Source organism: Lissotriton vulgaris, chromosome 6 (assembly GCF_964263255.1).
Source record: "Lissotriton vulgaris chromosome 6, aLisVul1.2, whole genome shotgun sequence".
In the NCBI taxonomy this organism is placed as follows: domain Eukaryota; kingdom Metazoa; phylum Chordata; class Amphibia; order Caudata; family Salamandridae; genus Lissotriton; species Lissotriton vulgaris.
The window spans coordinates 850,515,922-850,660,100 of NC_141694.1; positions in this window are offsets into that span (position 1 = coordinate 850,515,922).

Sequence of the window (144,179 nt, forward strand, 5' to 3'; positions counted from 1 at the left end):
TATTAAGTGCATTATAATCCTCGCGGTTATATAGCAACTTTGGTTTGGCTTTATCAAAACATGTCGTGTAAGGTGTCATACGATTTGGAATACTTTCCCCTCGACAGTCCTGTCGACGGGGATAGCATTCCACCCCTCTAGATGGAGAAGACATGTTACTTTACTAAAACGCGGTTGATTTTTAAAAAAACCTCAGATCGACAAAATGGATGCTTCTGCCACAGACACAAGTCTGACCTCCTGCTGCTGACCGAAACTCCGCAGAGGAGGCCTGGACAAAGGCTTTCCTGACGCAGGGAGATGTTACACCACCCCAGACAGGAGATAGTGGATTGTAGCAGGGAGGTTTGAAAGAAACCAGACACTGCCTGGGGAGCACAAGGCTGCCCCTTGCATAATCCGGCCAAACCGGTTCTGGGGCACACCAGCCCCTGTCCCAGCGCGGCCTGGATCAAAGGAAGGGGGTGTATCCACCCCCTTCCTGGGTCCCACCCATAGGAGGGGACCTAGCAGGTAATCCAGCCCCCTAGATTGGTATAAGAATGGGAGCAGTGCCAACGCACTCAGATTATCCTGATGAAACATTTGAAATGAAACTCTGGACCCTTCGTCATCCTACTCAACGTAGAAGACTGAAGAATCTCCCTTGTGGTCAAGGAGTGACCACCTTGTGCAAACAGGTACCAACCAGCACCTCGACGTCTGCTTTGTTGCAGTTCCCGCCGGAACTCGAGCGACAGAGATCAACGAGATCAAGCTTGCCTGCCTTCCTACAGCCCGATCCACAGTCCCTGCAGAGCTGAGACCCGTGGAGGCGACCGGAAGCGTGGGGCACGCCATCTTGAAAAGACCACGAGACGCTGACCGTGCAGCCCCCGAGTGACCCTCGAAGCTGAACACCTGGGTTTGAGAAACCCCAACCCTGAGCCACTCTTGCACCGAAGCTCACCCCTCTACACTCGACGAGTGCTGCGTGGGGCCCTTCTGCTTTCTTTGGGTTGACGCGTTGGCCCGGTCACTTGCCAGCTGGCTTGTGGTCCCTGTGCCAACGAAAACCTAAAACCGACTTGCGATTCTAGTTGCTCCAGATTTGCACCAGCTCCTCTGAAAAGGAGCCCCCGCTCCGACCCTCCTGGTCCGAGTGAGAAGCAATTTCCCAATCCCGCGTGGATTGCTCTTGCCAAGTGTTGTTGACTCCGATCTTGAAGCCGACAGCGCCGACGGTGAGAACCTGCGTGGGACAGCTTGTGACCCGCTCCTGGACATCGCAGATGCCCCAGAGCCCACGTGGCAGCAGAGAGAAGCTCCTCCACAACCACCTGATTGCGCCCAACATTGCCTGGTTCCGTCCTGGTTCCACCCTGGTCACTGCTGAGTGACCCAGACTATGTCCCCTCTGCTTTCAGGCACTTTTCTACTCTGATCCACCCTTGGATCACACCGGACACTTCTCCTTCACATCGCCTGCAGCATCTTCAGCTTCAAGCACCAAGAACCTGCGTGACGAAACCCGACGCCACTTCGACCCTATGCGCCCGCTTCCTGTGGGTGAGGTAACATTGCAACGCTGGTGTTCCCACACTGGTACACACCTCTAGGGCCTGTGTCTAAAGTTTTGTCCCTCTAGGTTCAGTGGAAGTGTCCTTAAACTCTACTTGTGTAACTTTTACGCACCATTGACTTAATATTGGTGCATGCGTGTGCTTTAAGCGCTGCACCCGAATCCCGCGGGCTTTTCCCGACTTCAGCATTGCTTGTCCCGACTGCTCCCAGCGATTCCCTAGGCCCTAGGCCTAACCACAGTTTGATTGGTATCTCTTATACCACTTTCTTAATATATGGTTTGAGTGGCCACCCGCCCTTATCCATAATTGTACAACTTTGTATGTTATACTGTGCTTTTGATTTAACGCTTGTGCCCCTTTGCTCATAAAGAGTACTGGGGATTATTTTAGAAATAAACACATATATTTTTATAATATATACTTGTGTGGTGTCCTTTCATTTGATATGACAGGATTGTGATTGGTAAAACAGCTCGCTTAACACAACCTCTTGAATTTAGCCTTTAAGGCTGCTTAGTCTATGCTACCATTAAGATAGCTTGTCTATAAGGTTGACTTACAACCAGACACCATAAGGGATTGTTTGGACTGATACAAGGTGGTTCCAGAATTGGAAACATCATATATCAGGCCAACTTCTCACATCTATGTATGTTCAAATTTGCGAACAATTTTTTAGGCTATAAAGTAGCACTGTGTGATAAAGTGCAAAAACAGACCACCTCCATATTATATATTAAAGTGCAAATTATTACCACAATTTCCTCAGTAAAGTGTTGCAGGACTATAAAGTGCAAAAGTATATTACCAAAGGTTAGCAGATTATAATCTTTAAATAATTCAACATTAATTCATATCTCAGCGCAATTCCAGGTATATTAAAACAATAGCATTTCCTTGCAATAGCTATATCTTTCTCTAATATTCTGTGCAGCAACATAATTGGCATCTCACAATAGGCACACCAGTTTTCAAATGTGACTGCCGACTCCACTGAACTCCTGACACAATTCATATCAAAGCATCCAATTGTCTCAAGACGCAATATGCGCATGTAGTGCAGCATCTAAATTGTGACCCTAAGGTCTCTCTGTAACCAATCCGATGATCATTTTGGATTTACATTTCCATAATTCAAGTACTCGATTACCATTACGTGAGTGCATCATGACATGTTTTATTCCACAATATCTGATTATCGCTTGGGCAGTTTCCATCACATTTTATTATAGCCCTTAAGTGCTGTAGAATGTGACTTTTCCCTTTAATGGCTTCCAACTTCAACTGGCATCCACATCAAATTCCTCTCCTAACGCTTGCAGTTCAGTTACCTCAGCGACTTTAGTTTCTCACTCTTGTATGATTTCATCCACGGTGTCCCGGATGATACTAGCCTGACACTACTGGACATCCTACCCTGGATTTGAGGCTACATTGTTGTATTATTGTTCTATCATTTTTATCCCTATTGTGTCCTGATGTGCTATTGATTACTCTTTTTTTTGTTAATGCAACTACTGTTTTACCCCTTTCTATCCACTCATCCTAAGTCCTGTAGTCCACCTGTCGATTCTGCAAAGCACTCTGATACCCTCAATGGTCTGGTTCACGCTCTATAAAACTCAAAAACAAATAAATAAATAACATCTGGGAAGATAAACCACATACTCAGTGTTGCATGTAATTCTTTCAGTTTTTATTTGAGTTCCTTTCTCAAAGGTTTCATGCTCTTTTTGGTTGACTCAAAATAGACAGGCTTTACATTTTCCACACTTCCAAAATTCATTGGTATTATGTGTAAGCTAACCTTTTTTCTCCTCCGAGAGGTACATACTATTGGGAAGTATATTGCCTAGTGATCTTGCTTAGTGGTATGTAATTTGTGGATGTTGACTTTGCTCTTTTAATGCTCATCATGCAAGAACATTTGCCAATGTTCTAACATAGATCTTATATTCTGATATTCAGCGTTGTATTCCATTAAATTTCTAATCTCATGTTTATCATATCATGCATCTCCTATTATGTGTATATCATAAACTTGTCTCTGCTCCATTCTGCATAGTAATTCATGTCTCTTCTGAATGCCTATGCGTTGATGTGCTTCATAGAGGAGTATTTTAAGGATAACCCCTTTTCCGGAATCTCTCAACCATCATAACTGCTAATCTTTCAAATGCCTCATTAGAGGAGCAGATTCTATGGGTTCTCAACAGTTAACTCTAGGGAATGCTCCATCTCCGAGTTTTGGGATTCCCACTATTGCCATGTAGTATAGAGTTGCAAGCAGTTTATTTTGCAAGAGATGGTGGAGTTTAATTGATAATTTATAACCTGAAGGAATTCTATCCCAGTTCTACTGTAAGTGGTTGTTAATTGAATGTTCAATTCATAAGCATTCAATTTATCAATATATTCCATCAAGGAAGACTCATCTCCATCTCAAATAATAAATAATTCAACAATGAAACGCACCCATAGTACGATATTTTCCATAGCAGTGGTGTATTCATCTGACTATGCAATCTCTTTTTCCCACTACCCCACTAATAAATTATAATACGTTGAGGTAGACAATGTTATCACAGTAGACCCCTGTTTCTGCAAAAATATTTTGGTGTCAAAATGGAATAAATTATGGGTTAGGCAATACTTAAGCAGGGTCATCATCATTTAGGTATGCTGAAGAAAATTAATGGACTGGCTCTCAATAAGTATGAACATGCATTCATCTCATGTTCATGTTTTATGAATGTGCAGAGAGATGTCGCATCCATTGTGACCATAATATATGTCAACTTTTATGGAATATTGTTGATCTTGCGAAGAAAACCATTAGTATCCTTTATATAGGACGGCACATTTGTAATAAAATCGCATAAAAAGAGATTGAGGTACCTTGAGGTATTCTCGAATAAGGCCCCGATTGTACTAAAAATGGGTCTACCCGGGGGATTCATTCTGTCCTTCTGGATCGTAGGTAGAAAATAGATAATGGGTCTGTGTGGATGGTTCACTTTAAGATAATATATTCTTCATGTTTCAGAAGCCCAGGGTCATACCACTTTTTTAACATTCAATTATATTCTCTTTGATATTCAACAGTGGGATTGGTTTTGAGGTTCTCAAAGTGATCTCTCTTATTCAATTGTTTGGTTTGAATGCTTCCATAACACATTTGTCTTTGCTCATAATAATGATATTACTGCCCTGATCAGAGGGCTTTATAAAAATAGATTTGTTATTCCTAATGATGTTTAGATCTCTTCCTCAAATTGTTGATGGAATAAACAACCAATTCATAAAAGACATCAATCATATTCCAATTGGGTAATTGGGGACAGAACCTACTGTGTGGTTTGAAGCCACTGGCAATGCAAGAGTCATTGGAAAATCCCAATCTTTACAGATGTGCAATTTCTCCTTCGCTATTATCAATTGTAGTTGAAGCTACTTCTTTGTTCTCGCTAATTATGTCATCTAATGTTAATAGTTCTGGGATCTCTCCAATGATAAATGGTGAATTTCTCTTAAATGCTGGCTTATGACATTGTGTAGTCTGGGTCTTCACTGCATGACATTTTTGTAATTTCAACTTTCTTGTAAATTTGTAAGATACATTTAGCAGTTTGACAAAATCAGGACCAGTTGTGGGGCAGAATCTTTATCCATAATTCATGATCTTCTCTTGAGTAGGGGTTAGGGTGACATTGGATATATTGATGACCTGAAGTTTTTCATGTGTTTCCTCTTTATCCCTAAGGTTTCCCCTTATACATTGGTGGTTCTTCTTAGGACAGTCCTAACTTTTTTTTGTGAGGAGACTCCACCGTCAAAGATCCTGCTAGTAAAATACCTTTGTGAATAGCAAACAATCATAAATTTACAAAAAAAGTATACGTTTACCTTTGTGAATCAGGACCCATCTTATTGCATTATCATGAGCTTGTTATTTACTTAGATTGAGATCTATGTCCTTCCTTTTGCATACAGGAATGTTATTAGACATGATTAAGTTTTCTCTTGATAAAAACTTCTTCATTTTTTATGGCAGATTCTATAGGAAATCCCATGGCAGCTTGCTGGTAATTACTAAATATCCAAAGCAAGCTATGAACAATCGCTAATCTCAGAGAAACAGTAGCCATCTTAGATTATCAGATATAGTTCTCCTAATGATTCATGGTGTCTTCTGCTGAGCAATCTTGCTACATAATTGTGGCACCCAGAAACTTGGTGCAGGATTCCAAATTTCCATATAGAGATTGTTGCTTCTCAAAGGATTGCTTTGAATGGACAATTGGATTACCGAGAAGTATGACAAAGGGATATTGTTGAAGAAAATTAACTTTGAACTGTACTCTCAAAAAATGTATTTAAACTATTAGGTTGGGATTATGTTCTACTAGTACCCTATGAAAAAGATATGAATGCCTATTGAAGTGGATTACTATAAATTAATTTACAAGTGTTGTATATAAGGTATTAGAGTTTCAGTAAGCTTATACAATTGCCAAGATTAGGGAAGAGCTGAATATTAATGGCATTGGCTATTTTGCAGTTATACAAAAGTCATTTTGAAATTGTAACATCTTCCACCATAAAGTGTGTAGTGACAACACTTGAACTACAATACATATTTCAATTTGAAGTGCTTTTTTTCTGTTTAGTTTTCAGGTTGTAGCTATCCTATATTGAAGTAAAAAGAGCAGGTTACACAGAGATAGTGCTCAGCTATATTCATTCACAAATGCAGTTCAACCCAATTCTCAAAATGACAAGATACTCAAGATATTTTTGTCTTGCAGAGTTTTGCTACATTCTAGCAGACAGTTTTGATCTGCCAAGTGCTGGAATTCATTACTCGTATACCATTCTCTTTTTCCTTTTTGACCTGTCAGTCTTAGGGTGGTCTTCCCCCAATCTTTTTGCTTTTTGCCTCCGCGTTTTGCTGAATCTTTTTAGATACATTGATCATGCTTCCCTGACCATGCCCATAAGTGTTAAAATAAACTGGCTGAGGATAAACAACTGTTACCAAATATAGCAGTAGCTAGGAAAACAGTATCAGCCTAATATGGACAGGGATAAATGAAGATATCATGCTGCAAAAGGTCGTCAAAGACAACAGAGAAAGCTTTTCCATCTGTAGACACATTAACCACTCCCCTGACATGGTTACGGTCGCATTTGAAAAAACTACTACAGCAATAGCCTCTAATCTATGAAAAAACAGCTCTACGAATAAGAGGCAGATAAAAAGTTGTTTAATCACGACTGTACCCGGGCTAAACAAGCATTAAATAAGGCCCTACATATAAGAGACAGGCTGAAAATCAACTGATACAGATTATTGCATAAACAGGCCTTAAAACCAAGGAAGAAAGAGGTACAAGAGGAGGCTTGGTTGAAACTGAATCAGGCCTCGGGCATAAGGGATTCCACCCTATTCTGGAAGGTGGTAAACTCGCCGATGAGGAAAGATGAACAAGACCCCATAATTGAATCAGTTATTGATTTAGCGCCAAGAAACCGTAGGTGTACGTGTGCTTTCTAGGTCCCATTTTTCATTTATTTTCATTTCATTTCATTGCCCCTAATGACTGGCTCACACATTTTGGTGGAATTTTTAACATATCTACTAATAATATGGGAGAGTCATCTCCCATAGCTCCAATACCCTTACAACAGATCAAGTTGGAGGAGGTAACTTTGGCAATTAATAAAATGAAATAGGGTAAGGCCTGGGACCCGATGGGGTTCCGGCTGATGCATAAAAAAAATATACACAGTTATGGGCACATAGCTTAACTCAGGTCTGCAGTGCAGCTGCCAAAGGCTGCGTTCCCTATACGTGGACCAATAGTATAATTATCCCTATTTTTAAAAAGGGGAACAGGGGAGTTGTGAGAGGCTACCACCCCATATCCCTTCTGCTTTCATCAGTAAAGATCATGGGGCCAATAGTCCTTGGAAGATTGGAGAACTGGGCAAATGAAAATAACAACTTGACAGAATCCCAATATGGCTTTAGGGGGGAGATGGGGACGGTAGAGCAGTGTATAAATTTGAACTTATTTATTGATAAATACACACTGGCCAAGGAAAAACATATCCATTTATGCTTTGCAAACCTAAGTTCGACCTTTGACTGTGTAAACCACACCAGGCTGTGGGAAGCAATGATTGATATGGGCGCCCCAGATGATAGTGTTATATTTTTATCACAACTTTATGCAAGATTGACATCGAGAGTAAGGTATGGGAGGGAAGCAGAGTGCACCCCAACTTTCAAGGTATCCAGGGGAATAAGACAGGACTGTGTCATCGCACCCCTCCTCTTTGTATTACCTCTTTTCATTATACATTAATGGGATTGATAAACCCCTTCAAAAACGAAATATTGTGCCCTGAAAATAGGCTATTGTCCAACCCCACTACTCCTGTCTGCAGACAATGCAGTTTTAATATCTAGAACTGCAAATGGACTACAAAAACTGGTCGAAGCTTTCGTCTCATACATGGAGCAAAAAGAAATACAACTAAATCTTACCAAGACATTTGTGATGGTCTGCGGACGAGGTAGGGCTAATAGAAAGACTCACAGTGTGAGGGAACATAAGTTAACAGAAGTCCATTTTATTCTCCTGTAAGAGTAATTGGGGGCCTCATATAGACCAGTCAAGACATACATTTATTAGAAACATTTTAGATTTTGCAACAAGATAGGCAGTAAACATTTTTGCGAAATGCTTAAAATATATGGCATTAAATGCTTATCAGTAGCAAAGTATGGCACTGTAGTATGGGGTAACGCAAGTATAAATACACTACAATCCTGTGAAAGGTCTACATCTGTACACCTCTTACACAAAGAATTGGATGCACCTTATTTTACTGATGTAATACAAGTAAGAGCTTTATGCTCTTGACATAAAATCTGGTACAAGGAGGGAACAAAGTTCACCAGGGACATCATTAAGGATTGCCTAGCACTGAAATATTTTATTAAAATCCCATAGCTAACATGTAAGGATAAGAAAATGAAAAACATTGATAAAGACATATTAGTGAAAAACCCAGCAGGTATTTTACAATATGGCAAAAAGTAAATTAAAAAGATTTACATGGAGAAACAAAGCCAAGAAAGTGCTAGTAGAGATGAGAAAAAACTAAGCCCATTATTATGGCTAGTATAAAGCTGTCTGGTCTACCTGACTATTTAGTCAAAGTCAAAGTCACAAATACCCAGGACAGATTTTACCTGACAAGGTTACGTTTGGGCACTCTTTATGAACTGTTGGCTTTTCCAAAGCATGAAAGATAGCAGAAAATAGTTTACAGATGGAAGCCATCCAATCCACGATGCATTTTATGCTGTTCTGAATGTTTTATTGTGACATAAGGAGAATACTTTTATGGACAATTGTTATGGCAAAAAACATTTCTTTTACAGGGATGCCATGACATTTATTTGTACTCTTGACAATGAATTATCTTGCTGAGTTGCCGCTGGATATATAAGCAGGGCTATACTAAGAAGGAAATTGCTTGCATCCTTAGACAACCTAGTCTACAAAGTTGATTGAAAGAAGATTTTAGGCTGAAAATATTTTTTAAAATGTAGGAAAACAATAAATGAAGTTGTAATTAACATTGAATAAGTCTTAATTCCACTTAAGATGAGTCTTAATTTGTATGTATTTTGTATACCAATTGACAGTATGTTCTCTTTTAGCTATATGTATGATGCTTCTTTTTTATCTTATGTACTTTTATGGATCGATAAAAAGATTCAAATAAAGTTATTATGATGATTATCTGCCAAGTGCAGGTATTCATTTGTCGTATACCATTCTTTTTTTCCTTTTTGACCTGCCAGCGTTAGTGTGGTCTTCTCCCAACCTTTTGCTTTTTGCCTCCATGTTTTGCTGAATCTTTTTGCTCGCCTTAGGACTCTGAGCACTTTACCACTGCTAATCAGTGCAAATGTGCATGTGCTTCTTCCCTAAACATGTGTGTAATTGGTGTATACCTCACTGACATATTTAATCTACTTGCAAGTCCCTTGTCAGGTGGTATACCAAATGCCAAGGGCCTAAAAAGTAAATGCTACTAGTGACTCTGCAGCACTGATCATGCCAACCACAGAAGCAGGCTTTCAAACCTGTTCCAGGATTGTCACTGCAGTACCTGTGTGTGCAGTTTACTGACACTTCGACTTGGCATTTAAAACTACTTGCCAAGCCTTAAACTCCCCTTTTACTACCTATGTCACCCCTTAATTAGGCCCTAGATAGCCCAAATGGAAAGGTGCTATGTGAGTAAAATCTAGGACATGTACATGTATGTTTTGCATGTCCAGGTAGTGAGATACAGCCCACTTTGTTTTTCACTACAGTGAAGCCAACCCGTCTAATAGGTTTGCAGTGGAAATTCCTTAATGCATGTTTAAGCTGTAATTCCTGATCATAGCGGAGTAGTTTTTTCATGTTTCTTATGTTTGGAATGGTATTGATAAATCTTACTTACTGATGAATTTGAACTTAACATTACTATTTTAGAAACGCCACTTTAAGAAAGTAGATGTTTCTCTGCACTTACTGTTCTATGTGCCTGACAGCCTGTCTCAAATACACGTCTGGGGTGGGTGACAGCTACACTTTGTGCATTCCTTCTGGACAGCCTTAACAGAGGAAAGTTAGGTGTGTCTGAGTACACATCTACATAATCTGCATTCTAATGGGCTTGAGTGGGCAGGATGGAAGCGGGGACTAACACTTCGCTTTAAGACTGAATATCCTGTAAAAACACAAAGGGCTGATTTACCTCCATAGATAGCCTGGCAGACAAGACTGGGCTGAAAAAGGAACCTGTGCCCTTCTGAGAGCTACTTTGTAGTCACCCCCACATCAAACTCACTTTTGGGTATAAGTACTAGGTCTCTCACCCCCTAAAATCAGACACTACTGCACTGGTAACTGAAGCTCTGCCCAGAGAAATGCTGTGCTGCTTTAAGGGTTCAACAGGACTGCTGATCTTGAAGGCCTGCTTTTCCGTTTGCTGCCCTGCTTCCTGCTGCCCTCGGACTCTACTTAAGGAGAGCTGGACTCTTCCTTCTTTTAAGTTATCTCCAAGGGCTTGATGGCGTGCCTCCTGTTGCTTGAGACTCTGGGAAATCTAAATCTGTACCCCTGCTCTTGTGCCTGGTTCACTGGAAGTGGCCCAGATACTTGCAACACAGATTGTGATGCATCTCCTGTCTGTGTGTAACAGGACTGGCGCATCAACCTGGTTGAGGCAGTAAAATTGGCACATCACGTTAGAACCAGAGCTTTGCCTTCGGAGATTGACGCATCGGACAGTGTATCAACGTCGTAGCAACTTGGTGAAATCAAAGCATACTCTCGACTGCATGGCAGAATCTGGCGCATCACTTAACGCCTGTCGACTTTGGCACCCGCCTCCGGAACTGACACATCCTCTTCACTGCTTGGAGAAGATCTATGCCTCTCACTGCTTGCAACCAGCAAAGGTACTTTGTTTACCGTGGCCTGCGTGAGTCCTGCAGGCCTGCATGCACTTCAATGACGTCAGCCCGACACTTTGACATTGCCCCTGTCGAGTGTGACCTAAAGTAATCTTATAGCGCTACTTGCCTCAAAGCGCTTTTACTTCATTTATTCTTTTAAGATTCGACATCTCAACTTCTATGCATTGAATTTTTTTCTTTTTGGTCTTGTTTTGTTCAGAATATATCAACCTATTTCCCTAAACCTGTATGGAGTCCTTTTGTGATGTATTCATTGTGCTACTGTGTATGTGTGTGTGTTGCACAAATACTTTACACATGGACTCTTTAGATAAGCCTGCCTGCTCTGTGCCAAGCTTCCAAAGGGTGAGCACAGGCTATCTTTTAGTGCGTATCTAGCTTACCCTGAGTCGGATTGTTGCATCTACTTGGACAGGGAGCATACCTTTGCTAAACACAAACCTAATTTCTAACACTATCATACTACTAGCCTTAAAATGTCTTTATATATGACCACTGGGGGTGGTGAGAGACAGAAAGCAGCATGACTTCCATTGTACCCTGTGTGCAAGGTTAGAGCAACTTGACAGTTTGAACATCGCCCATAAGGCAGTCTCTGTTTAAAAACTAAAAAGAGCAAATTCTTACCACTTGTTGCAGTGATGGGTTTACAATTAGAACACATAAGCAGCAGAACCAAGTTGACCATTAGTTATGATTGGTGTCAATTACTCCAAGACAGTGCCTACATTCTCCACCACAATTGTCAAGAAGCAAACTTAGGCCCACTCTAAATAATTTGCGGGAAGCCTACGTACAAGCATTTAGATTTATTTAGTATACAGAAATCACAGGATGATCTTGATGGAGGGTTACCAAACATAGGCCAAAACATTTCCTCTGTTAGCCAAAAATCAATTTCTTGTATAGACAATATCAGACTCGTTTAGACCTGTAACCTTTCATATGGTTTTCCCCCTAACTTTTTGCCTTTAACCCTCCTGTTTTGCCGACTTTGTTTCTGCTGACTTTAGGATTCTGTGCACTTTATCACTGCTAACCAGTGCTAAAGTGCTTGTGCCCTCTCCCTAAAACAAGGTAGGACTGGCGTATACCCTATTGGCATATTTAATTAACCTGTAAGTACCTAGTATTGTGGCACTACCTGTGCCCAGGTCCTGTAAATGTAATGCTATTAGTGGCCCTGCAGCACTGATTGTGCCACCCACTTAAAATGCAGTTTCAGAATATCTCAGATCTGCCTTTGTAGCCTGTGTGCGCAATTTTGAAGTGCCAATTCAGCCTTGCAAAATAAACCTTTTGCCAGACCCAATCCTTCTTTTTTGATTCATATAAATCACTCCAAGGGTAGTCCCTGAACAGCCCAGAGGGCAGGGTGCAGTGTATTTAAAAAGCAGGACATGTACTTTTAATTTTTACATGTTCTGGTAATGAAAAACTATCAATTTCTATAAGTCCTGACTCTCGTATAGGATAATGTTGGAGTTACCTTATTACATTTAATAAGTGCTAATTCCTACATGGGAGCAGCTCACCAGATAAAGTTTGATGTCTTTCGTTCTGCAATGAAAAATCCTCTCGTGAAGTCGGATTTCAAATCGCAATTTTGAAAATGGAACTCTAAGAAAGTTCAGTTAAAGAAACAATTGGTCCCAATGTATCTTATATTTATACCAGCATAACGGTGAAAAGGAATGAGAAGGATTCAATCCAAATGGTCATTCAGCAAGTTATACTGTTCAAAGAGTAATAAAACAGAGAGAAGGACCAAAGACAACAAATTTAATTGAAAAAATCTTTGTTTTATATAATCTATATAAATATGTCATATTCAATAAATCATTATTGATAGTAGAAGGTTGTCAAGAGAAATATGAAAAGAAAGTGCTCTTGTGTAATTGTGAACGAAAAGAGATAAAAGAGAAATCATGGAAAAATGTGAAACAAAAATACCCTAATTTGCATATAAAGTACTGATTGGGATGAGTCATTATTTAACCTAACCAATGTGGGCCTGTATATAGTCTAAATATTCTATCTCAGTGCTCAAATGAACAATTTTTGAAGAATGATGTCACACATTCAGAAATACATAATTCTAGGTGTATTTCAAGGGCCAATTAGTTGTATTCCAGGTCATAAAAGGGGGAATGTGTTGACTTTTTGAACTGTCTTGTGCATAGAGGGTAACTTCTACCTCCGCATGCAGGTCTTCATCAGGACAAAAAAGACAACTTCAAAACCTATCCCTCTTTTATGCTCCTGTGGACCAGCCACCAAAAATTAAAAAAGATCTCAAGACACTGACCGTAGTGTTAGCCAGGACAATCCATACTGATTATGTTGTCCAAGAAGTGAGGAATCAATCCAATTTGCAAAACCTGTAGGGTGGTATAAAACACTAAATGTATCCTGATTGAAAAAGCAACCACTCAATCTAGCAAAGCTGTGTTCATTTATAAAATCATAAACAAAACTTACCCCTACAGAAGGAGTAAAGCGGGCCCCCAAATGGGCTTCAGTAATAAATTCCAAGTTTCAAAGAAGAAAACGACCTCCAGTCACCAGGTAATGCCAGAAACACCTAGATAAGTATGAAAACCAAGTCACAACATTTCGTGTGTGAAAACTGTTATTCAGAACATCAATGATTATAAAGCAGACATTTTGACACGACACAGCTGGGGTGGGTGAAAACTATATGAAACTAAGATCTGACCAGATCAAGGAGATCTCAGACATCATCAAAAGAGTCGCAGACATGGGCCTAGAGGAAAGTTTCTTGACTACACATGAATATAACTACCTTAACAACGCCCAAAACACAATGCCAACTATAAATATTTATTACCTAAGATTCATAAAGGTATGGTGAGACCTCCAGGTAGACCCATAATTTCTGGTTGTGGCTCCTTGCTTGAACTTTTATGTAGGTACATAGGTATATTTCTTAAACCCCTTGCGGAAAGTACAGCATCATACTTGAGAGATACCATGCAAGCCATTAAATTGATTGATGTTTTGACATCCGATGCAAATGAAGAATTATTAGTGACTATGGATATAGTGTCACTATGCATAAGTATCCCGCAGTTGGATGCTCTGGAAGTAAGCTGTACTATTTTAGACGACAGGCTGAGACCAACTCAGGTTCCAACTCAATTCATCCTAAACCTACTGGAAATTGCTATAACTAACATTTTGTTCTTTTTCTAGGGGGACTACTATGTTCAAACTAAGGGCGTAGCTATGGGTACAGGATTCACACCAGACCTAGCTATTTTATGAATAGATAATTATGAGCAACACCATGTTCTAAGTGAACGAAATCCATACAGCGGCAATATGAGGATTTGGAAACGTTACATCGACAATATAGTCATGATCTGGTCGGGTAACAATCAGGACTTACTTACATTCCATGATTGGTTCTACATAAGGTCTAGTGACATCCAATTTTCCATTGACTACAGTAACAGTGTAATTCAACTTCCTTGACATATCCATAAGAGCAGAGGGGGAAGGCTATTTACCTCACTGTTTAGGAAGGAAGGTGAAATAAACACTCTTGTACGCTACACCAGCCATCACCCCAGGAACCTCAGTGACAACTTACCCTTTAGTCAATTTCTCTGACTCCGGAGGAATTGTATCAAAAAAGAAGACTTTTTATTGAGTCAGACAATCTCATACTTAGACTATCAGAGAGATGATACCCCAAGAATCTGTTAAAAAAAAATGTAACTGGGCATGGTTCTGCCATAGGGAGTCCTACTTGAACCCCAAACAGAAATCCAACCTGGATCAGGAACGCATAATGACAATGAGAAGATCGACAACCGCCATTGGCATTTGGTGGCAGATGACGTAGGTATCCCTAACCCACCCATGCATGCCTTCAAGAAAGGCAGGAGCGTAAGGGATCACATGATTAAATCAATGCTCCCTATGCCCACTACAATGAACCTCAGTACTTTATGGCAGATGCCACCTGTTAAAGGCCAACTCAAATATGGGGAATGTAAAGCATGTCGCATGACAAAAGAGATCAAGAGTTTGACCCACAATAATCATACACATACTCTAAGGGACCATACCAACTGCAATACGATGGGCTTCATCTATGCCACAACATGTCCTTGTGATTTCATTTACATCGGCCAGACTACACAAACGATAAAAACACGCATATTGCAACATTGCAGTAGAATAGGATGCAAAGTTCAGGGGGCACCCCTTATGGAACACTTCTCCGCGTTTGCCCATTAAGCAGATGCCCTCCAAGGGTGGGTGGTGGAGAAAGTTAGTCTGAACATCAGAGGTGGCAACTTTGGTAACATCCTAAATATACGGGAGTGCAAATGGATTCATGCCTTGGATACAGTCTCCAGGGGATTGAATGAATATGAGGAGATTGCACGACAAGTAGCTACCTTGAATAATGGCTTATTCTAACCTTTTCTCCTAGAATACCTCACCTGCCTTTTTTTCCAGGATTCTCTCCTGGCCTTTGGACCAGTTACCCATGATGTAGTGACAAAGCGTTGTATATTTGTAACACCTTTTTAATATGTGGTGGTCTAAATATTGTACATTTTTGTTTTTTGATTCCCTATACAATACGGTACATAATTAATATTTTTTGCTTTAGGATTCACAATACAGTCTATGTCCACATTTCTGTCCTTTACTCATGAAGGCTTATTTCACCAACAGGTTACTCATGCATATGCACGGAATAATATAAATCTATTACCCTGTCCAGAACCCTCAATGTTTCTAGTTAATGTAACCAATGTCTCTATATCTGTTATCATTTTTTGTGTATACAATTGTCCAATTGTATGAGTTTTCTGGTTTGGTCTTATTTATGTCTTGATTAACACCATAGTGAGTGGAATTATATGTGACTGTGATGTTATGCTTAATTATCTGTTAATTTATCTGGATATCTTTCTATCTAATTCAACCTATCTGGCTTTACATGCTTTACCTACTGTGTACACATACATTTTTTTTGTTTGTAACATCTGATGGAGACACTTTAGTTGAGTTACTTTTGCCGTAGCTTTTAATTTCTTAAGCTATTTGAAGTGGTCGGTCATAAGCACGTATACTACAAATATACCACCTTTTGGGGTCTTAATAGTTAATCATTTTTGAGTATGATTGCATAATGCCGGTTCAGTTGGATACCAGGGGGCCTTTTTTCTATGCCCATTACCGCTATGTGGACCACCAGGAACAGCTCACGGCAGTTTCGTCAGAGATTCCTGCTGGTATGTGCACGCCTGACGTCCTTTCTAATTACCTCAACCACGAAGGTTTGACACGCTTGTTTCCGCATCCTCTCCCGTGCTGATGCATTACCTTCCAATTACAGGCTCAGCATTGGCGAGATAAGATATGCCATTCCCTCTCCTCACATCATCACTTTCTCTATGTGCGAGAACCTGATTACTAAAACATATTTGTACGCACTTTATTTCAGTCTCAAATGGAGATGGGTATTTTATCCCCGTAGTGAGGATTGTGTTCTTCTCAATGCTAGCTGTGATTAAGGCCCTTTTTTGCATGGATTAACAATAAGTTAATGATCCCAGTTTTCACACTCAACGTGTTGTGACTTGGTTTTCATACTTATCAAGGAGTTTCTGGCAATACCTTGTGACTTAACATCTTTATGACCCCTTTGGCGGCACTAGCGGTGTCTTTCGGGGCCCAGATCGTTTCCTATGCCGATGACACCCAGCTCCTCTTTACTTGCGGGAAAGGAGCAGATTTTGATGGAGAGAGTATCCGGGGTTGCCTTGGGGCTGTTTTTAATTGGTTTCAGCTCAACAGCCTCAAGTGTAACTCGGATAAATCGGAGGTACTTTTCTTCGGCTGCAGATCGGACCCAGACTGGCAGGAATGGTGGCCTGCAAATATGTTTCCTCCTGCAGGCGCCTCCCAGTTAGCCAAGAACCTGGGGATTAAGATCGACAATGGCCTGACGCTGCGATCCCAGATTCTTGGTCACCTGCTTCGGGCTTCTCCGGATGCTCCGCAAGTTTCTTCCTATATTACCGGAGGAACATAGGAAGATAACGGTTCAGGCTATAATCGGTTCGAGAATGGACTACTCGAATATCCTCTACCTCGGCCTGCCGGAGTATCTGCTGCAACGACTGCAGGTGGTCCAGAACTCGGCAGCACGGGCCATTTTTTGATTACCCGGCTGTGCTAGAACCTCGGGCCTCCTGCAGTCTCTTCATTGGCTCCCTATCCGGAAGCGGATAGTCTTCAAGGCCCTGACCTTGGCCCATAAAGCTTTACATGCTTCAGGAGCAAAGTACCTTCAAAAAAGGCTAGCTTTTTACCATCCTGCAAGCTCCCTGAGATCGAGGTCTTTGTTTCTTGCCGTGGTCCCTCGTATAAAAAGGGCACGTATAGGAGGTCGATCTTTCAGACTGTTAGCTCCGCAACTTTGGAATACTCTGCCAGTGTCACTGCGTAGTACCTCCAATCTACTGGCGTTCAGGAAGGGCCTTAAAACCTGGATTTTCACTTTGTAGATATCAGCTTTCACCGCTAGTTAGGGATCTCCCCACTTTTCTGTTTTTTTCTTCTGTTATGTTGTGATACAGGTGTGCAACAAAGCGCCGGGACACTCTTTGAGTAGCCGTGCGCTATACAAGACAAAAATAACATAACATACCATAACTTAATACAGTCTGGAGGTCGCTTTCTTCTTTGAAACTTGGAATTTATTATTGAAGCCCATTTGGTGGCCCGCTTTACTCTTTCTGTAGGGGTCAGTTTTTATTATGATTTTATAAATGACCACAGCTTTGCTAGATTGAGTGGGTGACTTTTTCAATCAGGATACAATTAATGTTTTATACCACCCTACAGGGTTTGCCAATTGGATTGATTCCTCATTTCGTGGACAACATAATCAGTATGGATTGTCGTGGCTAACACTACAGTCAGTGTCTTGAGATATTTTTTTAACTTTTGGTGGCTAGTACTTAGGAGTATAACTAAGAGATAGGTTTTTAGTTGATTTTTTACTCTGTTTAGGTTGTCTTTTTGTCCTGATGAAGATCTGCATGAGGAGGTAGAAGTTACCCTCTATACATGGGTTGAAAGGTCAACACATTCCCCCTTTTATGGACTGAAATACAACACATTGGCCCTTGCAATATGCCTAGAATGATGTATTTCTGAATGTGTGACATCATTATTCAAAAATAGGTCATTTGAGCAATGAGATAGAACATTTAGACTGTACACAGGCCCAACATTGGTTACGTTAATTATTTACTCTTCCCAACCACTTTTTTGTATGCAAATTAGAGTATTTTGTTTTGTTTCACATTTTTCCTTGATTTTTCTTTATCACTTCTTGTTCACAATTACACATGAGCACTTTCTTTTTATGTTTCTCTTGACAACCTTCTACTGTCAATAATGATTTATTGAATATGACATATTTATATAGATTATATAAAACAAAGATTTTTTAGATCCAAGATTTTGTCTTTGGTCATTCTCTCTGTGTTATTACTCCTTGTACAGTATAACTTGCTGTATGACCGTTTGGATTGAATCCTTCTCATTCCATTTCATCGTTATGTTGGAATAAAGAATAAGATATATCGGGACCAATTGTTGCTTTAACTGAATTTATTCCCAGGTCCTCTGACACCTTCTGGGAAAACCCCATTCATTTGAAATGGTACTCTAAGAAAATTGTCATTTTCTTGCCGTAGCCATTTGGTGCCTGCAAGCTGTCCCTGGGTCATATGACTTGGTGGAGCCGATAGCTGGGATTTGTGTATTTCTCCTAGACAGCCTTACACAATAAAGAGCTTAGGTGAGCCTGGATGGGCCATCACTGGCAGGATGGGATGGCCGAGCTGGGCACAGCTGTACTAACACACAAATAGGTTGTGTTCTGCCCCCGAATAAAGTGCTGCAATACCCCTGTAGTTAGTCTGCAGCCAGGACGGTGAAAGCAAGATGCCAGTGGACTTCAAAGGGAAACCTCCAGAAGCTTCTCCTACTTAAAAAAAAAGCCCAGATATAAACATTGGACCTCAGACACCAGTTCTTCAGTACTCTTTCGGATATGTGAATACTCTGCCAGGAAGAAGGACTGCTGAAAGGACTGCCACTCTGCTGGACTGCTGTTCTGAAGGACTTCTGTCCTACTGTGCCAATCTGCGTCCTGCTACTCTTGCCTTGGTAAGAAGGACTGGACCTGCATCTGTTGGACCCAGGACACCAGAGTAACTCCAAGGGCTAGTCAGCTGGCCTTCTGACTATAGCCTCAGGGACAGAAGGGTCCAACAAGCACCTCGACTCTGTCATCTGTGAATCCTATGCTGCCACGTCGTGCCACCCCTGTGTGGGCATGACTTGGCAGCATTGAACTCACAGTGACCCTTGAAGTGGGCTAGAAGGTGTTTTACCAGCCCATCTGTGGATCCAGCAGAACCGACGCATCTCATCTGCTGTGCGGCGCTAACCTGAGCAGAACTTATGCATAGCCTCTGTCGGGAGGGTTCTCTCAGCACAAGGACTCTGCATTGACTTTGCAAACCGCCTCGGTACTACCGTGATGCGAAGCTTCACTGACACAGTGCTCGCATCACAAACCTCTCATCAATGGCAGCCTTGACGCCGACTCAGGTTCTTGCATCACAGCCTTGCAGCTCCTGCGAACCGATACATTACCTCAACTGCGAGGCTTCATATTGCAAACCCTAGTTGATGGGATTCTGAACAATTGAACATACCCTTGCATCGCAGCCCTTCAAACAACACATCCTCGATTAGGGACCTCGCAACAATCCACAACCAGGATTGAAGGTACTCTGGTTCAGCTGCCCTAACTGGGACCCTGTAGTAGGCTTGTACCCCATCATGGTTGGCCTGAGCTTGTGACTCTGTTGTGGTCTGGTATGACAAAATATCCACTGTTAGTGCTTTGTTCCCACTTATTTGTACCAACCAAACATGGTCAATGCAATAATAAAGTGATACTGGCCAACAGCTACACTGCACCATTCTTTGGAGGGAGCGATCACAATAGACTATTCAGGTAGGTTTTCATTTTTCGTTTGAAAAGTGCAAGAAAAGATCCTGCCTTGCATGCATGCAGTGGTTTCTGCCTGAACTGACAAGACAAACAAAGGCTGATGAGCAACAGCCTGCAACAGTGCCACTGCCTCGAGTGATGTTGAAGCTTCAAGTATGGAAAGGCTGGTGAAGATTGCCGCATCAGGCATTTTGCTCTTTCGAAGGAGCACATCTGTACACAAAGTACTTCTGTTCAGTGCCAGGGACTACTGTGGCAATATGTGCTGATTGAGACTAAAAATACTATTATTGCTTCAAGCCAACATTCTTTTTTACATGTATGAGGGTTAGGCAGGTGCTTCAGCAATAACATTTTACAAAAACTATGAAAAAACTAGTAGTCACAAAGTTAAAAGTGTGGCAGCCAATGCCGGGCCTATTCGCTTTGCCAGTGCTGTTTTTAACGATTTTCAGCACTCAAGTGAAAGCCTGACCTTAAATTGGTCATCCTATTACAATATCCCCAGATTTTGCCCCCTTACCCCACTCATACGACTTGAAACAGCAGCATTAGGGTCAGGTGTCCTCTTCAGAAAACACAACTGTCCCTAATTCTCCTCCTAAATTTACACTCTTTGCCATTCGCTTTCCACACCCCATGATATCTCTCACCTTGCCATCTCTTCAATTTCCAGAAGAGGCATGGCATATCTCCCAGCTCTTCTCCATTGTGCTTCCTTCTGCTCTCTCCGGTCATCCCCTCACCGCTAGCCACTGCAGCTGGTAGCGAACCAGAGGTTCTCCCTGGAAGAAGCAAGCAGTAGCCCTCCCCTTGATGTTCCACTTTGCATTGTCCTCCAAATCTGCAGTTTTCCCTGGCATTGGGAAGCAGGAAGTGCTACAGCTCCCTCTTCACTCCTTCTTGAAGATAGCATTTAGGTTTTTTTAATTACTGGAGATTGTCACTGACCACCATTACAACCCTCACCATTACCCCGACCACCATTACCACCACTATCATTGTCACACCATCACTACTACCATTACTAGCATCACCATTACTACCATTACTATCACCACCACCAACACTATTGGCACCATCTGCCTACATTATTATCATTACCACTGCCATCATCACTATTACTATCACCATTACTATCATCACCATCACTACTGTGACATTATCACCACCATTTTTACTACCATTACCACTACCACCATCACTATTATCACATTTAATATCAGCATTTACCTTCATCACTATTATCATTATCATAATCCTTTCCAATACTACCATTGCCACCATTACCATTAGAATTTGCCACTACCACAGTTATTATTACCTACATTCCCACATACACTACTATTATTACCAACACCATTACGAACACCATTTCTGCAACCAATATCCTACAACCACCAGCAAAGCCAATAAGCCTTGTTATAATGAGCTAACACATACAAATGTTGTTTGCAGGTACTAGACCATTAAAGCCAGACCAATTGGCTATGTTGGCATCAATATAACGTATTCTTTGCCTCTGTAAATCAGTATCTCCCTGTGCCTGCAATTGGGATGTTCTTTTGTGTAAAACCGTAAATGACAAGATCTTCTTGGAAAACTTTGAAGTCATGTTAGACGCAGACATCTTGCAGAATCCTCTGCTTTCTCTTTGATACCACTACTGTGGAGCACTGTTGTTTCACATCAGGTGTGTGAAGCTGGTTCACTCCTGGTTTAATCCTTTCATTTTGGCACTATAGATAATTCTATTATGAATTTAGGATTACAAGTCCCTGAATGAAAAGAAAAATCAGGCGAGGATAAGAGCTACAGTATTGTTGCCCCCATCACTTCCTCCCCAGAACATACCTCTACCACCCACAAGCAGAATATCCCTATCTTATATTGGTTATTCATATTAATATTTCATCTATTTACTGCACAAGGATGTAAAGCAGACCCAACATAGGATGGAGTGTGAACTAGAGATTTTCAAGTTTCATTCAGTCTTCTGCAAAGAGATACAATATCGCGCAAAGATGTCTTGTCAGTGCTAACAATTTCATACTCTGCCTCTAACTAGGACTGCCCATAAGTTTCATGTTCCTAGTCCCACCTGGAATCATTGTTTATTGAAATATTTCAACTTTAGCAAAGTAGAGAAACATTGCTTCATTTAATCTCAATGCATTTCTACCTCTATTTATGTTTGACTTGCAATAATGTTTGCTTGATCACCCCCTGATGTAAGAACCCTTCCCCATAATGTCCTGTATTAATGGACACTTTGAACTACTAGATCTCTCCTTTGGTCATAAATTATCCAAAGGTGTGACGTGGAATGTCAGCTAGGTTAAATGCAGTGGTACATTTCCAGGGGCTGTTCTCCCTAAAATCCTTCTAGAAAATGAGATTTCTTGATTGGTGCCTTCAAGAATTCAAGAACATTTCACACATTTTCATTTAAAGAAGCTCTGTTATAAAAATAAAAGACTAGCTGTTGAGACTAGGGACAAAACTGGAGATCACAGTGAATGGAAATGCTTTCATGACTATGTCAAAAAGGACTCATTACAAATAAACCTTTAGGTTGGTTCATGTTAAAACTGTTAGACATTAGATCGAAGTGCTCATGATCTGGTAAAAGTCTTATGTCATTCACAAGCAAGCAAACATATAAGTAATGTTTTTTTTTTTTTTTTTTTTTTCTCTTTTTTTTTTTTTTGTTCCTCATCTCAACCATGGCTGGCCCGTCTGTATCGTGGACAGGGGAAAAAAGAGATGTGGAGAGTAGACATGCTGCCTCAGTGCAGGACTGGTTGGGGTGCGATCGTATTACGGAACCGACAAGACCCTACAGCTATGCCGTTATCTCACTCAATCTCTGGCCCCTATTCACCCATCGACAGGTGAATGCCATTAACCAGATTCCACTATTGCTGTTACCACTGATTCGCCTTAAACCAAGGACGACAGTGATATAGCGAAGAGAGTGTGTCATGGCTTCGTAATCATTGGAACTGGGGGAAAAAAAAAAAAAAAAAAAAAAAAAACCCCAGCTCGAGTTATTGGGACCAATCAAGTTTCGACCAAAAAGCTCTTTTATCTAATTTTCCAGCCCTGGAAAGATCCATTTTAGATATTTGTAGCATGGAGGAACACCAGTCGTATAAGGTCGGGGGAGAAGCCTCTTTCCAGCGCCTGCAAATCTCACGTCGCGCCGCCAACATTGAGTAGAACAAAAGATTGTTGTTAGCATTACGTTTCGTGTCCACTACACCAAAAATTACTAAGCGGAGATCTATGTTCACGATGGAGCCTGTTGAAGATGTTAATCTGGTGCCTATTGATTGCCAGTAAGATATTAGCCGTGGGCATTCGTAAAACATATGCGCATCCGAGGCTGCCTCTTGGCCACATCGGGGACAAGCCACTGGTATACCTGGAGAAAATTTAGACAGCCTCTGAGGCGAATAATAAGCCCTGTGGAGAGTAAAAAGATGATTTCTACGAAGCCAGGCAGGTTTAACGATATCCCAGAGAACATTGCAGGAGGTTAGCCAAAGTTCATGCACGTTTATTGTAGGCAATAGGGAGCCCCAGAGCTGGTCTGGAAGATGGAATTCTCCGTCGATCTCTTCTAAGATTAAATTATAAAAAAAGGAGACCTCCTTAGGTGCTGGTGGCCTATCGAGTAGAGAAGATTCCAGGTGGCTGCTTCCTCCTAGAGGTGGTTGTTGTCGAAAAGGTGGCCCTATTTTTTGTGCTTGTGCCCAGCTTGAAATTTGTAGGAATTTTAATCTAGAGAGATTGGGGCCTACCAGACTGACTAGGTGCTCCCAGGAGAACATATCCCCTTCAAAAAATAAATCTCCCCATGATGATATACCAGCGTCTTTCAGTGGGCTAATCAATGTGTCTTTGGTCCAGCCAGGGGGAGCAGGAAGATCCCATATAGGAGATCTATTAGAATGGTAGCCTATTTTGGTAGCAACTCGAAGGTTATACCAAGTTCTTGCAAGGTCCTGCAATAGCTTCAGTTTGATCTTCTTAAAGAATTTAGGATCTCCAAACTTAAATAAAAAGCCTGACTGGTTTAGACCCTCACACTGCAATAATGCTGTGAACATGAGCCCGATGCCTTGATGTGCTGGAGTTTTGAGTAACATACGGGCGTGTGTCAACTGAAAGGCCCAAGCATAAATCTGGAGGTCAGGACCAGCCAAACCACCCTTCTCCCTACGTCGCCTCAGTTTGGTCCAAGCAATTCTGGCAGTCTTATTCCTCCAAACAAATGAAGTAATGTCACTCTGCATCTTTGCTATCAGTGTTTTCTCAAAATAAAGTGGCAAACTATTTAAAATAAAAGTCAACCTTGGTAGTATAGACATCTTAACTAAGTTTGACCGACCCAGGAGCGATATAGGAAGATGTGCCCAGGAGCTCATTAGTTTCCTACATTCTTTAGCCACTAAAGTAAAATTTGTAGAGGCGATCAACTTTATATCCTTTATGATCTTTATGCCGAGATATCTCATATTATCACAGGGTTGCACAGGAAGCCCCACTGCTATGCCATTCCACACCATGACCTCAGTCTTCGTGGCATTAATTTCGTAGCCAGAGATATTGCCAAATTGTTGTGCTAATTTTATGGCTCTCGGAAATGCGGAATTAATGTCAGAGGTAATGATCATAATATCATCGGCATACAGGGATACTTTTTTTGTCCAATCTCTATATCTAAAAGGTGTGATTTTAGTATCTTCCCGTATTTTTTGAGCAAATGGCTCAATATATAGATCGAACAGGAGGGGTGAAAGCGGGCACCCCTGCCGGGTGCCCCTTGTGATGGTAAATGGTTCCGACAGACCCCCATTAACCAGTACCGAGGCCGAAGGGCTATGGTACAGCAATTCCACCGCTCTACGAAAGGCCTGTCCCACGCCGAATTTTTCCAAGGCCCCCGACAGGTATACCCAATTGACCCTGTCAAAGGCCTTGGCTGCGTCCAACGTGAGAATAGCCAGAGGCAACGATGAACTAGTTGCCATGTCGATCGCTCCTATTAGGTCATAAGTCAGCTCAAAGAGCTGGCGGCCTTTAACAAAGCCCTTTTGATTTGAATGTAGGACTGAAGGGGCGACCTGGCCCAACCTTTTAGCTAACAGTGAGGCGAAGATCTTATAGTCTGCGTTGAGTATTGAGATAGGGCGATACGAGCCGCAGGCGGTGGATGCCTTTCCTGGTTTCAATATTAGCGTAATTGATGCTTTATTCCAGGTTATGGGTGGTATAACGCCAACTATCAGGACTTGATTAAATAACCTGGTAAGAAAAGGGGCAATGTCAGGTACAAGATGTTTATAAATCTCTGCCGTCAGGCCCCGCCGCCTTCCCGTTACTGCTTTTGAGTATGGCTTCTGATACCTCTTCTACCGTTATAGGCTGGTCCAAAGAGGCCGCTTGTTCAATAGTTAATGATGGGAGTGAGATTTCGTTAAGCCAGTTTCTTACATTATCAAAGGAAATGTTGTTGTCTTCACGGTAGATGGCTTGAAAAAAGTCTTTAAAAGCTGACCTAATCTCTGGGTCAGATGATACTGTTCCCAGGCCAGTAGATATCGAATCAATATTGTTACGGGTCTGGTCAGTTCTTGACTTCCAGGCTAAGAGTTTGCCCGCCCCTTCGCCAAATTCAAAATTAGCTAACTTGCTAGCTTCCCACCTTTGCAGGATGCGTTGGTTTAGAAGAGAAGCTAACCGCCCTTTAAGCTTTGACAACTCCTCCTGTTTAGCCAAAATGACATGTTCAGGAGCAATGTCAAGACTGTCTAACTCAGTTTGGACAATCGATATATCTGCCTCTATCTGCGCGACCCCTTGGGTATACTGTTTTTTACGAAACGAAGTTTTGTTCTTGATAACACCTCTCAAAAAACATTTGAAGGCGTCCCATACTATACTAGAGCAAGCGGAACCAATGTTGACTTTAAGGAACTCTTGTGTTTCCACTCTAATATATTCCAAGTCCTCGGGAGATGTGAGGAGAGACCTATCGATTGACCATGATCTAATGATGGGTTGGGATTGAAACTGAAGGTCAAGGAGCGCCGCCGAGTGATCCGACAGATGGGATGGTACATAAATGATACTCCTTACTGATTTTTCAAGAGCTCTGGTTATTAGGAAAAAGTCTATCCTTGACCTGTGGCGATACTTATAATTTCGGAAGGAGAAGCCGATTTTCTGCCCCGATCTCGCTCTCCATATATCAATAAATCCATACTGATGCATAGATTTTAGCAAGAACTCTCTGGATTTTGAGAGAGCGAGTTGTCGGGCAGAAGTGGACTTATCCAATAAAGGATCAAGCACAATATTAAAATCTCCCGCTATTATCATTGGTTCTGGAAAGTGCAAGAGCTCGGAAAATAGAGAGGCCAGGGCGGAAGGGTCATCCCGATTAGGCCCGTAATATCCAACCAAGGTGATGCGTACACTACCTAACATAACAGCCACAATTACCCATCTACCCAAGGGATCAACCTTCTGTTTCAAGAGTCTCGATGTAATAGTTTTTTTAAGTAAGATGGCTACCCCTCTAGTGTTAGTTATTTGAGAGGTGGCAACAATAAAGTCTATCCACCTGTTTTTTTTCACCAAGTCTGATACTTCAGTTTCTACCAAGTGTGTCTCCTGGAGTATGATGACCTGCGCATCAAAATCACGGATGTATTGTAAAATTGTATTAGATCTAGGTTTGGTGCGCAGGCCATTAACATTCCAGGAGAGGAGTTTAATGGTACTCATATTTAATATATCTAATGATGCTAGGCCCTGCTGACTTACACACCTTAATATTACTTGAAGATACACAATTCGTCCATTTTTCACTTATACAGTTATCAGCCGCCTGTTTAGAGATGAGAAACTTTTTGTTTTTTGTAACCCTAACCCTTACCCACAAACCACCCCCCCCCCCCACCCATGAGGAACCCCAAGTGGATCAACCGGAGTGAACCGGTGTATGATACCCCTGACCCAGTCTAAGCTAAAGCAAAGCGTTGGTGAAAATAATGTTTAAGGGCTAAATAGACCCGATAGCAATTAGACCTATTATAGTCATAAACTGTGTTAGATTGAGTTACATTGGCTGTAGCTCTAAGAGGGTTTTTAGAGGTATATGTATAATTTTGAGCACCCTGTGTTTTATTTCTCGTGATTTTATGAAGTTTATATATTTTTTCATTGTTATTTTTTTTGTTTTCTTATTTCCCCTTATCTCCCACTTTCTGTTCATTTATCTTTTTTCATTCTTTTTTATATATATATATTTTTTTAACTTTATCTTATCATTATTTCTTTCGTTCACCTCCCATTATTTTCCACATTCTTATTCTTATTTATTTATTTATTTGTTTTTGTTATTCTAGGATAACTTATTTTCTACTCTGCTTCACTTCTGCTACTGAGGTTTATGTCCACACTCAAACAGCAATAAAATGAAGGGTTATGCAGAAAACACTCGAGGTTATTGGTTACAGATTAATCTATGATCAATTTTTTTTTTTAGAAGTGCCAATGGTCATTAATAGCTCATCTGCGGCCTGAACTGTGCGGACATTAAACATTTTATTGTTATGCATGATCTTCAGCGCAGCAGGGAAGCTAAGCTGCACTGAGGCCCCTAGATCTCTAAATGCCTCCATTCTCCTACCCAGCTCCCACTGCCTCTCGAGGGTCGCCCTTGACAGGTCTGATCGTACCTGGAAAGAGAAGCCCTCTCCAGACAGGGATTTTTGTTTAAGGGCAAGGTTAAGGATGTGATCCTTCAAAAGAAAAGTGTGGAAGTTCACGAGAATCTTACGGGGCTTTGTCCGCTGCAAATTGCGCCTGAAGGGATCCCTATGAACCCTTTGAATGTCTAGGCTGAGCTCATCCTCTGAGTGTGTTAAGTTTAAAGATTTTATGAGAAGTTGAATAATGTAGGTTTTAATGTTGGTTCCTTCACTTCCCTCTGGTACATTCAAAATGCGAATGTTGGAACGCCTCGCGTTGTTTTCCAGGGTCTCCATTCTGTCAGCTAATAGAATGTCCTCTTTTTTAAGTTTCACTATTTCTTCTTTGACATTATCTAATTCTATGGACATTACCGCAGTAGTCTCTTCGAGTGCCCCAGTTCTAGAAAAAAGTCCGTCAATTTTATTATCCAATGATTCACAGTAAGTTCTAATCTCTTTTTGGATTTTGGATGACTCCTGGAAGCCTCGCTTTATGTCGGCCGACAGGTTAGAGATCATGGTTAGGACTGAGAGATCAAAAGGAGAGGCAGTAGGGTCTGCTGTAGATTTTGTTGCCAAAGTATGAGGAGTATGGGAAGAGTCAAGAGGTAGTTGCAGTTGGATGTTATGATCCTCATTTAAAGGGCCCTCCAATATTGGGAATTGTTGATTGTCCCACTCTAGAGCTACTGCCTCTAGATTTGCGTCTGCTTCCAGGCTGGTATGTTTGCCAGGGAGGTGAGAGTGTGCATCTTCGGTGTTACTTGTAAGTGCTGCCATAGTCAAGTCTGCCTTTTTGGGACTCATAGAACCGCTAGGGCTATTGCTGACACTACTACACTGCTGTATTGATACCTCTGGAGTCGGAGCTGTGTCTGCTGTTGCAGTATGTTCAGTGGGTAGACTCTCATTATGCAGCGCTCCTTCCATGTTTTGTGAGCGAAGGGCCATACAACTAGGTGTAGCAGAGCTGGGAGTTGTTTCTAAAGGCGCGCCTATGAGAGGAGAGCCGCTCTGCTGGAGGTTCAAAACCTGAGGTATGGCCTTAAAATAAGAGCGCAGAGAAGGTGTAATCCTGGAACCAGAATCCAGTACTGATTTAAGCGCCTTGGCTTTTTTAGCTCGTTTAGGTTTAACCTCTGAAGAGAGGTAAGAAGAGGATTTAAATAGCGTTCTGTTGGTATTGATAACAGTACCACTATTACTGGAAGGTATTCTGCTAGTTAAATTGTCTAAATTAGGTCGTGCTGCAGTATCATCTCGATCATCCCCCCCAATCTCCTGTGTGGGTTCCAGAGCTGGAGTGGCAAACAGGTTTGATTTACCCCGATTGGATTTCCCTCTTCGGTAATGGTATTGGGTCCTAGTTTTAGGAGCCTTTTTTTCTCTATGCCCCTTATTAGTTGTTACTGAAGTCGATTTTATAGAAGAGTCATGCTGGGCTAAGGTAAGGCTTCTAAGGGAATAGGGGTTGTTAGCCAACCTAGGGCTCAACTCTTGAGTCTTTTCACCAATAATAGACTTATCCTCCAGCCCGGCGGAACCCCTTTCAGATCCCTCCACACTCAGCTCGTCTTGCAACCTTAAGGGTTGATCAGCCAGTGCTCCCCCCTCTCCCTGGCACCCCTTCACCTTTTTCGCCGTCAGCCCGAGTTTTTCAGGCTCCACTGCTGCCTCTGAACAAACTGCAACAGCCGGCTCCACACCGTTCAGGGTCGTGACCTCCGCTGCAGCCTCGCGTGCCTCCCCGACAGCAGACACAGAAATGAAGACTCTGGAAAGGGAGCGGACCTGTCTCCCACGACGAAGCTCCAGGGCGGCCCAATGCCACTTCCACTGTACCGCCGACAACAGTGGTAGCCAAATCCGCGGCTGATGCAGGAGCAGGATCGGCGCCAGGAGGGAAACGCTCGGCAGAGTGAATGCCGTGTCGGAGCAGAGCACGCCCCCAAGCACTCGCATGGAGAGGGAAAGGAGACCGGGTCAAACGGCCCGGTAACTGCGGAGAACCGTCGGTAAGGGGATGTTTAGGGCAAACGAGGATGTCAAGATCTGCAGAAAATACTGATAAAATTGATTCTCATGTAAAGCCCTTGTTCGCACATGAGAAAAAAAAACCCGAACGCTCTGCTGAAGCTTAGAGCGGGGTATCGCGGCAGCTAGCCTGCTGCCGCCATGTTCCTCTTCACTACCCCATATAAGTAATGTTGAGTTATTGAGAATTGTGTAAATATTGGTCCCTTTGTTCATCCCCTAAAAAATCCTGACTACCAATGCTTTTTATAAATTGGTGAATATAAGCGTACATGGAAATAGCAACAACAAGGGGAATTGAAATGATACCATAGACATTTCCAGGAGGTGTTATGATTAAAAGGAATCTGAGTTTACTCTGAATACCCATTGTAATGGCGGTAGTGCTCTTGATGAAACTGTATTCTATGAATTAATAATATGTTTACTGTGAGCTTCTCTCAGGAGAATGGATCCTCACAGTTTTCTAAATGTTCAAAATTTTTTAAAAAAAGGTGGTAAACCTTGATAGTATGTGCAATGTGAATTTAATGAAGGTTTTGGCCGCTGACTCGTGTCTCCCTTGCTTTTCTTTACAGTTTGTCCAGGTGTTCCTGAGGGGCTACAGGGTTTCTTCGTAACCTACGGCACTATATTTATATGTATCAACTCTACTGATCCCCCCCTCTACGGCTATTTGTCCTTAAGGGGATTTTGCCCAGGGTTTTTTTGTCGGTTACGTTAGATGTGTATTTAGATGTGTCTCTCCCACCTTGTCATACTTAACTAGAATTAGCATATAATAACGTGAGTTTGGAGCCCCTAACCCCTGTGGGTGCATTACTGGTCTTCCATGCCTCAGTACTCCCAATGCCTCAGTAGTTACTTGTTTTGTCAGACTCAATTGTGGAGCCTCACAGTTGTTCTGGGTGTCAAAGCTTTCCCGCGTAAACTTCAACATTTGCCTCTCAGTCTTTCTTCCCATCAGAGTGCAATTCTCGCAGTTGCAGTTATACCTCACCTCAGGGGAGAGCATGTGCAGCTCAAGTGTAAACCCATAGGGGTGATCAAATAAGGTATAAATGGCATCTGCTTTGCGATCCCAGCTCCTACATATAATTCATAATCTTTATAATCTTGATAATCTTAAATTTAAATACATTGTTCAGTCATCCCGAAAGGAGGGAGGCTGCAAACAAGTCACCCTTACGTGGAAGGAGTTTAACCAGCCACCATGTTTAAAATTATACAGGCAAAAAAGAAGAGAGCAAAAAGGCAAGTCAATGCAAAATGTCAGAGAGACTGCAGAGCAAGGGGATCCTGTACACAACTGACACAGGCTAATATTATCAGGAGGAGAAACCTCTTATAAGGCAGAGACTGAGGTGGCCCTAACTACAAGGGTACCAATAACTAATAGCTTTGAACTGCTGGTCAATCTTAAAGAACAGAAGGTCCACAAGACATAAGAGGAAACATCAAAAGACAACCAGGGAATGAGAATTAACTAAATTAAGACAGTCTCTGGCGTAGAAGCCTCCACAGTGAATGCGGGGCCCAGATAAAGCCTTCTTGTGGTCAGTTTACTTCTAGACTTAAAATAGGAAATCAGGATGAGAGTTGAGATCTCAGAGAATAATCAGGGGGAAATCTGAGGGTCATGTTACTCTCATGGAGCTAAGTTGCATGAGTTAACAGGAAAAATGCCAGCTGAAAAATTAGGATTTACAGTGCTTGAGTAACACCAAAATGCAAATTAAAACACTACAGGAAACATAATTACTAGGAACAGTGCTCACAGTGCCACTGGATTCAAGCTATCTTGGCTGATGAGATACCCCAAAACTGGTCCCAGGATGCTTGTTTCTGGTCCAGGGAGGACCTCGCCTGGCAGATCGGGCTGTACGATTAAATTTGTCCTGATTTCTTAGACAAACATTGGACTACAGAATATACCATGGTTCTTACAAAATCGAAAACAGACATGCTTGTGTAAACAAAACTAATTTAGTCATCCACATCACAGTGGGTTCTACTTACTATGTCTCCTTTAATGAATGTGAAACAGTGCCTCTTGCATATAAATCACATTGGAACCCTTATGCGGAAATGCGTTTGCATCAAAAGAAAAAATTCTTACTGTAGTTCAAACAGATGTTCTAAAGGAATGTCCATTGGCTATGGGGCAATGCATAATTGTGGTTTCTCTCATTCTAGCTTTAGAATCTGTTACTAAGGCAGGCGCTCCTAACACCAAAGCGATACAAAAGGGGATGATGGACGAGCGTTTGAGCAAATCAAACACTCACCCCCAGTCAACTGATCTGGGTTTAATCCATCACCATTCTTGAGCTCACTCAGCCACCCCAGTTCAGACATGGCCAATTGCAAATCAATCTGACCCTGTGCCTCATGGGAACAGTCCAGCCCGAACTGCCAAGCCAGGTCTTTCCTGGACCAGAAACAAGCATCCTGGGACCAGTTTTGGATTCATAATCCTCATCAGCCAGGCTATCTTGAATCCAGTGGCCAAGTGAGCAAGGGACTCACGTCTGAGCATACCCTGCCAACTTAGGGCAAACAAAGCGATACAAAAGGGGATGATGGACGGAGCATTTGAGCAAATCAAACACTCACCCCCAGTCAACTGATCTGGGTTTAATCCATCACGATTCTTTAACTCACTCAGCCACCCCAGTTCTGACATGCCCATATGCAAATCAGTCTGACCCTGTGCCTCATGGGAACAGTCCCGCCCAAACTTCCAAGCCATGTCTTCCCTGGACCGGAAACAAGCATCCTGGGACCGGTTTCGGATTCATAATCCTCATCAGCCAGGCTATCTTGAATCCAGTGGCCAAGTGAGCAAGGGACTCACGTCTAAACATACCCTGCCAACTTAGGGCGAACAAAGTGATACAAAAGGGGATGATGGACGGAGCATTTGAGCAAATCAAACACCCCCAGTCAACTGATCTGGGTTTAATCCATCACCATTCTTTAGCTCACTCAGCCACCCCAGTTCAGACATGGCCATGATTCCGGTCCAGGGAAGACATGGCTTGGCAGTTCGGGCTGGACTGTTCCCATGAGGCACAGGGTCAGACTGATTTGCATATGGCCATGTCTGAACTGGGGTGGCGGAGTGGGCTAAAGAACGGTGATAGATTAAACCCAGATCAGTTGACTGGGGGTGAGGGTTTGTATTGTCAACGCTCCGTCCATCACCTCCTTTGGTTTTTCTGTGTTCGTCCTAAGTTGGCAGGGTATGCTCAGACGTGAGTCCCTTGCTCACGTTGCCACTGGAGTCAAGCAAGCCCAGCTGAAGACGACTGTAATGCCAGAAACCGGTCCTGGGAAGCTTGATTACGGTCCAGGGAAGACATGGCTTGGCAGTTCGGGCTGGACTGTTCCCATGAGGCACAGGGTCAGACTGATTTGCATATGGCCATGTCTAAACTGGGGTGGCGGAGTGAGCTAAAGAATGGTGATGGATTAAACCCAGATCAGTTGACTGGGGGTGAGTGTTTGTACTGTCAACTCTCCGTCCATCACCACCTTTGGGTTTTCTTTGTTCGCTCCTAAGTTGGCAGGGTATGCTCAGACGTGAGTCCCTTGCTCACTTTGCCACTGGAGTCAAGCAAGCCCGGCTGAAGACGGCTGTAATGCCAGAAACCGGTCCTGGGAAGCTTGATTCCGGTCCAGGGAAGACATGGCTTGGCAGTTCGGGCTGGACTGTTCCCATGAGGCACAGGATCAGACTGATTTGCATATGGCCATGTCTGAACTGGGGTGGCAGAGTGAGCTAAAGAACGGTGATGGATTAAACCCAGATCAGTTGACTGGGGGTGAGTGTTTGTATTATCAACGCTCCGTCCATCACCACCTTTGGTTTTTCTTTGTTCGTCCTAAGTTGGCAGGGTATGCTCAGATGTGAGTCCCTTGCTCACGTTGCCACTGGAGTCAAGCAAGCCTGGCTGAAGACGACTGTAATGCCAGAAACCGGTCCTGGGAAGCTTGATTCCGGTCCAGGGAAGATATGGCTTGGCATTTCGGGCTGGACTGTTCCCATGAGGCATAGGGTAAGACTTATTTGAGTATGGCCATGTCTGAACTGGAGTGGCGGAGTGAGATAAAGAACGGTGATGGATTAAACCCAGATCAGTTGACTGGGGGTGAGTGTTTGTATTGTCAATGCTCCGTCCATCACCATCTTTGGTTTTTCTTTGTTCGCCCTAAGTTGGCAGGGTATGCTCAGGCGTGAGTCCCTTGCTCACTTTGCTACTGGAGGCAAGCAAGCCCGGCTGAAGACGGCTGTAATGCCAGAAACCGGTCCTGGGAAGCTTGATTCCGGTCCAGGGAAGACATGGCTTGGCAGTTCGGGCTAGACTGTTCCCATGAGGCACAGGGTCAGACTGATTTGCATATGGCCATGTCTGAACTGGGGTGGTAGAGTGAGCTAAAGAATGGTGATGGATTAAACCCAGATCAGTTGACTGGGGGTGAGTGTTTGTACTGTCAACGCTCCGTCCATCACCACCTTTGGTTTTTCTTTGTTCGCCCTAAGTTGGCAGGGTATGCTCAGACGTGAGTCCCTTGCTCACTTTGCCACTGGAGTCAAGCAAGCCCGGCTGAAGATGGCTGTAATGCCAGAAACCGGTCCTGGGAAGCTTGATTCTGGTCCAGGGAAGACATGGCTTGGCAGTTCGGGCTGGACTGTTCCCATGAGGCACAGGGTAAGACTGATTTGCATATGGCCATGTCTGAACTGGAGTGGCGGAGTGAGCTAAAGAACGGTGATGGATTAAACCCAGATCAGTTGACTGGGGGTGAGTGTTTGTATTGTCAATGCTCCGTCCATCACCATCTTTGGTTTTTCTTTGTTCGCCCTAAGTTGGCAGGGTATGCTCAGGCGTGAGTCCCTTGCTCACTTTGCTACTGGAGGCAAGCAAGCCCGGCTGAAGACGGCTGTAATGCCAGAAACCGGTCCTTGGAAGCTTGATTCCGGTCCAGGGAAGACATGGCTTGGCAGTTCGGGCTAGACTGTTCCCATGAGGCACAGGGTCAGACTGATTTGCATATGGCCATGTCTGAACTGGGGTGGTAGAGTGAGCTAAAGAATGGTGATGGATTAAACCCAGATCAGTTGACTGGGGGTGAGTGTTTGTACTGTCAGCGCACCGTCCATCACCACCTTTGGTTTTTCTTTGTTCGCCCTAAGTTGGCAGGGTATGCTCAGACGTGAGTCCCTTGCTCACTTTGCCACTGGAGTCAAGCAAGCCCGGCTGAAGATGGCTGTAATGCCAGAAACCTGTCCTGGGAAGCTTGATTCTGGTCCAGGGAAGACATGGCTTGGCAGTTCGGGCTGGACTGTTCCCATGTGGCACAGGGTCAGACTGATTTGCATATGGCCATGTCTAAACTGTGGTGGCGGAGTGAGCTAAAGAACGGTGATGGATTAAACCCAGATCAGTTGACTGGGGGTGAGTGTTTGTATTGTCAATGCTCCGTCCATCACCACCTTTGGTTTTTCTGTGCTCCTTACACCAAAGCCTTACATTCCTGATGGACCTTGAAAGCTACTGATGTAGTTTACGTTTTCGACCCTACACTAAGAACACAGTAATTTCTCCAGTATCAACAAGAATACGCCATGTTGAGGAGGAGCTACGCGAGCATCCGAGATGGCCGCATGAGCACAGAGCTCCCCGGACCTTCGCCACTCTTTGCAATTAATCCTGATTACATCCTGAATTCTTGGACGGATTATTGAAGAGGAACCTCGGCTGACTCCATAACTCTTTTCAAATTTTAATTCGGACTCGGGGAACCAAAATTAAATTGATTCGAACTTTTGAGGCCCACCCTGCGGCAAGCCGGGGACTTGGCGAATTGTGAGGCCGGGACGGAGTTGAATAACAACGGCAGAGGCGTCTCCCCAGTAGCCCTACTCCAACTTTCGGTTTCGTTTTTGGGCCCTGGCATGGTCTGATTGCGAGAAGGTTCCACCTGGTCGGGGATCTGCCCAGCCTCCGTTTAATGTGAGGAAGACTTTATCATCTGCTCAGATGAGTCAAGCCGTGTCTCTGCTTCGGCCACACGAGCCGGTTTTGGTGGACTGTTGTGCCTTGCCCGCAGGTGGCCATTTTCACTAGGTCTCACGGGCCCCTCCGGGGTGCATCTTCCAGCATGGCAGCCAGGGGCGAAGCCGAGAAGCGGAAGACTAAGACGCCCCTTCGTGGGGGACCGGTCCAATCCAACAATATGGACCGGTACACTCAATCCAAAGGATCCCCTGGAGCCACCAGCCGTACCCCGGAGGATGCCAAGGAGGACTCAATCATCCCTACTGATCCGTCACTGCAGGGCATCATGGGCGCCATTACCAACATTAAGGAGACCATCGGCCAACAGTATGAGGCTCTCGCTCATAAAATTGACACTGTTGCCATAGATTTCACCCTGATCAGAGCCGACTTGTCTAAGACCAACGAGAAGGTGAAATCGTTGGACCTGAAGACTTCTAGCCTCACGGCCGATGTATCGGAACTTCAGACTGAACTTGGCAATTTGAAATCAGCTAATGATCTCATGTCTCATCGGCTGGAGGATTTTGAGAACAGGGCAAGACGCAACAACATCCGCGTCATAGGTGTTCCGGAAAATCCTGAGACTCACTCGATGGATCTCCTGGTGGAAGATCTAGTCCTGAACCATCTTGCCCCTTCTGGACTGAGCAAGTTCTTCGCAGTGGAGCGCGTCCATCGCGTTCCGGGTGGAAAGCCTAAACCGGGCGCACCTCCGAGGCCTATCATTGCAAAGCTTTTTCATTTCAGAGACCGTGATGCTATCCTGCAGGCGTCGAGGGTGAGCGGCCCGGTGAAATTCGAGAACTCCACTATTAACTTTTACCGGACTTTACTCAGCTCGTCCAGAGGCAAAGGATGGGCTTTCAGGGTGTAAAGCGACGTCTTCGAGACTTAGGATTGAAGTACGCGATGCTTTTCCCTACCAGGCTTCATGTGGAGTATGAGGACCGGACATTCTTTTTTGACCGACCGGAGAACGTGAGTGACTGGCTGGATTCCCTGCCTACCCGGAACGATCGGACTGAGCACCCTGGTGGTGCCGAAGGTGGTGAGCCTGTACAGAAGTGATGCTTCGGGCCCTGATCTCCGAATATTAGACATTGTTCAACTGGGTTCTAATTCTTTTGTATGCACATGTTTTATTTGTGTTCCCTTTAGGGTGGCGGGGGGGATGGGCCTCTTTCCTCCTCCAGGGTCTTTTTGTAGAGTGGGAAATGTTAGGGCGACAGGCACACTGCATGTTGGGGTGGCTTTTTAGTCTACTGCAGGGGTGCAGGGAGGGGGGAGTTGTAACGGGAGTTGGGTGGGGCATGGGGAGGGGTATTTTTGTGGTTTTTTTTCTTTCTCAAGGCGACGTATTGGTTTCTTCTGTACTTCGAGTGTTCTGCTCTTTGTGGGGTGACTCCTACATCACTTGCTGGAATGATGCGAATGCGGCCCTGGGATGGAAAGATCGACTGACACTAGCAACCCCTTTGTATGCGTCGGAAAGATTGGGATGCCTCTGGAATACGAAAGGTTTTAAGAAATGGGATATGATCGGTATAAGCAGAGTGGGTGACCTTTGGGCGAAGGGTACGTTAAGACCTTTGAGGCACTGCAGAATGAGTATGAGCTGAGTGCCAGAGAGTTTTTCCGGTACGCACAGGTCCGCAATGCTTTTACATCGTTCTTCACTACCGACGCCAATGTTCCCTAGTCCACCCCACTTGAGGACCGAATACTCGATGGTCACCTGCCCGATAGTACGATTTCACTAATATATAAGAAGTTGATCAACAATCGGGCAGATCTCCTCGTGCGTCTCAGGGAGGCCTGGACTGGAGACGGGTTGGAGCTAGATGATGAAGACTGGCAGTCTGCTCTGTCTTCCCTGAAAGAGGTAGCCATTCCTGCCCGTCTTCGTCTCGTCCAACTCAAAATTCTTCATCGGGTGTATGTTACCGGTCCTCGTTTGGTTGCCATGGGTTTCTCCTCAGATGGGTTGTGTAAGCGCGGATGTGGTTTGAGTGCTACTTTCCTTCATATCATTTGGGAATGCCGGGAGGTGGCTGCGTATTGGACTCGGGTGCATGCTGTAATGGAGTGTGTTACCGGGGTTGCTCTGTTGCCTGAGGCCCGGAGATTTTTGTTGAATGTGTGGGAGCCGAATGATTACAACGTCGCCCAGGCCCGGTGGGCGGCCCTTGGGAACATGATCGCAAAGAGAGATATTGCACAGTTGTGGGGTTCCCAACAGCCCCCCACCGTGTCAGTATTGAAGGAGAATATGGACTGGTGTATGTTTAGAGAGAAGACAGTGTATTTGGCTAGGGGCAAGCCTGGTGCGTGGAATAAAATCTGGGGCCAATGGAACGCCTATCGTGGAAACATTTGTGCGCCCCCATTTGAGGAGAATCCGGACATTTCCCTATCCCCCTGATCCGACATTCCCTGTATAGTCTACTCTCTTTCCTGATTTTGACCTCCCCACTGACTCCCCCCCGACCATCTTCATTGCTCATCTAGTTGTTCATTTTGTAGTGAGGGTCCCCCCATTGGAGCACGACTTGGTCCATAATGTTTTTCGCCTTGAGACTTGTTTGTTTTTCTTTCTGTTCTTTTATAAAAAATAAAATAACTATATCCTGATTTTATCCTGTGTTGCCGAGAATTGTATCCTGTGTTATTGCCGGACCTCTAGGGGATCGGCTGCAGCTTTGTGATATTCAATGATTGCTTTTCTGTGCTCTAGCGGCCAGCCCCTGTGGTTGTAGGCCCATACTTGTAAATATACTTGCATTGCACAATAACGTTTTTTCACAAAAAAAAAAAGAATACCCCATGTTGAATTACATTTTGCCTCTATATCAGTATGGTCTCATATTATATAGTGATGGGTCTGCCCAGCCTGTGGTTGGTACTAATCATAAGTACTCGGTAGCTTGTGCTGAAGTGAAGGGTGTCTGGAAGATGGTGAATTTCAGTCAAAAAAATGTATGCAGAAACTTTGGGTGACTGTATAGCTCAGCTGGCTGAACTATGAGCTTTGGTTCTGGCACTGCAGAATACGGATCCAGAATTTGTGACACTTATTATTTGTATTTCCTACTACTGCATCCAGTCCTATAGTGATAACCAGCATTATTGGCGCTTGAAGGGATTCAGAGACTCTAAATACATCCACTACTGGTTGACACATGTCTCACGTCCGCTACACTCTTTTATGTGTGATCATTATTAAGACTTTAATGGACAGGTAGTCACTCGCATTTGTAATAGAGTACCCTGTTCACTAAACTGATGGTTTACCTACTGTATGTGGATTCAGATTGACTCTTATGTTCAGATGTTCTGTTTGTCTTCCGAATCAAAAGGAAAAGACTGGAATTCACGAAGAGAAAGAAAGTAACCTTCCCCACAGGCTGAGAAAAAACACCCAAGGGTGTCTGGGACATTAACTTTTTATCTTTTGCAGAAACAAACTCTCTCTTTGGAAGTTTGCTTTTGTAAAACCAAAAACTTTGATGAGTGGCTGCCTTAAACATGGCGACCGCTCAGCAAACAAAGTGCCTGGAGATCTCCTCTGCAGTACAAAAGGGGGTGGTACAGATCTCTGAACATGGTGGACTATACGCAGGAGCGTAGCTCCAGGGGTGTTGTTCAGGGTGTTACACCCCTCTAATAAATGTATTTTTCTTATAAATAGTTGGGTACAGGTGCTTTCAGTATGGTAGTGCCTGTTGGATTTCACCAGGAATATGTACAAACACACACAAAAACGCACACACGCTCTCTTCCTCTCCAGTTTGAAAATCCTCAAAATTGTTGGAGATTTTACAAAATATTGAGTTTTTTCTCACTTACTACTTCCACCAGTCGCATCCCTCTACCTTACCACTGCCCCTTAGTCCCCTCTCACGCACCCTGCTTTGTAATATAACGTATTGCTACATTATATGCCATCCTGATTGTTGGAAAGTCTGAAGCTCAGACCTCCTCCAATCTTACTGACCGAGCTACTACGCCCCTGACTATGCATCTGTCAGGGTGACTGAGTACATCCCTCCACTGCCCTGGGAGAAAGGAGTACAGCTTACTAGCGTCTACATGACACTTGCATGAGTGAATGCATGGAATGATGAGTAAGTGCTTGGATGGATGGGTGAAAAAATAGATTGATGAATGCGTATGTGACAAATAACTGAACGAATGGAGAGGTGAGTGCGTGGGTGCATGGATGGAGTGAAAGGATGAATAAGAGATAGATGAAGTGGTGGATGAGTAAGTGAGTGAGTGCAATCACAGATTCTTTTCTTATCATGGCCAACTCTATATTCCATCCTTTCAGTGATGTTATCTGCTTATGCAATGTTCTTTGTGAAGCACGTTGGACAAACGTGCTATAAAAGGGAATATACAGATTTAATAAAGCACTGAAGTATTCTCTCTGCCAGTTGTAAATCTCTGATGCTTTTGTGTACTGCCAGTATTTTCCTCAGACACATAACAAAAAAAAGTTCCCCATCCCATTAAAACCATTAACTGATCCCTGCATTTGTAACATTTATTTCATTACAATACTAGACAAAAGGTCAAGGTGAATATGTCATTGTACCAGCTGTCCCTAATATTCGACTTCCCAAATTTTCAAAGATGTAATGTGAGTTAGCTAGGGGGTTCACTCAATAAATATATATTGAAAGCCCAAGTGGTAGCATAAAAGAATTCTGGAGATTAAGGGGCAGCATGGGTTCCTCTGACCCATGCACTCCACCTCCCCTCTCTGTTGATGCCACTGCTTGTGAAAGAAAAGAAGACACATGTGCAGGGTGCACATTTGTGTGAGCATCAAGAGTGGGCATATAGGTCAGAAATGTATTCCTGGTGGGAGCCTCATCAAGGCCTCCATTCGTTGGAACTACTGCAAGCATGGGGGCATCAGTACCACCCCCATTCTTGAGGTGGGACTTCAGATAGGGCTACTAAATGATCATTGTAGGGTAATTTGACAGATTCTGGACAAGGCTTATCGCTCCCTGTTTACTGGCCAGTGCTGAGGAAGAGCACGTCCTCGTTTTTTTCACCCTTATGCGAATAATGGCACAGGCGAATATACTTATTTTTTCCATATGATTTTTCCCCGCAGGGAATTACAACGCGGTTGTTACAATGACCGCTTTGTAACAACGCATACCATTACCCCGCAAGTCGTAACAACGACTTGCTCTGGGGGGGCGCTGGATGTTGAAATAGTATTCCAACTCCAGTATGTGCAACAGTAGGGAAGGTGTTGAATTTTAAATCCAACACATTCTGCCCCCTCCGCAAGTCGTTGTTCCAACTTGCGGAGTAATGGTGATAGAGCGCGCAGGTCACCCGGCTAGGATATTTTTACTAATACTCACCTGGGCCCATAATTTTCCATACACCTTAACATTACTTGGGTAACTCACGCGCTACTATCAGTATAACTTGAGATTTCCACACTACCGATTCCTATATCTAATAATCTAGCAATGTAGATACTAGGAACCTAAACACCTAGGATCAGGGAGTTGAGTTATAAATCAGATAGTGAAGAACATTTATAACATTTGAAAAATGAAAGAACCACAGACTCTGTGTAGGTTCAAAACTTTATCTAATCATCATCATCATATGTCATGAGTATCAGATAAAAACATATTAAGCTATCTATAATTAAGATCATTAAAAGCGTATAGCTATGCAAAAGATAGATTATGCTTAGCATTTAAGAACTTTGAATAAGGGAAGGTAAAACAAGGAATATGCTATGTTTAGATAACAATCTCTCGCAACATGATTAAAGAAGGGTAAAGAAAGGGAACATACTAAACCCAAAAGACTTTCGCAATTAAAGCAGCAGTTTTAAAGAAGAACCTATTTCAATTCAAGATCAATCACTATAGGGTAGGTAAGATTTGGAACATACTATCAAATTTAGCTTATCTCCTAAAGGGAGGGTAAAGAAAAGGAACATATTCTAAAACAGAGAAACGATTTAGCGTTAACTAGAGGGAACACATGCAATTACGCTTTGCAATATTCGAGAATTAGAAATGCAAATATAGATAAGCAATCACCCACACAGATTTTATATTTACCTAGGATAGAGTGAAGACCAACCCTGGCCACGGGTCAGTTGGAAAAGACAGGAAGGAACCCTCAAGGACTTAGGTGCCAGTAGGTGAGCAGGTACAGCTCATGGACAGTCAGGACAGGATAACCCCAGAATTTGGATCAAGACCGGGTTCACAAAAAGGTACGACCAACACATGCAGCTTCGGGTGCAATGCCTGCGCTACTCCCTCTCTGCAAGGAATCTGTCAAAAACCCCAATTGGGTTCTCGAACCTCCCAGATAAAGTGCTTCGCCAGCACTTTCAATTGTCAAAACCCCGCAATGGGTTTCTCAAACCTCCCAACAGAGTGCTCCGCAGCTCTCTGTATCAGTCACCTATAGAGTGCGTTGGTCAGTGACAGGTCAGCTATACGGACAAGTGGGACAATTTCTCTAGCTAAACCTACGCTAGTTATACTGTTTTTCAAGTCAGTGTACCACCCCCCAATGTTGCAAGTGTAAGGATCCCCAAATTTTGATTGGGCAAAGGAGGAGATTAAGTCATCACACCAACCAAATGTTATACTTTCTCAGGCTTAATATTCAATTTCCGTACCCGCCCCTCAAATTCCAGGTTCTCATGACACATGTCTTTCATATAACAATAGTGAATACATTATTCGTATACATTTGTTGCATTTGTAGTACAGTTCAGCTTCGTTCAGCTAGGTCGCAGGTCAGGTTCCCAGGAACATCTTGGCTGTGGCTGCCAGCTGGCTGGGTTCCACTGCTGCAGAGTTCTTTTCCCTCCGCAACCAGACCTGCGCAGTAGGGACTTCCAAAATGGAGTAGTAAGCACCTCCCAGGCCCAAAGGATACGATACATGAAAAGCAAGTAAAAACAAATTAGAACACAGTAATAAATGATTACACTGTATACCATGAGTTTCTATACTTCACCCATTACTTCATAATAACTATAGCATTATTGATTATGCAGAATAGACAGATTTGCGAAAGCGGCAATGCAAGCTTAGAGCATGTGAGAACACAGAGCAGCCATCTTAGATTTATTGCACATGCGCAATTATTTTCCCTCCAAGACATTGAATAAGTCATGTCACATGGTTATGACTGATGCATGCGCAGTCTAAATTCCCGCGTAGCAGCAGCCATTTTATTGTGCAAGCGTATTAAGATTGATAAACACATAAGCAAGCGCCTCTCAGAAACCCAAATGTCGTACAAGGGACAGATTAGTAAGACAAAACGGGTTGATTACATAGTTAGGGTTATTTGAGGTTCATGAATACAAGCAAGTTGCTTAATGTGTGAATCCTTGCTCCATCAATGGTATGCGGTGTTACAATGCGGTCAGTGTAACAACCGCGTTGTAATTTCCTGTGGGGAAAAGTATTTGTGGTAAATTAGGTTTACCGGCACCGGCTGGTACATTCATGCTGCTTGTAGGCATTGCTAGGTTTGTACAGTCTTACTGCTGAAATAAGGGCATTGGATCTAGCCCTGATCTCTTGACTGGGTGAGAGTATTCTGCTTAATTCAGAAACTCTCTCCATCACCACCCCTTGTTGTTAAATATTTTGTCCACCCTAAGCGTGGAAGGGTATACTCAGATGTGAGTCCCTTGCTCATTGCACCATCAGGATTCAAGCAAGCCGGGCCGACGACGGCTGAAATGACAGAAACCGGTCCCCGGAAGCTTGTTTCCTTCCCAGTGTAAGAATGTGCTTGGTAGTTTGGTTTGCCCTGCTCCCATCATGCACTGGAACAGGAACAGACTAATTTGCATATAGCCAGGTTCTGAGCTGGGATGGTGCAGTGAGCTAAAAAACGGTGTTGGATCTAGCCCTGATCTCTTGACTGGGTGAGAGTATTCTGCTTAATTCAGAAACTCTGTCCCTCACCACCCCTTGTTGTTAAATATGTTGTCCACCCTAAGCGTGGAAGGGTATACTCAGATGTGAGTCCCTTGCTCATTGCACCATCAGGATTCAAGCAAGCCGGGCCGACGACGGCTGAAATGCCAGAAACCGGTCCCCGGAAGCTTGCTTCCTTCCCAGTGTAAGAATTGGCTTGGTAGTTTGGTTTGCCCTGCTCCCATCATGCACTGGGACAGGAACAGACTAATTTGCATATAGCCAGGTTCTGAGCTGGGATGGTGCAGTGAGCTAAAAAACGGTGTTGGATCTAGCCCTGATCTCTTGACTGGGTGAGAGTATTCTGCTTAATTCAGAAACTCTGTCCATCACCACCCCTTGTTGTTAAATATTTTGTCCACCCTAAGCGTGGAAGGGTATACTCATATGTGAGTCCCTTGCTCATTGCACCATCAGGATTCAAGCAAGCCGGGCCGACGACGGCTGAAATGCCAGAAACCGGTCCCCGGAAGCTTGTTTCCTTCCCAGTGTAAGAATTGGCTTGGTAGTTTGGTTTGCCCTGCTCCCATCATGCACTGGGACAGGAACAGACTAATTTGCATATAGCCAGGTTCTGAGCTGGGATGGTGCAGTGAGCTAAAAAACGGTGTTGGATCTAGCCCTGATCTCTTGACTGGGTGAGAGTATTCTGCTTAATTCAGAAACTCTGTCCATCACCACCCCTTGTTGTGAAATAAGGGCATTAGCATTTTCACCACAAGTAGCTCCAGGGGTGTAGCTACTACTGCTGTAGGCCGTACATTAACTGAGCATATTTAGTTCATCAGTATGATCTTACTCTATAACCATGACGCTTGCATACTGCGGTCTGCCAGAGTGACCCTTCTGTGTGGTGTCTCAGCCATCTCCTGAAGAATGTGACATTGATATCTAGGGGCAGTAGACATGGGGTGTGTCTGTCCTGAACTGGGCATGAAATAAATATTAAGCACACTCCCCATGCATAATCCTACAAGTTCTGCACTAGCGAAATGGTAGGTTAAGCTGAAAAACTCCACACATCATGACTGACAGACACAACTCACAAAGGCTTTAATGTGGCCTACTCTATTTTGTGAAGGGCACTTCCAACATGCAATGTCTGAGAAGCACAGGCTAATTACCCCTCTCTCACAAAGCTAAAGTTGTAGATGGCCAGGGTTAAAAGACAGGGGTGGAGGCATTTATAAGTATGTATTTGGGAGGGGAAACATCGTTTACAACGCACACGCTACAACGCGTGCCATTACAATGAATGTTTTACCATGCAAAATCCCTTACAACACATCATTACATCGCATAATCCATTAAAACGCATTGCCCAAAGAGTTAGAAGAGTAATTGTGTTGTAATGGATTATGCGTTGTAACGACATGCGTTGTAATGGATTTTGCGATGTAAAAAATTCATTGTAATGACATGCATTGTAACGTGTGCATTGTAAAGTGTCATATTCATTAGGGACTGATTGATCCGACATGGCAACCAGAAGAAAACAGGAGTTGGTGGGATCACAGACCTAGAGAAAAACAATGAAGAATTGAGGAAAAGATATCATAGGCTCAAAGGCTTTCTCTATTCCTTGAAAGCGAAATATGAGACAGTCAATTAAAACAGAAGCTGATGACAACGCCCGAAGATGAAGTAAATTGTTCCAATGCCATTGAGTAATATGTATATTGCAAAACAATATTATGCAAATCCATGCAAATAAAGTGACTAGGAACCAGAGAAAATTAGAGAAAAAAATATGCTGCGATCGTGCAGGATACTCAAAAGGCTACTGACAAAACTGGATAGTACTATAGAGAACATTCCAAAAAAAGGAGTGAAGAAAATGTATGAATAAAACAATTAAACATTGTTTCCAGGTTCTGCTGCTTGGAGAAAAACAAGTTCGCGAAACACCAGGAAATAGCATCAGAGAGTAGTACTGTACGATATGGAAAAACTAAATTAGATAGTACAGAATGTATCAGGAGGAACAGAGCTCATAAAAAAACTTCAAAGGACACTTAAGCTCCTTAACTGCAAAGCTGGCACCATGTGAGATCTCAAAATAGTTCGTTATTGGCACAAGGCAGGTACTTGTACGAGCGACAATTAACCTGCGAGGCTGGTACCACAGGATATAAACCTAACATGAACCCATTGAGGAATGAGAATAATTCCTAACATGCATGTGTGCAAAAACCAAATCATGAGCAAACCTTAGATGAAATGGAGTGGAATGGACTTAAGCAACTAGGCTAGAGTTGTAAGGGGATCAGACCTGGCAAAAACAGAAAGGGCATCTTTGAAAAGTGATCGAAGTTAGTGGCAGACTGTAATTGAAATAGCAATAGCCATTATAAAGGCACTGGCAGTGCCAACAGTTCTCGCCTTTGGGACCTATTGACTTTGCCAATGATTTTTGGTGATGCTGTAAAGCATTTGCAAGAATCATAGAATAGATTTTTGAGAGGCAACACAGATATTTCATATATAACACATTCAGTGCTATATGAAATATCTTTGCTGACTATTGAGGTGGGCAGCACTTTTTCTCTTTTCTCTAAACTATTGTGGTGACTTTATCAGGCAGTGCAGGTTTGAATTCCCTGGCTGCTTTCCTCTTTGTTCTAGATAGATTTGCAAGACCCTGTACAGAATGGTCCCAAAAAAATGTCAAAGAAAGGTGTGATGATGTGTTCACATCCACGCCTTTTTGAAGGCATCATTATGCGTGAGTGGTGCTATTTTTTTATATATATATTACTGTTTTAAGATGGAACAGTCAATAAAAGTAAAATGAAATGTAGCACCAAAGTGCTGTTTTTAATGTTAAGGTTTTTTCGACAACTGACTGGTATTTTATGCACAACTTTTATAACCTGTTTTTATATCACGTTTAGACAATTTATATTATGGATAGTTTGCTTTGGTCGAGGACTAATAACAATGTCTCAGCTTTCTCAGAGACGTGTTAAATGCAATTACAATGCTGCTAGTAAAAATTATCTGGTATCATGTATTTATGATGCTAGCACTTCGAAAGATTTCTGATAAACGACTGGTATTTTACGCACATATATGTATCACCTGTTTTATGTTATTTTTAGTCAATTTATAATATAGATAGTATTTTTTCTGGTCGACAACTAATAATGTGTCAGCACTCTCACAGACTTGTTAAATGCAATTACAATGTTTCTAGTACCTGAAGGGACTTGAACATTTTCTGGTATCTTATGCGTCCATCTAAACCTTGTTTCTTTACTAATGATTTGTATTTTTAACACTGACACCCCTTTTCTACACATCAAATCTTAATATTGTGAAGGGGCTGGCATACATTTTCTGTCTGGTTTCCTCTCCTCCACAAAAAAGTAAAAATAATAGGGTGGCCATGGAGCGCAATGGAGGAGTGGTTAAAGGGAGCAATTGGGAGTGGGTGGGAGGAGGGGAAATGCCGCACATGAGGGAGAACAACACTTGGGACAAGGAATAGCACACATGTGAGAGAGCAACATGGAGCACAGGAGCGGTAGGGAGTCTGGCTAGGTGGAGAAGCACACAAGAGAGAGCTTGAAGCACAAAGACGACAGCAACATGGAGTCTGGCGGAAGGTGGGTATTTAGAAACCTGGGTAGTGGAGAGAAGCACACAAGGGAGAGAGCTGCAAAACACATTCACTCTCATGGAGTGCTTAAGCAAAAAGAAACAAGTGACTCCCTAAAAGTGAACAGTGGAAGGAGAGAAGCCAGTCAAGCCAAGTGATATTCTTTATTTCCAAAAAATACATTCTTACAAAATACTACACATTTTCAAGTTCATAAATAATACATTTTGAATCATAAAGTCTCAGGACACACTAATACAGCCAGCACTTAACACAGCCTACAGCCAACAGATAACACAGCAAGAGACAGCCAATCAGAGAGATGATAAGGACGCTTTCTATACTGCAGGGGAGGATCAAACACAAGATGGACAAGCTGCCACAAGGAAAGTTATCGATAAAGAAGCAAACAAATGAGAGTGATAGTAAAGCCAACCAATAATGAGCCATCTGCAGGCTGCAAGCACCTGTAAGCTCTTGGTAAGCCCACGGCAGGTCCTTTGCAATCCAGAAGCATGCGTTGTCAGCAAAGCGGTAAAAGAATGGTAAGCTAACGATAACAAATGGAAGTCTGCAGTGACCAGAAGACCAAAACATTTTGGAGCTACAAGAAACATGAAGTGCTGTGTTACAGAGTAGGAGGGTAGATGCAGGAGGCTGTTAGCTTCATAAAGGAAATTAGAAAGGAAGGAACTAAGTTCAGAAATAAAATAACAGGCTGTTCAGTCATGAGCCAGGCCCTTGTCTGTCAGCTATATTCACAGGGGAAAATGTGACTGTATTCCCTGCCCTGAAGACTCCGATGGAAGAGAGGAACCATGAGGCAATATCAGGCAGTAGGCGAGGTCAGCTTTCTCCTAGGAAGAGTTACAAGAGGTCCAGGATAAATAAATTACTTAAGGCAGAATGGGGGGTCATAGCAGGCCAGCAGTTGATGTAACACTGATCTCAAGAGCAACCTGCAAAACAACAAGCCCGGCAAAATTTAACTTAAAATATCAAAAAAAGAAATAGATGAGATATATAACTTGATATAATGTCTGTATTCCATAAAAATCACTTGGCACTTATATTTATTTTCTATCTTGTTCTGATTTATGTACAAATCATGGTGCAGCTGCTTAAAATGTCATTATTCAGTAGAAGGGGAGCAGAAGAAGTACATTCCTTGCAGTGCACAAACATGCCTCGAGGGATGTTGAAACCAGCATTGTCAAAGCCAGTAGGTCTGGATTTATTGTGCCAAAGCATGGCAACTCAGTATTACCACATTACAGAAGGACAAATGAAAGAAATAAAAGGCAGATTATATACAAAAAGAGTTATAGTAAAGGATACAATTGTGCATATCATTAGTGCAATAACACTTTTTGATATATTGGCAACCAAATTTTTCCAGACGGGAATGATCCTTCTAGACATGGAATAAGTCCTGGACAGGGTCTTCTGCCCCTTTCCCTGGCACTTTATGATATAATTCAGATGTGCATGTTGCATGAGTTGGGTGTGCCTTATACTAGGACTCCACCTCACACATAGCCCGTTTAGGTCTCATACCCCCCCAGGTTCCCCTTTTGCCACCTCTGCTTTTTGCCCTATATCTAGTAATCTTTTGTTACACTTAGGGGCCGATTACGATGTAATTGGGAAACTGTTCCGAACAAATTGGTCTCGGGTCTCGGAATTGTTTCCTAATTAATCGGGTCCTGCGAGTCCGAATGACTGATTACGATGCTTCCCAACATCGTTCGGTAAGACTTGCATTGACTTGAATGGGAGCCTGTGTTCATAACGAGATCACAGGCTCCCATTGAAAAAAGGGGTGGTTGGGGAAAACCTTGAACCCTGTGGCGGGCACCCCATGGTGCCTGCCACCATGTGCATGGTTGGGAAGAGGGGTCCCTTGGGTACCCCCATGGGCCACAATCGGATGCCTCCACATGAAAGGGGGACGAGCAACAGGCCCCCAAAGACAGATTCTGACAGCCATTTTGTGTCAGGCAGATTGAATCAGAACGTCTGTCTGAATCGATCATGATAGTCACTCGCTTGAAAACCATGTCCATGGAGCTGTACGATTCGTCTCCGAAAGACTCGGGCTGTTCGAATGCCTTTCGGAACTGATTCAGACTCCCCAAACGGTTTCCAGGCATCGTAATTGGTCATTGGAAAAAATGTATGATTTGTTCGGAAACAAGGGTTCCGAATTTGATTCTGCAATACTGAATCCAATTCGGAGCCTTTCTGAACCGGGAAACAACACTTACAATGCAACTTTTACAACGCACTACCTTTACAACGAAACTTTTACAACGCAACATCCATTACAATGCATGCCATTACAACGCAACCATTACAACGCATGTCACTACAACGCATACCACTACAACGCATACCACTACAACGCATGTCATTACAACGCAGTCATAACAACGCATACCATTACAATGCATACCTACACTATCCCACACTTACCCTACTGTTGAACTCCCTGGAGTTAGAATAGTAATTTTTACCCCTACACTATCCAATACTTACCATACATGCAATTTAATGGTATGCGTTGTATTGGTATGCATTGTAAATGTAGTGTGCGTTGTAGTGGAATGCGTTGTAATGGATGTTGCGGTGTAAAAAATGCGTTGTAAAGGTATGCATTGTTAAAGTATGCGTTGTAACGACATACATCTTCTGAACCACATCATAATTGGCCCCTTAAAAGGGAATAATTGGATACCACCTACGGCAATGAATGGGCAGGCAAGAAAAAGTGTTGCTTACATTGATAACATTGCTATATTTAAAACTAAACCAGAAGGGTCAATCAGTAATATAGAAATAGAACCCTCTTGTGTTTCAGATGGGTCTCTGGATATTTACTTAAAATTAGTAAAAATATCAAAATAACACAGGAACTACAAGATAGCAGGATGGTAGGCTCTTCTGCTTACTTTGGTGTTGTTATCTCACCTATGGTGGAAGAACTGATTGACCACTACCATGCAAATCTGTTTAAAAAGATCCATGAGTCAATGAGGAAATGGGATAACCTACTAATCAACCTGATGGACTGATGTCAAATGACAAGTGCCACGGCATGCCTCTGCAGGGAGAAAGAAGATTTAAAATCTGCTAGAGTGGGACTTCGAGGGGTAATCGCCAGAGAGCTTTTTATTAGTGACCAATGATAAGAAAGAGATGGCTCCAGGTATTAGGTATGCCACCACTACATAACTATATCACATGCATTAAACAGCATGTCAAACATGTTCTATTTATGCCATCAGTCTCATCACTACATCACAAGGTAAACCTATGTAAGGAGATGTGGAGATAAGGATAGTAATTATTTGCTTACATTCTAGATATTGAGGTAAGCAATACAGAGGGTGCGATGTTACTGTAGGTCGAAATGACTGACCTCGATATAAAGTTATAAAACTATTCCAGGATTTCCTAATGTGAAACCAGTACCAGATCCTAATGTAGGCATGGTTAATATGTGACTCTCCTCTGATCTCTGTTAACCTACTTTCATACCCTGCTCTCTTTCTCAGACCAATGTAAAATGTACAAACTTGAAATTATCTTCAACTCCACTTTTGAGCAACCCTTTGTCTTCATTTACATCCTTCCAAATAATATTGGAAATTCCTGCTATCACCAACTGCCATCTGATCACACATATAATGGCGGCACACTTTAACTTCATCTACTCATCTAATCAGAACTGCTCCACATCACCTTGCAAATGAGACAGCATTCTCTTCTTGTGCTGTAGTTATTTGGTCATGCTTGACTGGCTAGGTGCAAGGTGGTTAGTCCTGAAGAAGTTTGGTCGTCTTTGGACAGTAGATTTGCATAGGAATAGGAAAATAAGTAAGTGTTGTGGTTCTTCTGGAACTGAACCAGGTTCATCTCAGCTCTTGGTATGGGCAGTAAAGCTTCCCACTGTGTAGTTCTTGCACAGTGAAGCTGTGCCTGCTAATTTACTGTTTCTAAATTGCTGTTCTTCTGAGCAGTGTGTCTCTATAGAGCATATTCTGAGACCCTATTCACTATGAGGCATATTTATTAAGGGTGTTGCGTCACCCTTGCGCCATACAAGGGGGTTCAGGGCGACACATAACCTATAATGAGATTTACTAAGCCAAGCAAGACAATCTTATATTGCCTTGTGTGGTTTGGCAAATCTGGAGTAAGGCAAGTGGTACAAGTTGCTGCCCTGCTTTACGCTGCCCCAGGGAGGCATTCAATGGGTGGAGCGTGGGTGTTCCCATGTATCCACCCATAGATTTTGAAGTATTCCCAGATTTACCAATACTGATAGACTTGGGAATGTGTCACAATGCTACACCTTCTCATGGGAGGCATAAAGAGGACAAATGTCTTTATTTCTCTTTTTTGTTTCCTCTTTCTACGTGTGCTGCTGCATTCTGTAGCACATATATAAAGAGGAAAAAGCGCCTCAGACTATTGTTTTTTGTGCAGGAAGGTGCCTCTTCCTGCAGGGCCAGACTGGCTACCGGGCAGTTTGGAATGCTGCTGAGCTGGGGGTTTATTTCGTTGATGGGAACCTGCGTGTACTAAACGAAATTTGTTTTGCGTTTATTATTTCGAATCACACGCAGGTCTCCCTGAACGAAATCAGCCCCCACTGCAATAAAATCAGCCAGCAGCTCGGCAGCATTCCAAACTGTCAGTCCGGCCCTGTCTTCCTGCTAAACAAAGGATCCTGCCTGTAACGCAGGCACCCTCACACTAAGGTGCATGGGTAACTGCATTGGTGCTAGGCAGCAGGTAATGCACCAGTGCAGGCAGAAAAGAAGAATGTGCCAAAGGTGTCTTGCTAGTTTGCATGAAATATTGATAAGTATGGTCCTAAGTGCATCGACTACAGTGTGAATTTTCCAGTGGGTTATGCAGACACTTTGTAAAGTGATGCATGTTTACTGACAGCCAGCAGAAGCCCTACAGTACAGTCCAGAGGTGCTGCACAGAACCCCGGAACTTTGTTTCAGGCATACTGTTGCTAATATAGTTGAAAGGATGAGAAATGGTTAAAGAAAGAGCTAGTACAATAAATTCTTTACATTGTTTTGGCCCGGATAGACTTCCCTTTAAGTGTTAATTGCATAGCGCCAGAAATAGTTAAGGCAATTATCACCATGTAAGTGTTCTGCACCTAAAATACGTAGCACCATGTTGTGAAGTGAAAAACAACAAATAGGCATGCGAGATAGCTTCAGAAATAGGTGCTGTTCACATATGGGGTCGGCAGCTTAAAATATGACTCGACATATAGGATGCTTTGCATGAGATGATAGTGGTCAAGCTGTAGAGATGAGGGCTGCTGTAAGGTGCCGACCTGTGCAGATGGTGGCTCCTCCTCCGTCTCTTATATCCTCCAGCATTGCTCCTTCTTTCCCTCTGCATTTTCACGTTATCTGTCGCTGTCTTTCCCTTTGTATTACTTTTCCTACCTGTTGTGTGCTCTTGTTCTTGCCTTTGTGTTCTTTTTTTTTACCAGCTTTCTTGGTTCTCCGCTATTTTGATTTTCCTGCCCTCCACCCCCCCTTCCTGTTTTTTTCATTCCACATGTCTCTTATGTTCCCTCGTAATTCTCTCTACATTTCTATCTGACTCTCTTTTCCTCTTGTGTCTGGTTGCTTCATATTCTCTGCAGCTGCGGGCCATAATATGTGTTTCCATGTGATGCTGGACGGAGTGTGCCAGTCAGGACTGTATTAGTTGGTCACTTGTACACATGTGCGATAGAGAGCACAACCACATGACTGCACTTTTTCTGTGCTTGGGCTTGTGATTTATCATAATTACACTGATTATAAAGGTAATTTCCAGGCATTTAGCTCCAGTTCCTTGTGTTTAGTCTTTAGTGCTATTTGCACCAGCGGCAATTGTGATAAATGGACTAAATACCTCAATGTGGTCCTCCTTTCACACTACAATTGTTATTTACTGCAGGGAAATTGCACTAAAAAGCTCAATGTGGTCCTCCTCTCAGGACAACCGTTTTGTCTGTGATGAGTCTAATGTTTACCTAATGCTCATCACAAAAGTGCTTTTTATATGATATGATTTGGCAGTCATTCACTAAACCACTTGCTGCAAGTCAAGTAAAAAGTAGATGACCATTGTGGGTTCATTTCTGCAGCCACGAGGACGTGGGCACTCATGCGTCTCTCCAGTGGGAAAAGCTCCAGTGGAGCTTCTGCATTGGTGCAGGGATTTCCTATTTGGGGGTTCCTTCTGGCTAGAAGTATTTTGTGTACCTTTTGCTAAAAATATAGAAAATGTTGTCCTTCTACATGAAAATGATGTTGTGGGTTTTCCTTTGAAGACAAGCCAGATGTCCAGTGGCGGCTGGCGCAAGTAAGCGCGATGGGGCTAGGCAGGGTGGGAGGGGGGAAGTAGTCAGTCGATGGATTAGGTAAACTTAAATAAATAAATAAAACCTATTCTGTCGTCTTTCGACTTCCCCCTCATCCCACACTACCCCGCTTCCTCGCCCCCCCCACGCATACTTGCACCGGCCGCGACTTCATATGTGCTTGTAAAAAAACAATTCCAAAACAGATGTGCCTCAAAGTGCCACTAGTCGGCCCCATTTAAGTGAAAGCTAAAAAGTGTTACAAGACCTGGAATCGCTGAAAGCGATATAGGAATGTCAAAGCTGCATAGACCACAGAAAAAAGCACAACTGGCAAGGGCTCACAACCATGTTGGGGTCAGGAGCATAAGTATTTGTTGCTACGAGGTGTGAAAACCCATTTTTTATGTTAAGAAGCAGTTTATTTTCCTTCTATTAGTTGAAAGGGAGTCAGTGTTGGAAAAATAGAAACCCTGTTAGTCAGAGTATGAATGCATACAAAAACCTTTTTGAAGGTTTTCATGTCTACACTTGTTGGAAATTTGCCATTTCTCCACTTGACTCCAGTTTTTTGCCTCCTGTTGATGAACCTTTTTTTGCTGTAGTACTCTGTGCACCTCACCCCTGCTAGCCATGGGAAAGTGCCAGTGCCATTTAAACTTGGTAAAATTGAAATATTCCTAATTGGTACATTTCATTTACTTATAGGTCCCTAGTGCATGGTACTACATGTACCCAGGGCCTGTAAATTAAATCCTACTTGTGGGTTATAGCACTCATTGTGCCACACACAATAGTAGCACTGGAAACCATGACTGTAGGCATTCCCCTGAAGTGGGAGAGAAGCTGTCTTTAGGACTAGTTTGGAATGACCACAGGGGAGGGTTTGCCCATTATCAATGCCACACCTCTGGGTGCGCAGAGGGAGCTCTGCGCAGGGAAAGAAAGGTCCTCCCATGTTGGAATTTAGGGAAAGAGGGATACTTTGGGACAGCTTACTGTAAAACACATGGAAAGTGTTCAACAAGTTATGCAGTTGCGGAAGTCTGTTCCCTGCCGTGTCCCATCAGAGCGATTGCGGCGGCTCGTCAGGGGGCGTGTCGACGTAGGTGGGCGGAAGCTGTGGCGGTGGGAGTGCAGTGTGCGTGAGACGTGGAATTCGAGAGCCGGGAAGACCGGGAGCCAGGTGCTGCGGGGGCTGCGGGGGCCTTGGGCAGCTGTACGCCTGCACGACTGTAGCCCCAGGAGACTCGGGGACTCGGGGAGTTGAAGAAGCTGCACCGCGGTAAGGTGGCCGAGCCTAACTAGCGCACGTAAGGGGTGAGAGGCGCGGGGGCGTAGGGGCTGTCCGGCAGGCAAATATCGTTTCCCGTCGATGACGGGTCTTGGTGTGCAGGCGCCCGGCGGCTCTCTCTCCCGCGCCCTCCCCTCAACCACACAGAGTGCTTTGAGCAAAGAGCCCCTCGCGTTCAGACTTCCCCCCGAGTTCTCCCAGTTTATTGTACCCCTAGTGGCTCAGCGCTCCCATAGGGCTCTCGGCCGTGACTTTACCACCCACGCCCCTAGTCCTCAGCCATCGCCTACCTCTTCGCTCGCCATCCGGGCCAGCTGCAGGGGATCACTAGTTTTGGGGCTGCTCCCCTTGCTCCCAACCCCGGAGCCCACCCGGGTCCCGACCATCTCGGCCAGGCTCTGCCATCTCCACCGCAATTACCCCCTCTAAGCGTGCTCAGCGCTCTGTGATTACACTGCGGTGCATAGCATGACATTTCAGCTTTCCTCAGGCTTTCAGCTTGAATTGGAGGGGTGAGGGCGACAGCTGGTGGGGTCAAGGTTGGGGGGTTTTGGGGGCTCAGGGTGGGCTGGATTAGGTGAGCAGGGGGGTGCCATTAGCTATTCATAACATAGCTATAAATGCAAAGACATAACGCACAGTGGTTAGACTTTAATAAGAAAACCACGCTGAAAAAGAAAAACCCACTGTGAGCAACCGCAAGCTCGGCCCAGTTCAGTTGACCCCTGGGCTGGGAGTATCCAGAGGAGTCTGATCACACCCTAATCACATCGTGGAACATGAGGTCCGGAAAAGTCAGGAAATACACGGTGCCAATCAAGAGAAAGAAATCCAATCACTCTGAACCCACCGAGGCATCAAACGAGGCCAACCATAGACCAAAACCCCTAAGCCTACGGGACTATTTTAGAAGAACGCCAGCAAAAACCGTCGCATTGTCACAATCAGACCCTCAATCTCTGGAGGTGACTACATCCACACCTATAACATCGGCTCAATCTGGGTTGACCCAATTGGCTTCCCCGCAACATTGGGCATTTGAAATCAAAAAGGTGACGGAACCACCTGAAGTCTACGTCTTTGGATCTACCCATAACAATCTCTTGAGGAAGCAGAAAAAAGACGAAACCTCTATTGTAAACAGCAAAAACTCTCAACATACTTATTCCACCCCGGGCAACTCTTCCTTGCCCCCAGCAGAGGACAAAGGATCATTTCATTTATGGCAAACTCAGCTGGAGGGTACCCTGTGTAAAACAAAGGCCTGCTTAGTTCCAACACAGCCTCCCGATATCTGCCTGGTGACCCCAATGGAGCCCCCACCGGTTTTGCACCAACAAACAACGACGGCGCAAATACACGGGGAAAACAACTTTGTGCCTCTCAATAGCAGCCAACCACCCTCAGCATCACCAACCTCAATCACTCCAATCGCGTCACCAGTATTAAGCCCCCTGCACATGATATTTTCACCCCCGGATTAACAGGTCCCACTGCTAAATCAGCAAGAACTGCCCGAATCGAACGATCAGCTCATCGTAGATTTATCTCTCTTCTTCAAGACCAATCAAAACTCTCCCAGGCACATCCCAAACGATAAGTTTAACCCCGAAGAACACATAGCAACCAGCGCTTGGCCGCAACTCCTCCAGACCCTCCAACAAACTGTTAACGCACTAAATTACCACTCGGTAAAACTGGCGGTGCAGGTGGATCTATTAAACACCCTGGCTTTATTTACGTCCGGGATAGACAGCAAACTGGATAAACTAAACAATTTAATCTTAAGGGCACAAGCATCCGCGAAGCTCTCCCAACCAGTCTGCTGCTGCTCCCCAATCATAGAATCTCTCTCCCTGCTCCCAGAATGCCTGTCTACTGTCATAAGGGAAGTGAAGCTGATGAGGGGACAAAACGTTAGTACTACACCTCCCTCCCCTCCACAGCAAGAACAACAACACCTCACCCGAGACGGGCAGAGCCACCACAGCCAACCACAACCAAAACTGACAAACAACAATGGTCCATCATGTACCTTAATTGGGTCTACAACTGGCCCAGACCAAGCCGTGACCGGGTCAAAAGCTAGTCCAGTGCCCCAGACCGCCCCAACAGTGGAAGTTCCCTCACCGCTCCCCCCAGCATGCAGTAAGAGAGAGCGCAAACACCAACGCAAAAAGAGAAACAAACTCAGATAAAGCACCAATGTGGTTCACCAGAAACTCTTCCCCCTTTTTCTAAAAACAGAAAATAAAAAATCTCTTACCACCACTAGTGCATTATCGCCCACGACAAATAATAATGGAGATCCCCCAGTGACAGCTACCCAACAACAAGCGAGGAGTCACAAGGATCAAAGTACTGCAAATCTAGACCCAGAAACGGACCGCCTTTGCGTATCCACAGAAAGCATAATGTCGACCCCAGACAAGACACGTGCAACTGGGCCCATAACGACAATATGGAAACCTAAAGCTCCAACGGCTTTAATCTCATTCGCTTCGGACAATGTAACATCAAGACCAAACTTCTCTAAAACCATTTGCAATAATATCATAATACCCCGACCAGTCACAGCCCATCGTTGAAGATGGCCACTCAAAGACTGACACAACAGACATGCGAAACCAAACCAGCCACACCACCCGAAAACCTGGACAATATGCCTCCAAATGCATCGGACGGGAGCAAAAACGACCCACCGCGCCACCAGATCTTACTGGTTCCCGAATATGAATCTAAGGGTCGGCGTGACATTCTTAATAGATCCAATCTGATAAAACTTGTGGAAGGCATCCCAGGGCTTGCAGGGCTGTCAACGGACAGCATAGATTCCATCAAATTTCTCCCTCCCAGAGGTAACCAACCGTCAGAAGTCACTGCGGTGACCTTTAACTTGGCCAGTTGGGTAGGAGCTTTTTTGGAACATAAGTCCATCCTGCGAAACTGGGGAATTAGAGTGTACCCATATTTCACGCCAGGGTATCCAATCTCCCTGCTCACCAGACTAACGCCACCCAGACAACCGACCGCCTCCAAACCATTAGTACTAGTGAGGCCCTACTCCATCCTAAAAAACGCTTCAGGACCAGAAGCTCACCCCAAAAGATTCAAAACAGAAGGCGCCCATGTTGACTCAAGCGAAGGCTGGGGGTGGCTGCCAGCGCTCTTGTCCTCAAAAAATGCAGACTGACCGTCCGTGGCTGGGAAGCAGGTGGATAAATATAAACTCCCCGGAAAACCACACTCGGTAGCAGAATCACAGGCAAAAAAAGACAACAGACAGGGGCCCTCGCCATTTTCATTGTGCTCATGGAACATCAGTGCGCTCAAACCAAAAAACCTCTAACAATGACACTCTGGCTTTCATACGCAAACACGAAGCAATCACACTACAGGAAACCTGGGCCAGAGAGGGCCGCCCGATCGCAGGCTACATTGAATTTTGGAAGCCAGCACTAAGGGACAGCCATTTTGGTCACCCTAAAGTCGGTCTGTCTACATATATTTCCAACAACCTAAAAGGCACATTCAATCAACTTCCATTTAAAGAAGACTGGTTACTAGGGGTCAAAATCAACCCGTGGAGGAAGCAGCGCCCACTCTACCTCATAAATGTTTACATCAACCCCAGTACTCGAACCAAAAAAGACCACCTGGTCCGCCTAGGTGAAATCATGAACGATATTGCCATAGAACATCCCAACTCTGATTGTATCGTCACGGGGGACTTCAATACCAACCTATTTCAGGTGGACGCCGCAGACATGGAAGGGCCTACTCTGACTAACATCATCGAGGCCATGACCCAAACTAAACCTTTGAATCAAGCTCCCAATAAATTGGGTGAGCTTTCCGTGATGAGATTCTACAACGCAGGTTACCTGGTTATGAACGGAAGGTCAACCGGCGACACCCCCCCCAAATTGGACCTGGTCCAATGGAAGCAAAAAATAATATCTAGACTTCACAATCAGCAACTCAGAACTATTATTCAACCTGGACAGTTTCAGCATCCACCCACGGTCAGAAAGTGACCACAAGCCGCAGGTCATCATTTTTAACACAAAGATTGAATTCCACAAAACGGCGCCCACAACCTACAAGGGAATATATACTGAAAATCTAAAGCATCTCAAATGGAGCGAGAACAACAGCAAGAACATCTTAACAATAAGCAAGGACTTTATCAAAGGCAGAATTGATCAAGACGCCACCCCGACAGTGAAATGGTCGCTGCTTTGCTCTCATCTGATTAATAGCTTTCCAGCGACAGTGCAGGGCTTAAGCCGCACTCCACCAGCTGAGCTCACAGTTTCTACCGACACAAAGACTCTAAAGAGAACGAGAAACAACGCTCTAAGGTTATACTTAAAATTTCCAGGGAATAGCGCCTACCACATAACCTACCAACAAGCCCAAAAAGCCTTCAGGAGGGCAATAACCCAAGGAAAAAGGGCGCAGGAATCTCAATACTGGGTCGAATTGGTGTGGGAGAGCAAGAAAAAAAACTCAAGGAAATTTTGGGCCCTCGTGAACCGCACCAATCTAAACCAGACAAACTCAGGCTCCGCAAATATTCAGGAATCGGAATGGGTAAAATACCTAATGGCGCACTTTCAGGTTCAAGTTCACTTGGGCCACACTGGTCCACTCAGTGCATTTGGCACCTATGCTAATGTAACATCGAGCACTCCTTCAGTTCCAGCAGAAGAGTCCACCGTGGAATATGTATTACCTGAAGAAAGAGTCATCAAAGCAGTGACAAAAGGGAGACAAGACGGAGCACCAGGCCCGAACGGCCTCCCACAGAGGCTGTTTAATTCAGACATTCCCTTCTGGTCCACGGAGCTAACAGCCCTATTCAATTATACACTGAGGACCGCAACAATCCCGGACTCATGGCGTGGCGCAATCATCCACCCTATTCACAAATCTGGATCACGCGCTGCCCCTAAAAACTACAGACTAATTGCCCTGCTGGACATAGAGGCGAAACACTATGCAGGGCTTATTCTGGAGGACCTTGGGCAATGGGTAAAGGACCACAACCTGATTCCACTAAACCAAACAGGGTTTGTTGCCAACTCAGGAACCATGACAAATCTACTAGCAGTTTCTACCATCATCCACAAAGCCGTTTTAACACCTTGGCTGCTAAGGGTTTTCCCCTCCCATGCTGGATCCTCATCCAACCCATTGTTCATGACGAGCTCAGCTCGTCATAAGCACAGCTCCACTGTGCCTCATGACGAGCTGAGTTTGTCATGAGCATGGAAGGGGTTAACATCTAGGACATTATTTTGCTGTTTCGTCGACTTTAAAGCTGCATTTGACAGGGTTCCCAGGGCGCTACTCTGGGAAAAATTGAGGCAGTGGGGAATTCCAGACAAAATCCTGAATCCCATTAACCAACTGCACACTAACACCTGGGTTCGTGTGAAGTTAGGATCCGGCACGCATCTCTCGCGAAAAATCATGACCTCAAGAGTTAAGCAGGGATGCGTGCTGGCCCCCCTTCTTTTCAATCTTTTCATAGCAGACATGTCAAGAATCCTAGATAAAGTTAACAGCCACCCGCCCAAAGTAGGAGGCATGGCATTATGTAACCTTTTATATGCCGATGACCTGGCCCTGTTCAGCCTCTCTAGGGTAGGGTTACAAAGGCTCCTTGACTCACTGATGCAATACACGATGATTAATCATCTAGAAGTTAACATGAAAAAGACCCTGATTGTTCCTTTTGGCAAGAAACGTTATGGAGGTGGTGGCTGGTCTCTAAATAAAACAAGCCTTAGCACCGGCCAATCATACAAATACCTAGTCGTCCATTTGGACTCCAGGGGTAATCTTGCAAAGCAGAGTAACGTGATTGCAGCCAAAGCCACAGCACTAATGGTGTCCTTGTCCAAGCTGTCGGCTAAACTTTCGGGCCCAACCCTTTCCCCTTTATTAGAAGTCCTAAGAGCAAAAATCGGCCCCACATTATCATTTGGCATAGAGACCTTCAAAGGTAAAATGAACACTGTCTTAAATAAACATACAACAAAAATATATTAAAAAAATACTCCATCTGCCAAGCTCTGCATTCCCAGATCAGATTAGATTAGAGTTGGGGCTAACAAACTACGATGCCCAGAACCTTGGTACATATCTCAAGCTCTGCCATAAACTAGGACAGGCTGAATCTGGCACACTAGAATTTCTAGTCTGGAAATAAATTTATGAGTGTAACCCAGGAGGATCATTTGGCCACCTTCTGAAGGATTATATACATCAGATGTCAGCCGCTGATCTCTGGGCCCTGAATCCTAGCCAGTGTGCCTTTAAAAATACAATTAAAAAATGTGTGAGATCGATATCTCTCGCTACTGATAAAGCCCTCCTCACGAAACACAGCCATTCTTGGGCAGTAGTTAACTCCGACAAACAAGTATCCGCAGCCACGTATTTATCCACCACATGTTCACTCCATTTAAAACGCTGCTTCATCGCCCTAAGAATGGGGGACTGGCGCTTTCATCAAAATCTACCCATCTGGTGCCGTACAGAGGAGGACACAACCTGTAGAGGATGTGGGTTAGCGATAGAATCAATTATGCACGTGGTCTGAATCTGCCCTACCTTTAATTCCCAACGCAGGTGCATGCTTAGGTCAAAATGGAACAGGTTGGGGGTTCGGACCTGCAGGCATGCCATCATTGCCGCTCTGTGCACGATTAATACTGTTTTAAACATAAAATTTGCCAAATTTGTTCAACAAGCGTATCGCTGCCTTAACATCAAGAAAACCGCCCTGGCATTGCCACTGACCTTTTAGACTGATCAATGTTCTGTAACATAATCTCCACCGACCAGGGGGGTAATAAGACCAATCGAAACCCTGTCGCACGGTTTGACTTTACAATTTTTATACGATGGGAGATGCTTGTGACACGTCAGGTCACCTTTTATAAAACAGTTTAAATTCTTATTTCTTTTTATGCTATTTATGTCTGTATGGGTTTCTCTTTTAAATCTTTTTTCTCACAAAACTGTACATAATGTGATTTGGGAAAAACTTTTAAAGATATTGTTTTATATCTAAATAAAGATACTTGATTTGATTTGATTTGACATGGAAAGTGTTCCAAAAGTGTGTAGGGTGACCCCTAAGAACTTATACCCAATTGATTTCAGAGTGACCATGCGTTCCCCCCGCTCACAGGCTGGCAATGTGCATAAGTGGGACACCCACAGTACCCTCCTCAAAGCATTCCAGAACCTATGAAGAATCGAAAGTGACTCCAAGGTTCCGTTGGATGATTTCGTATTAGAGCTACATGGATACAAAAAGCTAGCTTTCAGAGGCCTTTTTTTCCAACTGCCCAGCTAACCAGTACCAACTGGACCTGCCCTGGACCCTGCTGCTGGTCTCTGCTGGAGTGCCCTGCCATGCCCTGGAACCTTGGCTTATGTTAGAGAGTGGTCCTTATGTCCCCAAACTTCATGGTCTGGGACTTAGAATGATTTTGCAAATGTTCTGCCTGCGGAACCATCGGAGACAGGGACTACCATCGTAGCTACAGCCGTTAACATTAAATCGCCAGTCAGCCTCAGTTTGCTTGTTTGCCCTGCTCAAGTAGCTCTACTTTCAGAAAAGTTTCAGAGTCCAAATGTTGAGGGATTCATCAGGACCAACGCTGAGCAGCAACCTGTCAGGGTCGAGGCCTTCCTGGGTATGCTTGCTCTGAGGTTGCTTGGTCTTTGTCTGTGACTGCACTGAGACCTCGCTGTTCAGCAACCTGCAGTCATTAAGCCCAACTTCAGATCCAACTTGCTTCTTACCCCGTCCACAACTCGTTGACAATCATTTTCTCACCATAAACCTCAGAAAGTAAAGTTTCCATTGGGACAAACTTGGTCCCTGTATCCAGCCTGTACTCAATTGCCGGAGGCCTTAACTTTTGACTTTGACCTGCTCTAGCACAACCAGATATACGTGGTTGGCGCTTTGTGTTTTGTGGTGCTATTTTTTATTTAAACCTTGTAATTCATCTCACTGGTTCTTCTTATTGGATTTTTATTCTTTGAGTACTGCATAAATACTGTACGCATTTCCTCTGTTAAGCCTGACTGCTTTGTGCCAGCTACCATAGGGCAAAGAACAGGTTTATTTGTGGCTATTGTGGTTCACCCTAACAGTGATTGTGATAATTATTTGAGGTGGCTTCTCACCCCTTTAAGTAATACTCCAATTTTTTACAGTGCTGATGTTAATCAAATGTTTCGATTATTTCCAGGTGTTAGATAAGAGTTTTGTCTATTCATTCTGTCTATATTGAATGTTTTCATTTTGAGTTTTAAGAGGAGTTTTCAACATATTTTTTCATCTTTCTCTGAAAGCAAATACACTCCAGAGGCTCATTTAGTCAAGTTATGAAAATCTCAGGGCTTTTGTTCATGTTACGGTGATCAAAAGAATAACTGAATGTCAAATACCAAATAAATAATGTATTGAGCTTCCTCATTTCATCGCAAGTGAACATGTGCATTGTGGTTACTTTGACCTATTTCACATTTTCTGCACTTCTCAACATCGCTCCCATGTATTTTTAAACAGACTGTTGAGATATTTAATTCTCATTAGATCAATCAAGAATTGTAAATGTGTTTTACAAATAAATGTCCTGAAGGAAAACCAGAGAACCTAATGACTACTTGCTAAAATGTGTTGTAGAGTGATTTGTCTTCCATTTTATTGGTACCTAGTTCTCCGACCTCCAAAGGATGAAGGGGTAAGTAAGCCTTACCAGTATTTGAACACCTGACCTGTCTATCACCATTGCTTATAACGCTAATATTTAACTCTCTGAGCTATTTTCATACCAACATCCGAAATCCAGACAAAAGGGAAAGCGATAATAGAGACTTTATTCTCTTTTAAAAAACTATAATGGACATGTTTTCAGCGATCAAAAAATACATTGCCCCAGATTTCTCAAGGCATCACAGTGCACTGGTGCCTGCATTGGCGCAAGGCAGCACATTGTGGGGTATATGTACAACAACTGCCGCTAATTAACGCTAACGCTAGTTAGCAGCCGTTTTCTTAACACGGCCTATCACCAAAAAGTATCACTGCCGCAAATACTAGCATGAAGGTGATACAACTTTTGGTATCATCAGGCATAAGCTGACGTAAGACCCATTAGCGGCAAAAAAACTCCAATGAAGTATAGAAAGGATCAGCCAGAGCCAAGTGCAGCACAGATCAAGACCCCTCCTAGAAACTCAACAGCAAGGATGACCAGCCAGAGTCCCAGGGGAAGAGGAAATTCAGAGCTACAATCATGAAAAAAGGGGCATCGCTGGGCAAAACCAGTGATGCATCACTTATCATTGCGCACTCCTTTCAACACCATGGTATCCAAAACCTTGAAAGCGCAGACAGTCCTCGGGGCCTGGAGGCCTCGCTGGGCCTGCGTCTGGGACCCGGAGTGGGATGCGGAGGTGCTGTGGAGTTGCTGGGCCGTGGCGGTATACATTGAGGGGTTGGCGATTGCCCTTACCTGATGGCGAAGTCTGCAAGGTCGCATGGAGACACATTGCTGACCTGTGTGAAAAGACCGCCTGATGCCCTTGGAGCTGTGAATGGTAGAGGCACTCCAGCACACCAATGTAGGGAGGTCTGCATCGCATACCACATGCCACCACTACACCTTGGTACCCGAAGGAGATTACCAATGGCGGGCCGCGCCTCTCCGCATCACATGCTGGAGGATGTTGTGTAAGCCAGATGCTGTGGAGGGTGAGGCCCCTGAGCTGCACCGAACTTGTGTGGCAGGAGCGCTGCAACTTTACGCCTAAGGGGACCCTGTTGCATCACCTGCATCAGGAGGTTCCCCAGCTGACTTGGTGGCGACTGCTGTACCCAGGCTTGTGAAATCCCGCCTGGCTGAGGCTCCTGCTGGGTGAGTCACAGGTTTGGAGAGAGTGTAGCAGATTGTGCCACAGTGTCAATGTACAGGTTAGGAGAAGGTGGTACGTGTAGCAGAGGAAGCCCAGGGTTTTTTTTTGGCCCAGACCTGGCACCTGCTTTCAAGTCTCGAGCCTACATGGGTTGAACTGCAGGCTTTTGTTATGAGCTGGTTTTTGAACTAGGCGCCTTGACGCCCATTGGGCTAAGTTTGCGCACGACAAGATTCCTTTATTATTATTATTATTATTATTATTAAGTAGTGCAAGAAGCGGAAACATAACATGAGGATACATTTCTGATGTACTCACACTATGTTTCTTTTGCGGGTTGCTGCTCTACACATGGAGCAGGGCAGCGGCAGAGTGGTATGCCCACTCAAGTGCGCAATAACTGTTTGGTCAGCTCTCTCAGGCCGCTCAAAGCAATCATGCGCACAGCCCTGTTCTCAACGTAGGCTGCATTACAGCCTGCATGAAGAACATGCACAGCCCTCCAGCCCCTGGCTGAACACCTTGTCACGGATCTCAAGAACAACCACAACCCTGAATTGCAGCATTGTGATTGTCTTAGAGGAGGGAGCTTGGCTGCCTGCTTCCTGTTCAAGGAAGCAGCCGCAGGCAAGCAGGAGCACAGAAAACGCGGGACCTGGCCTAAAGGTAAGACTTTTTTACAAATATATCTACAACCCCCACTCCCCCTGTATCCCCGCCCCCTCCAGTGTCCTTTCCCCCGTTTCCCATCTCCCAGCTGTCCAGTCTCCCCCGCAGCACTACATAATGGCAGCCACTGTGCGGCCATGCACAGCGGGCATACCACTGGTGTGCCAAAGGCAAGCCTGTGTGCATCCGTCCGCCTCTGGACCTCACTTAGCAAGGACCCTCCTTCTCAGACACTTCACCTCTATGACACCAGCACCCTCCGCGCCATCAACCCTGGACGCCACATCGCCTGCCATCTAGCAACACTATAGAATTATCTGCACCCTGCACCTGTCAAAACTGCAAAGGCACCTTCTGCTACATCAGCACACCAGTGCCTCCTGCCACCCAGCCAACCAACAGCACAGCCGACCGGTTCAACTGCATTACCCTCAACATGCGTTCCCTCCACAAACACGCAACAGAAATCTGGGACCTCCTCTACACCACCTCTTCAGACATCGACATCTTCACAGAAACCTGGACCAACCTCTGCTCCAACCAGCCATCGCCATCACCATCCACGACGGCTACAAATTTACTGGCACAGACCACCCCGAGTGGCCAGGAGGAGGCATTGCCATTGTCTGAAAAAGCACACTCCGACTGACCAGGCACTCTGATGACCCGATGGTGACCATGGAACACCTCCAATTCCTGATCTGGACCAACACCAACACCACCTTCAGTGGCATCCTAATTTACAGCCCCACCCCAGCCATAAACCCCCATTCAATAATGCCAATGTAGACCTCATCACACTCCAGGCTCTCCCATCCACTGACCACATCCTACTCGGAGACCTCAAGGTCCACCTGGACAGCCCCAGTGACCAGAACACCACCCCTCTCCTGGGGAACCTGGCCAACATCAGACTCAACAGCTGGTCACTGCACCAACACTCATAGCCAGACACACGCTTACACCCGTCTTCGCCACCAGCTGGAATTTCAACTACAGCCACACCACAGGACTCTCCTTCACCGAACATCATTGTTTAAATCACGCCTTTTCCACACCCACTGTGCATCATCACCATTAATGCCCCTCCCATCACAGCTGGATCAAGGCCACCGGAGAACTTCCCGTCAACTCCCTCAGTACGCCCACTCTACCAAGGCTTACAGACTCCAACACCGCAGCACGCAACATCCCTTGATAGATCTCCAACTGTGCCAACACCCTGGCAGCCCTCAAGAAAAGACCAGGTAAAAACACTCCAAGAAGGCCAACAGGTTCACTCCTGCCCTCCACTAGTCCAGCTCCACCTGCAGGCGTCTCGGGAAGGGATGGAGGCACAACATCAATCAACTCCGCATCACAGTCACCCTTGTACCATGGAGCAAAGGGTGTCTGCTTTGGCACATGGCAGCCATTGTGCGACAACGTAAGGGAAAAAGACAGGAGGGCTTATTCATGAGCCCCTTCTGACACTTTCACCCCGCCAGTGCCTCATTTTCTCGACGTACTTGCAGCATGATCAGCATGAATCTAGCGCCACGTTGTGCCGTAATTGCAAAGTGATGCATCTAGGCATATGCTTGACCTTGTGAAGCCCTGTGCCACATGATACCTGCATCAGGTATGATGTATGCAGGGTGGGCATTCCCACGCAACAAAGCCTCATAGCAGAGGCACAGTGAAATCCATCAGATTTCACTGCGACAATTGTATGATGCCACTGCGTCAGTACCTTACGCCTAACACATGGCAGGCATAAGGGTGACGCAGTGCCACAGGGATAGGCTGGCCCCATGCATTGTTGGAGTTGTGTCATGCTTGTGACACAACTGCAGCAATGTGCAACTTTAGCACTAACAGATATGTCAGGATTCCAGAAGTATTTGTCAATAATTGCGACATAGAGTGCCATACAGTGAATACAGTGCATCCATGGTGACGCAAGAAGGGCTTAGTGAAAAGTGTTGCAACGCTGTATATGCCCTATCCTATTGATGGTGTGCCTTCCTACCCTGTCGTTTTGTTGCAGGGCAGTGCAGGAACATTCCTTGCAGCGCCATCTAACAACAAAACCTTCTGAAATAAGACCCCAAGATGTTGCACCATTTTTAACACCAGCTATTAAAAAACTGCTTCTAACTGTAGTTAGTGGGAGTTTTTTCAATTTTGCACCATACAAGGAATTTCTTGTAAATATCACAAAGTAGGGTTAAGGGCAGTTTTTGCACGGGAACGCCTACCTTACATCTCATTTTCGTTATGTGCCGCTAACAGAAGTGGCAATCCTAAAAATTCACGCTCACAGCGGAAAACTGCTGCTAACTGCGGTTAGTGGCAACTTGTAAATTCAGCAATAAAAAAAAAGCTGCTGTTACAGCAAAAAATTGACTCTACAGCGGTGTTAAGTCCTTGTACATATGCCACTGTGTGGCAGCACAAGGAGAGGACAGTAATGTGCCATATAATGTTATATATGGCACATTCCTGTCTTCCCCTTTCAAGCAGCATAGCAAGGTGTCTTGCTATGTAACGTGAAAGTATGATAAATCTTAGTCATTGTCCCATACAAACCAAATACCATTTTGAAATTCTCTGCATAATACACAGAGATGTTTTTGCAAATTATACATAATGCAGCTTAACTCACGTTTCACAAGAAAATGATATGCCTACACCTATGTTAGTCTTATCCTGGACTTAGTCTTTTACTGCACTAAGCACAAACATATTTTCCACATATGCATGTGGTCAGGGCTTGGGTGAGCTGGACCCACGCCTTTGGTCAGTCACCGCTGGCATTAATCGCAGGTAGGGAAGCGGCAGGGGGGGGGTTGCATGAGGAGGGTAGATAATAAATCTAAAAAACATACCTGTCCGCCGGCCGGTTCCCGCATTTTCTCGGCTCCTGCTCTCCTACCTCCTCCTGCAGGAACAGGAAGCAAACGGCCTCCCTCCCTTCCCCTAAGTCAATCTCAACGCTGCAATGGCAGCATTGCGATTGTTATGGACGCAGCACAGCCAGGGGAGGCCATTTTCTCCATGTAGGCTGCATTACAGCATGCATTGAGAAAGGGCATTGTGCGCATGACTGGTTTGGGTGGCCCCAGACGGCCAAACCAATCCAGTCATGCTCACTCAGGAGTTGGCACACCACTCCTCCCTTGCCCAGCCGTGCTCGTAAAGCAGCCCCGCCCACCGGCATCCAAACACTTCTGCTTTCTCACAGTGCAAGAAGCAGAAACATAAAATGATAATTATACCATTTTATGTTTCTGCTTCTCGTACTGTGAGAAAGTAGTGGGGGGACGCTCCTCCGTCCTAATGGAAGAGCCGCCCCTACCTGTGGCCCAATATCCGAGGGACCCTCGGATATTGGGCCACAGGTAGGGGCGGCGAGGGTAATAGCAGAGCTGTCTGACTTAATGTCATGCAAACAACAGCAGCTGTCCTTTCTACTTGGTCTCAAACAGGTCCCATTAAGGACTTTGTAACCAGCCCTTAAGGCCTTTGTAATCAGCCCGTAATTTACCTCGGTGTAATTGTTCGCAACCCATCAACTCCCTGCTGTAGACTTCGGGGGTAAGGCCTAAACACGTGGCAATTATTATATATGTAATAATGGACGCTGACTCTCTTGGTGGTTCGCCGGAAAGACCCCGAGCGGTCTTCCGCATTTTTATTTATACCCCGGCGCGAGCCCGCCCCGGGGTTGTGCGTGCGTGCGTGGGGGAAAGGATACAAAGTAGTGGAGAGCCCGAGTGGCTCTCTACATCCCTCCTTTGTTTTAGTTCTTTCAGCTCCCGGACACTCGGACCACAGTTCAAGGGGATGTCCATGCAAAGTCTCTGAGCCGTTGACTGGGCACCGGATTGGGCCTCAGGCTGTAGCGGTGACTCCGGGTCCCTGATGATTCGGCAACCCCAGCCGGGGCTGCCCTCGGATCAGCGCTCGCCTCTGATGCCCTTGGCTGGCTCGGCTCTGCGCCGAGGCCGGGTGACATTGGCCTCGGTTGGCTCTCTCCTCGTGTCGGTCCTGGCAGAGAACTCGGGGACCTGGGACAGTCGGCGTCTTCTAACTCCAGCTCTTCCGCTTCAGTTTCTCCCGTTCGCTGGTGTCCAGCGGCTGCTTCCGTTGCCTTCCTGAAGCAGGATATGTTTCGTGTCACGGTCTGTCCGTTTCTCGTTGCTGTGACCATTGTCCCTTGAACCTTGTCTACTCTCCATACTTCGGGTTCAAATGGCGTTCGAAACTTCCATCCAGGATAACGGTCTTTGACGACCACTGACCTTCTTTGATGTCTGGTTCTTTGGCGCGGCGATGTAGGCTTGCTTTGGCGTTGGTGACCTGCCTCCTTGCCTGGGTGGCATCGGCATCTCTTTCTGTCGGCACCCACGCACTCACCGTGGGTATGCCATCTCTGGGGGCCAGTTTGAACAGTACGTCAGCCGGGGCGCACTTTGTCGTCGAGTGCGGTGTTTGCCGATAGGCTCCTAGAAACTGATCTAGGGCCATCTCCAGGTCTTCCCCATTGTCCACCGCTATCCGAAGGGCTCTGTTTATCGTGCGCATCAGCCTCTCCACCTCTCCGTTAGCTTGAGGCCACAGCGGGGTGATCTTCCTATGCTTGACTCGGAGGGTTTCCAGGTATGACTGGAACTCTCTCCCTTGAAAGGGGGGTCCGTTGTCGGACTTGATTTCCTCGGGAAGTCCCATCGTGGCAAATACACGGTTCAGTACCTTCTTAACGTGTGGGAAAGCTGTGGATGCGATGACTTCCACGATGGGGAATTTCGAGAAGGAATCTACCAACACCAACATGTGCCTTCCGTCCGGGAAGCTGCCGAAATCAATACTGAGTTGGGTCCAGGGAGCCCGAGGCGCCTCTTCCGTGATCACCGGTGCAGGAATGGGTTCGCCCCCAGTGATCGTGCATGCGTGACAGGACCGTATCATTGCCTCCACTTGGCTGTCCATCGCTGGAAACCACACCTTGCTCCGTAGGCGCGCCTTCGTCTTAGCCATGCCTTGGTGTCCCACGTGTGCTAGGCTCAACGCCCGTTGTTGAAGGCTTTCTGGCATGACAAGGAGGTGTCCTCGCAGGATTACTCCCTCCTCTCCCACACTGAGTTCACTTCGTATGTGCCATAGCTGCTGTCTAGCATGGCTGACTTCCGGGCGGAGGCTAGCGGCGCCATCGAGAAAACGGGCCCATTGGTTTCCCTCGAGGGCTCGACGGACTTTCGTGAGGGTCTCATCTTCAGCCGTGGCGTCTCCAATCTCCTTGAGGGTCATGTTGTCTGGACACGCGGCCTGCGTGACCATGTGCACGATCTCCTCCACTTCCTCTCCGTCCTCGGTGGTTGGCAGTTGTGAGGTGACGTCCGGGTGCCGTGACAGGTAGTCAGCGGGGTTGTGAGGCCCTGGCCGGAACACAACTTTGAATCGGTAGCCCTGTAGCTGAACGGCCCAACGTTCGATCCGTGGGGGAGCCAATCTTGAGGTCCCAGCGAAGAGGGGTATGAGAGGCTTGTGGTCCGTGACCACGGTGAATTCCTGTCCACAGAGGTAGAGGTGAAAATGCTGGCAGGCCCATTTGATGGCCAGGGCCTCCCTCTCTATCTGGGCGTATCTGGTCTCTGTGTCTGTCAGTGCCTTGCTGGCGTAGGCGACTGGTCTCCATTCTTCCGGACCATACTCTTGCAAGAGAACGGCTCCTAGTCCCACAGGACTGGCGTCCACAATCAGCTCGGTTCTTCTCCTTGGCTGGAAGTAGGCCATGGTGGTGTTGTCCAGAAGGCCAGCTTTGACGCTCTGGAATGCTTTGTTTGCGGCCGCGGTCCAGTCCCACTTCTGATCCGCTCGGGTGAGAGCCCGGAGGGGTTCCGCGATGGCAGCCAGGTTCGGAATGAACCGGCCGCAGTACATGGCCATGCCCAAGAAACTGCGCACTTCAGTTGGGTTTCGAGGCGTGCTGGCCGCTTTGATCGCCTCCGCTTTCTTTGGGTCCACTTTGAGGCCTTCCCTGGTGAACGTATATCCGAAGAAGTCCACCGATTCTTGGTAGAAAGCACATTTGGCTCGGTGTAAGGTCAGCCCGCTGTCAGCAAGTCTCTGTAGGGTCGCTCTCAGGTTGGTGTGATGTTCTTCGAGGGTTGAAGAATGCACTAGAATATCATCACTCAGATTGATTACGCCCGTCAGCCCTGACAGCACCTCACGAATGGCGTTTTGAAAGACTTCGGCTGCCGATGATACGCCAAAGCTGAGCCGGGTGTAGCGACGCAGCCCTACGTGCGTTGAAAAGGTGGTGATGTATCGGCTGGCTGGCTCCAACTCTAGCTGGTGGTAACCTGAGTTGAGGTCCAGCTTCGAAAACCACTTCGCCCCGTTGAGGTCAGCTATGATATCATCCATGGTGGGGGTGATATGCCTCTCGCGCTTGACGGCGGTGTTCGGGAGTCTCATATCCACGCATAAGCGAATGGCTCCTGGCTGCTTCGGCTTGGGGGCGACGACCAGCGGGGAGACCCAGGGTGTCGGTCCCGACACTTTCTCGATTACCCCCAGATCTTCGAGCTTCCGCAGCTCCTCTTCTACTTGTGGCCGGAGATTGAAGGGTACCCGCCTGTGCCTGAGTGCGACGGGCCTGACTGTAGTGTCTATGTGGAGTTTGAACCTCCGTCCCTTGAGTTTGCCGAGGCCTTTGAACAGCTCGGGGAAGTCCTTTATCATGAAGTCCGCATGCGCCTGGTGCACTTGGTTGGCAAAGAATACCAGGCCGAGATCTTCCGCGGTGTGGCAACTTAGGAGGGTGCCTTTCTTGCCTTCTGTGATGTGGAACTTGGTCTCCGTAGAGTATTCCCCATTGACTACGGTGGCTTGGATTACTCCTCTAAGAGGTAGCAGTTCCGTACTTCCATAGGTGTATATTCTTGCCATAGATGGTGTCAGTATCGGTTTCGGGGCCATTTTGTCATATTGGTCCGAGTCCATGACGTTGACGGACGCTCCAGTGTCGATCAGTGCGTTGACGCTCGTCCCGTCAACGGTAACGGAGCACATGGGTGGTGGCCTTCGTTTCGTAGATGCTCGGCTGACATAGGAGATGACGTATACCTCGTCATCTTCGTCGTCCTCATACCTGGGTCGTCTGTCTTGTGCCTCGGTGTCAGGTGGGGGTCGCTCTTGATCGAGTGATAGCTGTTGGATCCGCTGAGTCACTGCTCGAGCACGTGGGCCTGCTGATTGGAACTTTCCTCCCCTGCAGACAGCGGCAGAGTGGTTTAGGCGCCCACACTTGAGGCATGTCTTGCCTCTGGCACCGCACGTGGCGGTGGCAGGATGATCTTCGCCACAGTATCCGCAGCGGTTGCTCCGCGGTGGGCCTTGGCTCTGCCTTACTGGCGGGAATCGCCTGTGGATTGCATCTACTCGCTCTTCCTTGATGGTCGGGGTTCGCGCCATTGTCGGGGCAATGACCGGAGTGCGCAATGCCACCTCCATCTCTTCGGCCCTGGCATCGGACAGTTCATGTGATCTGGCCAGGATGAGTATCTCATCGAGCGATATCCCTGGCTGCCTGAGGATCAGCTTCCTCAGCAGCTTCGACTTGCATCCGACGATGATTTGATCCCGGATTTCTTCCCTGGGGTCTGTGAACGGGCACGTGCTTGCGAGGCGACGGAGTCGAGCATAGTACATGTCGACAGATTCAGACTCAGTTTGCCAGGCGCGCTTGAACTTGAACTTTTCAAAGTCGTTGTTTAGCTGTGGGTCGAAGTGGGCGTTGAGGGGACGGCGGCGTCGTAGTCATGCTCGGGCCCAGTATTGGGGAGCGACTCGAATAAGTCGTATATTTCTTGACCTCCATATAAGATGAGGAGTGACCTCTTCACTGTCCCATCAGTCTCCCTGGTGCCTTTGAAATATAGGTTGAGGCGTCTGACCCACGCTCTCCAGCGGAGCGCGGCCGTGGCAGGATCAGACGTTTCGCTGAATGGCGGGATGGGCGCTGCGCCGGCATGTAGGTGGGTAGGAGGTGCAGGTGCAGGGGGTGCTTGGGCTCCCGCTTGTGCTTGTGCCTGTGGGGGGGCTGCCGGTGCCGGTGGCGGTGGCTGGACCGCTGGTGGTGGGGGCTGAACAGCCCCGTCCTGGGCCGCTCCTGTCGCATTTTGATTCATAGTGGGGCACTATGCGAGGTGGTCTGGTGCTTTCCGGGAATGGTGACATGCGCACAGCAGGGCGCTTGGGGCTTCGGGGAATGGCACGCTGATGCAGATGGCCCTTGTGTTGGGTTTGAGTTTGTTTGTCTTCACTTCCTGACAATGGCCGTGACTGCACTTCCCCCTGCCTTTTCTTATTGTTTTTTTTTTTTCTTTTGTATTGCCACAGGTATGATAGTGATTGTCCAGTATGAGGATCGCTTTTGCCAGAGTTCATGCAAGGTGTGCCGTATGGGGCTTGCTTTGGCCAATGCTTGTTGACCGCTTGGGTGCCGTTGAGAAGCGGTATCCGAGGCGCGCTTGAGCGCGGGCAGAGCTGGGAGCGGGGCCTCGCGAGCACACGCGGCAGAGGAGCCGCTCAACCGCCGTCTTCGAGGGGGCGGGGCCGCTGCGGGCCGCTGACACGAGGCTTTGTCGTCGGGCCTCGGAGGCCGCAGGCACACCTCCTCCGCACCGGCTGGCGAATCGAGGAGAGCGCGGTGATCGCGCAGGCGGGGCAGACTGAACACTCACCCGCAGGAAGATGATGCAGCGCTGCGGCTCCACGAGTCCCGCCAGCCGAAGGCGCTCCCTCACGGGAGACGCGTGGGCGGGTCTCGAGCACGGAGGCCGCGGCGCGATGAGGCGGGTGGGCACCGCTGCAGGAAACCAGCCGGACAGCATGCAAGAGGCAGCAGGCACGCGTGAAGAACTACCGGCCTCGTCGCCAGTGTAGACTTCGGGGGTAAGGCCTAAACACGTGGCAATTATTATATATGTAATAATGGACGCTGACTCTCTTGGTGGTTCGCCGGAAAGACCCCGAGCGGTCTTCCGCATTTTTATTTATACCCCGGCGCGAGCCCGCCCCGGGGTTGTGCGTGCGTGCGTGGGGGAAAGGATACAAAGTAGTGGAGAGCCCGAGTGGCTCTCTACACCTGCCACCTTCCGTTTTCCTCACAACTTCTGCCGTCACACCGCAACGACCTCCCGCTACCACAGCTATTAGCAATTTCGCTGTCCCGGTCAATCCCATTTTGGCCGGCCTTGCATGAGGTATCACTTCCTGTAGTAGCTAATGATCACAGCATTCTATCTACTACATTAGTCATCACTGTTATCGTCTACTAAATGTCTTCGACTGGGCTCTGTGAATTTTACCTCTTTTTCTCTCTGATCTTTCGTGTTTCCTCTCTTCTGAAAATACGTGCGACAAATCCATGGACATGTATCACACAAACAAACCATGGTGAATTCTGAAACTACCTTAGGGACATGCGGTGACGTGGAGCATCAGAAATACTGCATCCTATAACATAGCAAGTGGTTGTATAGGTTTCTGAAACTTGTTTTAAAATGTGTTTTCATTTTAAGGCCATGTTTTTTAATTTACACTTTTAATTATTAGTAGCAAAAACTTGACCAAGAGTTCTTAATCTGCAAATACAGACGTGTGTGAGCTTTACAACTTGTTTACGTCAGTACCATGATGCCTTGAGGCGTTTTATATTGACAGTACTTTTAGCAAATTAGGTTTCAGAATTCTTCCTAATAAACCCTTCAGCGAGGTCAAAGCCACAGAAATACAGATGTTTTCAAAAGTTCAGATTTTGTAAACTACTATGGATTCAAAGTAATACGACTTTGCAGTTTCTGGACACGTGACAGCACACCTGTCAGAATTTCGAGCAAACACGATAAAACAGTGGCTGCTGTTTTCATATAATTATGGGTTTTCAACCAGTAAACAAGTACGACATTGGTGTATGATAATAATAGGAGTTAGTGCAGTGAGTGGGTGCATCGAGATAATTCTGCAGAGCTAAACAACATGACAGCGATAACACTTACATGACAAGCTGTCGCATCCAGGAAGTGCCCTGACACCCTATCTCTCTCAGCTCTGTTTGTGACGCAGCACTTATAACACGTACTGAAGCACTGTAAACACCACTGACCAATCGGGTGGCTGTTACCATGCGACAACTGATCACCCCATAAGTTATACCTTTCCAGCATTAATTCCAAAAGCAAATTTATGGGAGGATATATTTCACACGTTAATGACCTCTACATTGTCATTAAGGTAACGCCAGGCTGTGTTTTAAATAGCTGCTCCTATTCCGGCTGTCAGCAGTTAAAAGAGGCATGCGATACCCTGGACTCCTGGCAAGGGGCTGCTGGGTATCCGTGTCAGCGGCTACGTCATGGAGTCAGCAGGGAAGTGCCACCCAAGACACCTGGCTAAAGATTTAGTGAGTACCGTGCACATAACGAATCGTTCTCAGCTGAAAGAAAACAGTGCAACACCCAGCCGTTTTTCTAACACCCAACACATTTCGTTTATTTAGATTGAATTATAATAAGGAGGGAAAAAAAATGAACAAATATGCCAAAAACGACCACAAATATACATAAATTAATAGTATATTGCGCACTCTCTTTGGCACGAAATCTGTTCTCTAGGTCACTTTTTTAAGCAATTTGCAGAGAATACACGTGCCACTTTTAATGGGCCGTCCATTCTTTTTAACGTCTAAAACGTGTCGATAAATACGTTTATAATCTTTTAAATGTGACATATTTTTTTCCTACTAATAATAATAATGTCATTTCATCAGCGCATGGCTACCTCATAAGAGGTTTCGTAGCGCTCGGTACCGGTAGCCATCCGCCTACCTGCAGTTCTCCAACCCACCCTACATCCTGCTCTAAAAAACACACGTTTTGAGTTATTTCCTAACCGCTTCTTGTGACTGGGCCTGAAGAACTGTTAAGGGCGGAGCATTCTACAATTTGGGTACAAGGTAGCCAAAATACTTCCGGCCCCTGCGTACTTTTCTAAATTTGGGAACTGTAGCAGGTATCTCCATTGCTGATCTGAGGTTCCTCGGGGGTACGTAAGGTCTAACAAATGGTTGCATGTTGCGTGACCCTTTGTTATTCGTTGCTTTATAATAGAAGCATAAAGCTTTAAAAGCCGCTCTTTGTCTCGCCGGGAGCCAATGAAACTTCCTAAATATGGCATCTATGGGTGGATGTCTATGAAGATTCAAAATTAGCTAGGCTGCCGCACTCTGCACTCTTTGCCGTCTATTGAATCTGCTCTGTATCACTACGAGATATAAAACATTACAGTAATCCAGTCTTGACACTATTGTGACATGAACCACTGTTTTCCTAGATTTGGAAGGCAGGAAGCAAGTTATACTTCTCAGCATTTTCAGGAGTCCAAAACATTTCCCTGCCACCACTGAGAATTGGTTGTCAAAAGATTTGTTGTCCACCTAAGTGTCGAGATTCTTGACATTTGGTTTGGCTTCCAGTACAGGACCCAGCTCCTTAGACCACTAAGTAGTTGACCAGATGTTCAACAGGTTACCCAAGGTCAAAACCTCAGTTTTTCCCGCTTTAAGTGTAAAGCAATTTGAGTTTATCAAATTAGCCAATTCAGCAAGGCTGAGGCGTAAGGAAGTGGGCATCTGAATAGCATTTTTGAATAGTGTGATAATGAGCTGTGTGTCATCAGCCTATGACACAATCGAGAGACCAAAGCTCTCAATTACTTTTGTCAATGTTTGCACATAAATGTTGAACAAGGTTGGGTTAAAGCGAGGAACACTGCAGCAACATTCTGTTCCGGGTAACTAGCTGGACCTTGGTTTTCTGACTAAATGGGTGCATACTGAATATGGAGGGGCCTGCTCATACCCGCAAGCAGCTATAACAATGGTAGTTTTCTGATTCGCTCTGCCTTCCCAAATTTTTTTTGAGGTGTAGGACATCTCCAGCAGGATAAATTAGTCTGAAAAGTAGTATGTTTTAGGTTTGTGCAACTACCGTGAAGGGTCCTGTTTGTGCCCGATAAAGGTCAGTGTGACTTTTGACTAGAGTATGACTTTACCAACTTAGGCTCCTTATCACCCCATTGTTTTCCGCCCGTGTGGTGGGTGCACTGATTATCTAGGCATTTGCTGCAAGATGAATTGCAATGTCCTGTCACTTGCAATGTACCCATAACTTTAACCCATGTAATACCAACCTGCTTACCGAGTTATTATATCTAAAACGGTCACAGCAAGGTAGGTGATAATTGGGCACCATTTTTCTGACCGGGGGCCTTGGGCATAAGAAATATATTTACATGCACTTGCTATTACACCCTACAAGAAATGTTCTGCACCTGATATTTAAAGGTGTATTCCTCCGATTTAGCACTGTCAACTGTATATATTGTGTGTTTATGACCATATTTTTTGGTAATGCATATTGTCACTGCCTTGATGCCTTTATGTTTTTAAACAGGTACCAGACATCGCCTTGAGTTTGCATTGCCAAGGTTCTAGGTTTTCCGTTAGCTCACAGACGATTCAGGTAGGTGCTTTTCTGCAGTATCTTGCGATTTGCTGATATAATTTGTACTCTTTTTAAGAGCCATGTATATATGGGTTTTGTCCTTACTATTTCATTATTTGCACACTTTTGTTTCTCTTTCTAGGGAGTTTTCTTGACCAATTTACCATATGGCTGTGTGAAAATGTTCACTCCAATAACTGATTGTATATTTTGTTTTTTTCACACATTGTCTCCACCTCACTGAATTAGTACTAGTAGACAATGCACCTTATTTTTAATTTGTTGTCACTTTGGTCCTAAAGAAAGCCGCTGCATCCTCCAGGGGAGTGTTAGGCAGAAATATGGCGCCCATTTTCACGGCTCTGACAGATTGAATCACTATCTGTCGTAAGCCTGTTGTTTTAATCCTGACCCTTGGATGCCAGAATAAAGTTAGTTTTAATCACTCCTCACCTGCATCTCACTCCCGTTCCACCACACCCTGCTCATTTAGAGGATTAGTACTCCTCAATATTTCCATATAAAACATCCCTGGGCTCCTCCCTCTCAGTGAGGGAGTCGTAGCCCGGCCTAAGACTAGGTTCGTAGTGCAAGGAGATCCCGATGATGAAACATGCCACCCTTGGGCGGGTGAGTGGAAACGTCCTAAGAAAGGGATACTCCTACACCCCATCAATACATCCTTAGACCCATTGGCCCATATTGTGTTTTCAGTTAATTGAATGGGGAATCGGCCTCTGCTGGTCTTTAAATTTCCTCTGGCCCAATTTTTCTGATTATTATGGATTCAAAGAGGAACTTTGTGGTACCCTTGCTTCGAAGGGAGCACCCTTGACTGATGGGGCTTCTGTACCACCTGAGAGGTGCACCTTTGCAGCAAAAAGAAGCAACCCATTGCAATGCTTTATGCCCTACCCCTCATCCCCAGAGTCTCTCCAATAAGATGTTATGGCACACAGCATAGATTTCATAAATAAATTTGAAACTGAGATTCAACATTAGCAGTGCTGCAGATTCGCCAGTGTCCAAAATTTGGCGCATTCACTCTGTCACCATCAGTAGCGCAGACTCAGTACTATATGAAGGGCTGAACCTCGATTGGGTTTTACGTAGCAGGTCATGACTTTCGATAAAAGCAGAGAGCTGTTTATTAACAGTTTTCTCCTCAATTTTAGAGAATAGTGGGAGAAGCGAGACTATATGATACTTTTTCTGCATGGTGGGGTCCAGCAATGGCTTTTTAAGGGGCGGAACCATACCTGCATTCTTCCATCTCCTATGTACCTGGCCAGAATCCAAGAAGCTGTTAATCAGTTCACCTAAGATGGGGTGGATCACCGCCAAGCCTCGTACCAATATAAAAGGAGAAGCTGGATCTAAAGGCGAGCCTGACTTTACTGATTCATATAAAGACGTTAGCTCCACAGCTTTGATTGGGCATGAGACTAAGCAACCTAATGCTGTCCTTTGACAAGAGGAAGTAGAGGTTCAAACAGGGAGCATTTCTGGCTGCAACGGGAAAGGATTCATAAATATTGGCTATCTTTTCCAAGAAGAAAAGGAGCAAGGTGTTACAGCCTTCCTCAGTTTGAATGAATAGCTCGCAGGACACATTTTGGGCCTGTTGGAATATGTTGGTATGAAATTCAAGCCTTTTTGATGCCACTTTGATGCATTTTTATGGCTTTGTTTTAGTCTCTTTTATGAGGGGGATCATACTCTCTGCGCCAAAGGTGCTCTAGCTGTTCACACTTTTTATTTAAAGCTAGTAAATCCTCGTTAAGTCAATCAGCAGAAGGCCATTTTGTACGAAAGGCCTATCTTCCGCAAGGAGCAATCTGATCCAATACTCCATTGATCCAGTTCCATACTTGTGCATCAAGTAGATCGGTACAGTTATCCAATCTGGGCCGGCTAGTAGACTGGGCCCCACAAAAACCATGAGCGATGATTTTGGCCAAGAGCCTGGTCGGCACCACTGAGGTCATCTGGGCATTTTCAGACGCAATTTCGCATGGGAATAAAAACAGGATGGTGAAATAATCAGACCATACCAGACATATGGGCTGCATGACCATTATGTCAGCAAAGTTTAGTAAGACAGCATCCAAAGAGTACCCTTGACTATGTGTAGGGGTATTACATGGTGAGCAAGCTGCAGGCCTTCCAAGTCTGCTGCCACAGTCATGGCTGCAGAACAAAACATATCCTCAAAGTGCAGATTCAGATCTCCAACCACTGAGAAATTGGCATATCACAGTGCCTTCAGGACCAAGATATCTGCTAGTGTTGCGACAAAGTTAGTGGCGGGACCTGGGGATCGATAAATAAAGCCTACCAACATCGTACAGTTACCAGTCAATTCCAAAAAACAAAAGGCCGTTTCACTTCCCTCAACGTTGAACTCAGAAAAATTACATAGAATTGATTGTTTAAAAATGATTGCAATTCCTCACCCTCTCCATCCTAGTCTATCTAACCTACTGATGGCAAAGTCTTGCGGAAAGGCTTGAAGTAGGTTCGAGGATGAGCCCACTGTGAGAAAAAACGCATCTGGCTGATGCTCTTATAGAAAAATCATACATATATCTAGTTTGTGACTACGTAACGACCTGACGTTCACAGAAAATAACTTGACCCACGTCTTGGGGGTGTTTATTGTATTGTCCCCCATGCTGACCTTTAATATGCCTACATGTGAAAACCTACAGTTTGCACACATTGCCCATGTCCTGCTGAGATCTATATACCATGTTGGCAGACCCTAGGCAAGGTGGTGGCAATTTGCTGCAGCTCTTGTCTCGGATGCATGATGAACACTGCCCTCAAGCCACCAGGGCGCTTGCCCCCTGGCGCCATCCATGTGTGGATGGACGCAGACGGCATGCCTTAGGCACGCCAGGGGTGCACCCAATGCGCATCTTTGCTGGCATGCCACGGAAAAAGCCCAAACGGAAGGAGGGCTAAAGCACTGACCTTCTAAAATGGTGGCAGGAAGTGGATGGAATTTGCTTCATTTTATCCTTCTTTCTCCATGCAAACAGAGCCTCTGTGACGAACCAGAAGGCAGGAAACTGTGTGCAGCACAACGTAAGGCCAATACCTCCCTTCCCCCCAACACAAGCCCCAACAGTAAAAAAGCAGCAGATTATTACATTTTAAAGTAGCTTAAGAGACCAACATGCAGTGTGAGGAGCGCCAATACCGTCTGTGCTGGCATGCCACGGAAATAGCCCAGACAAAAGAAGTGTTAAAGTGCTGGCCTTCCAAACTGGTGGCGAGGATGACTTATCTCATTAGGGGCTTGTTTGATGTTTTATTAGTGTTGGCTGGGTCGGTCTGGCTCTTTCTTTTCCAGAGCCTAGTCCAGCATAGCGGGCCATTATGTTAAGAGCTATGACTTTCCACCCACTATACGTGCTGGAAGTATGGGTGCTGGCGGTGCTACAGCACTCCCAAACTAACCCTGCTGGATTTTAGAAGGTGAATCAACAATAAATATGCCTTTAAATTTAATTTTCATCTTGTTACAATTGCGCTGCGCCAAACACCAGCCCATCTGTCCCTATGCCCTGACAATGGCAGACGCCAGGACCCCTGACCATTTTTCACCAGAATCAATGGTAAGGAAAACATACCCCTGTAAGATACTTTTTTGTCTGAATTCAAAATTAGGGGTTTGCAAAGCCTGCGTTAAACAGGTACCTGTCACCAGATTTGTCCCTTTTCCCAGCCTAGCATCTAGTTTTAGCTGCCTGGATGTTTATTGACCTTTCAATGTGCAGACCGCCTTGATGAAGTGTCCCATGGCAGACATGCAAAAACACTCCACTAGAGAAAGCTCCAGGACTTGACAAACAACTGGCGAAATTAGTAAGAAGACTGTGCCTTGACTCCAGAACTTTGTCCAAATATGCTATTGAGATTTGGCATTTCATTTTCTCCCTAAGCCTGGATTTATGCTTTGTGACTGAAACTTGGTTCAGTTCAGTCAGTAATTCAGACATTTTGAAGTTCTTTCCCAGTGGTGGCTGGCACAGCTCACGGGTGGCGGGGCGGGTGCGGAAAGAAAGGGTTCGGGGGTGCAGGTCGCATTGTATAAAAAATATAAAATAAACACTTACCTTGCTGCCGGGCCCTGTGTCTTCGCTTCTGCTCTCCTGCGTTAGATTCCAGAAACAGGAAGCACAGGCCAGGCTCCCCTGACCAATCACAGCGCTGCAATGCAGCACTGTGATTGGCCTGAGCGCCCTGACATGGCGCTCAGACAGGGGCTGGAGGAGCGGGCATGTTCTACACTCAGGCTGTAGTACAGACTGCATGGAGAACAGGGAAAGTAAGCATGACTGTTTTGGGTGGCAGAGAGGGCCGGCTAACAGCCATTGCACACTTAGGAGGGTTCTAACACTCCTCCCCTGCTCTTTACAACTTCATAAATTTCGATCATATGTGAAAGTCTGGAGAGGGGGTGGCGGTTATTTTTCAACAAGATCCTAGATGCCCCATCCTTGATACTCATCTCTCAGATCAGCTTAAGATGCATGTTTACAAATTAGTAGTTTCACCTTTTCAGGATTGGAGATGTGCGGTAATTATTGACCTTCTGATCCAAAAAGGGATTTCAGCCTGAAGGTGATGGATCTCTTAGCACCCCGCAGTATTGAGACAGACAATTTCATAATAAAAGGTTATTTCAACCTACACTATGAAGATCCGAAGATCTCCATGCTTTTCAGCTAAAATAATTTTTTGAAGCAGCTGATTTACCACAACAAGTGATGAGACCCAATCATTCTGCTGGTAACACTTATAACTCATTTTAACAACTGTGGTATGATCCAGGTTGGCCCTCCAGTCTCTCTAACTTGGATCGCTCATTACTTAATCACCTTTGTGATTCTTTTGAAAATAACATTTGCGCTACCCCCTCAAAGACTCCATTTAAACAACACCTCTGGAAAAGGGTGATTGAAGCAACCATGCAAGACTTACTTATTTTTTTCCTGCGATAAGAGTTTTGAGGAGTTTTGAAGATCAGGTAAATGCTATATAAATTCATACCAGAGAAGTTGTAGTTCAACCCCTACAAGCACTAAGAAAAGAACAGAATACACTGTTCAAAGTATGAATATAATACACTGAATCACCTAAGTCAGAAATACCCCTCCACCTCCTGCACTTGATTGCACTATAAAGCAGCCATTAAAATATTAAATGGAGTCACCCAAGGAGCAACTTACTACTATTCACATGAAGTGCGGTTAAACAATTAATGAAAGTACTCTATGGAGTTGCCCAGGAGAAACAAGAGGGCAATTCCTGGAAGCGATGATAAGCAACCTGTAAGTGCACTGCATGGAGTCACCCAAGAGCAAAAGAAGATCAGTTGCAGGAACCTCTATTGACAGTGTGGATCACTGACAGAATATCGAGGAGCAAAATATCGACCTGCCAAAATATTGTGGAGAAAATATAGAATGCCAGAATATCGAATTCCTATCTTCAAACAGGTAAGTACAAAAATATCAACTCCAAAATATCGTTGTAAAAAATATAGACTGTCAAAATATCGAATTTTTTAAATGTCTTAAAAGTAATTTAAAATTGATATAATAATAAATATAAATAATTTAAACATACTTAAAATACTTAAATAAACGTAAAATTAATAAATAATTAATGTAACTTTAAAAAAAATCAATAATTTTAATACATATATATATATTACCTACTGGCGATAGCCAGTAGGTATATATAGTTAGGATTTTTTTCCTATGGGACTTTTGAAAATTCTATGTCTAATAACTTTGGCGTTTGTGGACGGAATCGGCTGAAATTTTCAGGAAAATGGCACATTTTGTTTCTGAGCAGCCCCTGGAAATTTGGGGGGGTTTCGTCAAGGGGGGGCCGAGAAAAAAGGGGGGTCCCAAAACGCGTTTTTCCCATGTTAATTTCCATAGGGCGTTTGGCCTCACTTTTAGCTCGAACGGCTGAATGGATTTGCACGAAACTTGGCAAAATTGTAGGGACTGTTAGCCCGATGTGCCTTTGCTGGGTCTCAATATATGTGCTCCAGTAGATTTTGAGAAATTAACGTTTTAAAAAATTTATATATCTGTGACAGCGTCCTGGATAGCGCACCAGTTCGCGTACTTTTCGCGTAACGGAGCTTTGCGAAGCAAAGCTGATTGGCTCTCCGGTGTCTGTCAACATTCTAAACAGTCCGTAGCGGCCGCCATTTTGTCTCTCGGTAGGATCAAGAGACAAGAGGAGGCCAAAACGAAGGGGGAAATGAAGGAAAGGGGGCAAGGTAGACCCCTTCTGACCCCCTAGGATTGATGAGGGGGATATTAAAGTGCCCCGCGGGTCCCAAAAAAAAAAAAAAATGTTTTTATCGTTGGGTGCGCCCGGTTCGCGTACCGGAAAGCGGTTTGGGGAGCGTACTATAAGGAAACAAGAATGATTGACTTTTAACTTATTGTATGTTTATTGATTGTTCGTTTTTTTATTTATTTATTTTTTTTATTTACGTAGCTACATGTAGGTACCAATGCAGAGTCTATAATTTAATAAACGCCGTCTCCTTTGTAGATATCTTGCCTGTTGTTAAAGAAGTTATTGTGGTATATGGAATTCATACCATAGTCTGTCTGGAAAGCCGAAACAACATGGTGGCAGGAGATGATAAAGAGATGTTAAATACACATTGGGGATTATATAGTGGGAGAAAGGAAGTAACTATGAACAAAGCTAGTATGTAACACAAAAAAGTTGCACAGTATATTTTAAGTCTGACTTCACGTTATAATACATTTGCTACTAGTTTTCAATATACATATAAAAATAAATAATGTGTCAAACAATTTTTGAATTAAGAAATACAAATTTATTTTTCAGATTGTTTTTCAAAATTTAAAAGAAAATCTAAAAAATCGTGATCATTTTTTTCTTCATTTTTCAGTACAAAATCTACTGCATCTACACATTGCACAAGTTCATTGTTTATTGTATCGTCGTAGAAATCCTTGTCAACTTCTGTCTCCATTTGTTTTTCTGTTTCAGTTTTCAAGTTGTTTTCTTGTCTTTCCATTTTGAATTCTGAAAAATGAATTTTAAAAAAATATATCAGTACAGATAGGGCACTGTTCGGTTTCAGTACAGATAGGCAGTTTGGTTAATTAAAAAGTGTTTTTTTCTTTGGGCAGTGTATGGTATCAAATTGGAAGTAGAAATATGAAGAAAATTATCAAATAAACTCTTAGTCAATTCTGAATTATACTATAGAAGTCTAACTCTATCCTTAATTCAGGGCTGGCGCTAGGCATGGGCAGCGTGGGTTGCCGCTCATGGTCTCGCACTCAGCCCACCAGCATGGGGCCACGCACTGGTGATGTGTCCTTTTGTTTTCCTGGAGATCTATCATAAAGAAAGGTGTCGCCTGCAATTAAGGTCCATTGGAGGGGGCCCCCTCCTTGGGCCTCCCATGGATGGTGTCAGGAGGTATAGGGGAGGGAGAAGGAGACGCTCCCTCAATTGCAAGGAGAACATTCACAGACACTGAGGGGGCCCCATTGTCCAGCATTTTTGCGCACCCACAGTTTTAACTTTTAGACCTCAATCAATTCTCACACCTATGAAGGTGTGAGAAATGCGTGTGGAGTAAAAGTTAAAACTGTGGGGGCGTCAAAATGCTGGACAATGGGGCCCCCTCAGTGTCTGTGAATGTTCTCCTTGCAAGGGGCCACTTATGTAAATTGGAGGGGGCCTCGCGCACGTTCCTTTTTAGCCCAGGGCCTCGCATATCCTAGGACTGGCCCTGCCATAACTAAAACAGAGAAGTCTATTTTTTTCTATAAGTATTACAGAGTGATAGAATATAACTGTCAGAAAATGTTTTTCTAATTAGCTTTCAGTACAGAACATACTTCAGTTTTATAAATAATATCTTACCTTTTAAATTTTAATTGAAGTTATCAGTTGATTTTTTGTTGTTATGCACTTCACGAAGTAGTAGTCAAAATGGGTGTGTTTCTCTCTCTTTGTATATATATATATATTCAGGTACATAACCAATGAAATGTCATGATATAATAGTAGAAATTGAAAGTAATCTTTTAATTGGTTGTCATTTCCAACACTTATGTTTTGTGAAGTAATTTACCTCAGGGATTTTAGAGAGTTCTACATGCTAAATGGCTAAATGGTATTCCAACAATATTTGTGAAAATGGTAGGGATTGGTATGTAGTATGAGCTACTGTTTAATTGGTGAAAGTGTCTCCAGTTGTTTTTCTGTAAATTACTTTCCCACCTTTTTTGAGCGAGTGCTTGTCAGTGTGTTTCCCGGTACGCGAACTTGCAGCGTTACGGGAGTCCTCCATTTTGTGTTTCGGTAGAATTGAGATACAAGATGGAGGGTAAATAATGTTCAGAATGGGTAGATTGGGGTAGTTGAGACGTATCCTGTCTCCCTAAGTTTTCTGAGGGTGGCTCAGGAGGCTCATATATGTCGTTAAAAAAAATTGTTTTTTATCGCGTGGCTAGCTGCCGGTACGCGAACTAGTTAGCGTACCGGGAAGCGAATATAGGTGAAAATAAGTGAAAAAAGGTACATTCGAAATTTCAAAAGAGTACACTAAGTTAAGGTAGCTCTGAAAAGAGCTTTTGGGTTTTGTGTATGTTCTAGAAACTTATAAGTAGGAACCAATACACATTCTTAAATTTAGTATGAAAACTTTGTTCCCCTCATCTGAGAAATGCACGCCATCTCCTCTGTAGATATCTTGCATGTAGTAACGCAAGTTATTGTTGTAGATGCAGCCCATTCCATGGTCCCTCATGTAAGTTGAAACAGACTTATTTACATGCTTCCTCGATTTTTCTATTTGTGGACAAAATTGATTGGACCACCTCCATTTTTGTCTTTGGCATATATTGGAATATACCAAGGCAGTTTGAGGAAAAAGTGTCATCAAATGCTCAAAGGTGTCTTTTAGGAGCATTTCCAGACCTACCCCAGTCAAAGTGCCTAAATCGTTTCCGCCACAGTGCACTATTATGAAGTCAGGGTTTGGTAAATGTAAAAAGGTTTTCACCAATGGTATCAATTGGTGACATTTCAATCCTCTTCGGCCAATCCATTTAATTTCCACATTTTGTAAATTGAGGTTGTGTAAATTTCTGTTATCAGCATACCTGTGAGCCCAGTGGATGTAGCTATGTCCAAGAATCCAGACTGAAAACATGGCTAGAGGAGTTTTTACTGCAGTCAGATGAAGTGTGGGAATGAAATGGCAGTTGAAATAGTGAAGTTTGTAATGAAAAAAAACTGTGGAGTTTAAGTGCAAATGATTCATTAGCAGTGATTGGTGTATTTCCATTGCTGAAAACAGAAAGTTAGGGTGCATGGATGTGTTCTTTGAAAGATGTAATTTGAATGGTTAATAAAAAATGATGTTATGAAAGATTTCAGTGGATTAGCAGGTGTACTGAGAGTTCAGAGTTCATTTGAAACATTGTTGTGTGAACTTGTAAACCTGAGAGGTCTGGCAGGCGGTAGTTGCTATGGGAAAAGGTCAGAAGGGGCAGAGGGGGGAAGGGTGTTGATTTGAAAATAGTGAGGGAAGAGTTTTGATTGGCTGACATGAGAGATATGTGTGATGAATATCAGCGTTTCAGTGCCTTTGTTGGTTCCAGCCTCTGGAGTGCATACCTTTAATTCTGCTAAAGAATATTTGGTGTGTTTCTGAGACTGTTTTGAAATTCAAAAAGAATTTGTAAAGGTGAGTTATCGTTTCTATATTTTAGATAAAGACTAGTATGCTTTTTTGAGTAAATAAGAAAGTCAGCTGTGTATTTAAAATGATGTTTTGCGTCAAGTGTTTGCATTCTGCTTTCAAAGGCTATTTTGCATTCTTTTACCAATTGTAATTGTAGTTAATGTAAAGTATTAGTACTAATAAGGTGTGTATGTACATAGGAGCTGTGTTGTGTTTTTTTAAATTATGATCTGAAAATCGTTTTTAAGGAAAAGGCATGCTTTAAAAAAATATGAGAATTTATTTACTTGTGATGTGATTCCTGCAATGCGTCGCTTTTGCAGAACAGATGCATGATGCATTTGTGTTGTTATTGCCCCATGCTGTTCTACAGTGTATATGTAAAAAATGATGCATAAGTGTTGCACGGGTATTGTAAATACTCTCCTATGTGTCCCTAGCCATTTCAATCACTCCCCTTGGTTCAAGGGCCTTGTAAATACGTCCCCATGTGTGTCTGGTCATTTGTAGTCACTTTTCCCGTGGTGCAAGGCCCTGGTGAATACGCCCCGATGTGTGCTTGAAAAATTTTGTTTTTGATTGTTTGAGTTACATAGCCATGTAAAAAGTTATTGAAAAAAAGGTGCAAGAACCTTAAAAAAACGTTTTCATGTGTATTAGGGCATTTTAAGTCCGTTCGCCATGAATGTAGGTGTATAATTGTTTTACTTAAAAAGTTTAAAAACTTTTTTTGAAATCAAATGCATGTACACTTTGGGCCCGATGTAGGTGGCCGTTTCAGGCCATTTACCGACCGGTTACGGCCCATTTCGGTAAATGGCTAATCGGTATGTAGGGGACTAAATCCAAGGCCACATGTAGGTAAATCTACATTTACAGAAAGCCCATAGGAATGAATAGGCATTACCGATTCGGTATTTACCGAATCGGTAATTAAAGAATTGTTAAGGATTCGGTAACGAATCCAGATGTTGAGACCTACATACCATTTACCGATTTTGAAATACCGAATCGGTACAATTCGGTATTTTAAAATCGGTAAATGTTTTTTACCTACATCTGGCCCTAGAATCGGTATTTTACCATCAAATTGGTTTTGATGGTAAAATACCGATTCGTAAAGGCTCCTGGCACTCTGAAGAGTCCTACCTACATATGGGTGGCTTCAAATCGGTATATTAGTCTAGTCTGGCTAGTCGATCCTCCCTTCTTTGGTGGTGGTGGAGGTGGTGGAGATCCACCAGCTGCAGCTAATACAAATGCCATGTCTTAGCAAACAAAAACAGGTCTTTCTCTCATAAAAATGAAAGTGGAGTGAGGAAAAAAGGTGGGACTTTCATCATTTGAGAAAAGAAAATGTTCTAAACCAATGAAAAGTGTTTATTTTACGTCATATGATCAAGCGTTCCATCATTAGGAAACTAAAAGTAAAATGAACCAATGAAAAGTTTTATGAAATAGTCACATGACCTGTTATGCTTACGTTCCGCGTTCCGCGCTGCGCCTCGGATCGATTCCGGGCCTTTACGTTTCGCGCCTTGGTTCGCGTTCCAGAACGCTTCCGGGTGCGCTAATGCAGAACGTCTTAAGGGGCATTACGTAGTAACGCGATATGTTGCGTTTACGGGACGCATCGCGATGTGCCTTTCTAACGCGGTATTTGCACTAACGGAACGTTTACCGTTTCGCGGATCGGCAGCGAAACAAGAAAAAATAATTTAAACTATAATATAAATTGAATTAAAAAAATATAATACAAATATATATAAAATATATTTGTGAATTAGAATAAGAACATATGTTACAGCTATAGATATTTGCTATTAAAAAACCATTGAAATTCACTGAAAAAAACCATAGGTTATAGACCATATATAGTTAGGAATTAGCATTTACAAAACCTTGAAAATTCACTGAAAAAACCATAGGTTATAGACCATATATAGTTAGGGATTAGCATTTACAAAACCTTATTTTACTCGCATAAAACCATTGAAATTCGCATATATAGTTAGTTGCGCTAACTATATATCGCGCACCCGCAATCCACTGCTGATGATGTCACATATTACATCATTCATGACATGGTCAGTGACATCACTGATGACATCATCCAGTGGCTGTCTGTTTCTGTAAAGTTAAAATATATCTTACATATTGAAGAATGAGTGGATGTATAAGTGTCTGGATGAAGGATTTAGTAGGTGCATGATTGACTGTATGAGAGAGTGATTAAATGTGTCTCACTGAGTGCATGGATTAGTGACTAAACTGTCTTAATGTGTGCATCATTATGTCTGTTGTTCTGTAAACTGCTGCATGTGTTGATCAGTAGCTATATGAGTAACTATATGGGTTATTGATTGGTTGCCCAAGTATTTGTATGGGAGACTGTGTGTGGGTGGCTGGGAGGTGTGTGACTCTGTGCATACATGTGTAAGCAGTTGATTCACTAGATCTATGGGTTCAAAAGTGCATGTGGAAACAGCTGTATGGGCGGTTGACTGTGTGCATGAGTGTATTGGTGAGTGAATGGATATCTCAGTGCTAAATGTCAAAGTAAGTACATATGTAAAACACAGTACATGTGAGAGTTGACATATATAAATTGCTGTGCATAAGAGCCAGTGAATGTGTGAGTGGCTGTATGGATCATTGTGAACTTGTATCAGGGATTGCATAAAAGAGTAAATATGTGTTAGTATATGTTTGAATAAGTAAGGTGTGTATAACTGTATAGTTGAGGAAATGGAGGTGTGATTGATTCTTTGCATGACTGACTAGGTGTGTGAGTAATTCCATGGATGAGTGACAGTCTGTGAGTGTCTGTTTACTCTGAGTGTATCTAAGGTTATATTAGAGTCTGAAGAGGTTAATCGTATTATCACATGATTGATATCATCAGTGATGTGATCAGTAATGACAAATGAGATGTTATCAGTGATTTTATCAGTGATGTCATTTGAGATGTCATCAGTGATGTCATCAGTGATGTCATTTGAGATGCCATCAGTGATGTCATTTGAGATGTCATCAGTGATGTCATCAGTGATGTCACTGACCATGTCATGAATGATGTAATATGTGACATCATCAGCAGTGGATTGCGGGTGCGCGATATATAGTTAGCGCAACTAACTATATATGCGAATTTCAATGGTTTTATGCGAGTAAAATAAGGTTTTATAAATGCTAATCCCTAACTATATATGGTCTATAACCTATGGTTTTTTCAGTGAATATATATATATATATATATATATATATATATATATATATATATATATATATATACATATTATTAACAAAACATATACAATATTTTCAACATAGGATAGCGAGAGGGTTACATTTACTATTACCACTCCAGTCAGTGCAACAGTAGAGAAAACATGGATAGCGTAGGGGTAAAAATTACTATTCCCACTCCCGAGAGTGCAACAGTAGGAAAAGCGTTGGATAGCGTAGGGGTAAACATTACTATTCCCACTCCAGTGAGTGCAACAGTAGGGAAAGCGTTGGATAGCGGGAGGGTAAAAATTACTATTCCCACTCCAGAGAGTGCAACAGTAGGGAAAGCGTTGAATAGCGTAGGAGTAAAAATTACTATTCCCACTCCCGAGAGTGCAACAGTAGGAAAAGCGTTGGATAGCGTAGGGGTAAACATTACTATTCCCACTCCAGTGAGTGCAACAGTAGGCAAAGCGTTGGATAGCGGGAGGGTAAAAATTACTATTCCCACTCCAGAGAGTGCAACAGTAGGGAAAGCGTTGAATAGCGTAGGAGTAAAAATTACTATTCCCACTCCAGTGAGTGCAACAGTAGGGAAAGTAAATACTTCATATATGAATTAAATTAAATTAAATATTAATACCAATTACAAATAATATAAAATAATTAACAATTTTATATAATATATAAATTAATCAATTAAAAATACAAATGAAATTTAATTATTAAAAAAAATTACCTACTAATACAAATTATTTACCAATTAACACTAAATTAATTAACAATTAATAAAAAAATAAATATTACAACAAAAATAAGCAATACATACATTTAAATATTTGATTATTTATATTTCAATTACTTCCAACACTATTCCCCTATAAACACACAACCCACTACTAAAAAGAAATGAATAACATTAACATAATTATCAATTAATCAATTAATTAAAACTATTGATCAATTATATTTTAATTAATTACCAATTAATAATTAATTAACAATTAATTCAAAATAAATACCAATAAATAAATTAACATATTTAATTAATTATATTTAAATTACTTCCCACCCTATTCCCCTATAAACCCACAACCCACTGCAATAAATACATTAAGTTAATTAACATAATTATCAATTAATCAATTAATTAAAATTAATTACCAATTATATTTTAATTAATTACCAATTAATAATTAATTACCAATTAATTCAACATAAATACCAATAAATAAATTAACATATTTAATTATTTATATTCAAATTACTTCCCACCCTATTCCCCTATAAACCCACAACCCGCTACAGAATTATATTACCCAAAAATTAGATAAACATTGTCACTATGTGGCCGACTGTCTTAAGTACCAGTGTTGACAACCGGTTTAAATCAAGCATTGGCTGTTGAGCATCAATTGAATGAACTGTATGAAGTCATTTCAATTCCTGACTAGATTGTTACTCAACCAGTGATGCACAGTTAAGCAGCTAGTGAAATAGTATAACTAGAGCTAGTTACAAAGAGAGAGACACAAATCCAACAGTGGCGGCTGCTAAGTAACATAGATGGAGTGGCAGGATGAAAAATAAAAATAAAGATCACTTGCCTTTTCATGCCGTATGCTTCTCGTTGTCCTCTGCTCTTGCTCACTCCTGAAAGCAGGAAGTACCCAAGCTCCCCTAACCCATTCACAACGCTGCTGTCACCATGTTTGGTCTGAGCGCCCTGGTTTGGTGCTCAGATGGGGACTGCGAGTCTGTGCATGATCTCCACCTAGGCTGTGCATTGCTTTGCAACCCAGTAGAGAACATGCTCAGTGCGCCTGAATGCTTGGCCGGCCCAAGACAGCTGATCAAACCGTCATGCGCACTTAAGGTGCCTAAACCACTCCTCCTCCTGTACTGTGACAGGAGACCAGCCCAGCCCCGCCCAACCTGGCTCCATATCAACACCTTTGCGACACTCCTCCGCCTAAGCGGCAGAGCTACTGCTGAAAACCAATTATTAAAATGCTCTTAATGATCCAGTTAGATACTGTATGGAATCACTCAGGAATGACGATGATCTGTTTAGTTTAATAATGACTCCATACTATCTTCTTAAATTGTTTTCATTGGAACCTGCAAAGCATTCTCATATAAGCATAGTGCAAGCACAGGGATCATCTATCACTACTTTTGAATCTTGCCCAGTATAAAAAGTATATACCTAACCACAAAAACTATCTTTCCCTTGTGTTTTTGTAGAGAGAACAACATACTACCAGGTTTATCCTGGAGAACCAAGACCAACCGTAACTTCTCCAAACTTTGGAATTCTTGCTCATTGTGCTTTGTTAGTATCTCGTATTTTCTGGAGCACTTAATCCACTTTTTTCATCTTTTCATTTTCATGGATATTTGGAGCATTGCCTCCAGCCCAAAATCTCTTTTCTTTTTGAAGAATATTTAATCCACAGAAAACCATTAAGTTATTGATAAACTCCACAAGGCTCCAATTTGTCACGTTCTCCTGTGTGCTGGGCTACTACTTGATAACATACTGTAACAGCATTTGCACCATTCAATCTTTAATGGACGGGCTGGTAAGTAGGCAGGACTAGCTTTAGCGTTGGTGGCGCCCGGTGCGATAATCTTTTTTGGCTAGTCCCCAACTGAACTCTTGCTCCACAGATTCCCTCATGACCCCCTCCAACTATGCCCCTCATTTATCCATAGCTGTTCTCTCATGTACATTTTATTTGTTTTATAGTTCTACTCATAGGATGTCAGAGTACTTTACATCACACACACATTATAAAGAGACAATGAATCATATGTGTGCATATCAGTCTATAGGAAATGTTACATAAGAAATGTAGGATTACAGGGTGTAGGTATCATATGTCACCCACTAGAGAAACACAAAGTCAGGATTTGAAATGTACCACTGGGGTTGAAGTCAGCTTTACTAATAAGAATGCATTCCTACCCAAACAAATCCTTGTTAGCAACAGTAGGACAGTGAAAGACTGGAGAAAAACGTCACGTTCTAACCTATACCATGCAGCAGCTATTTGATGACAGTCCACAGGCTACTGTGCTATGTTAGGATTGTAACATATGAAAAGCTGTACCCATAAAATACAGTTCTGTAATCTACAGTGTAGATGTCCTTTGCCATAAGCATAGTGCTACTTTATGATGAGTCAAATGTGCCACTCGACAAAACTCCTATCTCTCTCTTTCAGGTACATTAACCACCAGAGTTATCATGACATTTATATTGCTGCCTAAAAACCGTTGCATACACAGGGAACTCTACAACAAGTGCTTTTGAACCCATAAGTTATTTTTAAACACAGCGTTCCCCCACCCCACCACTCAGCTCATCGCCAGGGGCAGCACACTGGTCGCACTTCCCTAAATCGAAACCTGTAAGTATGCTTCTGCTTTTTGTATTGTAGCCGCAGGCATTTTTAGGATGTGTTTGCACACCTTTCCAATCTTCCTGGTTAGACTCACACCTAAAATGTGATATTCACTGATTTATTAAAGTATAATACGGTGTTGTTTTTACACCATTCCATAAATGTCTATATGTTCATATTTGTAACTCTATTCAGCATGAGAAATCGAGTCTCTTTTCACGTTCATTTTCGACCATAGATAGGAAAAATCCAAGGGATACTATATGCGACTTTTCACAATTAAAAATATGTCCGCCATTTGTTGACATCTGACTCCAAAACACAAATATCAAAGTATCTTAACTTATGTATCGTTAATGTTAATATGATTTCTAAAGCACGCAAAATACCCTGGGTGTCTTGGCACTGAACCGGAACATAAATCCTGAGTGAGGTAGGAAGGAGGTGGATTTCATTTATAAATAACCTTGGGGCATATTACCAACGAGTAGCGATATTTATCGCTAACTTGGCTTTGCAGCGATTTTTTTATCGCTAAGCATCGCCGGAAATTATTGCTGAGATAACTTGCTATGAGCAACGTTTATCTCAGAAGTGATAAAAATTTTCAAGCTAACTGCCAAATGAAAACCAACGATAATCTCTAGAAGTTTGGCGTTAGCTTGATGATAGGGGCTCACAAACTTAGCCATGATATCCACCTTCCATAAGATATCATGGCTAAGTCAGGAAAATACCAGGTGTAAAAAAAGCAGCGCTAACCGCGGTTAGCGCTGCTTTTTTTATCACTAACAGGGTTAGCGATATCCTTGATAATAGGAGAAATGTCGCTTAACAACATTTCTCCTATTATTTTTCTCTGGAACGCCCCCTTTGCATCTCATTAGAGATGCAAGGGGAAACGTAGAGAAAAAGGGTGCTAACATGCAAATTTGCGTGTTAGCACCCTGTTGCTGATAGGGAGATAATTTTATCTCCGCTTTCTTGGCTTTTAAAGCCAAAAAAGCAGAGATAAATTCCTTGATAATATGCCCCCAAGTTTTCAATTCTTTCCTGAAGGAGATGAGAAAGTGTATTCCATAGCTTCGCCGCACATATTGTGTATGTCATTGCTGTGTTTTGCCTGTAGCATTTTAGAGGATCATTGGGGATTGACCAATTGGGTGGAATCACAGAGGCCCATCTCAAGAGCGCAGGGCCATAATATAACTGGTCCCCAACGCTTCGCAGGCTCCTGAGGTCCATCCTAACACAACATTTTAATGACTCATAAAAGTGGCGACTTAGGGATGTGGGAATATCATGTAATTTATTTTTGCTTAAATATGTCAAATTTTCCCAAAATTACGAGAAACGCAAAACCGGCATTTAGCACTATATTTTAGAGTAAAATGCACCCACTCATTCATTTTGGACACAAGGGTGCATTTCGTAGTAAACATAGGATAAAGACCACAATTGCAGCGAGCAATAGCCACTCGTATTCTGTTTATTTGTTTTGTTCCTCTGCGCTAAACCTTTGCTGTGAAAACAACTATTTAAACCTCAAATTTTAATGGCATCATTTTTTTTAATTTCGCACAAGAGTAACCTAAAGTCAAAAAATCATGCAGATTACACAGGAGTAATGAAAGCTTCACGAGGCCCAATTACAAGCCCCCCCCCCCCCAAATATATACAATCACACATATACACAAACACACAGTTGCTTGTTGCATTCTTTAATTTTATTGAGCCAGTAACATATCTGTGTCGAAAATCATGACCATCCTATGTCTTGCTGCATTTTTTTAAACCTGTTATAATTTTGATTATAAGTTTTCAAACACACATTTACTCCCCTCCAATAAATTTCACTGGTCCTGTACACTGCTTACATGGGTAGCCCGCAAGTGCCTGACATGGGTATTCAACTGACGAGCCATATCCTATCATATGCCACAGAGACCCCCCTCCAGGGGCTCCATTTGTCCATGCACATTCATGCCAGAGGATCTGACGAAAGGTCCATCGTAAGGATGGAGGGCTAGTTTCTAGACCATCACTTGCTAACATTCAATCAACTGTGCCAAGATCATGATTCTTCACAGGCCAGTTCCTCCCACCCAGCCTGCAACTAGAGACGGGCAACAGACTCTGGCACACAGTGGACGAGGAGACACCCACAAATGTAGTTGCCAATACATTTTGGGCCATCTGATTAGTTGGCTTTATTAGGTGATCAGAGACCATACTGGATTTCCCTGGAGCCACTGCAGCACAAAATGGAAGATGATATTGGGCTACCACTCCTCTACTTAACCTGTGTCATCTCCTGCATCGCATGCTTTGAAGTGTGTCTAATACTCAGTCCTACGCCGGGCTTATTTGACCCCAACAAGACTTTATTGCATGTTCCCCACTGCTAATCTCACATGCCCCAGATGCCACTCCCATACTGCAGACCTCAGACATATGCTGTGGGAGTGTCCCACCCTCGCCACCTATTGGCAAGCCGTCCATGACACCCTGACATCAGTCACCTAATTCACACTTTAACACGTGGGAGGAGACAGCCTTAGGGCTTTACAAGAGGTTAACTAAAACATACAGGGGCATATATGCAAGGAGCTTGTGCCGCCGCTGTGTAACTCGTTTGGAAAGCAGAGGCAGCGCACTCCATGCTTCATATTTACAAAGTAACACATTAAGCCCAATACGTCACTTTTCTTTGTCCTGGATCGTTTGTTTCCTGTGCCACAACTGACTCTGTCAGTTTATGTCAATCATATGCAAGGTAGGTGATCCCCTGTAAGATCCAACGCAGAACTGATGCATCCATATTTACACGTTTTTGGGAAAGTGGTGCATCATTGGCAAATGACGAGCAGAGTAAAAAATGCATCTAAGTCCCTGGGCATCCGCAAACCAGTTGAAAGAATTATGCATCGGCATTGGTACATAAGCTGAACATACCCAGAGCACTTTGGCAGGTTCAGCTACTCATATTGCAGCTCAGAGCAGGAGAGGACCACGATGACCCCCCCGCCCCCACCACCACCACCTCCACCCACGCCATGGAGGCAGATAGGAGAATGAAGCGGAACTACCGACAGAGGATTACCCTCATTGACCTCAGGGAGGAGGAAGTCATCACCCATTACAGGCTCAGGAGGGAGACCCTTGTCCTGCTCCTGCACCAGCTTGCACCAACACTGCATACAACATCCCAAAGGTGCACCAACATCCCTTTTTGAGCCAAGCTGATGGCAGTACTACACATGCTGGCATCTGGATCTTTCCAACCCACCACAGCCAGAGTGACAGGAATATCTCAGCCATCCTTTTTGGCATTCCTACCCTCTGTCCTGAATGCCATCATAAACCTCACACATCAGTAACTCATGTTCCCCAACACACAGCAGAAACAACTGGAAAACAAGCAAGGCTTCTATGCCATTGCTGGATTCCCACATGTGTTGGGGCAATTGAGTGCACACACGTGCAACGTATGCCTCCTGCAGCTACATCCCTCCTGTACTGTAATAGGAAACACACATATTCCATCAACGTGCAGGGAATACTGGATCATCTGGGGATATTTATCAATGTGCTGGCAAAGAACCCTGGAAGCGCTCAAGAGGCATACATCTTCAGACATTCCATCATAAATGAGTGCATCCATAATGGGATAAATGGGAATGGCCTACTGGTTGGTAAGTACATCTCAAACACATGACAGTAAATTATGTAGCATAAAATAGCCATATTTGTGTTAGGCAAATAAATCCATTCATAAATAGCATGTGTGGGCCTCATACGTGCACCCAACTTTATGAGATATGTGCAATAGAATCCTCCAAGTCACACATGTGAAGACCTGTTAATCCTTGGTGGGCCTCATGTACAAGAGGCCTATGCTGCTGGACCATTAATTTACATGATGCTCTGGTTGAGAAGTTCTCTCAATCATATCTATGAGGCAACACATAGTCACTCTGAGTGCCCTTTCATTGCCTCAATAGATATGGACTAAGGTATGGCTGTGAAAAGTGCTGTGGTGCCTTACTCTACGTAAAGGATGTGCTCCACAGGTCTTATGGTGGGTTTCCCCATGCAACACCAATGTGTTTTGACACTTTCCCAGAATCCCGGGGAACTGGGAAACTGGAAATATGTCAGAAATGTGTGACTCCCCAGGGGATGTGTAACAATTAGAAATAATTTCATTTATTCTCAGTATTTACTCCTTCCACATTCTGCAGCACACATACAAAGAGGGAGGAAGGCTCCTTTGTTTGTTTTTGTGCAGGAAGATGTCCCTTACTGCATAAAAACAATTGAGCCCACAACGGAGAAAAACTTGCACCATGGTGCACTGGTGCATGTGTTGGCACAAGTAACCACTCTGTGATCTTGCGCACGCAGAAGGAACACTAATGCGCTGTATGTCATTATATTACTCATTCCTGCCCTTTTATTTTGATGCAGGGCAGCACAACTAGGTGACTCCCTGTGCTGGCCTGTGGAAACATCCTGTAAATGAGGCCCTGAGTGCCTTTCTAAATGGTGGAAAGATCCTGAGCAATGCACGGATATTCAGGATGACTCATGTAAACTTATGGACGTAAACCTGGGTTTACGTCCATAAGTTTATACTTTCACGCAATCTATCACCAAGTTGCATTATAGTTTTCTCTGCACCTTCCTGCACATAAACCATCCATGGAGTTCTTTTTCTTGGTCGGAAAGTAGGACACATGGAATGGAAAAGCCAAAGTGATTTCTATAAATATCTTTTTGTCATGCCTCTACTGGGGATGTGTAAGTTATTTTGGACAGCACAAGGTTTGTGTGAACCTGATAACATGAGTCAGTGTCAAACTCCATGAATGTTGCATGTGAAAACCCACTCCAAGGCACATGCAAAATCTCCTTGATGCAGAGTATAGCAATGTAGTGCTTTACGCTGCCTTACTCAATAATCATGAGGTCACACCAAGGCATGCATGGTGGCTTTGCACAGCAGCATGAGAGAGATCCTTGCGCCCCCCAACTTTGAAAGAAAAAGACTCACCTGTTGGGTAGGACACTTGTGTATGAGCCACATATTGTTGATCACTCCACAACACTCATGGTCATATTTCAAACCATTTTGTGTCATGTTTGCATCACTCTTGGTGCACATCCATAACACAAAATGCCAATAGACAACTTAAAAGCCAGCAAGGGGTAAATGTGCATCTTTCATCCTGATAGCCATTCCATGGGGGGAACATGCATAATTCCATGCCTCCACCCATGGATTTCATGCAATCCCAGATTTTCCAAGATATATACCCCAGTGACTGTGTGATTCCTCCACGCATCAAGGAGGATGGCGTAACAATGAGAGAAATATGTTGGTGACCTTGTCATTTTCTCTAGCTATGTGTGCTGCAATCAGCAGAGGGTGTTCCCTCTCACGCAGGGGTGTGTGGCCCCCTGCAAATGAGGAGATCCCTTTGCCTCTGTGTCTATACTGTATGAAAGACGTGGGCCCAGAGGCAAAGACGGTGTCAGGAGGCACACTGACAGTGTGCCCGCTGATGATAGCCCACTGGAGAGGTAAAAGGGGTCCTATGGCCCCACCCAGACAACCCTTTGCAGGTGGGTGCAGCCACTCACTGCACTTACCTGCAAGGGGATCTGAAATGTCCCATGAATTTACAGACAAGGTACCGCCTGCACTGTGCAACATGGCAAATATTTCTAAAAGCTGCACCTTCTTGCACTTGGATACACTGCCCCTAGGGCACTGCAAGTTTGCGGCAGTCCTGGGGGAAGTGCAAGCATTGGGATAGGGTGCACTGTCTCATTTTGCGCATGGCACATCTCTTGTAAGGTGTGCCATTGTGCAAACAAAGGAAGTGAACCCTATGCGTAATAAGCCCCATAATGTAAAAAGTAACACATATGTCCACTGTCAACATGCAAATGGAACACATTTCAGTCCATAAAGCATGTTACCTCAACTATTCACCGGCAACACACTGATACCTGGAATTGTTAAACATGCATTGCACAATACACTACACTATAAAACACACATTTGGGCCAATGCCCAATTTAAACTAATGCATTGGCATAATGTGTGACTGATTGCACATGTCGCATCATCCTGAAGACCCACATCCATGCCAATGTGTGAAAAATGGAGCAGGAAATGATGCAAATGCTTTGTCTTGCTGCAAACCAGGAAGTGTGAAGTTACTTTCACTTTCCTTTACAGTCTGTTTCTCTATGCTGAGTGCTGGAGCTGTTTTTTGCAGGCTTGGTATTTAGGAGGTGTATCGTGGTCTTGCTGGTTTCTGTGTTGTCCTCGTTGTGCCCCTAAAGTCTCATTATTGTCCTGTGATTGTATTTTTTATTGTTTTGGTAGTGTATTTTTGGGTGTTTGTCCTGAAAGGGCTTCATATTTGTAGGGGTAGGGGCTACTTGTAGTGTTAGAAAGTCTAGTGTTTAGGCTGCTCATTTTGTTGATGAACATATTGGGAAGGGACGCATCCCGTAACCTATTGGAGGATGGGCTTCGGAGCCTCTTGTGGCTCATAGAACACTACCTGCCAAACATGTTAGCCTCAGATGGTAGTATCATACAGGGGTACACTACCCACGACCATAAGGAGCGGGGGTTCAAAGTGAAGTTCCATCTTGACCGTGTTTTCCGGGTGGACCACACCAACCGTCAAAAGAAGCACCGGTGAGCGGATGTCATCAGCCGGATGCAGGATCTTATCAATCATGTGGGCATGTAGGTTGGTGGGCCTGTCAGTAAGTACAGATATACCAAGACCTTGTAACTGTGTCCACTTGACAGATACCTGTAATTGATGTCATCACTGGAGTGACAGATATGTTTTGGTCTTAGTGAGCCAGGCTACTGACCAAATCTGTTTGGTCTCAGACATGTGACAGAGCATTGTTCACAGTGGACTAGCAGTAGCCCAAACTGACCATGACATGCATGCGAGGTTTAATGGTGCTTGGGGATCCATCGGACAATGTGCATGGACAGTTGTCACCTGTCCTGCAGGCCATTACTGAGTTCAAACTAGGTGGTCCACCCTCCATGTATAGTGCAGGGGAGCACACTCACATGTCATAATTTCCCATGTTGGAGAGGTTCTGATTTGCACCACAAACAATTTTACATTCAAGCAAAATTGTTGAAATAATCCATAGTGCACCTGTACAGGGCAAAAATGTACTATGCTCATTCACTGTGCAATATTGACATGTAATGAGCAAAGTGGAGCCAAGGAACATGACTGGCTGCTAACTTGTTCAAGGAGTATGTATTTCAGAAGACTGATTGTCTTTTTTACACAGCTGTAATTGTATAGTCTGCACATGCCACATGCGAGGTTTTTGTTTGCCCTAGAATATTGTTGAATGAAATCTGTTTATTGTCAGCTATGACTGATACATATTTCCATCCTTTACAACAGACAACATAACACCAGATCAGGCCAAGGCTCACATGATATGGAAATACTGTTACCGCCACCTCAGGCATGTTGCCTGGGCATCTCGCAGGATGGGTCAGTGATATGTGGATGGAAAGACAGCCGACAAATGGCCCGCTGTCTGACAGGCATAACAGGGAGCATCCAAGGCAGTACCCAGCCAGGCAGCCAATGTGCCCCATCTTGGAGAATATGGACCCATTCCAGGAACATCCACAGGATAAATCCTCATTGAGTCACACACACAACCAGCAATCCCTGGGCAGCCATCTGGCACTGATCTAAAGGTACTGAATGACCTGGGTGAACTCAAAAGATGTATTGGAGGTGTGGAGCAGCAGATGGACATTATCATCCATAGCATTAATAGTTTGCAGCAAGAGGTGGACCAGATGGCTGCTCAAATTTGATCCTTTCTGGTGAATCCTGCCCTTCCCCATTTGTTTTTTCATGAACATTTAATGTAGACACTGTAGCATAATTTAGTTTTGAATTTAGCACAGGGCTAGTTTAGTATGTTATTGGTTTTTGATATTTTATAGCTCATGTCTTGTTAGGTGGGGACATGGGTGGGTTGTTTCTTGAGTGATGGTTGAGTATATATAAAAAAAATGAAAATGACCAAAAATATCAATATTTTTTCCCAAAAGTACAAAAAAGTATATACTTGTTTAGATTTTAATGTGTACTTAGTTAGTGTGTAGAAGTAGTTCTTGTAGCTATTGTGTGCAAATGTTTTTAAGGGGGGGGGATTGATGTTTTACATGTCTATTGTGTAATATGTGTAGAATAGAGTAAGCTAAGACTAGGTAGTTAAGATCGCTGTTACATGAGTTAGTGTCTGTTAGATAGGTTAGGTCCAGTTTACTGTAGTTAGGATGGGTAATATAATTTAGTGTAGGTAGGTTTAGAATTCATAAGTCAGATTTAGATACAAATATATACTTTTACAAATGCTTTGTGATTAACTGCTTAGGAGTTCAGATATCTTGTTAGATGGCGTTGTCACATGTAGTGGAGTTTCCATGCAGAAAAGAATAGAATATTTTATTTGCACAATTAACTGAAATCATCGCAATTCGTACAAAAACGAGTGAAGTAGCGGGTGATGAGCTGTTGACGCATGTCAACTCCTTCCTCCTCTCCACTTTCCTCATCACTGGACTCAGGGCCCTGAAAAGGGGGGGGGGGGCTTGGGTCCTCACCATCATCCAGGAGCAGGGGAATCCCCTTGTGAATGGCCATGTTGTGCAGCATACAGCATGCCATAATGATCTTGCAGACCTTCCCAGGTGAGTTGACAGTGCACCTACAGTCCTGTCAAGGCAGCGGAATCTTGACTTGAGCAGGCCAAAAGTCCACTCAATGACACATCAGGTCCTGCCATGGGCTTCATTGTACCTGACATCAGCCGGGGTCCTAGAATTCCGTAGTGGGCTCAGCAGCCATGGACGGCTGGGTTATGCAGTCACCTGTGAATGACAAACACACATTGCAATGTTGCACAGGCAGAGGGCGGCAGGTCACACACACAGCACACCATATCACTAGGCATACTCACCCACAATCCAATCACGCTCGGGAAGCAAATTTGCCATCATCCGGGGCACACTGCTGTTCCTCAGGATGTACGAATCATGGGCTGAGCCGGGGAATTTTGCACACACATGTGATATGGTCAAGTCCGCAAGGCACACGACCTGCACATTGATTGAATGATAATGTTTACGATTTCTAAAAATGTGCTCACTCACCTGTGGTGGCACCAGACCTACATGAGTGCAATCAATGGCACCAACAACATGGGGGATGTGTCCAAGGGGATAGAAGTCACCCTTCACACCAGCCAATTCTGCTCCCCTAGCGAAATGTATGTATCAATCCTTATACAACATCATGGCTGAGACAACATCCCTCTGCTTGATTCCGTTCTGGGAAGGACATGGCTTTTGTAGTTCGGACTGGACTGTTCCCATTGTCTAACCCAGGGTGGTGTGGAGTGCAAAAAAACGATGGATTTGGGCCCAGATCTTTTGACTGGGGGAATGTGTGACATTGATCCACATTCGGTCCATCACTTGTTGTTTTTGCAATTGCCGCCCTAAGTGCGCTGGGGATGCCCAGACGTGGGTCCCAGGCACTCCACACCACTTGGAGTCAAGCTAGCCGGGCTGATGAGAGGTGTTACCTCGAAACCGGTCCGGCCCTCGGATGCTTGATTCCGTTCTGGGAAGGACATGGCTTTTGTAGTTCGGACTGGACTGTTCCCATGGGACAACAGGGTCAGAGCTGATTTGCATATCGCCATTGTCTAACCCAGGGTGGTGTGGAGTGCAAAAAAACGATGGATTTGGGCCCAGATCTTTTGACTGGGGGAATGTGTGACATTGATCCACATTCGGTCCATCACTTGTTGTTTTTGCAATTGCCGCCCTAAGTGCGCTGGGGATTAGGCCTCCTCCTAGTTGAGATGTAAATAGACAAATGTCACTGACAACCATCCTGAGATGGACACTGCACATACCGTTAAGGATGTGACGGAAAAGCAAAGACAGCCATGAGAGATGCGTGGCACACCAGGTCACATGGGTGGACATTTGAGACACACCGAGGGCACACCTCTCCATTAACAATACACAAGTGCCACAAACAACACATTGGTCAATGTGATTGCACACATACTGAAATACACATTACACATGTGTACGCCTTGTACCATAACATCCAACAACGTGTGCAAAATGACCATGACTGTCTCATACCCATCTGCTGTACCTGTCACACCTCAATGTATCAATTGAACTTGGCACACGTCCACAACCCAATGATCACAGTAGCTGTGAAACTGTCACTTGTGGGCATGAGCTGAAATGAAAGCACAAGTAAGCAACAACACCATACAGTGGGATAAGCATTGCCAAAGTCAGCACTGACACACTACACATTGATTTCTTATACATTATTGACACCAGCTTAACACTGTGTTGCATCATCAACCATCAAATGCATAAGTGACATGGCAGGGACCACAGACCAATGTGCGTCACACATAAAGTGCGTCCACCTGTGGATCATATGTAATAATGGCTTTGTGTGCCCAATTATGTGCCCTTAACCATGTTGCTGCTGTGTACTGATGCAGTGTTCACGATGGTCATTGCCATTACATGTGCCACAAATCACGGTAGCTACCGCCTGGCCCCGGCGGTGTGACACCAGCACCACCCCCTACACAAGTGCAGTAGCCCTTGGCATAGAGACATGTGTAGATGTCGGTGGGCATGCTTGCCACCCAAATCGCGGTAGCTACCGCCTGGCCCCGGTGGTGTGACACCAGCATCACCCCCTTCACAAGTGCGGTAGCCATTGGCATGGAGACATGTGTAGATGGTGGTGTGCATGCTCTGCCACTCAAATCAAGGTAGCTACCGCCTGGCCCCGGGGGTGTGACACCAGCACCACCCCCTTCACAAGTGCGGTAGCCATTGGCATGGAGACATGTGTAGATGGCCGTGGGCATGCTCTGCCACCCAAATCGCGGTAGCTACCGCCTGGCCCCGGCGGTGTGACACCAGCACCACCCCCTTCACAAGTGCGGTAGCCATTGGCATGGAGACATGTGTAGATGGCCTTGGGCATGCTCCCCCACCCAAGTCGCCTAGAAGCTACCGCCTGGCCACAGCGGTGCGACACCGCCATGGGGCATAGCATACAGCCAATGGGAGCGATGATTGTGGTGATATGATGCAGTTTTAAAAATCACGGAATGCATGCTCCGCCACCGCGGAGGAGGACATTGGATGATTTTGAATGAGGCAGATCTAGACAACCAATTGTTGCAGCTTTGCACCTTACAAACGACCCCAGGGGCTATAAATCTGTGGTAGTGTGTCTCACATTTCCACTGCTCACAGAGCCTGCTGCCTGGGAACCTCTCCTGCTGCGGCCTGGGACCCTCTCCTGCTGCTGCCTGGGACCCTCTCATGCTGCTGCCTGGGACCCCTCACCACTCACTTCCATCACAGGTGTTCCATGTCCACAGGGATGGCAAGGATAGAGAAGATCTTTACCAGTCCATTCACAAGCGAGGAGCTGGATGTCCTGGTGGACGGGGTGCTGGCACAATACCCAAGGCTGTATGATGGCCCCAATGTAGTAGTAAGTCATTGTAGAGGGAGCTGTAGGGCAGGTGGGGTGTCAGACATGTAGTTGTGCTGCTGCATGATAAACCTGAGGGTGTGGGGTTGTGTCATACACTGATAAACAAGCTGTCTCCAGGGCGAGAGAGTGTGTGTGTCCATCCCAATGTCACTGTTTTCCCTGCCTGCAGTTGTATGGGTGAGTGGAGTGTGTCACATTATCAGCCATCAAGAGCCACAGGATGTTGGACATGTAGGTGTCAGGACAGGACTAGCTCGGGTGAATGATTCTGTGTACCACTGTTGTCCGACTCAGTGTGAACCCAGAGACTAGGCCCAGTGCCTGCTCACCCAAACGAGAACACATTACCGAACTTACATGGCCCCTGCTCCTGTTCATTCACACTGAATAGTAATAATAATAAAGATCTTTATTCGGCTTATTCACAATGGAAAAACCATAAAAGAGACAGATCGTATCATACATTACATATTTGCATGGTAAAAAAGTACACACATTACATGACATCTCATATAAAATTCACTGATCGGTTAAAAAAGAATTAGTTAAAATATATAGGGAACCGCTCACAGAGGACTTAATGAGGACTTTTACAGATTCTTTCTATGTTTCATAATGCATTTTAAAAAATTACTAACAAAATAACAGACATTTTCAGTTTCCAACGTTTGGAGTCTTAAGAGGGCAGGTCTGCATTGTCTCAACCCCCAGGTTCTTAGTATTGGTAATAGCCAGATCTTTCTGTGGGCTTGATGGAATTTACAGAGCATGATCACATGCAAATTGGATTGTGTTGATATACCATCACACGGGCAGGGCGGGAGTGTAGCATTCCAACAGTTTTTCAGCGGAAAAGTGACCATTCTAAAAAAGGTGTTTAGCCTAAATCTTGTTATTAGCATTCTTTCGTAACTTGATATTTGTAGTGCCAGATACGGGTGAATGCCATAGGCTATTTGGATCATATTCGCATGTACAACTGCCGTTTTTGATGAGTTGGATGCAAGTCTTAAAGATTCCAAATGTCTTAATGCTGATTGTTTAAGGTCTTTTTTGGAGATGTCTGTTATGGATTCTGGGTCCAGGTAATAGTTCTCAAATCCTAGGTCTTTAAAAAAGTTTCTTACATAAAGGAGCCACTTTATTTTTGATGAATTGTCCAGGTTCATTGAATCAGCAATAATGGATTGAGACAGTGCGTTTTTATCTGATTTCCAGATACGACGCCACAACATCACTGGTTCTATTTTGATTAGGTCCTCTATGTAGGGTATGCCTAGTTCTAGATGCATTGCATAAGTTGAGGTACCTTTGGGAGTAGCTAATAAGAATCTCAGGAAGACATTTTCTGCCTTCTGGATAGAGCTGGTGTCAGTGTAGCCCCAGACTCCCGCGCCATGTGTTGCGATTGCCTGGCATTTAGCGTTGTAGATCTTTAGTAGCTCCACTGGAGGCCTTTTTCCTAGTCTCTGAGAAAAGCTCGTTAGAGCGGCAATTGATCTCTTGAATAGATGTGCCCTTGTGTTCACTGCTGGCTTCCAGGTCAGTTGGTCATCTATCATAACCCCCAGATAAGGGTATTGAGGGGTAGCTTCAAGCTTTTGGTTGTCAAGGTGAATGGATTTTGATCTTTTCTGAGCCCTACCAGCCGTCATTACGAACGTTTTCTTCACATTCACCTTTAGATCGAGATTGCCCATAAAGGTCGTGTACCTATTCAATGATTTCTGGAGCTCATGGGGAGTTCGTGCGAGGATAACAGCGTCATCCGCGTAGAGCAGGGCGGGAATCAGGCGTCGGTTTATGCATGGAAGGTCCTGAGCCCCCTCAACATCTCCCCCTCCAGACCGTTAGTGTAGAGTGAGAAGAGGAAGGGGGCCAGGACGCATCCCTGCCTGACTCCACGCCCTACGCTAAACGGGGATGTCAGCTCTCCGTTTAGGCCAAAACGCACTCTGGCCGATGCCCCGGTATAGAGCTCTCTTAGAAAGTCCAAAAGGGGGAGGTCTACTCCCAGTTGGACTAGGACTTTCCACAGCTTTGCATGCGAGACGCAGTCGAAAGCTGCGGATAGGTCGACAAAGACCATATAGATCTTTGTTGGTATGGCCTGGGTATATTTGCCCATTATTAGGGTAAGATTAAGGACCTGCTCTAATGTACCGAAGCCCTCGCGGAAACCAAATTGAATGTCGGAGATAATGCCTCGGTCCTCACTCCACTGCTGGAGACGCTCTAGGATGACTCTCCCCACTACTTTCCCAAGCGAGTCCAGCAGTGAGATTGGCCGGTAACATTTCGCATCTTGGCGGTCCCCTTTTTTGAAAATAGGGACCATTATTGATTTAGTCCAAGAGCTTAGGATTCCCTCATTTGCGGCCGCTGTACAGACTCTCGTTAAAATGGGGGCCCAGAGGTCTAGGTTACTTTTAAAGAAGTCCACTGGGACCCCATCGGGACCTGGGGCTTTGCCTGGTTTACTGTTCTGCAAGGCCCCCAAGAGGTCTGGAATGTCAAAGGGAAGTGGAATGGGGTACTGGGCTTTTAGGGGCAATGGGTCTGTAGGTGAAGTGTTTTTAAAGATCTCCGCGAAATGCGTAACCCAAGTGTTTTCATCAATGGCGACTTCTATTTTCGGCATGCCAGTTTCTGAGAGATATGGAGTTCTAACTGTGCGCCAAAAAAGCTCACTATTTTTTGAGACGGCGCCCTTATGGAGGTCGTCCCAAAGTTTCTGCTTAAGTTGGGCGGTTCTCAGTTTTCGTTCCCCTATATATTGGCGCCTTAAGAGTTGAATTTGGGCTGCGTCTCGCGGTTTATTGTGGAGTGCTAATTTTAATTTTGTTAGTGCGACTGTGCAGTTATGATTAAACCATTTCTGTTTTACGGTGCGGTTTACTTTAGGTTTTGTGGTAAGTAAGTCCTTTGTGAAATCTAAAATTTGTTTAAAGTTTATTAGGACTTCCTTATGGCTTGATGAAAGGTCTAGACATTTTACGATATTTGGATAGGCCAGAGTTATTAATTTTTTTGTTATTTCAGTAGGATTAATTTTTGCCCATTTTATTGTAAATCCATTGTGTTTACCGACCTCTATTTTGTTCTGTGCTAGGGTGGTCGCTATGTCTGATTTGTGGAAGGTGGTTGCTGGCATATATAGCTTAATCGTTAAGGCTGAGTGATCACTGAGAGGATTAACAATGACCCCGAAGTCCTTAACTATGTTCATCAGGCCAGGGGAAAGAAATATAAAATCAACTGTTGTTTGATGGCCTCTACCCACGTAGGTCGGACTGAATTTGTTAGGATCTGCGTCGTGATGATTAACAATATGCAGATCCAAATCCGAGAGGACAGCATTAAGGGTGTTTCCCAATTTGTTATGTACAAAGTGCGCTAACGGGGCGCCGAATTCGTCCGCCATCCCACAACACAGTGGGTTAGTCATTGAACAGGGATGGAGGTTGAAATCCCCTCCCCAGATTAAGTGGGTTGCCTCTTTGCCAGATCTCCATTGATAAAATTGTTTTAATTTCTCATGTATGCTTGTGAGGAGAGTTATGAAATTTTCTTCCAATAGATTATTATATACGTTGGTCAAGATGATGGTTTCTTTATTCGCAAAGGTTAATGAGAGAATTTGGTGGTTGGAATCCTGTGAAAGTTTGACCACTTTGTTAAGGATTAGGGTGTTCGCTATGTAAGTTACTAACCCACCTTTAGGTCTTCCCATTAGGCTAGTTAATGCTGGTACAAAATGGGTTTTATAACCTTGTAAGTGTAGTTCTTCTGTTAACCATGTCTCTTGGAGACAAATTATTTGGTAGGGTTTTAGGAAGTTTTGCGCAGACCCGTCCTTGGATTTTGGATCGGAGGCCTGCAATATTCCAATAGAGTGTAGTGATTGGGGAGAGCTCATCATTAGGTTGTTCTATTAAAGTTATAGCTTCAGCATTCCTGAGGCCTGAAGGAATATCTGAAGTCTGCGGAAAATCGGAAACGTGGTGGTCATTGGGTAGGGTTTCTGTTAGTGGTCAGTCGACCATTTCTAGGCCACTATACCTGTTGTACAACGGGATATTATGCCACGGATCCCACCGGGATTGGTCTCTGATTAACGGCCATTGTATGTGGGGTCTTCTATCTTCCCATCGTCCACCCTGATGGCGTGGTCTTACTGTGTGCCAGGAGAAATCTGGGTCATAAATGCTGGGGGGACCATGGTATCTGGGATTTGGTAGATCGTCCTGCCTGGGGAATGGAACGGTCCAGGGAGGCTCTTGTTCCTGGATGAATCCGTCCACTTGCCTAAAGGGATAGAAAAAGGAAAGTGGCTTGATCTTAATACCTCCATTTGAGGCAATATCTTCCCAAGTGCAGACATAGTCTGCTATGCGTGGGTCCTCAAAAGTAATCACTATACAGTCCCCTGGGATCGTCTTTCTGGTACTACCCACCCATGGGACTCTAGCAACAGATCTAATCCTTCCACGCCAGGTGGATGGAATCGGGCGATTGGTCTGGAGCCAATGCTGGGCCTTATTTTTTAGGGACCAGACAGGTTCCGAGCTAAGATCAGTTAATTCAGGAACGCCAGCCATGACCACCACATACGGTGAGGCCTCAGGGGGGAAATCTGCTGGGAGCCTTGGAGGACCAAAATTCTTTGCAGTATTTCTCTTGGGCCTATCCGAGGGGGCTTTTGGAGCTGGGGCCTGAGGGACCGATGTTTTAGTTAATGGTTTATTTGTGTTTTTACCAAGGGTTTTGTTCACAGATCTATTAGGTGCCACTGGATTTGGGGCAGATGTAAGTGCCGCACCTGGGGAGGTCAGTATGATTGTCTGTTTTGAGTTATTGGTAGTACTCGGGGCAGTAGCAATTTCTGATGTTTTTGCTAAATTTGGTGTATTGTTGTTAATGGGCACGTTGGGCGTTGTTATCCGAAGAGTCTTTTGTTGGGGATTGAGCGAGGGGGGATTTGCGTTGGCATTTTTAGTGATAACTGGTTTTTTAATGTTAATTCCTCCTACTTTTTGTGGACCTGGTAAGAGGGTTGAATGTTGGGTCTTTATAAGTTTAGAGATTTGTGACTCCAAGTGTGCTAATCGCTGTTCTAGGGGTTGTAATGCTTGTTTAAGTATACTGGCTATATTGGTCAGTGTTAGTTCAGGATCCTCCATATCACTCAAGTCCACTGAATAGTAGCTATGCACCATCTCTGCCCTGTATATTTGCACACAAACACACTTCTGTAGATGGTTATGTTGTTGGTGAGTCCATGTGCCCTGAGGCCATACACATTACAAAACATATGTTCACAGGACATGCACATTGAATGCTGCTCAGTCATGCACACAGTGCTTCTACACACACACACAGGTAGAAATGCAATGTATGTAGTGTGCAGACATGGGACTGGTGCAAGCCAGCGAGGGTGTTCAGTGCAGTCATCCTGCATGTGTGTGAGATTATCATGGACCCTCTACGTCCTCATGTATGCAAGCTTTCACATCCATTTGGCCCATGCAGAGTGCCCTTGTGAGGTGTCCCCCAGTTTGGGATGGAGGGAGATTATAATAAGTGCTGAGTCTGTGTCTTGCTACTGTACTGATAGATGTTGGTACATGACACTGTGCAACTGGTCGTTTACCCTTCTTTTCTCCCATACCTGCAGCTCAAGGTGCACCAGCGTAAGGCCGTGTGGAGAGCCATTGCATCAAAGGTGCGAGCCCTAGGGGTATCCAACCGACGCCGCACCCATTGCCACAAGAGGTGGGCCGACATCAGCCGGCTGGCAAAGAACGTGGCAGAGATGACATTGGGGCTGCTACAGTGCACTGGGCGTTTGGCACGGCGCAACATAACACCACTGATAGGCTGCATATTGGCAGTGACTCATCCGGAGCTGGATGCACGTCTGAAGGAGCATCACCAGCAATGCAGGGGTGAGTATTTGGGGAGGGTGACTTTGGCTGGGAGCGAATGCATGTGTACAGGGCCTGTGGCAGCCCATGTGATGTTCGTGTGGTGGTGCTGTGCTGTGTCATGTGAGAGGCTGCTGGGATGTGTGCCAGTGTCAGGCATTGCGCCACACTGCCCTTACAAAGCTGATCCTCCCTGCAGTGCTTTCTCAAAGCCAGATGTATTAGGTTCTACATGGTCATTCTTCGTTGGTATGGTATGAGGAATCTATTAGGGGGTGAACAGCAGGGTCCACTATCTGAGTGTGACTTCATGTATGTCTACTTTGCATGCACCATGATCGGTGAGGCCCACACATCTGACAACAAGGTGCCCCAGAGTTCCACATGGTGCTTGGTATTTCCTACTTGGCATTGTGTACTGTCAGGTCCTAATAGGTGTGTGTGTTGTTCCCTCCTGTTACCTGAAGGTCTGCCACTGGCAATGAGTGTTGTCACCACATCATGTCCCTAGGTGTGTGCAGGGCAAGTTGTGTGTCTGGTACACTTCATCCACGGGCAGGGTGTTGTGCTGTGTGGCCTTAACACGGCTCAGTCATGGCAGATATTCAGGGTTAAAGGCACTGTTGTGGGCTATGTAGTGTGTTGCTGCAATGTGATTGCAGGGTGTGGTGGTCACCATGTTGATTTGGGCATCTCCTGTACTGCATTGATCGGATTGCTTTGTCCTGATGATGACACTAACACAACCCTGCCTCTCTCTCATGCAGAATCACCACTGGACATGGAGGAGCGGGAGCCGGAAACCAGTAGCACCACAGCTGCACCGGAGGCCAGTTACACAGAGCTCACCAGCGCATCTGAGGGTGACCGGAGTATACAGGAGGAATCTGTGCCTGAGACACAGAGTACTACATCATCTGATGCCAGCGGTGATGCTACCATGTTGGCAGGTACAGGGGATGGGGCGTCTGCAATATCATCTACCACACAGCGGCCAGCCAGCCTACCATCCACTTCATCTGGTGCTGCCCTTGTCCGTGTCAGTAAGAGGGGACGAGTTACATTCACACCTGGCACCGCTGACCCTGCACCTGTCCCCCTTCTGGCCTCAGTCCAGAGTGTGTAGTGCTCCTGCGCCAGCTTTGTGTGGGCCAGACTGCCCTGCTCAATGCCTTCAGTGACCATGACAATAAATTGGGCCAGATGGTTGCCACTTGGAGGGCATACACTCTGATGTGGGTGGGCTACACCGTACAGTCCAGGCGTTGTCATCCACAGTGACGTCTGCCCTTCAACAGGCACATGCTGCCATTCCTGCTCAGGTGCCTTTGTCCACCCCCCAGTCAGTGGCCACATCAGATGACCACGGTTTGCATGCGTCACAGACACGATACAGCACTAGGAGCACACAGCAGACAAAACCCAAGCGGTCCAGCCCACAGACAACATCCCCACAGAAGAGCCGAGCCACCCCAGAATGCAAAGACAAGAGCCCGTCAGGGAAGAGCAAGGGCGAAAAAGCAATAAGGCTGACATCAAGCTCACATGCCTCTGAGGCATCACCAGCAAAGGACTCTACTGTCCCAAAAACATCATGCAGAGCTAGGCGTGCAGTGTCTGTGCCCACTGAGGAGGTGTTGTATGGCAAGGGTACACCTAGAAAGGTCTCAGGGCAACATTCCCCCACCACATCAACTCCAATTCCAAGCCCAGTGAAGCAGGTGGATGTGGGCACTGTAGTGGCTAGCCATGGCAAACAGGCAAAGGAGGGCACTGTAAGTGGGACACCTGGCAAACAGGCAAAGAAGGGCACTGTAAGGGCCACCACTGGCAAGGAGGCAAAAGAGGGCACTGTAAGTGGGACACCTGGCAAACAGGCAAAGGAGGGCACTGTAGGGGCCACCCCTGGCAAACAGCCAAAGGAGGCACTGTAAGTGGGCCACCTGTCAAGCAGGGGAAGGTGGTCTAGAGGCCTAGCCAGACAAAGCATTCGGCAGGATCCAGCACGCCACCAGAGGGAGCGCCAGTGTCTGCACCTGATGCGGGACAGTTGGTGTGTGTGCCTGTTGTCTAATCACCTGTTCCCATTAACCCCAAGACAGGAAAGCTATTTTGTATTCCCAAGAAGTGGAAGGGCACCCCTCCAACCTCTCCCACCCACACTGTGTCACAGGTCTGCATGACTCCACCTCCACGTGCCACTATACCACCTGGTCCAAACAGCCCTCCAGCTTGCCAAACCACCTCTTGTCCTGCATCACCTGGGCCTCTGTCTCTCCAGTCAAGTGTTCCTGGTGTACCCGACACACAGCCATCTCCAAGTCCGCCTGACAGCCAAATGTGAGTGGCAGTCCCCCTCATACACCTGTTTCTCATACAGGTGTGCTAGTCCTGCCCATTGTTTGGCACCTGGGTGTGTTGCTGGTAATGGAAGTGTACGGTCAAACACACTCACTGTGCAACTTCTCATGTCCTGACTCCGCCTTTCTCCCTGGCAACTTAAATTGTCATTCACTGCTGTCTTATACTCTCCCCTGTGCCATGGACACTGGCACTGTTGCTCTGCTGTGCTGTACTCTCACCTGTGCCATGTACACTGTCCCTGTTGCTCTGCTGTGTTGTACTCCCACCTGTGCCTTGGACACTGGCCCTGTTGCTCTGCTGTGTTGCAGTCTCCCCTGTGCCATGGACACTGGCCCTGTTGCTCTGCTGTGTTGCTGTCTCCCCTGTGCCTTGGACACTGGCTCTGTTGCTATTCCGTGTTGCAGTCCCCCCTGTGCAATGGACACTGGCCCTGTTGCTCTGCTGCGTTGCTATCTCCTCTGTGCCTTGGACACTGGCCCTGTTGCTCTGCTGTGTTGTACTCTCACGTGCTACTTGGACACTGGCCCTGTTGCTCTGCTGTGTTGTACTCTCACCTGTGTCTTGGACACTGGCCCTGTTGCTCTGCTGTGTTGAACTCTCACCTGTGCCTTGGACACTGGCCCTGTTGCTCTGCTGTGTTGCAGTCTCCCCTGTGCCATGGACACTGGCCCTGTTGCTCTGCTGTGTGGCTGTCTCCCCTGTGCAGCCTGTCATGTACTTGCTGTGCCACCTGCCTTGGACAACGGCCCTGTTGCTCTGTTGTGTTGTACTCTCACCTGTGCCTTGGACACTGGCCCTGTTGCTCTGCCGTGTTGCAGTCTCCCCTGTGCCATGGACACTGGCCCTGTTGCTCTGCTGTGTTGAACTCTCACCTGTGCCATGGACACTGGCCCTGTTGCTCTGCTGTGCTGTACTCTCACCTGCGCCATGGGCACTGGCCTTCCTGTTTGGAGTTTGTCTGTGCAGATTGTATTGCATATGAACAGCATTTTGTTCCTTGCTCTTGTCTACTGTTGTTCTACTGTCACATCTGTGAAATATGTAAATAAAGACAGTTACTCATGTTGTCTGTTTTGTCAGTTTCCTTGCTGATTACATTTATTTTGGTGTGTGCATTTTGTTGCCTGTGCCCTATGCTCTATGTGTGACTTCAACATTGCCAAGCTGTTTGCCCGCATCACATTTTTAAACAGGGGTGACAGGGTCTTCTGTCCATTCAGACACTGATACTAGTGTTACCTGTGATGCCTCTTTTGCCTCTCATGCAGTTATCTTTTTAGTGGTTTGCTATTGTTGTCTACGTTGTTGCCATGTCAGATTGGGGTACACTGCCAGCACAGGGTGTGATGCTGTGCACATGTTTGCAAACAGGCTGTGCAACGTCATGATGTTTGTGTGTTATTCTTGTATCTGTGCCCAGCTGTGTATGTGTATGGTCATTTTGTGTTGGCCCTTAGTCCTGGTCGTCTGGCCTACATGAGATGTGTGCTCTTGGGTGGTGAAGAGGTGTGCAGTGTGAAGGGTGTGACTTTGTGGTGGTTGTGGATGTGTGTGTGCCCCTGGATTGTGATAGACACACATGTGTCACCCAGGAGTTGTGTGCCTGTTGTTTGGATTGTCTTGCCCTATGTAAATGATTGTATGCACTTGTGTGAGTTGTCTGTTGTGCACTGTGCAGTCGGTTGGTGTGTCTATCCAGTTCTGTGTCTCTTCCTTGTTGTTTTTGTCACTTATGTGCGTGCAATGTGTGTGACTTGCACATCAGTTTTGTGTTTGTTTGATGTTCTTTGTGTAGACTGTGTGGCCCTGCTGCTCCTCACTGGCATTGTGTTTGTATTTGTCATGCATTGCAGGCACATGGTGCCTAATATTCTCCTGCATGGCATGGTGTGTGTGGTGCAATGCCATCAACTATGTGTGCCACTTGTGCCTAGCAATTGCAGGTCTGCACTCCCTCTATTTGTGTATGGTACACCACTTACATGTCTACTACTGACATGCTAGTCAGTTGACTTGTATGTCAGCTATCCCCTTGGTTTACATGTGTATGTACCTCCCCATCACTTCATTTGTGAGACTGTGCCTTGTGGTACAGTTCTTGGGCCTAGAGTGATGTTCCACTCTGGACATTGCCCCAATGGTTTATGTGTGATGTTCTTGTGCTATTCATCAGTGAGGATTGGTCATGTGCACTTCAGCTGTGTGTGCTGCCCAGTGATCTGGTGAAGATGGTTGTGCTCTTGTATCCGAGAGTGGTGCATCCCGTTGTTGTTGTGTTTGATGTATGTGTGTTGGATGTGTTATTGCTTCACTTCCTGTGTGTGCTGTTGTATTTGTGTTGTGCTGATTTGTGGTGTGTGTTTCGAGGTTGTATCAGTCATGTCCGCGTGTAGCAGTTGTGCTTGGTGTGCACAGTCTGCTTGTTGTGCATACAGTGCTGTGTGTATGTGGTCTTGGCATTAACTGATGTGCATCCACTGATGTACTGTTGTGTTTGTTGATTTTTGCTTGCATGTGCATGTGTGGTTGGTTTGATGTGGCAGTGTGGTTCTGTGCAAGTGCACTTCTTGTGTGATTTGTGGTATGTTGTGTGTGTTTTGTTCTTGAGTGATGATGTTGTGCACTCCTGTTGTGTGTGTGCTCCCATTGCCCTTCCACATTTTGGCTGACAGGGTATGTGTGTTTCTGATGTGGTTCTGTGTGTGTTCCTGTGCTGTTTGTGTGTTGTTTTTGTTCAGGCATCTGTTCAGGCTTCCCTGTGTTTGTGTACTGTTTGTACCTACACCCAGGGTGTGGGTTTTTAGTGTGTATTTGTGCAGGGAAGTATTAGCAGCCTTGTGTGAGGCACTTGTGTTGTGTGATCCTTGTCAGCCACTCATGCTGTGGCTGTCTCCCTAGTTGTTTGTTGTGTGTTGCAGGGTGTGTATTGTGCTTGCTTGTTGCTGTGCTTGTTGCTTGTTGGTGTGCATGGGGGTGCACAAGATGGCCTGTGACTTGATGGGGTGTGTGGATGTGTGGTTGGGGGTGGTGTGTCCCTGTGGTCTTTGTGCCCTGCCCATGCCTTGGAGTTGCCCTGCCTTCTGCATTGTGTGCATGTGTTGACCGCAGTGGTGACGTGACCTGGAACGGGATGTTGCTGCTAGTTCGCGGTCGATGTGTGTCCCGGATGCAGAGGGTTGACTTGGTGGCAGGTGGTCATGTGTGGGTGCCCGTGTGGATGTGTTGTGACACCCAGCAGGGTGTCTGTAGTGGAATTGGACCCTGTGTCAGCCTGTGTGTTGTGTGTTGTTTTTGTGTAGATGCGTACCTGCTGCGTCGTCCGCGGCGGGCCATTTGACGATAGTGCTGTAGCAGGTACATCACCGGATGCATATGTAGGGCTGGGTCCATGGCGTTCATGACAGGCTGGAGAGGACTGCTATCGTGCTCCGCTGTCGAGTTTTGGCCATCTCTGGTTGGGGGGTGTCTCCGCTGCGTTGCGTCTGCTTGTATGGGCCATCCTAATTTGTGAAGCGGGCGGACGTCATTCCGCATGGGGTGGTTCTCCATTGGCTCCCACCGCCGCGGTGGTGGGTGCACTTTGATGGCGGTGCGCGTCGCTCCAAGGCGGATGGGAAATGACCTATGTTTTGCTATACTAATGTGGCGGACGTGAGTACCGCTGCTTGCGGGCAGAAAAAGGCATGTTTCTGCCCCACCAGCACTGCGGTGGTACCATCGCCCGACATCCTAATGGACCCCTAAGTACGAAGGGAGAAGCCAGAGCGGCTGACTCTGAAGTGCGCAGCTCACGGTTCGATCCCTAGTGGCAGCTCAGCTCAGCATCATGTGACTTTGGGCAATAGCTTCCTTCATCTTCCCGAAGGCACCCAGCGCCTTGAAACCCTTAAGGGTGATATGTTCGCACTTTACAAATATGAATTAAAAGTAGGTGTGGAAGGTTTGGAGCATCATTCGAAGAGCCAGGTCTTCAGTTTCTTGTGGAATATTGTGAGTGTGATAGCTATTCTGATGTCCTGGGAGAGTGCTTTCAAGGTCTTTGGTGCTAGATAGGTGAATGAGCAACCTCCTGCCCTGCTTTTGCCAAAGCATGGAATGTGTGCAAGTAACAGCGAGGCAGATCATATGTTGCAGTTGTCTGGTGGAAGTGCAGACAGTGGTTGAGTTAGGCGGGGCCATTCTGATGCCACATTTTTTAATCCTTAATCCTATAATGCTTAGAGAGATGGAAAGGTGCCAGGGCTAGTGACTTTGATAGGTTGGTAACCACAGGACAGTGTGAGGAGACCGCTGACTGGGTCCCTAAATAAAACAGCTATCTTGGGAGGAAGGACAGAATTCAGCAAGGCTGTCAAAATGTAGCAACCACCTAAGAAATGCTCACATTAAATTGAAATGCTATTATCTAAGTTACTGTGTATCCTTGCAAGAGTGGACAGCCCTGGTGCAAAGGAAAGATCATTTTAAAGTCAATCTAATAAAAAAATGTTTTATGACAATTTAGTCTTACTCGGTGCCCTGTCCCTTTGGTCTGTGGGGCCCCTCTCTTTGTATTTTATGTAATTTTAAAGTCGTACAGCCTCTGAATCATTAGCAGCGTGATTCAGTCTAGATTCATATTTAAGCATGTGGAGAAGCACATGCTGAGCAATTCAGCTGACAGGAGCTGAGTTTCCTTGCAAAAGAGGTTGCAGTTTAAGTCGTCCCTCCTAATATCATGGGAGAATGTCTTTTACCGACAGAAATCAGGGTGGTTTCTAACAGCATGAGTTGGCCACAAACCATAAAGGAGCAGAGCAGGAACCTAGATCTCTCTTCTAAAAATCTTAAACTGTGCATGAGTCCCACAGGGATGCCTCATTCTGGGGAGAAACAACCATTACAACGCAGGCATTACAACAAAATGCCTTTACAACAAATTCATTACAATGCAGCTACCTTTACCACGTATGCCATTCCCACGCATGACATTAATACGGAAAAGGCATTACTACGCATGCTGTTGTCACACAATTGCGGGTAAGTATAGGTTCATTTCTATGTTTATGGTATTTGATTTATATTTATTCATAAGCTTAAATATATCATTATTATTTTATGCTTTAAAAAGTAAAATAATTGTATAATGAGTAGAAACATTAATATTGGGGTGTATCACAAACAGACATAGGGGTGTTAATACTTAGGTTTTATTTTAATACCTGTTTATTAATTTAAAAGTAATTTCAAAAATATTTGTTTTAATGTGGAATTAATAAAAATATATATCCAAGGGTATAACACCCTGTTAGCCACACAATGTCAAGGATTTAGGGGTATTGGGCAGGGTAGTGTAGTAATACTCAGGTATTACCTAAATGCCTGAGTAATAATGTATAGCCTTCTTTTTATCAATGTACCTTTAAATTAAAAAAAGGGGGCTCAGGTTATAAGGGATATAGGGAGACTGAGAGGGGAAGCAGGTACATAGGAAAGAAGAGATAAGGCGTACCCACGGTATTTTCATTGTCTTTAAGCTTGCGTTTATTTATATTTTATGATTCTCATTTTTTTATTTTACTGATTCCTTCTCCCAGCATTGCGATTATATAGTGGGTCTCTCTGCGTAATCCATTTGAGGTCCCATCCCATTGGCACAACGATTTTTCAGCTTTTTATTCTAATCCCCTATTTTTTAACTGCCATTATAAACTTCCACATTTAGGTGTCGATTAGGATGGCGGACGGACCTGCGTCCGTCCGCCACCCCCGAGGTGGAGGGATCGTCCGCAGGGGCAGCGGCGTTCCCTCCATAGGAAATAGGATGTGATCGCCACCCTGGCAGTCACATCCTGTATATTTAACATTGCGGCGGGTGCTGCTTAAAGCAGCACCCGCCGCAAAGTTAAAAATGCATGCTTTGCATGTGCATGCACAAAGCGACAGGAACGAGCGGTGCCTGCCACTTTGTGCATGCACATACAGGGGGGTACCTATGCACCCCCCCCCAACATCCTGGGGGCCCGCAAGGGGCCCCCAGAAGCAAAGGTCCACATGCTTTTCCACGGCGGACTTTCCGCCGCGGAAAAGCATGTCTCCGCATCCATCATAATCCCATCATAGTATGCAGACACCGCCACCATATTGTGATCCACACCCTGCGGATCAGCGGCGGATGGACCTGCCGTCCGCCGCTGATCCCACCGCCATCATAATCTGGAGGTGGGTGTTTTCCAGGACCGCGGCGGTGAATCCGCATCCTCCGGGCCGGCGGTGGCTTCTACCGGATGATTCACTACCATCATAAACGACCCATTAGTCGGCGCAATTTGTTCTGTCAGTTATTGCTGTGTATACAATGAAATACTAAATACCACACAACACACCTCTAGTCTTATCCATGTGTATTAAATCAGTTTATGCAATTTTTGCCATACCTCTCTCGAAACTAGGTAAAGTGATGTATATCATCAAGGGGGAAGACATCCCTTAAGGACAAGAACCCTCACTCACCCGAAGGTGACATGCTTCATCATATGGGTCCTCCTTACCAGTATTGAAAACCTAGTCAACACTGGGAGCTACTACTTCAAGTTTTAAAGAAGGAGCTCAGAGATGTTTTTTAGTAAGGAGAAGGATAGTAATCCCATATGTGAGATGATGGGTGTAGTGAGGTTAGCAGCGCTGTGTGAGAAAATAGAAAGTGAACTAAAACTGCCTAGGTAGACTCCACTATTAACCACTTTATTCTAGTGTTCTACCTGACAGGATTAAAATGAAACAGCACAGTGGTATGGATATATAACCACTGTCACTTTATGGTCAACATGTTTCAGCCTGTTGATCAAAACCCTTTGTATCAGCGGCTTTCTTCAGGACCAGATATAATTGTGTAATTGCTGCTGCACGAAGTGAAAAAATAATAATAAAGTTTATACAACACCGGTATTCCTGTTTTTCTTTCTTTATCAGGTTATACCCAAGGTATCCTCATCTGTAGGATAGCCCTGCCTCACCTCTACCTGACAGGCTGCTCTGGAGGGAGGCCCCGCACTGTCCGTCGGTACCTCGTTTCTCGAAAGGTACAAGAAGAAAATGGATTCCCGGTTGCAGTTAGTAGAAACATTTTTAAAAGTTGGCAGGTTTTTACATTTTTCTTTTTATTAACATTTTTTTTATAAAAAGCAGCAAACCAAAAAAAGCCGCATACCATTCCTGCTGGATTATTAGATTGGTGAATTCTTGAAAGAACAACAAGGACTTAGATGGTTGTATTTTTCTGTGGAACGAGGATGTCGCAAAACAATTTGTTGTTGCATTTTTTGACAAACACACAAGCTTTTCAGGATTTTTTTCTTGGCATTTGCATTTTTTCAAATAGCATAGGCATTCAGAAATGGTGTATTTGCCAATCTGTGCTTTTCACTGGGTGTTCATCACTTTGAAGGAATATGTGATACACAGTTTGGATTAGCAGAATTCAAAAGACTCATGGTGACTGCCTCAGTTGCAAATTAACCAGGATTTGTAGAAATAAGACATCATCAGGTAGGAATCCCAATGTTCCTTTCATTTAGGAAATAATTTTAAAAAGCCAATCTAATTGATAAAAAAGTAGTCAAAATAGGCAAGTAAGTTAGAGTAAGTGTTAGTAAGTTTTAGAAATGTAGTATGTGTGCAAGATTGTCGAGGTAGTCGGAAGCCACTATCAATGAAAAGTGTTGAATTTGGCCAAATATTCACTCGGACATCTCTTTAGTTTTTGTTTAAGCCTGTGGTTTCAGACTTCCTGTCAATAATTGTGCTATTCCATTTCTTGGAAACGTTGCTCCTTCTTCAAAATGTCCAAGAAATGATAGATGTTAGGGTGAGCTATACCAATAGATTTGTTGACAGAGTTGTGCCATACTTCAATGGCATTGTTAGCCTTCGCATCTCCCTCTAAGCAGGTTGTGTAATAGTTCCACCAGTCAGTAGGGAACCTTGGCTTCCGCCTGTGACCTGACCTGCTTAAATGGCCAATCCATGTGTCCTTGAAATAACAAGGCAAAGGTGCCAATTTGTCCTCGTTTTGGGAAAAAACTCTGATTCTATAATTGAAGCGTAGAATTCATCCACACTGTCAAGAGGTACAAAGCATAACACGGAGGTTTCTTAAATTTAAACTATAGTTTACTGTATGGTATGTAATCTTCAATTAAGGATATTTTGGGGATTTTGGGCCAAAAAGACATACCTATATTTGGGTATTGGGATATAATTTAGTAACAGTATTAATCATGGGTAACTCAAAATCAATAATCACTTTTCTAGGACTTTTATTCACTGTTTTAGATTTTACCACTGTCAATAATTCAGTGTAGGCTGAGGTTTGCTTATCAGGCAGTAAACTGTAAACTAAAGAAACTGTGGTGTTATTGATGTTGGCGTGAATAGTATATATTTGGGTGAATGGGTGTAGTGTTGCCCTAAAGGTGCCATCCATCATCTAAATATCTCTATTTTCTAATGTTACAAGGTTTTGGGGTTTGCTAAAGATTAGAATTCTTTTCAGAGGGGTTTTTTTGTCATGTAAAAGGAAAGTTTAATTAGTGAAGGTTACAGTTAGCTCAGGTGGGATGTTAATATCAGAGCAAGCTTGGAGAGTTACACGTTGCAGGTTACTCGTCTGTTTTTGTCTCTTTATAATTATACAGAGTTTAGGAATAGTGGGCATACAACTTGCAAAATCTATAGGGATGCTTTGGGATTCCTCCCTCAAGACTGAGCCACAGGGTTCATTGGAGGTGGGTGCACGTATTTTTAATTGTGGGTGTTTTACCTAACTTCAATCTCTATTACAGAGGCAGAGTGGTTATCCTCTGTCGTTCTTTCAACAGTGTCACCAAGAGTAACCACTCTGCCTGTACAATGCGATGAAATATACTGCACACACCTCCAAAGACTCCTGGGCTCAGTTAATCTCTCCTTACGATAAAGGTAGTCACCGTACATAAGGAGTCCATTTCCTCTACGGGATTGTACATAACTGACCTGTTTTCTTGATGCCATACTGTACATCTGTAGAAACAGGGGGTAAATTGACATTTGTGTAAAAGTGCTGTACCAAATATGTGTTTCATTTACAACCTGCAAAGAAACATGTTTTATGGCATTATTGCTTGACTGCCAAATGACTTTCCGAAACCCATGCTTTTAATTCTATGGCTGTATTCTGTTTGAGAAAATTGTGTTGTGGTTGAAGCCTGTGGAAAAAAGATCAATTGTTAATTTAGAGAACTGTTGTTTGGTCAACATCTACCTTAGTTGGTTTAGTACTCTGAGAGCCGTAGCTGATGCAGGGAAGGAAATTTCTTTGGAGGTTTTTCTTGTGATGGATTACTCCTTTAAGGATTTCTCAGATTTGGTCTTTAATGAGAAATAAAAAAAAAAGAAAGAATCAGAATTATTTTAAACTAAAGTGCAGTTTTATCTTTAGCACTGTATCTGGTAAAGGAAAAAAGGTCATGACATTGCGATTTTCATATATCTCATTTATGGTGAAAGTTGTTTTTATTTATTTTGCATACTTCTTTAAGAACTGATTGATCTTTGCGTTCTTTTTTGGGTATGTCTGAAAACGATATTGGTTGTTATGATTTTAAAATATTGTTTAAAAAACATTTTACCTCTCAAAGTCTTCTCCTTTCAACAAGTGCTGGTGCTGATGGATTTCAGTCTTTAAGATTTTTTTAAACTTCCTCTGCAATGGGGAAATTGCAAGGTCTGTGAAGTAAAGTAGAATGTCAGTATGTTTACTGTGACTGTATTCCATTTGATTACCAACTAAGCATGGGCTGAAAATTTGATCCGCTCACAGAACTTGCGGATTTTCTGCGATTTTGCGATCCGCGAATCTCGCGGAATCGCGGTAAAATCCGTGAATCAGCGGGACAAATTTTCAGCCAAGCACTTACAGGGTTACAGCAGCAGGTGCAAAAGTTGAAGCTAATTTTTTGTAACCTTTTACAAAAGGGTTACAGAGAAATTAACTTCAACTTGGGCACCTGCTGCTGTAAGCTTGTAAGTGCTTCCTGGCGCCTCGTTGCCTACTTGCAACTATTCTCTGACCCTGCTCTGACCCTTGAAGCAGGGTCAGAGAATAGTTACAAGTAGGCAATGAGGCGCCTGTCACGAAAATTAAACCTCAACAGGAAACACTGACAGATATAAAAACAAGCAGTTGCAATGCAATAGGTCTCGCATTAGTAAAGTTGGAGCTATTGGTCTTGTAAATAACATTTTTTTTTATTTATGTGTTGGTTTTGAAAATAGCTACATTAATAGCTTTGTCATTTACAATGCCAATAGTTCTAACTTTCGCAAATGTGACACCTATAGCATTTGTAATGCAACATGTTTTGTATTTACGTGACTTAGATGTATTGATATTACAAATTACAATGGCTTTTAATTTTTTAAAATAATTAATACTTAAATAAAAGTGATTTTAATTTATATTGCCAATAGCTTAAACTTTTGTAAATAACTTTTGTGAAGATAATGTTCAGTGTATTTTATTGTGACGAAAATCCAAGAACAGAAGTGAAATATTAACATCTTTTTGTGACATTTGTAATAAAGCTTGAAACATTGAGAGAACATATTTGAACCAGTTGTTGTTGAATGGTTGCGCAGATTGATGCTGGGTGGTGCTGAGTGGTGCTGTGGTGGTGCTGAGTGGTGCTGTGGTGATGCTGAGTGGTGCTGTGGTGGTGCTGAGTGATACTGGGATGGTGCAGAGTGATGGTGGGGTGGTGCTGAGTGGTGCTGTTGTGGTGATGAGTGATGCTGTGGTGATGCTGAGTGATGCTGTGGTGGTGCTGAGTGGTTCTGAGTGGTGCTGTGGTGGTGCTGAGTGATAATGTGGTGGTGCTGAGTGATGCTGTGGTGGTACTGAGTGATGCTGTGGTGGTACTGAGTGATGCTGTAGTGGTGCTGAGTGGTGCTGTGGTGGTGCTTAGTGATGCTGTGGTGGTGCTGAGTGATGCTGTGGTGGTGCTGAGTGGTGCTGTGGTGGTGCTGAGTGATAATGTGGTGGCGATGAGTGATGCTGTGGTGGCGCTGAGTGGTGCTGTGGTGGTGCTGAGTGATGCTGCGGTGGTGCTGAGTGGTGCTGTGGTGGTGCTGAGTGATGTTGTGGTGGTGCTGAGTGGTGTTGTGGTGGTGCTGAGTGATAATGTGGTGGTGCTGAGTGATGCTGTGGTGGTGCTTAGTGGTGCTGTGGTGGTGCTGAGTGATAATGTGGTGGTGCTGAGTGATAATGTGGTGGTGCTGAGTGATAATGTGGTGGTGCTGAGTGATGCTGGGGTAGCGCTGAGTGATGATGTGGTGATGCAGAGTGCAGAAAGACACAAAAAGCAGTCTAACAAAGGGCAGAAAACAAGGGAAAACGAGTCTAACAGAGGGCAGAAGGGCACAAAAAAACAGTCTAACAGAGGACCGAAGGGCAGAAAACAAGGGAAAACGAGTCTAACAGAGGGCAGAAGGGCACAAAAAACGAGTCTAACAGGGGGCAGAAAGGTACAAAAACGAGTCTAACAGAGGGCAGAAGGGCACAAAAAAACAGTCTAACAGAGGATAGAAGGGCAGAAAAACAAGGAAAAAACGAGTCTAACAGAGGGCAGAAGGGCAGAAAAACAAGGGAATAACAGAGGGCAGAAGGGCACAAAAAACGAGTCTAACAGAGGGCAGAAGGGCAGAAAAACAAGGGAAAAATGAGTCTAACAGAGGGCAGAAGGGCACAAAAAACGAGTCTAACAGGGGGCAGAAAGGCAGAAAAACAAGGGAAAAACGAGTCTAACAGAGGGCAGAAGGGCAGAAAATCAAGGGAAAAACGAGCCTAACAGAGGGCAGAAGGGCACAAAAAATGAGTCTAACAGGGGGCAGAATGAATCCCACCCTGCGTGTTTGTCCACGAAGATGCCACCGTTTTGTGAAATACCTCTACTCAACTGGAGTACTTTCTACTGTCTAATCAGTAAGTGCTCCCTCGTTGGCTAAATGTATAGGGACAGATTTACAATAACTGGCGCATCCCCAGGGATGCGGCAGTTATTGTGCACCGCAGCTCCGCCACCCATAGTCCACAGCATTTACAATGCGGCGCACCATGAGGCAAAAACCGCACAGATGCTTCACGCATCTGTGCCATAAAAGCAGCGCATTGCTGCAGCTGTGTCGCAAGCGCCACGCAGCTCCAGCAATGCTCTGGGGGGCCCTCTCTCCCCAATGCTGCATCAGGCCTTGCTCCTGCTTCAAGCAGGCGCAGGGTTTTGACGCAGCATTGGCCTAAAAGTGACTGAGTAAAATCTTGTAGATTTCACTCAGCTACTTTTAGGAGGCGTTCCTGCGCAGGAACGCCCTCCCCTGCGCTGGAACGCCTCCTGATGATGCAGGGCTTTACAACGTGACGCATCTCTCAGATGCGTCACGATGTTAATACCCAGCACCATGGCGCATCTTTTGTGCAGCCGCTGCGTCACAAAAGTTAGGCAACTATGGCGCAAAAGAGGCGCAAGCGGCTTGTAAATCTGCCCCATAGTGCTTTTACTACACTGTAGCTGCCAGAAGATGTGTCTCCAGTGACCATGTGTTCCAGTGCCTGTGTTACAGGCACACATGGTCACTGGAGACACATCTTCTGGCCCTTTACGCAGCTGCAGTGTAGTAAAAGCACTATACATTTACCCAATGAGGGAGCACTTACTGGATTAGCCAGTAGAAAGTACTCCAGGGCAAATCGCAAAAAAATCTGCGATTTCACTGGAAAATTCGCGAATTCGCAGATTTTTTTTGCGATTTCACGGGGAAATTCCCCCGAATTCACGGAACGCGAATTCGCAAATTTCGCCCATGCTTATTATCAACCACTGTCCAGCAACTTCCCTAAGGCAAGCACCCCGTGTAGTAGGAATGGTAATTTTATTACAAGACCGGAAGCTCATAATTTGCAATCTTTTCTTGCTTCATTTCAACAGCAGCCACTCAACAACTACATTTCCCAGATAAACAAACATTAGAAACTACTGAATGACATCATAGTAAACACAGCCAATAGGACTTCGAGTAACCCCATAACTACCTTGACTGAGAGCAACAAATCCTCTTTTCTTGTTGCTGGCAGTCAACATAAGTACTTTTCAGTTTCTCTAATATGGCATTATTCATTGTTTATATAGAAGTTACTGACTTTATTGTTCTTATTGGTGCCATGTGAAAATTATTTATTTTCTCTTTATGCGCATTCAGTATTGTGTGCTTGGTTGCGTTTCTGCAGTGCTCGCGTCTTCATAACGGTCGTCAGTCCCCTGATACGAAATGCTCTTCACAGACGCTGCTTGAAGGTCTGTGTCTTTGTGCTCCATGTAGATCCACAGCTACTTCCCCAGCAGCTCCAGTTGGAGTACATCTTCTGAGGCAGAGCCTCTCAGCAGTGTGCACCTGCCCTATGGTTTGGCTTGGCTTGTCTATGGCCCTTGCTTCAGTTCTCCTGGGGAATGCCCCTTCATAGGTCCACTACCTCATTTTTTTTACCCACTGCCCCTTAAAGGTGGTTTCTCTATTTGTTCAGGGATTTTTAACCCTGTCCTTACCATTTTTGCTGATTATTTTAGATTTAAAGCATTTGTTTTAGTTTGAGGAAATGTATATTGTTTTTTCAGAATTATTACTAGTATTCATTATGTCTGAGGAGGAAGATAATCAACTGTTTAAAGATAATTTAAAGTCCTTTATCAAGGATTTTGTCCGGAAGGCTGCCTCAGTCTCAATGCTGGACATCTCAAAAAATGTAGTAGCGCCTATTTCTAAGATGCTTTCTTTCTTCACTGAAGGCCCTGCTGCCAAGGGGAGGAAACGTGCAGCGATCTTTTCTGGGTCTTCTAAAGGTGCTTCAGTAAAAATTGGTTTCTCTCACCCAAGAGGTTTCTATATCGGGACCCTTCCCTTCTTCTCCTATACACATATTCCATTTAAGAGACACTGATTACGATGATTAAGGTGAGTTGTATGACACAGATAATTTGGACAGATCTGCAGATCCTAATTATTATGGGACTCCGAAGAAAAGGTAAAGGTTTCTCCTCATGATGGTGGTATTTTTCACCCAGTGGCTCAGGAATTAGTGGATCACCTTGGGGAACGTATGTTTAATCCTTCTTTCATTCACCATCCCAGTTCTACAGAATGGCTCCCAGCAGATCATGTAGCAGAGTATGTTTCCTTTTACTTGTGTAATGCTCTAGACAAGATCATTAGGAACAAATTTAAATCTGTGTGTCCCCATCCTTCCCTACCCAGTAACATCACATCTAGCCCTGCCATTGACCCTAATATGCTTATGCTCTTAATTAAATTTGGGAACAACAGTAAGAAAGAAGTGGACAGGGTCTGGTCCAACTGTCGGGACAGGTGGTTGGATTTGGTGGGTCCTCTCAGAAGAATTGTGGATTTGGCAGTAGAGGCCAAAATGGACTGCCTTCTGATAGATCTGGAGACTCTTTCCAATCGGGCTCAAGAAGCTGATTGAATTTTGGGCAATGCAAATGCTCACGTTTCTCAGGAGAGAAGAAAGAGCTATTGCAAAAAACTGATCCTTAACTTGGCTCTCCTGCTTCAAAATAATAAGGTCCCTTGGCTAAGGGATTATTGTTTGGAGACTCTTTTATCAAAGAGTTAGGGAAATATGTGCCTACTTTCAGTATCATAGACAGAGCTCAGCTTTCCCTGAAAAAGATTTTCTCCTTGCAGGTTTTCTCCAAGGCTGGCAAAGGCAGGAGTCACTTTACCAGCCACTGTTCCAGTAGGGTCAGTACCTTAACAGGGGCTCCTTCAATCAGCAAACTCAAGTTGAGGTATATTCCAGATACAAGCCTCAATGCTATCCCCATTGCTCCAGATGTTACTGGTACAAGGGATATAGAAGCAAAGGAGAGCTATACTCTGATAAGAGTTTTCAGTTCTTCTTCCTCCCATATGAGCAGAAGGACTCTGTTTCTAAATGCATGGTTCTCTCTCACCACTGATCCCGGGGTAATCCAGTCAGTTCAAGGGTATCTCATAACAACCACCAGTTCAATTTAAACTTCCTCATCCTTTGCTTTTTTATCAGGGTCAATATCATCTCATCCAAAACGAGATTCAATCTCTTCTTTCCAACCAAGTTAAAGAACCAATCCATTTCAATCCCTCGTGGGCCTCAGCACCATTTTTCTGGTTCAGAAAAAGAACAAGAAATGTAATCCTGTTTTGAACCTCAAGAATTTGAACAAGTATGTGGGTTGTCATCATTTCAAAATGGAGAGTATTCTCCATCTCAGTGATATTCTGCTTCAAAACGATTGGTTGGTTAGACTAGGCCTTCAAGATGTTTACCTTACATTTCCAATTCATCCCTCTCACAGGAAAAGTCTCCAGTTTCAATACAGGTATTCTTTTTATCGTTACACAACTCTTCTCTTCGGCCTGTCTTCAGCTCTTTGGTGTTTCCAATCCAATCAATTGCTCATTTCTTAAAAACAAAAACATAATCCTGTTTCCTCTCCCACCTTAGCCTATTGGGTCAAATAGATCATGTCTTTATCTGGAATTAACATTGATTCTTTTGGTGCCCATTCAGCCAGACAAGCCATGACTTCTCTGATTTTCCGGGTTGGTGCCAGTTTACAGGACATTCTCAAATTTGCAGATGCCCAATGTAAATACCTTTAGAACGTTTTATTGTAAACCAATTTCATATGTTTCTAATTCTGTTATTGTAATACTTTGAACATGCATAATATGAGCCTCTTGTCTTGAAATAAAATTAAGAATTTCCTAGCCATGATGTCAGAAAGGCTATATTTTAATAAAGACACTAAGGTAATGTTCCACCAATGTTTCATGTTCCATTAACCCTTCCTGGTAATATTTTCTGCAGTACCAGCACTTTCCTCTAACGTTGCTTCCTCCTGATCCAACTGGACTAATTTCTCAAATTCAGGATACATACAATCCACATGGCTATTTCTACCTGGGTTGCTTTAGTGCTCCTAACTGCTATTCAGATTGCTTCGCAGACTTGGCACCATGTTGATTACCTTTTATTAAGTTCTTTGGATTTTTTGGACACCTCTTGAATAACGTTCTACTAGAAAAGAGAATGCGTTGCTCTCAGTCAAGTTATTGGGCTACTCAGCGTCCTCTTGGATGTGTTTATCGTGATGTAATTTAGTAGTTTCTAATGTTTATTATTCTGGGAAATGTAGTTCTTTATTGGCTGCTGTTTAAATAAAAACAGAAAAGTCTGCCTAATACTCGCCTCCGTTTCTTTAATAAAATCTAGCATTTCTGACAATAAGGATAAGAAAATCTAAATGTTGAACCCAGTCACTGTCCCGCACTTTCAAAGAGGCAAGCACCCGGTGGAGTAGGAATAGTAATTTTGCCCCCTGCCACTATCCAGCACCTACTCTGCGGCAAGCACCTGGTGGAGTAGGAAAAGTAATTTTGCCCCTGCCACTATCCAGTACCTAAGTTGGCAGGGTATGCCCAGACGTGGGTTCCTTGCTCACTTTGCCACTGAATTCAAGCTAGCCTTGCTGATGACGGCTGTTTAGCCAGAAACTGGTCCCAGGATGCTTGTTTCCGGTCCAGGGAAGACATGGCTTGGCAGTTCGGGCTGGACTTTTCCCATGAGGCACATGGTCAGACTGATTTGCATATGGCCATGTCTGAACTGGGGTAGTGGAGTGAACTAAAGAATGATGATGGATTAAACCAAGATCAGTTGACTGGGGGTGAGTGTTATATTTGCTCCAACGCTCCGTCCATCATTCCCTTTGGTATCACCTTCCTTGAGGCAAGTACCTGGTGGAGTTGGAATAGTAATTCTGCCCCCAGCCACTATCCAGCACCTTCACTGAGGCAAGCACCCGGTGGAGTAGGAATAGTAATTTCAACTCCAGCCACTGTCCAGCGCCTGCCCTGAGGCAATCACCCCGCGGTGTAGCAATAGTAATTTTGACCCAGCCACTCTTTATTAGCTTTGTTTGTAAAATGGAATTATAGAAAAAAAATAAGTTTGAAGATCTTTCTCTTTTCAACAAGTGCTGGTGCGAATGGTTTGGATTTCAGATGATCTTCAATAGCTAACTTCCTTGAATTTGGAGAAATTGCAAAGACTGTAAAAGAAAACTATGATATCTGTATGCTTTACCATAAATGTCTTGCATTATAGAACCAACCACTGTCCAGCACCTTCCCTGAGGCCAGTCTCCCGCGGAATGGTAATAGTAAATTCCCCCCATGCACTGTACAGATACCCAGAGGTCAGCTCTCAGCAGAATAGTAATAGTAAAATTTAACCCACACCACTGTCCAACACCTTCCCTGAGGTCAGCCCCCGAGGAGTAGTAATAGTACATTTGACACCCCCCACTGTCCAGCACCTTCCCTGAGGTTAGAACCCAGAGAAGTATTATTAATGAATTTGAATCCCCACCACTGTCCTGCACCTTCTCTGAGGTCAGCACCCAGTGGAGTAGTAATAGTATATTTGAACCCCCACCACTGTCCTGCACCTTCACTGAGGTCCGCCCCCAGCAGAGTAGTAATAGTAAATTTGTCCCCAGCACTTTCAAGCACCATCCCTGAGGACAGCCCTCAGCAGAGCTATAATAGTAATTATGATCCCCCACTACTGTGCAGCCACTTCCCTGAGGTCTTCATCCGATGAAGTAAAATCAATGTAAATTTACTTAAAATAATTTCTAGGGAACAAAATGTTTTTACCTTTCACTTTTCACTTTTTGGTGGATAGTTAATTTGATATTTTGCAAGCCTCTAGCTATTCTGACAATGATTTGCACATATTTAAGGAACGAAATATTACATAATTGTGTTTGGATGATTTATGATTTTACCAAATGTGCCTATGGTAACAGTTTTACTTACTTGAGAAGATAGGTGCCACTCTTTCAACAGCGAGCTGACAGTTGACTCCTCCTATTACAGTAGCACGTGGTCACCAGCAAAGTCTTTTTTAGGTGTTCCATAATTTGAAAGAAAATATGTTTTCAAAGTTTTTTTTACCATGAATCAGGATCTGACTTAATGTACATTTATTGTGTTCTGTGTAAATATATAGTTATTTTCTTTTATTCCCTTTTCGTTTTGATTTGACTGATGACACACATAGAGTGAAAATGGAGGAAAGACACTAGAGTTGTAGTATAAGCCATGCATTAGTTAGTTTTGCATTACTGCGATTCTGGTTTTCGATTGTTTTAAAGAACACTATATGTAATCGGGAAACGTTCTCTTGGGTAGCGTTTAATTCACGTGACTGTTATATATATATGTTATTATTTTCTGATAAAAAAACGCAGACTTTCATGGATTTTCTAATGTGTGTTGTACTGACGTGCGCTGTATTTGTATGCATGGCAATGGTATGCGTGGTAAAGATACTTATTTCTATTTCTATTTGGGGGTTTTGTAAAGCGCTTGGTGACGCACAGCGGCGTGTCCCCGCGCTGAGGAGCTGATATTTACTGGAAATTACACATGCAAAACACCTTACTGTGCGAATAGTACAGTTTTGAGCTTGGCTCTAAAGAGTGGTTCTGATGGTTCTAATCGCAACGCCAAGGGTAGCTTATTCCATCTGGAAGCAGCAAGGTGCCTAAAGGATCTTCCGCCCATCCGAGCTCTGGACACCCTGGGAATAACTAGGAGTCCTGAGCCGGAAGATCTCAGGGAGCGGGACGGCTCGTAGGGTGTCAGTAGTCCTTTCAACGGGAGAGGAGACCTCCCATTGATAATCCGGTGGCACGTACATAGTGCCTTGAATTCTACCCTGCTTCTGATCGGAAGCCAGTGCAAAGACCGGAGGGCCGCTTTGGATGCAGCTCTTCTGGGTAATCTGAGCACTAGTCGGGCAGCGGCATTCTGTAGAACCTGTAGGCGGCTCAGATTCTTCTCCAGGGTCCCTAAGTAGAGAAGATTGCCATAGTCAATCTTTGACGTGACCAGTGCATGTACCAGTGTTTGACGGGCTCTGATAGGTAAGAACTTCAGTACCTTTCTAAGATTTTTGAGAGTCCCGAAACAAGATCCAACCACCTGATTGATCTGGGGGCCAAAGGTAAGGTCGGAATCGAACCAGATACCCAAGTTCTTTGCTTTCTGGCAAGGAGTGGGTGTTGGACCTAAGCAAGGCGGCCACCATGCCGACGTCCACGCTGATTGGCCTCCCCCCACTACCAGCACCTCGGCCTTGCCTCCGTTGAGCTTGAGGCAATTGGCGGACATCCAGGCAGCAAGATCTTATAATGTACTTCTATGGATATGCGTGATAATTACATGGGCTGTAAACACATGTGTGGTAATGGTTACTGCTTTGTAAGGTCAGCGTTGTAAAAATATGTGTGGTGATGGTATGCATTGTTCGATCATTCATCCATTCTGGGGGGTGACTGCTAGCAGTACCAGCATGTACCGCACGAAGGCGTGCACTGTGGCCAAAGTTAACAGAACTATCCTCAGGGAGAACCCATACCCTGGGTGAACTTCTATGGAGTATTTTACTGATGTCAAGTTGGTATCTGCAATTGTGAACAAATCACAACAGGGTTCCCTTCCCCACTTCCATGTCCTTTGAATTGAGACTTATTTTACTTGTTGGTCTTTCCAAAAACAGGGCAGAAGTAAATGAATTATCTGGCCACCATGCTTCCCTGTAGGGACACCTGTAGGGTTACTAGGGCCCATATTTTACAAAGTTATCATGCAGCGCAATGCAGCAACTAAAATGACTGTGCAACACTGTGCTGCATAAGAGGTGAGAGAATTACACAGCCATTACTACTATGATATGGCGCTGTCTTGCTCTCTCCCTAGCGTGGCACACAATCAGGCTACCAAGCGCCGCAAAAACACTTTTGCACATAATGCAAAGGTTTCTGCATCATGTCTAGCCTTGGCTTTGTACTGGAAGTGTATACTTCCAGTACGTAATATTATGCCTGCAAAAACATCAAAGCTTTTCCTAGTTTGGATGTGTGCTATATAGTGAAGCACACAAGGAAAGTTGGAAAAGATTGGAGAAATAAAAACAGTTCTCCATTTTAAGCCTGCCTCAAAGAGGCATTATTTTGTGGGACAAAATCCTGCCTACTATGGGTAGTTGGTAGGGTTTTGCATTTAAAACAGTGGGTGGTTACACTCGAATGTCCATGTACCTTGGCGCCATGTACCCTCAATGCAAAGTAATGAAAGCAGTGCACACCACTTTTTCGCATTAATATCATGCAACATTTCAGCACAAAGCCCATTTTTCAGTGTAAAGTAAATTCCCAATAAACATTTTGTGCTGGTGACGCAAAACGAGCGCAGAATGTTAGTAAATCTGCCCCTGAATCTCTTCCATAGAAGGTGATTGGAGCTACACGGGAGCCCTAGTTCACACTCTCCCCTGAGTATTATAGGCCCAGGTCACTCTTGACCACTCCATAAGAGGGACGAGTCTGGGTTCGACCTTTTAACCAGCCTTATGGTTGGGAGTGCTGCAGTCACAAGTGGGCATCATTCCCAACCACCCTGTTCTAACCAATGGCACTTTGCAGAGCTTCAATATGTTCTCAAGATCAGCTGCGAAGCCCAGTGCTCCTTAAAAGCAGCCGGGAACTGGGGTAAAGGTGGCAGAAGATGGCACCACCAAGGGGATCAGAAGCTCCCTTTTCGAACATAGTGTACCCTGATGCTGTTCCCAGGGTATTCTCACAATGCAATGTTTATGTTACTGGTCAGTGTGGAGCTAGAACTAGCTTGCAAAACTGGTTAAATGCACCGTTAAAGTGACCATGCATCCCGGGTTTGCAGGGACAGTCCCGGGGTTTCAACAGCCAAATTTCGGCAATTTGGCTCATATCTCGGTTTTTAGAGGGGGTCGACTGAAAACCGTAAGATACACTTTTTTGGGTGTTCTAAAGCTGTGCTGGTTAAAAGCTGTTATAAGTAAGCAATTTAATTAAAATGTATGATGCTGGTTGTATAAATTACATTTTATCTATTTTCTTATTGCCTCTTCTGCGATCCTAGGTTGATGAGAGCTGCCATTCTGCGCCATTCCAATTAATATAAAATGTTAGTCCTTCTATAATTGGCAAAATGCCCAGGTTTTTGGTTCTCAAGATCTGTCACCCTATGCACAATTCCCTATACTAACAAATGAGTTTCACTTCTATAAGAACCATCTGCCCACCTCCTTTGACATTGTTACTAGAAACATATGGCCCTGCTGCCCAGATGCGACCCCCTTACCTCTCTGGGCTTTACAAAGGACATTCACTTTTTGAGTAGATCACACAACGTACATATATATCTTCATGCAAAGAGAAGGCAGTGAAGCGGGCTTTGCCACGTTGAGCTCGGAGACATCTGCAGCCGACAACACAAACGCTGCTGCACTTACTGAAACATCCGTAAACACAACACCCTCATCAGGTGATAACTACAGAGCAATCACAGGTAGAGCCTCCCACTCTGCACCGGGAAGGGTATCATTAGAGCCGACGGGCGCAAGCTGTGAATATGCAGAACAATGTATTTTGGACATTGAACAGGTGCACGCAGTGATGAAAAACCTTGACAGGCCTTCCTGCGAAAACAGAGAGGTGCGGTAACCAGTGATTACCCCAGAAACACATGATTTGTCTGTCGCACCACTGCAATAACTTTACAGGCGGTAGGCAAAGTGCCTCCCACCGTGTCAACATCTCGGTTCACTGACAAAACTTTGCAAAGCCTGCTGCTGTTCCCATAAGAAAGATGCCTCGTGCTGCTAGGCCCTGCAAAAAAAAAGCAGAAACAACAAAAAAAAACACATTACATTTGTGTAGGAACTCGAGTAATGTTGGTACCTGGTATTGACTGAGAAAATGTGAACTTGAAAAGATATGTCGAGAAAGTTCAGCGATAATATTATCAAATATGTTGTCAATCAACAGTAATAATTTGCAGGCTACAAACATTAGTAACATCACACAACCCTGCCATAAATCGGAAATGCGATAATGCACGTTTTTGTTTGAGGTTGCATGTTACTTCATGTATTCGACTATTGCTTCACATATTTTTTAACAACGATGGGGCAGATTTACAATAACTGGCGCATCCCTGCATATCGTCAAGGATGCGGCAGTAATTGTGCGCCGCAGCTCCGCCACCCATGATGCGCCAAATTTACAATGCGGCGCACCATGGGGCAAAAACAGCACAGATGCGTCACGCATCTGTGCCGTAAAAGCGGCGCATCGCTGTAGTTGCGTCGCAAGCGCGACGCACTTCCAGCAATGCTCTGGGGGGCCCTATGTGCACAATGCTGCATCAATCCTTACGCCTGCTTCAAGCAGGCGCAGGGTTTTGACGCAGCAGCGTCCTCAAAGTGACTGAGTGAAATCTTGTAGATTTCACTCAGCCACTTTTAGGAGGCGTTCCTGCGCCGGAACGCTTCCCCCTGCGATGGTACGCCTCTTCTGGCGCAGGGCTTTACAACGTGACGCATCTGGGAGATGCGTCACGTTGTAAATACCCTGCACCAGTGCTTTAAATGGGCCGGTACTCACCGGTACTGAGTACCGGCACTTCCCAATTTTCTACCCGTCAGTACCGGCACTTTTCCTTCAGTCAGGGAGAGTACCGGTACTCTGATTGATGGCAGGGCAGGCTCGGGTTCGGTATCTTCTCTAGATGCCGCTCTGCTTCCGGATTTCTCAGTGGCACTGAGCCTCTGTAGACTTTGGCAGAGAGGCTGCTACAGTCCAGAGGCGCCCCTTTGAATGTCTCCACCCTGCAGGGCTTTGAGAGGGCTTGCGTCACGCTGTGTTTAACAGGACAGGGTCTAGGCAGACCCTGCACTGTTAATTAGGCGTGCAACGAGCATTCAGGTGAAAGTGCTAACTGCCAGCATGAGGTCTGCACCTTCCGTGTCTAGAAACGCCTGGCTCATCAAACTGGCGTCTCGCTGGTGACTGGGCACTGTGCAAGCGTTTTTTTCAATGGCATGTTCATTTGTTTGTTTACTGGCCTCCTTCGACCCCGTAATTGTAAACTTCTCAAATGCCATTTTGTATGCTGCTTTTCGGAGAGGAACATTGAGACATTTTGGCATTTCCCCTGAAAATGTCAGATTTGTGAGTTGCAGTTTTTCCTTCTATGATTGCTTGCCAATTATCGGCATGAGGAACTTAATGAGACAATCATGAAGAAATACGGTTTAACATACGGCTTCTACTGTGTTATTTCTATGATAAAATTGCCCTGTACATAAGGCTTATGTTAATTTGCAGTAGGTTATGCCTCATATTTGACTTTTTTTCAGGTCGAGACTTACATAACTTAACCTGAAGCATTATGGGACTAGTAGTCCTGGTCGTGTATGAATGTTAACATGCAGGCCAACAATTTTGTATGTAAGATTACACAATTTGTGTTTTTCAGCCTCCTGCATGTATTCATTAAGCTTAATATGAGACTGCCCCTACCTGTTGAGGGAGTATGTGTAGTATCTTGTGGCACGCTGTTTATTGGGCGCTTCAGATTATCGCTTCCCTCTGAATGCTTTAATAAGAAAGTAAGCCTTATTGGTATGTCATTTTCCGATTTTATCCCAAATTAAATTCCGTCTCCTCTTAATAGGTCTAATTATATATCAGCAGAATATTTGTACAATATGTTTTAACACATGTTTTTTATTGAGGTTATATTTACTGAAGTGGTCAGCACCATCTTATGAGTCCATTCATACCAATTTTTCGGTTTTTAATAGTATATGCCCAAACTTTGGCAGGCAATTTGGTCTTTCATGTGCTCTTTCATATTCACTGGTAATGTGGACTGATTACGTTCCACGCAGTCAAATGTATTTTATAATTTTGCAGTTTGCTTAATTATGTTTTGGGCAATTTTTCCTCTAAATAGCCACACTGTTGAGTGCCGAGTTGTGAATTATTCACTTCATGTGTCTGAAGCACCACGGAACGTCAACTTTCTATGTTTACCTTGTCTAACAGTGGGGGTAGAGCTATTTAAGCTCACGTGTATGGCGCCGGCCAGATTGAGAAAGGCTGCTTAGGTAGCCAAAACCTTTCTATTCAGTTGTAGGGTGTGTGCCTTCTTCTGATGGGAGCTGGATGGATCGTGGATATATATATATATATATATATATATATATATATATATATATATATAGAGAGAGAGAGAGAGAGAGAGAGAGAGAGAGAGAGAGATATCCTGTTTGGTTTTCATTTTGTGTAATGAGGTAACCTGTTTTGTTTACATAAACACATTTCCCCTGTTTTAATATGTACTGCAACTTCCATAGAAGTTATTGTCTATAATTATGTCTAGCCCTTGGCCCCGCCCCCTAGCCCCGCCCCTAACCCCGCCCACCTGCCACACCTCTAGCTCATTTTAATGAGTACCTGCACTTATTTTTCCCCATTTAAAGCACTGCCCTGCACCATGGTGCATCTTTTGCGCTGCCGCTGCATCACAAAAGTGACGCAACGGCGACGTAAAAGCGGCGCAAGGGGCTTGTAAATCTGCCCCTAGATATAAGGCAGGAATGTTATGCTTTTGTGTAAGGTCGGTGTACACAGTCTAAATCAAATAGATCGCCATATAACAGTAAGCTTTCTAATAGACCTGCGGACTTCTAAGAACTTTGGCCCAGATTAACTATGATTTTGCATTGGGGTTGTGTCTCTTTTATGGGGCAGCTCCAGTGCAAAATCAGTTTTGGCATTTACTAAGCCACGCAAAGCCACTTTGCGTGGTTTAGTAAATCCAAATAACACAACGCAGCACACAGCGCTGCTTTGCGCTACAGTGCATCAGGAAGGTGTTACATGGGTGGAGCATGGGCATTCCCATGCACCCACCCATGTATATTGACAGAAACCCAGATTTACAAAGATTTGTAAAGCAGGGTTTGCACCAAAATGGTGCACCTACCAACTGAGGCGTAACAAGGAGAAATATCCATAAATTCTACATGTTACTTCTGCTTTCCATGTGTCCCTCATTCTGCAGCACACATAGAAAAATGAATATGCCTGTAAGGATTGTTTTTATGCAGGAAGGTATCCCTTCTTGCTCAAAAACAATCCTGCCCGTAACAGAGGCACCCTTACACTATGGTGCAAGAATGTCTGTGTTGGTGCTCGGGAGCACAAAGTGCACCAGTGTAAGGAGAGAGCAGAAATGCTCCATATCGTTGTAAATACGGAGGATATCTGACCCTCTCTTTTTCACACAATACAGCGCTGCAAGTTCTCTCACTGTGCCATGTTATCTGAAATAATAGTAACAGTGCCTCTTTAACTAAAACAGTCACAGTTACCCAGTTCAGCAGTAGGACGCCCAAAGATGGTGGGCTTAGTATGCCTTTCTGAGATATCAACATGTAAATAATGATTAGCTTAATGTTCCACCTTCAGGCAAAAATCCATTATTTGAAAATAAATGTACATAAATATATTAATGAAAAAGAGAATTTATATTAGAGCGTATGATACTTGACATTAAAGGCACATTTTCCAGTTATTGTCACTTTCTTTAAAGGACGAAAGCATACAGCTGTGTTGTAACCCCCATTTGCTCTGTTAATATTTGAACATAAACAATATAAATGCATGTCATGATATATGTACGTATAATAACAAACTTGCATCACCGTTGTTGAATTCACCTGATATGACCTTCCCCTCAACCCTGAGTCAGATGTACATGGTCAGGCAGGGCATGCGACCTAGGCCTGAAGCAATTGATTGCCAGATCACAGGTGGGGTGACACATAACCCTTGGCAAATGCACAAGCAGGAAAACCCAGATTGATCTTGCAGATAGGAAGCAACACCACATTTGTCTAAGGAGATTGGCTCCAATAAAACACACTTGGTCGAAGGGGTGCTCGTTCCCAAAACACCATAAAGACAGATCCCACACTAAGTTAGGAACACTTAGCCAATCAGAACCCAGTGTGCACACTACACACAGTAATCGCTTGCTTCCCATGCCGGACATCTGAAACTCATCCAATGGCCCCACTTTGTGTCCACGCAAAGACGAGACCCATCTGCGCTTCTTATCAAAGGACCATATTTATGTCTCTGTGACTAGGTCCAAAGGAGTGTACAAAATACTTTATGACACTTCGTGTAATGTATAAAATGACAACTGAAACAAATGTGCTTTTGAGGCAGTCTTCAGACCCAGACTGTGTTGCCTGCTCTGCCCGCTGCTGCGTTTAATTAAACCAACTGTTCCTGTTTTGACAAATACTTCTTGTCTTGTACTTGTTCTAGGTAAATTCACATTTGAGCAGCATCTTGGTGAGTCAGCAAGGAGAGATTGGTTTTTGATCCCGGAGCAGCCGAAGGAACAGGACTCTGTACGTATGGATTCAAGTCTGAGCAGCAAGAAAGGTGAGCAGACGCCGCAATTGAATGAAAGTTCTGCAGAATCCGAGGGCAGAGATCCATCCTGAAGCCATCGTCAGTGGGTAAGAGACTACATCTGATCCTTAGTCCCTGTATTTGGTGTATGGCAAACTAGGAAAAGTGCAAAAACCCAACCTGAGCCATGCCACTAACAAAAACCTGCCAAGTTGGGGTAGAGTGCACAATTTAAAATGTATGAGAGGGATAAAGGCCCCTGCTACAGAGATCATTATCAGTGTCCAGATGATATCCAGGAATAATGTTAATGTCAAGATAAATCTGGTAATTAATGTGTTTTATCTAGTCACAATTTTGTCATCATAAAGTAGAACAAAGGGATAATGTGCCTGCTGCAAAACGCAACATGTAACATGCAGATCTGTTTGTTTTGTAGATATCTCATTTGGTTACTGCTTTTTGTCACAGAGGCCCTTATATTACTTGCCGTTCATAAACAACAATCCTTTCAATATGTAGCATAGTGACTAATGATCCACCATCAAAGAGCTGCATGCAATTTATAAGGCCTATGTTTAAAACTTTATTGTTTTTTCTCAATATCTTATTATTGTACGGTTGCTACAAAGGGTTCTTTTGGGTAGTAATAAATGCTTATTAGTGCTGACAGCTCCAACCTCTTAAATCTTGGATTTGTGTTTCTCCAGGCGAAGCTCTCTTCAACATACAGTGCCTACCAGTATAGAAGATATGTGAGTCCTACACCTTGTAGCCCTCACTGTCTTAGATGGTCAGACTTGGACAGAAAATAGGCCAGGGCGCCAAAATAAATATTGCCCCCACTAGTGAATTAGAAAGCTAAAGAAGTGGACCATGTTTGCAAATTGAGGCAGTTGTGAACTTGTAAAGACATTGGTTTGCAAGGTGTAGAACACTGTATGAATTATTCTTGCTGCATGCAATGTTTGATTTATTATCAAGGAAATCAACAGAAAACAGCAGACCATAAAATAGGCCCACAAACAGCCAGATCAATGGCCCACACATGACCTTTCAGACCAACCAATTTGGCCCTGCCTGATTGCCCTATTGGCCAGTCGTGCCCTGTTGTCTTGTAATATTTCCTATACATTGATTTGCACACTTATATAATTCAGTGTCTCTGTATAATAGGTGTGTTAGGTAAATGCTAGGACACCCTTTGTTGGGATCATTAGAGCTATAGAAGAAATTAAATGTTAGAGAGAGGCTATGGAAAAAAGAGGGGCATTGTTGGGAGGTGGTAGTGAGGAAATTCATGGAAAAGGAGGTCATTCAGGGGGTGCCAAAAAAGACTATCACACAGGGTGTTGCCAACACTAAAGCTGGCCCTGAGTAACCTTGTGAGAAGTTGCAAGATGGGTGCCTTGCAACTTTGCATACTTTTTTCACAAGGATACCCTCCAATGTTCTGCCATGGAGAACATCACCATGCCGATCATGGAGCATCACAATTTCCACATCAAAACCGATGGAAGGACCACCTTCAGAGGGACCCACACCTAAAGACCCTCAGGCCTGCGTCCTAGCTCCTGCAAGGCCATCGCCGACTACATCGCACCTTTGGCCATCGACTTAAACACTACATCCTCCTGGAAGACCTAAACTTCCATCTAGAGGACCCTAAAGACACCAACTGCACCACACTCGTGGAAAACCTGGACAACCTCAGACTCTCTCAGCTGGTCTCCACCCCCACCCACACCGCCGGACAGATACTGGACCTAAACTTCTTCTCCAGCAACAGAGTCAAATTCTCCCACACGGCTAAAATGACCTGGATGGACCAGAGCAGCATTCACTTCACCCTCACCGGCACCGCATGCCCCCGACCAAACCCCATCTCCCAACCCTGCCAGAAATGGATCGGAATCACAGAATACATCTGGATTTCCACCCTCAAATTATCTTGCCCGCCCCCACTGATAACATCAAACTCAAAGGCCAAAATATTTAAAAGTTGATCTTTGGCAGAGACCATCTCCCTCCTGAAAAACACCCACAAAGACAGACTCACCAAAAGAGCCAGCTGGTTCGCTTCCGATCTCCAGCAACTCAGACTTCTCTGCAGAACACTGGAGATCCAGCAGGAACCCATGGACTACGACAAGTTCAGATCAGCCCTCAGCAAGTACCACAACCAACTGAAAGAAGCCAAGAAGACCAGCCTTACCTACTGCATTGCAGACGGCTCCAACCACACCATAGAGCTCTTCTCCATCATCAGAGAGTTATCCTGGCCTTCAGCCACTGAGAAAGCCATCCATCCCTCCCAGGCACTCGCCGACTCCCTAGCTCACTTTTTCCACCAGAAGATCTTGGACTTCTACAGCAACTGTTCCCTCCAGCCTACCAACCTTAACCATCTCCATGCCTGCACCGACACCACGGATGCCCCAAACTCTCCAACTGGAATCAGTTCTCTACCAAACATACCTCCACCATCATGATGTCTATCCACTCTGGTTCACCCAAGGACCCTTCCCCGCATCACATCTACAACCTAGGGAGAGAAGAAATCAGCACACATCCCACTGAAGCCTTCAACACCTCAAATTACGACAGCCACAGTCCCTGCTGCTGAGAAACACGCAGAACTCAAGCCCCTTCTGAAAAGCCCTCCCTCAACCCCAGCAAACTCAAGAACTACTGACCCATCTATCTTCTACCCTTCCCAGCCGAAGTCCTTGAGAAAGCCCTCAACCTCCAGCTCACTGAATACCTCAAACTCAGCAACCTTCTGGATGCCTCCCAGTCAGGATTCTGGACCAACCACAGCACGA